At 29.9% G+C, this 130951-nt stretch overlaps 3 protein-coding genes across 3 annotated transcripts; 2 read left to right on the plus strand and 1 right to left on the minus strand.

The window, feature by feature from the left end:
- The first annotated feature begins 26102 nt into the window (after positions 1-26102).
- Positions 26103-120981, plus strand: Snmp2 (Sensory neuron membrane protein 2). The gene is made up of 10 exons (XM_065502847.1): positions 26103-26224; positions 51226-51383; positions 51452-51599; positions 56693-56825; positions 68917-68969; positions 69325-69585; positions 69651-70083; positions 120169-120287; positions 120440-120565; positions 120684-120981. The coding sequence occupies exons 1-10, from the start codon at positions 26105-26107 to the stop codon at positions 120867-120869; spliced, it is 1737 nt and encodes a 578-aa protein (XP_065358919.1). The 5' UTR covers positions 26103-26104; the 3' UTR covers positions 120870-120981.
- Positions 43735-45124, minus strand: LOC135953766 (uncharacterized). The gene is made up of 3 exons (XM_065503756.1): positions 44930-45124; positions 44075-44414; positions 43735-43980 (listed from the first exon to the last, which is right to left on the minus strand). The coding sequence occupies exons 1-3, from the start codon at positions 45122-45124 to the stop codon at positions 43814-43816; spliced, it is 702 nt and encodes a 233-aa protein (XP_065359828.1). The 3' UTR covers positions 43735-43813.
- Positions 86804-93943, plus strand: LOC135953142 (uncharacterized). The gene has a single exon (XM_065502846.1). It carries the CDS (start codon positions 87030-87032, stop codon positions 93642-93644), a length of 6615 nt encoding a protein of 2204 aa, XP_065358918.1. The 5' UTR covers positions 86804-87029; the 3' UTR covers positions 93645-93943.
- Positions 120982-130951: the final 9970 nt, after the last annotated feature.

The raw sequence follows: 130951 nt of genomic DNA on the forward strand, positions 1-130951 counted from the left end.
TTATTAGTACAACAATTGTATTTTCAATATGAAAAATCATCATTTTGCATACAAAAAATGTCGTATGTCTACTTTTGGTGCACATACGACAAAATACATGCTCAAGACGATAAAATTTTGTGACTTACGATGATCTCGGTAGTTATACAATTTTGGATAAAAGTGATGATACCATTAGAAAGAGATTGCGAAGTGTATTATAAATATGTAATAATCTCAAAATCGAAAAATTTCACATACGAAATTCGCATTTTGAGGTAACGATATGTCTGGTCTTTTTTAAATAAATGAATATTTGTTTGAAATATGTTTGTATCTGAGGAGCCGCAGAATAAAAGGTACTTTTTCACATTTTTTGACTAATTGGTTTTTTGGTATTTTTATAATATTTGGATTGAAATCTAGAAACAATCAAGTTAGCAAAATTGGTTTAATTTGTTTACTAGGTAAATCGGTTCTAAAAAATATGTGCTTAACAAAACGTACTTGTTCAACAACTCTAGTATAATACGACAAAAATAATATATTTAATTTCAATGTGTAATTTGTTTATATATTAGATCTGGTTTAGAAACATTCAGTCAAAATTTAAAAAATCGCATATAAATAGTGCTTTTTTAATTTTGTTTTAAACAAAATATACTTTTCTTTTTTTTAACAAATGATTTTTCCAATATGAAAATGGTTTTATATCAAACATCCTTAACATTTAATGTGGTGACTTATGGCTGTTAGAAGTATACTTGTATATTGGTAAGTAAGAAACTTGCTACCATTTCCAGGATAATGCAGTTTTTTAAGGGGGCGGTAAAACTCAATTTCCCAAAAATGTTAAATGAGCAAAAAAGTACATTTTGTTCTGCGGCTCCTCAGTACAAAGAAATGTATTGAGTATAGTGTTGAGTATTCAAAAGTACCGCAGAATGTGGCCGAGCATCCAAATTCGTCCATCAAGGACGATTTTTTTAATAATTGAATTCAGAATGAAATTGCAGTTCTCATTAGAACACCATTACCGAAATACCAGTATCGCTAAATTTTTGTTGTTCCAAAAATCCAAATTTGCATGCTGGGGTGATAATCGATGAAGTATTTGGATTGTATGAAGTGGATACTAGTTCGACGCGATGATACCTTAGCCGGGTGACAAAATGAGAAAATTTCAGTACAAGCTTTCTCCCTATATTCACTAATGATTATTAAAGTTAATAATGGTTTATTAAGCACTTTTTGCATACAAAATTCCTGTTGTGAAACTTTAGTAATCGTTTTTGAATATGACGGTTTAACTTTAGCATATACGAAATGAGAGCCATGTTTGCAACAAGATAATCTATGTACTTATTTAGATATGAATGATTGATTTCTCTAACTAAAGGAAAATTATACAAATATTCTCTAGTCTAAGTGTACCAAGAGGTCGAGATTATGAAGAAAATACTTGATCGGGTGCCTATATTCATATTCGATCCATTAGCGAAGATGAATAGTGTTTGCATCACAGCCGTCTCTGATTGATATCCGCATCGCGAAAGTCCATTTATAGGAAGTATATAATCCTTTCGCTGCTCCAATATTTTTCAGCATATATATCATTGCACGCAGAAAAAAAATATAATTGGGCATGGTTACTGTAACCATTTAAATAGTGTTACAAGATTTTTAACAATATTATAGTCACAGTAACCATTTACATGATTGTGGTAACCATAATATGGTTAATTTATGATTCACATGATTGTATCAACCATGTATATGGTTAAAGTAAACAAATATATGTTTGTGGCAACCATATTTATGATGAATAATTTTATCATAATATGTTGTTCTCAGATTATGATAAGCCTTAAGCCGAGAGCAACATAATATGATAAGTCCTTCATCATATGAATGGTTGTTACAAGCATATATTTGTTTACTGTAACCATATATATGATTGATACAATCATGTGAATCGTAAATTAACCATATTATGGTTACCACAATCATGTAAATGGTTACTGTGAATATAATATAGTTAAAAAACTTGTAACAATATTGAAATGGTTACAGTAACCATGCCCAACTATATTTTTTCTCTGCGTGTGGATAGTAACAATACCAATAAGGCTCGGCTCAGTCCCGCTGACTCCTTTATTTTATTTAACAGAGAATTACATATTAGCTGAAGATATCAAAGGGGCTATATCTATGATCATGAGAAGCCAAACAGAGTCATCGAGTCCTTCCGATATTCTCTGCTGACATATACTCTATGTAATATATTTTCTCATTGATTTGAAAGTGCTTATCAGCCTGCCCTCATTTGTTAATATACATTTGTATGGGAGTGTTAATGCTAACTGATATCGTGTATAAAGTCATTTGCACAAAAGTTCAAGATAGTTCATTATATATTTAGAACTATTTAGTGAATACCTACATGAATGAATGAATTAGTGAAGAATATAGTATTACATGGATAAACACATACGTCATGTACATACATACATATATATATAACTATTTTTTTGTGAATATATTAGATTCACCTGCATATTTAAAAGCAATTTAAATTATCACTGTCTGAATTCGTGAACAATTGTCTAAACTGAATATTATCAAAACAATTCATACATTGTTAACTTCTTAAATAGTGTAGGAAAATGTGTGCAGGATCTTTAAACATATTGAAAAAATTGGTCAGTTTTCAATTCAATTGGTAGAAAATATCAATAGTGAATTTCACATTGCTAGATTCATGCATTTAAATGTTATTACCGGTATCAAAATATTGTTACGAAATTGTACTTGAATTCAAATATAACGATTTTAACTGCTGATTTAAAAGTTGCATAATGCTTTCAACCATTGATCGTAAGTATGGCAACGCTGTTTGCTGCGACCGTATATTCGAATTCGAATATTTAGTTAAATAACATTGTAGAAAGTACACCACAGATGGCGTATGTATTAGAAAGCTCTAGAATATACGAGCTTTGACAGTTAAAGAGCAATCTACACCATTTCCAATTGTATTTCAGAAGTTTCTAATTGTATTTCAGAAATTTCCAATTGAATTTCAGAAGTTTCTAATTATATTTCAGAAAATTCCAATTCAATTTCAGAAATTTCCATTTATATTTCAGAAATTTCCAATTATATTTCAGAAATTTCTAATTATATTTCAGAATTTTCTAATTATATTTCAGAATTTTCCATTTATATTTCAGAAATTTCTAATTGTATTTCAGAAATTTCCAATTGTATTTCAGAATTTTCCAATTGTATTTCAGAAATTTCCATTTGTATTTCAGAATTTTTATTTTATACTTAAAAAGTTTCCAATTGTATTTCAGAATTTTCCAATTGTATTTCAGAAATATCCATTTGTATTTCAGAAAATTCTAATAGCAATACTAATGGATATTTCTGAAATACAAATAGAAAATTCTGAAATACAATTGGAAAATTCTGAAATACAATTAGAAACATTTTAAATATAAATTAAAAATTCTGAAATACAAATGGAAATTTCTGAAATACAATTGGAAAATTCTGAAATACAATTAGAAAATTCTGAAATACAATTAGAAAGTTCTGAAATATAATTGGAATATTCTGAAATATAATTAGAAAATTCTGAAATATAATTAGAAATTTCTGAAATATAATTGGAAATTTCTGAAATATAAATGGAAATTTCTGAAATATAAATGGAAATTTCTGAAATTGAATTGGAATTTTCTGAAATATAATTAGAAACTTCTGAAATTCAATTGGAAATTTCTGAAATACAATTAGAAACTTCTGAAATACAATTGGAAATGGTGTAGAGTGCAGATGGCAGTGTTATAAATAGTGGCAGAGGTTGCAGTCGTTAGTGAGTTTATCAGAGCCTCTTTTCGAATAAACATCAACTGAGTGCCTTAAAGTGTGCTGTGTTTTTCAAGTGAATTCGTGTACATTATAAAGTGTGTCTGTATTTCTGCGAATTTATAAACGTGTATAAAAAACATTGAGTGACTATTAATTCTGTTGTTTTACATTTTAAATAAATAAAGAGTTGTTACAATTTTTAAACTACTAAACGGCTTTTATTTGCAATCAAAAGTATACGGTTTATTTAAAGGAAATAAACAAACGTTTTGAAAAGGTTAAAACGTAACAATATGTATAGATGTCCGAACAAAGGTTTTCATATATTTTTATCCAAATCTTTAAAAATCAATATATTTTCCGTTGTATTAATATCGATATTTATGGGCGCTGATGTAGTTTTTGAATCGATATTCACAAAATCCAGCAGTTTAGTTTTTACATACATATTACTGTTCTCAATTAATATTTGTAAGATATTTATGTAGGTTAATGTGTTTTTCGGAATTGGTTCTTATATGGGAGCTATGACCAATATTGGGCTGATCTTCATAAAAATTGGTACTGCGATTTCAGTATATATTAAGATTACCTACATCGAATTTCAACCTGAAAAATATTTATAAGAGATTTTTGAGTACTAGTGATATTGCGAGGTCGATCTAGCTGAATCGATTACTCTGTGGATCAATAGTGAGCTGTTAAGGATATAGAATTCATATGCTATTAGACCGAGTCTACAATTTAAAGACTACTGTAGACTCTGTAATACTGAGGATGAGATGTTAAACATATTCTATCAGTGTTCGGTCTTGGCCTCAAACGTCCCCTTCCTTTCAAGCATTTAGGAGATGTCGAGGGTGAATATTAGATGCATATCAGAGAAATTGATTAGTTCTGGAAGACACGCTTGTCACCTGCCCTCAAATAATAAGTATATTTATTCGTTTTACTCAACTTCTTTCCCATACATTCATTTTTGGTTGATTTCTTAAAGATAAATATAAATGTATTCATTGAATGTGCTAAACAGGTTGTTCTCCTCCAGTTCCTTCGCATGAAATGCATACATTTTCGTAAATAGATATTTTTCTTTTTTTTCCTTCAATGTTTTTTAGCTAAATCTAGTACTTAGCAGAGGGCAATGGCAGCTAAATTCTGGCATTATTGTAATCTATCTAATATAATTCAAAAACTAAATATTGTATGAATTGACTTCAGGTCATATACAATCAATTTGGCATTATGTTGCATGCCAAGTTCTGCAATTTGTATGTAAATGATACCAAACAATTATTTCAGTTGCATTCACTTGTTTTGTAGGTCATAAATCAATGTTTGTATCTATTATTCATATGTAAACTCATTTGTATATTTATATTCTGATACATATGTAAATTTACATATTCTAATGAGCATTTACTTAGAGAAAGTAAATTTTCATTTGTTTATTTATAAATAGTGTTTTAGAATTAGTTAGTCCTTCAAAATGATTGCACAAAGTTTTATAAAATTTAAAATATTAGTTCCTCTATTTCCACAAAATTTAAAACAAAAATAAAATAATGTTGAGCGACTAAAAAGCTCTTCAAGGAAAGACATATGCTTTCTTTCGAGAAAAAAGTGAAAAAAATGATTCTGATTTTGGAAAAAAAATTTCAAAATTTTGAATATTTTAAACAAACAAATTTTTCATAAGATTGAAGAAATAGCTATATAAGAAAAAATGGTAATAAGTTACATGGATGAGAAAAAACACCTGTTTGGCCAAAAAGTCAAATTTTGACCCCCTCTAAATCAGAGAGTTCTTGACCGATCTTGTTGAAAAATTGTGTTGGTTCACTTGACATGAAATCTCCCATATACAGTAGAAGACAAAACTGTTAAAAAGTTGTTGACATCTTATGGTGTTTTCTTTTCTGGCATAAATGATGCATTTATTCTGCATTTTACCCTTCTTTGTGTTCTTTTCTGAAAAAAATGTGGTTTGTCGTGTTCTTTTCTAATAATGTTACCCTAAAACCCTGAATATATGCAACATGTTTCACCCTCAATTTTAACAAAGGGTTAGAAATGTACCACTTTTTATGTAAGCAAACTATACATTTTTATAATATTTAGAACAGTGTTTAAAAAGCAACGATAACTAACAAATTTTTAACTGTTGCTACATCTACTGCTTCAAAAAAGTGTATGTAGCGGTAGCAGTAGCAGTAGCATTTGTCTTTTTTCGTTTTCTTGTTTTTTAAAACTACTGCTACCTTCAAAATATAAAACTCTTAACAGAGCAGTAATAATAAAACATGAATTGTAAATGGAGTAGTAGCATAAAAATACAAATCTTTGCTACTGCTCTATATCGAGTTTTAATTTTTAAGGTAGCAGTAAAGTAGCAGTTGATGCTGCAGTTAAGGTAGCAATAAAAGTAGTCAAAAAAGAAAATCTTCAGTCATAACACCAAAATTGACAGAATTAAACACTGTGTGTTGTTTTTGTTTTGAGAGAGTTTGAAAGAATTATTCGATTTTATTCGTCTCAGATGTTCGTGTTGCTAACAGACAGATCGTGTTTTCTGTGTGTATAACAAAAAAGCCGAACTTTTGTTTACAACACGACCAACATACACAAACATACATTCACAACAACAACACATAATATAATTTTTTGGCTGAAGATTTTTATTTTTGACTTATTTTATTGCTACCTCAACTGCTACTTAGCTGCTACTTAACTGCTACTTCTTCTACTACCTCAACTGCTGCTTCTATTACTACTAAATTTTAAAAGTAGCAGAATTAATAAAAAACTAATGACTGCTACATCAAAACTTTTTCTTTTTTAAGGTAGCAATAGAAAATAAATTACTCTGCTACTTTTAAATTTTTCTTTTATTAGTACTACTACATCTACTGCTACCAAAATGTGACGGTAGCAGTAGTAGTAGTAATTATTGACTCCGAGTTTTTATTAATTTTTTAACTAGACTACTTGTGTTTTTTCGTTGCTACTGCTACTTGTAGTCTAGTTTTTTAAACACTGATTTAGAAGCTACATAAAAGAAAAGTGCATAAATGGTAATGATTTTTGTTCTATTAAGATCGTTAAAAATGCAACACATTATGAGGGTATGGGTAACATTTAATAAATGGTACAAAATATATAGGCAACATTTTTTGTCAGAAAAGAAAACACCATTAGAAAACACTAACGGAACTTTTATACGATTATTGAATCACATCTGAACCAAGTTATATGTGAACAGTATTGTCCCCCAATAGATTTTGTGAAAAATTTTAATAAATTCTGATATTACAAGAAGAAACTTTATTAAAAAAACACACAAAATAAAACACTTTACTAAATCTTCAGTTACTTTATAATGGATAAAGCTATAAATTCTGTTTTGAAGTAAAACATCCTGGAACATATACAAAATGGAGTTTCGTACCGATTAATTACCAAATAAATACAAAGTTTCTATTGAACTTATCAATAAAATAAAAAAAAAACAAACTAATTTATCGGATCCACGAAATTGTGGGGGTCGTCCACCGAAGCTATCTTCTGCTGATGCTAAAAAATAAAGGCGTGTAATCGTTTCAGGAGCCACAAATACTGCAGTGGAAACTAAGTCAACGTCAGTGACAAAACCATTCGAAGATGTCTTAATAAAACGGACTTAAAGCAAAAGCGATTATAAAACAAAGAGGGATTTTGGTGTCAAAAAGTCAATTTTTCAAACACTCAATTTTAACAAGTAAGAAAGTATGGTCAGTCAAGCCCGACCATATAATACCCTACACTAAGTAAAAGAGCAAAAAAAAATTTTCTTTTAAAATTTCAATAATTTATATTTTTGAGTGATTTTCGGAAGTGGGCCTTATATGGGGGCTATGACCAATTATGGACCGATCACAATGAAATTAGGTCGTGTGATTTATGTCTATATTAAAGTTAACTATGTTGAATTTAGTGTGTATACCAACATTTTTAAGCGATTTATGCACGTTAAAGGGATTTTTGGAAGCAGGTCTATATGGGAGCTATGACTAATTATGGACCGATCGTAACAAAAATTTGGTGACATGAATTTCGTATATATAAAACTTATTTGGAGCGAAATTTGTGGAGATACATGTATAAATTAAACATTTATGACCGATAAAGTCCAATTTCGAGAGGACATTTCTTTGGGGGCTAGGTGAAATAATGAATCGATTTCAGCCAGTTTCAATAGGCTAGGTCCTTGTATCTAATTTTATCGAAATATCTTCAAAATTGCTACCTGTACTATACAAGGTTTACATAGACAGCCAGCCAGACGGACGGACATAATTTAATCGACTCAGAAAGTGATTCTAAGTCGATCGATATACTTTAAGGTGGGTGTTAGGCCAATATTTTTGGGCGTTACAAACATCTGCACAAACGCATTATAACCTCCCCACTATGGTGGTGTAGGTATAAGTAAAGAATTTTTTCTAAAGTGGGAGAAAAAATATACATACCTATAAATTTGCATACAGGATTTGATATTTAGGAAGGGTTTTATCTGCATGTCTAAGTAAAAACTATGCTGGGCATGATTGCTGATTTGTAGATGGTTTTCGTTCTCTATTCGGTTCTTTCGTGAAGTCGAATTTGTCCATACACAAATTTTGAACATTTTTATCCACTTAGAAGGGATTTTTGGAAATGCGAATTTTAAGGGTGTAAAAACGAGTAAAATCGGTATCTCCATATTTCCGGAATAAATAAAGCTAGCGCCAAAAATCCAACTTAATCAAGTTTTAGTACTTTTTTGTATCCCATATCTCAGAAAAATAAATTTAAATGAATTTTTAGTAGTAGTAGTAACACACGCCGGGTATCTGCTAGTTTGAACACCGATTTTTTGTTCCGATTTTTTTTTTAAATACCAGATTCATTTGGTCCGTAACTCTGGTTCTACGGTTCTACTTGACTATTTTTGCCAATTTACAAGACCAAACCTTTCTGATAAACTAAGAATATTTCTCTTGAAGACCTATCGACATTATGACAAAATCAAATCTTTTTGGTGGTGGGTATAACATTACTGAGGACTATGTCGCCTTATCGTAAACTATATTTAATACCAGACAACTTGCAGGTCTTTGTCACTCTTCTTGTCTTTTAAATTCTTGTCAGACAACTTAAGCCAAATTTCGACGACGATTTGATCAACTGATCTTTGTTTAACCGTATTTTATAATTAATCACAACATTAATTTGTTATGGTAATTTTTGTTTTTATTTTGAATGTAATATGTTTTATTATTGTTGTTGGTTACTTTTCTATGTTTTGACCTTAAAACTGAACATTTTATTTGTTTTTAATTTTAATATTATTTTATTTATAGTAGTTTGTTTAGCTTTTTACTTTGTTGGCATAATCAATATTAAAAGTGAATCAGATGCACGTCACATGTTACATATTCAAATTTCAAATGAAAATACATCTGTAGCAGCAACCACAATATATAAAATTAGTGATGTAGAAATAAATTATGTGGTTACTAGATAGTAAATAGTTGATATTTTAGTTAAAATTTATTGCGACAACACCTTTTTATTTTATTCTGAAAATAAAATTAAAGCTGTCAACAATATATAAAAAGAAAAAATCGGTCCACATCGTTTCTATTCCCTATATAAAGGGTCTTTCACTAAGGGCTTCCTATCATTAAATTTAAATAAAACTAAGTGTGTGTGAGATATCATCGCATTTTTTATTCGTTTGAAAGGTCTATCATGGCATTATTTAAGGAATATAACATCGTGCAAATGTCTACCGCGGCTTCCCTGGGTATCGAGGTTCCAAAATCCATGACTCTGGCGCATCAATCAGGCTGAAAATGGCATAAGTTATGTTGGACTTGTGGTTTGTTGCTTATTAGGGACCTGCGACTTAAGAAAGCCCCATATGAAAAACACAAACGTGGTCAAATCGGACGATCTCGGTGGCCAGTTTACATCACCTCCCCATGAGATGACCATGTTCTCAAATCGCTAGTGCAGAATATCCAATGTGGCATGAGCAGTTTGGCATGTAGCGAAGTCCTATTGAAACCACATGTCGTTGTTGTCCATATCATCCATTCAGGCCAAAAGAAGTTGGTAATCATCGATATATAGCGCTCGCCGATGAAAACGCCAGGCCAAAATCCACACCAAACAGTGACTTTTATGGGATGCATTGTTGACATACCCATTCTTCCAGAAATCGGCCTCACCGTAAAACTGGCGAAGCACCTTTTGATAAAACGATAACGCGTTGTGAAAATATCTTAGGAAATCAGACAGCTGAAAATTACGATTAATTAGCTTCAAAAATCTTGGAAGTAGTACTTGTGAACAAATTGTTCACAAGCATTTTCCATCATATTTAAAAATTTGGTAATGAGTACCCAAATAAAAGGTAATCATTTCTTTACAACACTATTGCGCAAGGGATTACCTTTAGCTTCTTTGTTTTTTGTTACATGTACATTTGTCTGCAAACAAGTTAAGCTGTTGTAAAAATACTTTTTAGTCTTAATTTGAATTTCATTTAACTGGATTTCGAATTAAGACCAGTGGCTCTTATGTTTGTTTTTTATTCATTTCACTTCGTTGTTGTAGTTTATTTCGTTTTCAACGCCCTCACTTGTGTCTTATCTTCTTTATATTTTTTGTTTTTGTTAATTCATTCATTTAACATTTTACTGTGCAAATGTTGAGAGTGTTAACGACCTTATTAGATGTTTTATTGACCCATATTTATATTCATGTTATAAATACATATGTATGTAGAATGTAAAATATTTTATACAACTATAGAATAAGTTTTATTTTAGGCACATTTAAACAAATTAAACTACAACTTGAAATTGTGAATATACAAATTGATATTGAGAAAATCAAATTGGGATTTGATTGGTTTTATATTTTCAATTACTATAAAATATCTGTGGTAAATTTAAAATTGCTAGATACATAAGAACTATATCCTGTGAAATGGAGATTTTCATATAATTTTGTGCGTTGATATATATGTATATGGGGCACAGTGTTGCCAATTTAGCCCTTTTTGGGCTATATTTAGCCCTTTTCAATCTTGTTTAGCCACAAAAAAATTAATTTAGCCTTTAGCCTTTTTTCTAGCCTTTTTTATTTTCATTTAGCCATATATAATTACTCTAATGATCTGAAATTTTTGCTGTTGAAAATTAGTAAAATCAGTTCAAAAAAATTGGCTGGGATATTATGTCAAAAATTAACTAAAAATGTTGAACCAGTAAACAATTTAAACACATACAAATGGTTGGACCTTCCATACATTAAAAACATGCCATAACTATTATAGAGAAAATGTACGTTATTTAAATAAAAATTGTTAATAAATATGTTAATGTTTTACGCGCGAGTCCGGGCGTTTATAAAATCATATATAGGGTTAAAGAGAATACTTTTAACTTTATCTGGGCGATGTATTGACGTAAATATAGTACTTTAACAAATATTTTATAACACATGACATGTAGTATACCGTTTTCAAAGACTACAATCCAACCAATTTAGAAAGAAAAATTCAGTTCATTACCGATAATAATTTAGGTATGATCATTTTTATCTGATCAAATATAGAAAATTAACTTTTTCCAAATTTAAATTAAATATTTATGTTTACATATTTTGGCTACCTTAGTTTTGATATGTTTACTAACTAATGGCGAAATTTATGTTTTTGCCAATGAAAATCAATTCTGTCCGGCGACGTGTATAATTTTTAGAATATTTTTTTTCTGCATTAAATGAGAGGCATATTTGGCATATATTCACTTATCAAAATATTCTCCATCGAAGTTATCACAAAGGATTACTTTATACATAATTTGTCATATTAATAAATTTGCATAGGAGCATTTTGCAGGCCAGGTGATAAATACGAGGCTTTAAAAACATCGGCATATGATATACGTGTGGCCCCATATTAAGTTATTTTAAAGTTAAGGATCAACATACAGGAATAAATATTCTTATTTTCTTGCATTTGAACGTGTGTTATATTCATACATTTTTGTGTGTCTATTCGGCATAACATTCTAAGTTGTTTTTTGTGTCATATGTATGTATTTTTTTAATTAAAAATTTTAGCCCTTTTTTAGCCTTTTTTTTCTAAGTATTTAGCTCTTTTTGTTCACCATGAATTGGCAACACTGATGGGGCATTTCATGTCAAGTGAACCAACTTTTGAAATCGATGTCTTCCGAGGATGAAATTTCCACCAAGGTTATTCTATTGGATAGTAACTTAGAGGAAAAGGGCCCATTTTCGAATTTGCAACAAAAAAAGTCAAGAATTGTAAGTCTTGAGTTAAAAAAATATTTATTTTGATAGATATACCACTCGCATCCTACTAAGCGACCAAAGGGGTCTTCAAGGAAAATATCTAAGATTTTGTTTGAGCTAAAAAAAAAATAAATAAAAAAGGGTTAATTTTGAAAAAAAAAAGTCAACATAGTTTTTGATTTTGCGAAAAAAAGTCAAAAATTGTATGTTTTGAGTTACAAAATATTTATTTTGATAGATATCCCACTCGCATCCCACTAAGCGACCATATAGGTGTTCAAGGAAAATATCTAAGCTTTATTTTAAGAAAAAAGGGCCCATTTAAAAAAAAAAAGTCAAAAAAGTTTTTGATTTCGGAAAAAAAAATATTAAAATTTTTTTTTTTTTTTTTAAATATTTTTTTTTCGAAAGATTGAAGAAAGAGCTATCTAAACTATTTGGGACAAATTTTGCTAAGAACAATAGGTAATACATTGATAAGAAAAAACACCTGCTTGACCAAAATTTTTCTCCTCCAACTCGGAGAGTTCTCGACAGATCTTGTTGAAAAATTGTGTCTGAATTACTATCAAATAGAACTAACCTTGGTGCAAATTTCATCCCGATCGGAAGACATCGATTTCAAAAGTTGGTTCACTTGACATGAAATGCCCCATATAGTGTGACAATCAGTTGTATGGAAAAAAAATTTTGTTAAAATTTTGAAGAGTGCCGGGTGAAAGACACTAGGCCTAAAAGTTAAATGTTGAAAATTTGAGCCAAATCGGACAACGATTTCTGGACGCGCATCGAGGTCAAAGTTCAGATATATGCAAAAATGTATATGGAATAAATATTTATATGGAATAAATAGGTGAAACTCGTTAACTTTCTGCATTGTTTTCTATAAATATGTAGATTTATTTATATTAATGAATATTACATTAAAAAAAATTTTAGAAATTAACCCTGTATCTCCTTTGGGTCAAAATGACCCAAAGTTTATAACAGTAAGGAAATTGGTCTCATTCGCCAAAATATGGACAAAAAATTAGTTTTTCTTGAAAATCGGAAAATTTAAATCGCAGGTACAGAAAAACTGTAAGAGGTATTAACATAATTTTTTAATACTTTTATTCTCTCTTATGATCTCAATAAATCCCAATGTGATGATCAAAAAATTCTGAAAATTGTTTAACAAAATTTTTGAAAATTTGAAAATGGAGATTCGAAACGGCCGTTAAAAAAAATATTTTTTGGCCATACCTGTGAATAGGTTAACGGTATCCTACGAAGACAAAAACTCATACATAAGTAAATACGGATATATTTTAAATAAAAATTAGCCTTTATTTTAATTTTTCTCGAAATATGTTAATTTTTTTTCCTAAATTTTTTGTTCAAGTGGCCTGATCGTTAATGGTCTGGCGAATTTGTAATAACTTTAACATTTTTTAACCAAATTTTGTCATTTATATCTCATTACAACGATAATTACGTACACATGTCGATTCATTTGCACTCAGTTGCAAAAGTATTTATTTAGAAAATTTTGAAAATTTTGCATTTTTTTCAGTTTTTGGGTCATTTTGACCCAAGAAGATACAGGGTTAATTTCCAATTTTTTTGTAATGTAATATTCATTAATATAAATAAATCTACATATTTCTAGAAAACAGTGCAGAAGGTTAACGAGTTTCACCTATTTATTCCATATAAATAGTAAAATTTTGCATATAACTGAACTTTGACCTCGATGCGCGTCCAGAAATCGTTGTCCGATTTGGCTCAAATTTTAATCACTTAACTTTTAGGCCTAGTATCACAATATTACACCCGGCACTCTTTGAAATCTAAAAAAAAAATCGGCTGTCACTCTAATATACATATATGTTACTTATTTGGTTCTTTTTCGTCTCAACAATAATAAATATTTCAATTTTTAATTCTCAATTGGTTTTTTATAAATTTCATTATGTCTTAAATATTTACTGATAAACAATTCACAAATCACATATAAATTAGTTTTAATACTTTTATATTTAGTATGTGATAATATCTTTTACAAACAACAAAGTACATTTACCTCAATTTTAAAAACTAATAAAGACATCAAATATATACTTTGTATTTAAATGTAGGCCTCAATAAAATTTGTAACACACCATTTGAAATAACGATCATCATAAACTGTGTTAATCAGTTTATGATGATACTGAGAGAGATGTTTATGCAGCAAATAAAAACCTATAAAAAGTCAAAAGTAAAATTAAATTTTTCATGTAAGATAAATAAATACCAGCAGTTAAGTAAGTAGTCAATGTATCTCTTATAGACACGAATTGTAACTAATGTCTAATCAATTGACTGTCTCCAATTTACTATAAATTTTGGGTCATTTGACACGTATGTGCTCTTTGTAGTGCAGTGAGAAGTCATTAGGTTGCATTATATATCCCAGGTAATCTAGCTTGAAGTAAATTGTCTCTTAAGTGTCTCTAAGTAATGTAGAGTGTAGTCACTCTAAATGTTTATTTTATACTGCACTTGTTTGTGAGTCATACAAACAAACTGGTTTAATAGAAATTGTATTGATAGAATTCTCATACAGTATATTTTCGTTTTGCTTAAGTATACTGACGTCCCATGTAACCTGAATTGAATTAACACTTTTATGTCTCTAAGTAACCAAGAGTGAAGTCACTTTAAACCAGTGATGTTCAAAAATAAAAATGAAGATGTATTGGTGAGAGAGCTACCCAGCAAACATAATGTCAAACACTTAAAATAAGAACAAAATAAAGAATGTTTAGATTTAGAATTTTTGCCAGATATAACCGATTTATTAAATGAATATAATTTAAATTTTAAGGAAATAAAAGAATACACATTATACGGCCGAAATTCTCTAAAATTTTTTATTTATTTCTGACTTTGTTGTTTTGTGTTCAATTGTAATTGAAACGCGTGTGTTTGCTTTGCTTCGTCCAAAAACCAACCAACAACAATGCTTAATGAATTTTTAAAAAATGAGACATTTGTTACGCTCTTTTAAAGAGGATAAGAATATGTGTGTTGTTACTCAGCGCGAAAGCACAATGAAATGAACATCATTGCTTTAAACGTTTATTTTGTACTGGACTTTAGAAAGTAATTAATTTAGCCTCCAGAAGTAATATGTTCGAGAGTTGTCAGAGGAAGATTTGTTTACAAGCAATCGATTATTGGACTGTTTATGATATTTATTTTTAACTGACTGTTTGAGGTCAATTAGCACTCGTACATGTTAAAATAATTTGTTATGCAGCTTATCAAGAAACTAGTTAAGTAGCTAGTAAGGTATCTGACTCTATGCAACTGGTAAGTAAATCCAATGCGTTGACTACTTTGGACCGGCTATTAGACAGTCTCATCCAAAAGCGCCAATGTATGTGTTAACTCTACAAAATTTATTATCAGAGTTATTTTTAATGCCAACCGCCACGGTGCACAGTGCGGCCAAAGATACCTTTGTCCAGCCAAAAGTCGAAAATGGTACAACATGATCCACAAATTTGTATATGGGGGTTTTTGGGGTCGCTTATTACGAATCCGTTATCAGAATTTGAAAATTCAAAATGGCCGACCTAATGTGGCGTCATTTCATACGAAAAAAAAAATAAATGAATTTTCTAATTGATTAAAAGTTTTTGTTTTGATATTTTTAGGGTATATAATTAAAAATTTATTAAAAATTAACAAATTTACAATGGTGAAATGGTGAAATGCAATATGGCAATGTTAGAGTGCATTTTTTTGCCGAACGTAGGGTAACTTGCAAATACTTGCAGCTAAATTTTATTTTATTCGTTAAATAATACTTTGACTTATTACCTACAATAGCTTAGAGCAGGAAAAAGCAGGACAAAATATTTCACTCAATCACATAAATTTTGTTTAACTAATTAAAAATAAAAAATAGTCCTTACATATCACTTTCTTAAAATTTACTATTTAGAAATTTACATTCAGATTTTGCTTTTACGTATTATACTTACCTTCAGCTGTAGATTCCATTTTGTTTCGTTTGATTTGCTTGATTGCAAAAACTTTGACACCTGTTTAACGGAAACTCCTTCTAGTCTATCTTTCCTACGGTAGTGTGCCATTCGTATGAAGGCCTCATTCAAACTGAAATTATGAATGGCATTTGAGGCAAGGGTCCTTACTATGATAATTTTTTTATCTCCTAGAGCATTTCTTTAACCAACCCAATGACAAAAATCCCCCAACTAAAAACTTTTTTTTTTACTTTTGGCCGGACAAAGGTGCCTTTGGCCGCACTGTGCGGTGGTTAGTAAATTAACTACTTCACTCCACAAAAAACCTTGGAATGGGGTGATTTTTTTGTGTTTTTGATAATTTTTTTCTTACTTTTTATAATAAACTAACCCTGATTAAAGTAAAAATGCAATTGTTTTGATTTTAAACTTATACACAAAAAAGCGTGGCTGAAAGAGTTCAAATAACTAGTCACATAACTACTGACGATTTAGGATGACATTGTCATCCTAACAGTGGCTATGTAACTCTTGTATTTAAATTCCTAAGCTTTTGAACACCAAGCGTTGCGATTTGTTGCAATTGCAATTTTTAATAGTTTTCGGCTATCTGAGCTGCGCTTATTTCCCACATCCAATCCACATTTTGTTAGTCAATTTCTGTTTCAGTGTGACCGTCAGGGTAAGACCAAGTTATATTGTGAGGATGATTATTGTTCAAATAATTCGTACATTTATCCTTCTAGATCCTTCCTAGGTTATATTCCATATTTTAACTTAAAATTTAAACTTTTGGATTTTCTCATATTTTTTGTTTGTTTGTTTTTTCGCTTAATTGATCCTCCTCGCATAACTGAGTTACCCGGTTAATTGATCAAGAAGAAATGTAATAGAAAAATTACATGTAAAGTATAAGTAGAAATTCCCATTGAATTGAGTTTCGTTTAATAAATTAAAAACTCAGTTTTAAAAATAACGCAAAAAAATCCCGCTTTTTTGTTACGCAAAAAGTCATAGTTCGAAAAGTCTACTTTTTGCTGCAACTATACGTATATGGTAGATTTCGTGTTAAGTGAACCAACTTTTCAAATTGATGTCATCCAATTTTGAAAAATTGTATATATTGAGTTACAAAACAATTATTTTGATAAATATCCCACTCGCATTCCACTAAGCGACCAAAAAGTTCTTCAAGAAAAAGGCCTAAGCCATAAAGAAACACAGAGCGGAAACTAGAAAAAAACTCAAACAAAAAATTTACTCAAAATAATCACACATACGAGTTTGTTTATGTTTTCACATAGTTTTTTTTTCTAATACATTCTCACCACTTAGGTTTCTGACAAATGCGTTAGGTCTTTGATAGGAGAGTTTCCGCTCTATGTCTATTATCTATGGCCTAAGCTATATTTTGAGAAAAATTACCCATTTTGAAAAAAAAATTCAAAATAGCTTTTGATTTTTTTTCAAAATTTTTTTATTTTTTTTCGAAAGATTGAAGAAATTGCTGTGTAAACTATTTGGGACACATTTTCCAATAGTCCTATTGGATAGTAATTCAGACACAATTTTTCAATAAGATCGGTCAAGAACCCTTTGAGTTAGAGGGGGTCAAAATTTGACATTTAGACCAAACAGGTGTTTTTTGTCATTACCTATCGAAAATTATATCTGAATTACTATCCAACACTATCCAATAGGATAGGGATGCAAATTTCATCTCGATCGAAAGACTTCGATTTCAAAAGTTGGTTCACTTGACATGAGACATGAAATTTGAACAGATTTTCGGAAATTCGAATGTGTAGGGATTAAAAACGTACTAATAAGCAAAATGTTATATTCGGCTATCCCGAATCTTGTATACCCACCATCAATATGTAGCTTTGGCCTTCTATGGGGACTTAAATAAGTTATGGTCCGAACTGTACACAATTTAATAGGGCGATTCATTTCTTAAAACTTAAAATGGCTAATGTTTAAATTTATGTTAGTATCATCGTATATAAATTATTTATTGACAATCTAACATTTTTCTGATAAAGGAGCTTTATGGGAGTAGGGTCAATTATGGATTGATCCTCACAGTAGTTGGTAGAAAGATTTAGGTTCATATAAAACTTGTTTATGTCCAATTTCATAACGATATTAATTACACTATGCACGGAATTGACACTTTTTTTCTGTCAAGAGGTGCACCCAGCAGCTTAAACTAACTTGGGTACACTGAATTCAGTGGTGCTAACCGTGTTTTTAGGTTAGCTCGTATTTTCAAGATATACCGTTATTTCGAAAATGGAGGAGGTTGCACAACATATATTCAGGTAACTCAAAAACGGTTTAGTTTATTGAATAAACTGAATTAAACGAAATTCCCCAACGAAATTACCTTCAAGCAAAGCTTAACGTGTTTATAATCTTTGCAGTCGTTTTAGAAATATAAATTTTTTTTTGGCAAACAAAATAATTTTTTAGAAAAATTTAGAAATTTTTGGTTTTTAAAACGGCATTAAAAATTGAAAAAAGCATACATATATGCTCTTAATTTTTTTTACACATTTAGAAAATGAAGTTCCAAATAAAACAAGCTCTAAATAAAATCTGTCCCCAACTTTTAATTTTATTCACAAAAAATAATACAAATATCGCCTAATATTTTATCGAAATACATAACTCGTAGTAATTAGCTACATAGTGCAGTGCACAGTGGTATAGAAAAAAAAGAGGGAAATAAATCTAAACCCTTAATCCGATTTGAATGAAATTTGACACGCACAAAGAAGAAGTGTTGTCGAGTTTAAGGTTTGAATTTTGACCGCATGAGTCCACCAGAGGTGCGGCCAGGGGTCCCCAAAATAGGACTCGGGTATGATCAATTTTTAATTTTTGTGTTCCGATCGTCGTGGCTATCAACTATCTCTTACAGCGTAGGAGATATTCGCATTTGAAAATTAAATTATCAACATTTTTACCCACCATTCTCCAGATTTTTGATAACAGCGGATTCAAACTTTTCCCGATTTGCTCTTTTTTTCTTTTATTGGTCTAACTACAAATGTATATGTCAAACAAAAAAAGAATTGTATACAAATCGTGACCGTAAAAAAAATTATATTTCTAAAATAACTGCAAAGATTAAAAACATGTCAAGCTTTACTTAAAGGTAATTATTTTGCGGAATTTCGGTTTTTTCAGTTTGCTCAATAAACTAAACCGTTCTGAGTTACGCGAATATATGTTGTGCAACCTCTACATTTTCGAAATAACGGTATATCTCGAAAATACGAGCTAACCTAAAAAAACGGTTAGCACCACTGAATTCAGCGTACCCGAATTAGTTTAAGCCGCTGGGTGCCCCGCATGACAGTTTTTTCAACTAGCACAGTGTTATTAGTTATTTTCTGAGGGGGACCTTGTGTGAGGAAATGTTGCAGAGACTAATTTGTCCAAAATTTATCAGGATTGCCGCATAATCAACGTATTTATGACAGCTCAAACAATATTCCAATGGGGAAATTTTTATTTATCATCGATCGGCCACTCTGTACAATGTGCTTATATTTACGCTTTTATCATATCTCAAATCATAAATAATAACCGCTGTAATACGAGATTGTAGAATCACCCACCACTTTATGATGTTGTAGGGTCATTAAAACAACTATAACAAAATGATTTACGATCACTGCACTAAATGATGGCGATAAATACATTTCCGAAATGCAACTTAAATGATCACAATCAAAAAAAAATTAACAACCTAAAGGGAGATGCAAAGATTGAAAAATAATAAAAGCTTTTAGTAAAAAAACTAAAGAGATATTTGATTGACACACTCAGAGAGTTTCATAAATAAATTTGGCCATTTATAGGGCCAAATTTAAAATGCAAGCAGTGATGTTGGGGCTAAAAGAAGAAGAAAAAAACATATTAAAAAGAAGAGGAGAAGGCACAAAAAGAGAAGAAGAGTACTATAGATGGTGTGGTGGTATGTAAACAAACCAAAAATAAAAAATAAAAGACAATAGCGAAACAAAATTGACAGCAACAAAAACTAAGTATGTATAAAAATCACAATGTTGGTAATGACAACAAGTTAAATGATCGAGAGGTTTGTTATGAACTTTGGCAGTGCTTACTTAGTCTTAATTGAAGCTTAAAACGAAGCACACGTTACAAATCAAAACGAAAGAAACAAACAAACGGCTTTTATTTTCTCTGTGTGTATTTTTTGGAATTATAGTACGTCTAATGGTCAGCAACTGCAATTGGGTCATATAATTACAACAATAAAGAGTATTAGTAATCAAATAATATATTTTGTTATTGTGGCATTAAAAGTGATCAAGATTAATTACAACAGATAATACAAAAAGAAAAAGTAATCAATGAAATAATTTATTCCAAAAAAAGAAAAAACCTAAAGCTGGTCATTTTCCCTAATTCCGTTAAGCAATTATTTAGCTCTAGAAAGATGAGCAGCAAATGAAAAACGATCATAATTAATGGAATGGTTAACAATAAATTCTAGCAAAATTAAACGGTTTTTAAAATTCAAAACGTATAACGGCCTAAAAAATACTGTCAGTCAAATCGCGTGCTATTAATTTCACTGTCACAATGTCACAACACAAATGATGATAAAGATTGGTATCTCTCTCGTAGCCTGTAACATGTAACTGGTATCGGTTAGAACCAACATTAGTACATTAGAATTGAATAACATGTGTCCGTTTGTATGTGTTTTTTTAACGTGTAATATCCATAATAACAACAACTAACCAACATATAATTATTAAATTATTAAAACAAAAAGATAAAATCCACAAAAGCAAAAGTTTAACCTTGTTCATCCATACGCTTCACAATACGTTTTGTGAGTTTGAATTTTGTGGTCTTGAATGTCAAAACCAATCCAGTTTTTTTATTTATTTCTATCTTTCTTTCGTTACTATTACTACGAGCTATTATTAAAGTGTTGTGTGTCAAACGGTTTAAAACTAAAACTCAAAATTGTATCCGCTAAAAACGTTAAAAAAAATGTACAAATAAAATCAAACAAATGCAAAAAAAAAACCAAGAAAAATTGCCAAAATTTTAAATCAACAATAAAACGAAATAAATAAAAAAAGCAGCAGCATAAGAAATCTGAAATTTGTAAACAAAATTTTCTCACCTCTTTGATTTTACTTTCACTCTCAATTTAAGTGATTTTTGTGTAGCTATTGGTTAAGGGAAAAAGTTATTTAGTTTATTATTTGGTGTGTGATACCAAGAAATTTTTAAAAAATAAAAAAATACATAATAATTATTCAAGTTAAAGCTTCTCTTAAAATATTTGCTTAATCTTGTTTGGAAATAGTTTTCATATAAAAATATATATAAAAAAAAAGTTAAAGCTTCATATGTAAATTTATTTCGAATTTTCTAAAGTTTTTTGCGATTTTGATCTTGAAGATGAAGTTTTTATACCCTTCACCTTCGTGAGAAGGGTATATATAAGTTTGTCATTCCGTTGGTAATTTCCATAATATATTTTTCCGACCCTATAAAGTATATATATTCTGGATAGATAGATAGATAGCGGAGTCTGTTGAAATCAATTTTCTAAAGACCCCAGATATCTTCGGGATCCAAATCTTCTGTCATACATGCTTTCGAGAAGTTTCCTATTTAAAATCAGCAAAATTGGTCCACAAATGGTTGATATATGAGAAAAAAAACCAGAACAACCTCGATTTTGGACCTATTAATATAGACAATATGGATATCTAATGATAGATATTTCAAAGACTTTTACAACGAGGTATATAAGACTATAGTAAGTTGGACCTACAATGGGTCAAAATCGGAAAAAATATTTTTTAACCCGATTTTTTTTTCACCAAAAAAAAAAATTTAAAAACAAAAACAAAATTTTAAAAATTTAAAAAGAAAAAAATTATAAAACGTAAAGATTTAATAAAAAAAAATTTTAAAATAACAATTCCAAAAAATTTTGTTTCGAAAAAGTGAAAAAAACAACTTTGTATTTTAAAGTACAATTTGGTGAAGGGTATATAAGATTCGGCACAGCCGAATATAGGTCTCTTACTTGTTTTGATTTTATATGTTCACAATTTTTGTTCTTTATGACAAGGGCTACAACTTCACCTTAGAGAGTAAATCAAAATTCCGAAGTGTTTGCTAGATATGTGCCAGATCACTTGTTAGCAAAAATTTGTGTTTTTTAAATATCGGCTTAAATTGCTGGCCGATTTATTTTAAGACGAAATACTGAAACATTCATTACCTTCCAAATTTAACAAATTTTATATAAAATTTGAAAATCTCAAAGCTGGAATTTCAAACTAAAAACTGTTATTTTGAATTTGTGATCAAAATCTTAAATAATAAAATTTTTGGAATTTATTGTTTCTTTAAATGGTATATTTTGTCTATCAAAAATCCTACCAATGTAAAAGATTTCATTGCTATATGTTAACGAAGACATCTTTCATTGAATATTTGGTACTCTATTCCAATTCATTTAATTACACAGGGCAACAAAATCGAAACAATTTTAGAGGCTTTTTAAATCACTACACAATTTTGATGTATTGTGGTTTCTAGTAGAACAAATATGATCCAAATTTTAAATTCTAAAAAATAATTTCAGTAAAAATTGTGATTTTTTTAGACGATTCTCCACATAATTAATTATATCTCAAAAAGGGTTAGTCCCATGTTATTAAAATAAACTTAATAAAGTTGATATTTACATAGCCTTTAAGCCATTTATATATGACATTTCAATCGGCTCAGTATTTTTGGAGTTATATTAAAAATTTTAAGCAAAAAATATTTTTTTTAAGAGAAAATAGCTATTTTTTTGTTTTAAAAAACCATGAAAAATCGAAAACGGCAGAAATTGTTTAGATTTATTGCTTTATTGCAAAGCCACATGTAATAGGAACAAAATAAAATATAGATAAAAAAATCGATTGATTCTTTTCGAATTTATTCACAATTAAGTAAATTCGCTCATTTTCACTAAATTTTAGTATTTTATTTAATATACATAAAATTGAGTAGTTAATGATCTTCTTTTGAATGATTACATTTTGAAAACATTTTCCCCATGCTATGCTCAAATTTTTACATATATATTGCCTATTAATCGACTCCATAGTTTCGGAGTTATAATAACAAATTAAAGCAAGAAAATATATTTTTTCGTGAAAATAGCAAATTTTTTTGTTTTAAAAAAATCATGAAAAATCGAAAAAGGCAGAAATTGTTCAGGTTTATTACATTATTATAAAGACACATGTAATGGGAACAAAATGAAATATCGATCATAAAAATCAATGGATTCTTTTTGAATTTATTCCAAATTAAGTAAATTCGCTCATTTTCACAAAATTTTAGTATTTTGTTGGATATACATAAAATTAAGTAGTTAATGATGTTCTTTTCAATGATAGAATTCTGAAAACATTTTCTCCATTCTATGTAAAAAATTTTACACATACATTGCCTTTTAATCGGCGCCATAGTTTCGGAGTTATATTAAAAAATTGATGCAAAAAATATATTTTTTTAAGAGAAAATAGCTAATTTATTTGTTCTAAAAAAATCATGAAAAATCGAAAACGCCAGAAATTGTTTAGATTTATTAATCTATCGCAAAGCCACATGTAATAGGAACAAAATGAGATATCGATCATAAAAATCGATGGATTCTTTTCGAATTTATTCACAATTAAGTAAATTCGCTCATTTTCACTAAATTTTAGTATTTTATTTAATATACATAAAATTGAGTAGTTAATGATCTTCTTTTGAATGATTACATTTTGAAAACATTTTTCCCATGCTATGATCAAATTTTTACATATATATTGCCTATTAATCGACTCCATAGTTTCGGTGTTATAATAACAAATTAAAGCAAGAAAATATATTTTTTCGTGAAAATAGCAAATTTTTTTGTTTTAAAAAAATCATGAAAAATCGAAAACGGCAGAAATTGTTCAGGTTTATTACATTATTATAAAGACACATGTAATAGGAAAAAAATGAGATATCGATCATAAAAATCGATGGAGTCTTTTCGAATTTATTCACAATTAAGTAAATTCGGTAATTTTTACAAAATTTGTGTATTTTATTTAATATACATAAAATTAAGTAGTTAATGTTGTGCTTTTGAATGATTGAATTTTGAAAACATTTTCTCCATTCTATGTACAAATTTTTACACATATATTGCCTTTTAATCGGCTCACTAGTTTCGGAGTTCTAATAACAAATAGAAGCAAAAAATATTTTTTTTACGTGAAAATAGCAAATCTTTTTTGTTTTAAAAAAATCATGAAAAATCGAAAACGGCAGAAATTATGCACATTTATTATTTTATCGCAAAGCCACATGTAATAGGAACAAAATGAGATATCGATCATAAAAATCGATGGATTCTTTTCGAATTTATTCACAATTAAGTAAATTCGCTCATTTTCAGAAAATTGTATATGTTTACAAGCGTGTACTTTGAATGTAAATTTTACATGTGTTTTGTATTTTTTAAATTAACATTTTGTATAAATAGCAAGTTTTTAGAAAATTCCCTAAAAATAGTAAATTTTAGGAAAATTTACAATAAATTGCAAGTTTTGGGAAAATTCTCTTAATTAAATAGCCAATTTTTGGAAAATTTACTATAAATAGCAGATTTTTGGAAAACTCACTAAAATAACAAGTTTTTTTTCAAAATTTAGTATAAATAGCAAGTTTTTGGAAAATTCACTATAAATAGCATGTTTTTGGAAAATTAACTATAAATAGCTAATTTTTGAAAACAATTCTTAAATAGCAAGTTTTTGGAAAATTATAATAAATAGCAAATTTTTGGAAAAAATAGCTTATTTTTGAAAAAATTTACTATAAATAGCAATTTGGAAAATTTGCTATAAATCGACAGATTTGGAAAATTTATTTAAATAGCAGGTTTTTGGAAAATATTCTATAAATAGCAAATTTTTTAAAAATTTTCTATAAATAGCTAGATTTGGAAAATTTACTATAAATAGCAAGTTTTTGGAGAATTTACTATAAAAAGCATTTTTGGAAAATTTTCTTAAATTGCTTATTTTTGAATAATTTGCTATAAATAGCAAATTTTTGAAAAATTACTACAATAGCAATTTTGAGTAAAATTTGTTTAACTTTTTATAATAACATTCAAATGTTTTCTCGTAAAATTTTATAAATTTAAGTTGTATATTATCTCTAATTTTTCATTATCAACACCCAACAAGAAATTACTTTTTTCCCCTAACCAATATTTACCATTGTCTAAGGTGGTTTAGTTACTCGTCAATATTTTTTTTTTAGAAAAAACTAGTTTTTTTTGTTGTGAGTTTAATATTTTGGTTATTTCGTTTACATCTGCTTATAAAATTCATTGCCGCTATTTTTTTTTAATTTCGATATTTTGGTGTTTTTATTTACTTCTTTCTTGGTTTATTTTATTTTTGGTAACTTCGCGTCATTTTTGTTGTGGTTAAATGTTGTATTTCAAAATAAAATTTTTGTCTATAAAAAAACCCTAGTGATTTCATACAATCCACTCTCTGTTTAAAAAAAAGTGTAAATTAATTTAATATTTAATTACTTACCTATGTATGTTGTGTTTTTCAATAAAAATTTAGCTAAAAATAAATTTAAAAAAAATATATGAGTGAAAGAAAAGAATTTAAATTCAATGGAAATTTTGCCGGCACAATTGAATTGTGATTTCAAATCAACATATTCAGTGTTCTAAAGTGTTAAAATCGTTAAATTAAATTACAACAAAAACCAAAAAAACATAAATAAAATTTATAAAAAAAAACATGTTTAAAGTATTTCATTGGTCCCTAATGGTGGCCGGCATTGGCATGTTGGTATCACTGTTTGGTGCTTATTGCGGCTGGTTCCTGTTCCCAACAATGGTGCATAAAAAAGTCGAAGAGGTAAGTGAAATTTTAAAAATGTTATTCTGACATAAATTGAAATTAATATTTCTAGTAGTAATAGTATTAACTTTAACTGCAATAAAATCTGACTTCAAATAAGTTACATGTTTTGGAATATTTTCCAACGCATGATTAATAAAAGCACAAATATAATATTTTGTGTATAGAATCAATGTTGGCTATTTCAATGTATCACTCTAATATAGAGTTACAGATAATAAAGAAAAATTGGTTCAACACCTAAACAGTATATCGCACAGTGGGGCAGAACCTAATTATTTTGGAAAAAAATCAGTCATTTCTAACCGGCAGATCCGTTTGATACGTAGGCGTAGCAGCGAAGTTTGCGAGTTTAAGTTTTGAGGATGCATCCCATAGTGCCGCTCCTGAGTGATCTGTGGGGTCCTTCTCAAAGTTGGACACCAAAGATCAAATAAAATTATAAATCAAAGCCCTCGATTAGACATTTGAAAATTCAAATTTAAAAATTAGTGAACCAAGGAATTTTCATTTCATTTAAGAATATATTAAAATGTTTGACTTTGTATATTTTACATACATATATGAGGTTCCCTACCTTGAGACCCAGCTACGGCGCACAGTGGCTCATTATCGTTTTCCATCGGCCAACCGATAGAGATATTTTCGAATTTTTTTTTGATGGACAGATAACTTCTTGAATTTTTCTCTTGTTTTAATTTCATTAACATCGGTTCAGCAGTTGTTGAGGAATTTAAAGCTAAAGTTGAACTTTTAATTTAGTATGAAAATGCGGATTTTTTTATTTTTTGCATCAGCTTTACTTATAAAATAGTTATGGACCGATCGCCATGAAATTAGGTCTTGTGATTTATGTCTATATGAATGCTATTTCTGTTGAATTTTGTGTTTATACCAACATGTTTAAGAGATTTATGCTCGTTAAAGATATTGTCGGAAGAGGCATTATATGGGAGCAATGACTAATTATGGACCGATCGCCATGAAATTAGGTCTTCTGATTTATGTCTATATGAATGTTATTTTTGTTGAATTTTATATTTATACCAACATTTTTAAGAGATTTATCCTCGTTAAAGTGATTTTCGGAAGAGGGCATTATATGGGAGCTATGACTTATTATGGACCGATCCATAATAAGAACCATGAAATTAGGTCTTGTGATTTATGTCTATATAAATGTTATTTCTGTTGAATTTTATGTTTATACCAACATTTTTAAGAGATTTCTGCTCGTTAAAGTGATTTTCGGAAGCGGGCCTTTTATGAGAGCTATGACTTATTATGGACCGATCGCAATGAAACTAGGCTGTGTGATCTATGTTCATATGAAGTTTACTTCTGTTGAATTTTATGTTTATATCTGTAGTTTTAAGAGATTTATGTTCGTTAAAGTGATTTTTGGAAGCGGACATTATATGGGAGCTATGAGTAATTATTTCGTATATATAAAACCTATTTTAACCCTTTGACGACGAAGAATTTTCCTCTGGAAATTTTTAAATTTTTTTTGTTGATTCTTACTCGGAAAGGCGACATTACGAGACTAAAGTGTTGTCAAAATTTAAAAATTATTACTCCTTCTACGAGAAAAATCATGGGACATATGTGTCCCATTCGTCATCAAAGGTAAAAATTTGGGAACAAATGCATTGAACAATTAAAAGTTTTTTTGGTTTCAAAAAGTAGAGTACTGCTTTATTTACATTGCAAAACCAATAAAATCGAACAATGGCAAAAGGTGTTCCCAAACCTAAAGCAGCCAAAGAATTTTAAATTAAATTTCAGAGGAAAAAAACCATCCAAATTACCTTTCGAAAACTTATAGCGACCCTGATTGCATGATCGGGCAGGTTTTATACTCAAAGGTATTTTAGGAGTGTTTAATACAGTTTGAGAGTTCGACACACTAATATAGTAAATAATTCCCCAAACGAAACGTTATTCTGAGCAGAAAGGTATAATATTTTCCATAAGTAAAGAATAATTGAAAGCAATGAGTATCCACAAATTGCCAGGAAAAATATTGTACTGGTCTACGATGAAATATATTCAGTACCGTTTACGTCCATGGTCATAATTCGATACACTTTTGAAAATATTCTTTCAAGCTTACATTTTGCTAACAATGCTGAACAGCTAAGCCGTCGACCCATTATACCATTGAGCCTTTAAAATACAACCAGTAATAAATAACTTCAACTCAGCATTTGGAAAAACTTTGACCCAAGGCAAATCATTATCAGTCTACAGACTAGCATATGGTAAAATTTAAGGGACGCAGTATATGAAAGATAACTTTTTAACGGGTTGTCATAGAAAGGAAATATTGGTACCGTTTTGATAAGCTTAAAATGTCTTTTCATCATGCATTTTTAAAAAATCAAAAATCCTTTTTTTTATTTTTTTAAAGAGATTAGCGCCCCTGTTGTGAGTTAGTGGAACTATTTTTGGGAATTCAAAAAACATCAATTGTATTAATTTTTAATGCAGAATCCATTGGTGAAATCATATTTGCAGTATATTCAACCGTTTTTTCTCAACAGAAAAATGTGCTCAAAATGCGCGTGTTTAGGTGCGTTGAACCACCACAAGGAGTAAAAACTTTCCAAAAAAAGGACGCCATTATTTTTATTTACGCAAAAACCTTCAGAAAAGTAATGCATAATGCCTCTATGATAAGAATGTTTGCGCTGATCATATGTATGATTTTACTCCTTTATTTTAGCTTGCAAAAATCAAACATTACATGTGCTCCGTTGTTCGATTAGCATTGGAATATTTTTTAACTTTTTGGGTTCCAAAAATCCCAGGATTAATGTTCTAGGGCACAGGAATCTCTTAACGGAACAATCTACAAATCGAAAAAAATCTTTCTGCGACTTTCCAAATTTTTATCTGGGGTGGGCAGATGCGAGTCTGGGTGGTTTTGCCAATTTACGCCAATGGTTGTTAATCAACCCAGACCTACTTTGCGATTCCGCCTTGGTCTTGATGTATAACTTGTTAATTCTTAAAAGTAATCGCATAATATTAAAATAAATTAAAAAAAAATATTCGATTTTGTCGAATATCGAGACAAAAAACCCGGTTTTTGGAATAATTCGACAACCGGTTTGACCACTCTAGACACATATGTCCCATCATATTTTCAATTCTCCCGGGAAAAGTATAGAACCGATTTAAAATGCGTTAGTCACTAAATTTACATAAGGCATTGGTATATCTAATACTAAAAGTTTAACCAAAAGTATCAATTAGAACTCGAGATATAAGAAAACTAAAATTTTCAAAAAAAAAAAATAAAAATGTCTGGCTTTGAAACAACATAACCACGAATACTAAAGAATACATTTGTTTTTTATCGAACAACACCACTTAGATCAAAATCCAATGGAAATTGTGGCAGTAATGACGAAAAAAGCAAATGGGACATATGTGTCCCATTCTTCGTCAAAGGGTTAAGCGAAATTTGTGAAGATACATATATAAATTAAACATTTATGACCGATAAAGTCCAATTTCGGAAGGACATTTGTATGGGGGCTAGGTGAAATAATGGACAGTTTTCAGTCAGTTTCAATAGGCTTGGTCCTTGGGCCGAAAAAATAATATGTACCAAATTTGATCGAAATATCAAATATATCTTCAAAATTTCGACCTATACTCTGCGCACAAGGTTTATATGGACAGCCAGCCGACCAGCCAGCCAGACGGACGGACGGACGGACATCGTTTAATCGACTCAGAAAGTGATTCTAAGTCGATCGGCATACTTTAAGGTGGGTGTTAGACCAATATTTTTGGGCGTTACAAACATCTGCACATACGCATAATACCCTCCCCACTATGGTGGTGTAGGGTATAATTACCTGGACTATAATATTCTGAATAGCTTTACTTAAAAATCATAACAGTAAGGAAATTCGGCTCATTCGCCAAAATATGGCCAAATAATTTGTTTTTCTCGAAAATTTCAAAATTTAAATCGCAGTCACGGGAATACTATAAGAGGTATTGTCATACTTTTTTCATATTTATATTCCCTATTATGTTCTCAATGTGATGATAAAAAAAATTCTTAACACATTGACTGCCAAGGCACTTTCACCAAATAAGATGCTGGGGCCACATCATTATACCCTACACCACCATAGTGGGGAGGGTATAATGCGTTTGTGCAGATGTTTGTAACGCCCAAAAATATTAGTCTAACACCCACCTTAAAGTATACCGATCGACTTAGAATCACTTTCTGAGTCGGACGATGTCCGTCCGTCCGTCCGTCTGGCTGGCTGGCTGTCCATGTAAACCTTGTGCGCAAAGTACAGGTCGCAATTTTGAAGATATTTCGATGAAATTTAGTACATATTATTTTTTCGGCTCAAGGACCAAACCTGTTGAATCTGGCTGAAATCGGTCCATTATTTCACCTAGCCCCCATACAAATGTGTCTCCGAAATTGGACTTTATCGGTCATAAATGTTTAATTTATATATGTATCTCCACAAATTCCGCTTCAAATAAGTTTTATATACACAAAATTCATGTTACCAAATTTTTTTAAGATCGGTCCATAATTAGTCATAGCTCCCATATAGACCCGCTTCCGAAAATCACTTTTAAACATACAAAATTCAACATAGTAAACTTTCATATAGACATAAATCACACGACCTAATTTCATGGTGATCGGTCCATAATTGGTCATAGCCCCCATATAAGGCCCACTTCCGAAAATCACTCAAAAATATAAATTATTGAAATTTTAAAAGAAAAATGTTTTTGCTCTTTTACTTAGTGTAGGGTAGGTATTATATGGTCGGGCTTGACCGACCATACTTCCTTACTTGTTTTCTTTGCGTAATCTCTTCGAAAACGACAATATTGGAATTTAGGCTACTGTCAGTAATATTTACTGCTTAGAAACTGATTTTTTATAAATAAGAGGGTCTTAAAATGGCGAAATTTGAAAATGGAGTTTGGTTATACGTGTGAATAGGTAACGAAGACAAAAACTCATATACAAGTAAATATGGATATATTTTAAGTAAAAATAATCTTCTACTTTATTATTTCTCAAAATATGTATGTTAATTTTGTTCCTACATTTCTTGTTCAAGTGGCCTGAGACATGTTAATGGTCTGGGGAGGTTTTAATAACTTTAACATTTTTCAACCAATTTTTGTCTTTTATATCTCGTGAGAATGGCAATTACGTACACATTTTGATTATTTTAAATTAAATTGCAAAAGTAATTATTTAATAGCAAAATTGTTGTCCTTGGTTGTCCTTCTTAGAACAAGCTAAACATTTTGTTGGTGGTAATTTAGGTCATTAGGAAAAATAAAAGACACCCTAATAAATAGGGACTGTAGGCCTTTTGTTTTCTGATTTTTTCCATAATCAGTTAAATCATACCTTTTTTAATAGTCTACCTTAATTTCTCACTTATTCAAGTATTTTTTAAATATCCATAGTTTGAATTCTCTGGAATTTGGGAAAAATCCAATTTTTGGCAATAATTTGATTAATTAATAGTTGAAATAACCATTGACACATAAGGTCGGTGTCATAAAGTAAACAAATTTTGAGAATTGTTCATATATTGAATTTACAAATAAATATAGGCACAATTTTTTTTAATATAAATCCACCAACACCTTAAAAGAATACTAACAAATCACCTCTAATTTAAATCCATTCCATATTAGTATTTCTTTGTTTGTTTTTTTTTTTTTTGTCATACAAACCGCATGGAAAATTTTTAACCTCTAAACAGCTCGAGGGAAAAATAATTCAAGTACGCGTACAACTTGGATGACTTTGAAATTAAAATGAAAAAAATACTTAGTTCAATAGAAAACAATTTGTTAATCATTATAAATAAATACTTACTTGAACTAGTTAGTACCTTCTTGAAATATTACCATAAATACTTTTAATCAAAACTAAAATTTTAACTCGAAAATAATTTAATATGCAACTGATGTACACATGAGCGTATCTCTGCTAACAGCAAAGCGTGTGGCAATTGTGCAACAAACACCCAAAAATAAAAATAAAAAAAATCAAATTAAAAAACTTAACACAAACTTACACACGCACAATGTGTTTACTTAGCAAAGACTTGCAGCACAAACTACTCGTAAATTATTATTAAATTTAATAACTACAACCAAATTACCTTCATTTTAATATTTTTGTACTCAACGTTAACAAAAACTAATGAGCGAATAAAAGTGACAACTAAAAACTGTCATCTTTCACAAACTTTCAAACACGACAAACATCCAGAGTTACAGTTATGGGAGCAGTGTGCATGACAACCGCCACAAAACTACAGAAGTGTCAAATTATGGTTGATGGAAATTAAACGAAAAGTTTAACACGTCAAAAATTGGAGCAACTGTTTATGGTTGAAACAGGTTTAATGGTTAATTAATTATGACAATTTTTAATTAAACTTTAACACATTTATAAAAATGTGTGCAAAATATTTATCTTGTTATACCCTACACCATGATAGTGAGGATGGTATATTGGGTTAGTGCTGATGTTTGTAAAGTGCAAAAATATTATCCCAATACCCTAAAGTATACCAATCAGCTGAGGATCACTTTCTGAGTCGATTAAGCGATGTCTGTCCGTCTGTCCATGTAAACCTTATAATCAAACTACAGGTAGCAATTTCAAAGATAATTCGACATAATTTGGCATATGCTTATCTATTGCCCCAACGACGAAGCCTATTGAATTTGGTTAGAATAGGTCCATACCAAATTTTGTCACGATCGGTCTATAATTAGTCATATTTAGCTCCTATATAAGGTCCACTTCCGAAAATGATTTTAACGAGTATAGATTTCTTAAAAATGTTGGTATTCAAATAAAGTTCAATACAAATTTCAAGCAAATTCTTGAAAAATTTTCTTTAAATAGCAAGTTTTTGGAAAATTTACTACAATATAAATGGAATACTTATTTATTGGGTGTATGACTCAAAAATTAGGGATTTTTTTAAAAAATTTCTGAATCGATCGAAACAAGTAGTAGTTGGACGGGTCACGGTCTAGACTATTAAGCGGGTGAGGTAAAACTTCCCAACCACTTCATTCTAAATACCTCTTTACAAGTATTGCAACATGTGGCTGAGCGTTGTCATGATGCAATATTACGATTTCATGTCTGGCAGCATATTCTGGGTATTTTTCAGCAGCTCATAATATGTAGATAGGACCCTTAGCGACATGGATATATGGCTTTGGTGTCGATTTGGATGGTTGGCCGGGCTTCACAATGTAAAGTTCACATACTATCTCTTACGCTTCGGGTTATCGTAATGGATCCAGTTTTTCCATGATTTTCTTTTATAGTGTTCAAAAGCATTGCAGACATAAAAACGCAATTTCACTGCTTTTGGATGAATTCTGCTGCTCGCAAACGTTTTGAAATTGCTGCTTGAGTAGCTCCCAATGATTTTGCTAGTTCTTGGTCTTCAAAAAAAGTTTGGTTGTACAATGGACGATCATTGTCTTTCGTGTCAAAATCACTACTTCTGAATCGCACGTTGAAACCTATAGAACTCATTCACCATAAACTTTGGTGAGCAATCGGTGGACTTATGCTGCAGTTTTTTCGAATTAAAAAGTAAAGCAAAACTTCCCGCATATGACGATATATAAGTTTAAAAGATACGCCATCTATAAATCCCGCATTTTTTAGTCATACTCCCATACTATGAGTAGCAACTATTTTCTCCAATTTTCTGTAAATAGAAATTTTTATAATAAACTATCATAACCCGGTACGATGGTAGTAGAATAAAACAAATGTAAAAGGATTTTATAAAATTAAATGAATATAACACTCTGCTACAACATAACACTTTTTGTCAGAACTTGAAAAGTAACCTAGTGGGGGTTGTAGGCGTATGTGAGGACAAAGATTTTGAAACACCCTCAAAATTTTGAGTTATTTTGGAAAGGCATATAATTAAGCTTTCATAACATGTATAAATAAAATGTATATTTCAAGTTTTTTATTAAAATTTTCGGAATTACTTGTTAAAATCGGTATTTATTTGCAAAAGTTATTAAACTTTTTCGAAAAAAATTTACATTGTGAATTCAAAAATGTACAAATTTTTTTATTTATATGCGCTGGGGGAGAAAATACTAAAAAAGGTGTCAATGAAAAGTAGAATAACTTTTACAAAATTCATCCGATTTGAAAAATTAAAACCATGTTTTGTTAAGAACTAAATTTTCTTTATATATTGGTTTATAAGCCTTTATATAAAAATAAGCAATGAAAAGCTACTCTAAAAAGTTTAAAATTTTTTTTAGATATTCTTACTTATAACTTAGTCCCGGTCCACACTGTGAAACATTTGCTGCATAACATTTTTAAGTTTTTGCTTTTAATTTTTTGACATTTCTGTACAGAACGAATATGAACGAATAAATGTGGACGACATACTCAATAAAAACTTCATGTACATGAAGCAGAGTACCATTTTCCATTCCTATTTCCTCTTTCATCAACAAACTCAAATGTTTCGCAGCAAATGTTTCACAGTATAGATGGGCACTTACAAATGTATCAAAAAATTCACGTCATTTTAAAGCATAATAAGTTTTCTTTCCAAACCCGTTTAATAACACTGTCCAACAGCATTTTTGGAACAGAATAGCGATCCTATAATTCTGAAAGGGCATGTTGAGTAGGCATTTTTGTAGAATAAACTTATAGTCCAGCTGGTCCGAATTTTGTAAATGTAAGTTAATATCTGAGAGAATTCTTATGGTCAGAGTTATATTATGGAATTTTACGGCCATTTTTACATGTTCCAACTTTGGATGCGTGTAACTTTTTATAGGGACGACTTAACTGTTAACAAGTTATTTTTATAGTATTCGAAATTTTATCGCGAATATAGGTGATATTTTAGAAAAACAATTTCGAACCACCGTAGGCCCGACATATCTAAAAAACTAAAAAAAGATCGAACAAAATTAAAAAAAGTAAATAAATAAACATAAATAACTCTTGACCTAAAAGTGATAATCTACATATGTATATATATTTTTGTAGATCTTCTCTAAGGCTATTTATATTTTAAATATCAGCTCATTCGGATTATAAATAGATTTTTGGCGATTTTTTAAAAAAATGTGAGACCCAGGAGGCGTGCAATTTTGCTAATTAAGCGTAAAGTGCTTTATCTACATCTTTGGTATATTTGGTGACCCCCACTGAAATTTTCCGGCAAAATTTTTCGTCGAATATTTTAATAATTTGGTGACCCCCACTGAAATTTTCCGGCAAAATTTTTCGTCGAATATTTTAATCCTTAAATGTTCTTTTTGAAAGGACTTTTTTTCATTTTCTCGAAAAACCCCTAAGGAGAGGAGCTAGAGGGTTAAGATCTTCCACAAAAATGATAACAAAAATAAAATTCCACAATATAACTCTGACAATAAGAATTCTCTTAGTCATTAACTTACAACATTTGTTTCAGTTAGTATACTGCTGCCTTCGACCAATAAATGAAAACTTTGACCCACTGTAAAAAAAAAATTCCGACCAGGTGGACTATAAGTTTATTCTACAAAAATTATCTACTCAACATGCTCGTTCAGAATTATAGGGTCGCTATTCTGTTCCAAACAAAAAGTCTCAATTTGTTGGACAGTGTAATTTAAAGTCGAACAAAAACTGACTCAGTTACATATCGATAAGTTGACGAAAATCACTGAAAACGGTTTTTTAGAATAACTTCTGAATTTAAGGGTGTTTCTGAAATTTGTAATTTACTCAGCAAGACCTATAACCCATGATAGATCGTTTTCCAAATTTTTATACCCTGCACCACCATAGTGGGGAGGGTATAATGCGTTTGTGCAGATGTTTGTAACGCCCAAAAATATTAGTCTAACACCCACCTTAAAGTATACCGATCGACTTAGAATCACTTTCTTAGTCGATTAAACGAAGTCCGTCCGTCTGGATGTCTGCCTGGCTGTCTATGTAAACCTTGTGCAAAGAGTACAGGTCACAATTTTGAAGATATTTCGATAAAATTTGGTACAAATTACTTTTTCGGCCCAAGGACCAAGCCTATTGAAACTGGCTGAAATCAATCCATTATTTCACCTAGCCCCCATACAAATGTCCTTCCGATTTTGGACTTTATCGGTCATAAATGTTTAATTTATATATTTATCTCCACAAATTCAGCTTCAAATAAGTTTTATATACACAAAATTCATGTCACCAAATTTTGTCACGATCGGTCCATAATTTGTCATAGCTGCCATATAGACCCGCTTCCGAAAATCACTTTAACGTGCATAAATCGCTTAAAAATGTCGGTATACACACAAAATTCAACATAGTTAACTTTCATATAGACATAAATCACACGACCTAATTTCCTGGTGATCGGTCCATAATTTGTCATAGCCCCCATATAAGGCCCACTTCCGAAAATCACTCAAAAATATAAATTATTGAAATTTTAAAAGAAAAATGTTTTTGCTCTGTTACTTAGTCTAGGGTATTATATGGTCGGGCTTGACCGACCATAATTTCTTACTTGTTTTTCACTCTTACGGCGTGTAATTAATACCACAATATTTTGTTCGTTTTTAATTGTATACCATGCTTTTGCTTTATCCTGTGATTTTAAAAATCTTAATAGTTTTCTGAAGACGTTAGCTCCGTTATAATTTCGTATGCTTTCACAGTGTGCAAGTTTCGATACATTGATAATAAATTGATTCATATAAGGTTTGAAGACTTTCACAATTACATTACTAAAAAGATACTCGAAAATAACTATTTACTTTTTATGATGCCCACTAATCCAATTCCCCCCATTTTCAGCCAAACTATGAAAAATAAAATGATAATGTTGCTATTTTTGGTTAAACTTTATGCACTGATAATAAATTGATTACTATAAAGTTTAGATAAGCTTCGCTGAATGGACCGATGTTTTGCGGCTTTCACAATTAAATTTGCAGATATTCCATAATAATTATTTACTTTGTATAGTGTCATAAATGCCACGCTCACTTGAAATTTCAGAATAAAAAACAGCCGATTGATTCTTCCAGTTATTGAGGAATATTCAGTATAAATTTCAAGAGGATCGGTACATTCGTTTAGCCTCCTATAAGAAACAAATATACAAGCAAATAAACAGACATACAGTCATTTTAATAAACATGTATAGAAGATTTTTGGAAAATTTCACCAAAAAAAAAAATACTATAAATAATTGCTGTATTAACTACAATTTTTGGAAAAATAATGTTTTTAAGAAGATCTGATTAAAAAGAAAATCAAAATTTTTCGTAATTGGACTATGATTTAATTATTTATATCGATATAAGCGATCCCCGAAAAATATTTTTAATAGAAAAAAATGGCCTTTTATGCCAAATCGGTTATAAATTAATAGACAAAAATAATATTTAGTTTTTGTCTTGATTAAATTCTTATCTCGTAGTACGGGATCCTGAAAATTGTTTGGGGTTCTAAATTAAATAATTGCAAATATCCAACAAATGTTATCCGAACTCTTTAATCACATTCTTCATGATCAAAATATTTACTTTTTATAAAGTGTTTGCCATTTGGCTTCTTTTGCGAGTAAATATATTTTTCATATGTAGTTTGTTATTATGTTTATGTCATCTTCATTATGTTTAATATAAATTTCAATCACGTTTTTAATATAATTTAAGCAACAACAAAAATCCATAAATTTACATTAAATGCAAGCAAACACATTGATCACGCAAAAAACCACGCATTGACATTTGCACGTTCATAGCAACACACACCTCTTGAACGTACATGAAAACCTGCAGCCAGAATGACTAATAATTTATCAATCAACCTCGACCCTGTGAGTCCCTATATAAAGTGTAAATTTATTTGACACCGTTTACTATGTCCTCCAATGTAAAGAGGATTTGAAACTTAGATATGGTGATATTTAAAAAAATAAAGTCAACATTGGAATGAAAAGTTCATGTTTAATTACTCAACATAATATAAAAAAAATAAACTGATGACAAACCTAATTTTCTTCTAGATTTGGTCAAGCGCCAGAATTAGGGTTCCTTATTTTCAGGACTTTTTCCTATCCGGGGAGGAAATTAAAAAAATTTTTGATTCCCGGGAATTTTTTAATACTAAATTAAACCAAAAACCAGTAATTTTATTCCAATAAATTGTATAAGACTTTTACCATCGTTTTAAAAGAAGCATAAAATAACTGTGTATATTTGGTTGTAGAATGTCGAATATTCTGGATGCCTGCCCAGTTGAGGTGTCTACACCCGAAACAATTGAAATAATTCACGATATCGTGTTGGTAGATCGGACATTGAAAATGCGAGAGATTGTGGAAGCATAAGAATCAAGATTTTTTTTAAATAAATTTGGCATTTCTAAACGGCTGGTCCGATGGGGATAAAATTTGACTTAAAATGGACCCTATAAAAACGCTCCTGGGACAGAACTATGGAGGCTCAAAATAGGGTACCTTCGACATGTCAATTTTTTAAACACACGTTATTTTTTTGTTTCCCACCCGATTTCAAAGATTTTTATATTTTCGGAAAGCGCTCGGTTAGGTCTTAAAAGACATGCTTGTTCGACTTATAGGCTTTTTAAAATTTAAATTTTAAAAGTTTGCATTCCTTTATTCGATTTTTTAAAAAATATAGGGCGTACTTTTTCATCGCAATGGTTCAAATGTCCTTTATAAGTTAGACAACTAAATTACCAATTATATACAGAAGATTTGAGATCAATATCTATTATGGATCCAAAAATAAATTAATTTCAATTTAAAAATTAAAAAAAATAGTAGATTTTTATTGTTTTTTTTTGATGAAAAGATGACTTAACTCTTTTTTATTAAAAAAAACGTTCTTTAAGAACATATAACAATTTTAAGTTTTTCTGTAAGGTATTTTTACGGAAAACATTTTGCTATAAAAAACATGTCCTATTTTTCAAATACGTCGCCCCTATGCCCTTCGGAATTTGACCTATTTTTCGATAAAAATTTCAATATTGGGCAACATGTTCTAAAATCCCAAAGCAGAGATCAGAAAACGGAAAGCAGCTTTGGAAACCTTGATGTGTTCTCTATTTATCCCCAAAGTATTTTCCCAGCCCTGAAGGAAATGTGGACCCTATGAGCAAAATTGTAAAAATACCATTTTTGGGAATTTCGCTGCAATTTTTAGGAATTGCGGGATTCCTTTTGACAAGTTTTTTTAATTGTCAAAAGGAATAAAACGTTGAAAATTTCATTGAGTTTTGTTAATAAATAAAGATTTTATTATATATTTATTGAGTTTCCAAAACTAATATTTGTATCAAAATTTTAATATTAGGAACAATTTGATCCACATTTATTTCGAACGATTTTTTTTGTCTAGATAAGTTAATTTTTAATCATACAAAATAAATTTCAAGTCAATATCTCAATTAGATTCAAAAATATGACACTTTAAAACTCCGTTCGTAAAAAAATTGCACTTTTAGGGTACCCCATAGCGCAGTCTCTGGAGCATTTAAAGGGTCCATTTTAATAACTTTAACTTAAATACTCCTTGTCTACGCCCAAGTCAAATTTTATCCCGAGCGGACCTGACCTTTAGAAATGCCAGATTTATTTCCAAAAAAATTTGATTTTGGCCCACTGTGCATGGCTCAGTGGTTTCAATTTTGAGTGATCATTTGAGTATGATAAAGCTTTCCGCAAGATGGGTGCCGGGTTTGCTCCAATCGACCATAAACGTGCACAAATGTGTAGTTTCAATAACAAAAATCCATGAATTAGGCTACGAATTGCTCCGTCACATAGTGGGTTCGATTGTACCTGAAGTGGCGATTAATTCATAGATGCCGTAGTTTTAAAATATAATATTTTTTTATTGATGTTGTGTTTTTATGTGCTTATAATAGCACATAAAAACACAACATTTTAGAAAAAAAAGTTAAACAAATTTTGTTTAACCCTTTAAGCGCATTATTTTTTTTTTGGAAAAAAATACCTTAGCTCACAATTTATACTATAACTTTGGAATGGAAAGCGATAAATTAATGAATAAAATTGAAAATTAAAGCATACTTATGGTGTTTTCTTTTCTGACACAAAATGTTGCCTATATATTTTGAACCATTTATTAAATGTTACCCATACACTCATAATGTGTTGCATTTTTAAAGATCACAATAGAACAAAAATCATTACCATTTATGCAATTCTCTTTTATGTAGCTTCGAAATATTATAAAACTATAATTTTTGCTTACATAAAAAGTGGTGCATTTCTAACCCTTCGATAAAATTGAGGATGAAACATGTAGCATATATTCAGAGTTTAGGGTAACCTAAAACCCTTTTAGGGTAACCTAAAACCCTGAACGACCAAACTACATGCAGAATAAATGCATCATTTATGCAATTTGGTGAACATTTGTAAAAAAATCATCCTGAAAAATTGTAGGTAAATCGGTTGGGGTTAAGACGTGCCGCAAGCCCTCTCATCATTGCCGGCAAGCCCTCTCAAGTTTTGAGATGCATTTAGAAGGGGAAAAAATGCATTTTTTCAGTTTTTGTAAAAATTTTGCCATTAAAAAATTACTTTTGCAATTTAATATAAAAGAATTGAAATGTGTACGTAATTGTCGTTCTAATGAGACATAAAAAAAAGAATTGCTCAAAAACTGTTAAAGTTATTAAAAATTCGCCGGGCCATTAACGTGTCTCAGGCAGCTAGAACTAGAAATGTAGGAACAAAATTAACATATTTTGATAAATATTACAATAAAAGCTCATTTTTACTTAAAATATATTCATATTTACTTGTATATGAGTTTTTATCTTCGTAGGATACCGTTAACCTATTCGCAGGTATGATCAAAAAAATTAAATTTTTTTAACGGCAGTTTCAAAACTCTATTTTAAAAATTTTGTTAAACAAATTTCAGAATTTTTTGATCATCTCATTGGGATTTATTGAGGATATAATAGGGAATAAAAATGTAAAAAAATTATGAAAATATCTCTTATAGTTTTTCCGTACCTGAGATTTAAATTTTGAAATTTTCGAGAAATTTGAAAATTTGAATTTGGATTTAGCACCGAGTAACTATTTCTTGTTTCTAAACCTGAAGAATAATAATCTCGGCAGAAAAAGAAAAAATACCTATTCTGATGACCTCGACAAATCTTATTTTTTGGAAGGGATACAAAAATTGGAGTAACATTGGACAATGTTGAAAAATAAAATGAAATTTGTATCCAAAAACCTGTGTTTCATTCAAAAAGTCCCAGACTTATTGACCCGCCCTCGCATGATAAAATAATAATCCAACATTTTGCCAAATATAAGCCTAATGTGAGCTTTGCTTTGCTAATGTTTTTCAAATATCTATAAAACCCCAATTCATATTTTATTTAAATGTATTATAAGCCTAAAATATGGTTTTAAAATGAAGCATTGACTTTGGCAAAAACTTAAAATAAAATTGCACAACATTAGCACTCGTCATCGAATTGATCTTGTACATTTAAATTTATTAGTTAGTTTTCAGTGGCAAATAGTTTGTTCGCTTTGAATACAAATAAATGTGATTTTAAGTTTATGTTTTGCTTTGTTTTATTCCAAAAAAATGGAATTAAATTAAATTCATTCATATATTTATGCAGTTTAAATCACTTCAGCTGATTGAATCGTGGTTGGAGGGTTTGGTTGGTTTGTTGGTATTCAACGCAAATTTTTGGGCCAGTGTCAATAGTTTTGTTTTGTATTTTTTTTTTATTTTATTGTCATTGTTGTAATTTACATTTTATAAATTTTTTGTGTATGAAGTATGAATTTTTTTTTACAAAGTCTTTTGTTAATAACCAAAATTTGTCTGGGGTCTCTCATGTTCAAATCGTATTTATTGTTCATTGACCTTGAATTTATGTTCCATTATTTTTGGTTTTCAAGTGTAAGTTTTAGTTTATTTTAATATTATTTATTGTTGTTGTTGCTGTTGGTGTTTTTATAACAATTATTATCAATTTTGTTGCCCAAGTTTTATTATTTTTGTTTTACTTGTCTTATTATAGTATTTTGATGTTTTTGTGCAGAACATGAATATTAAAATTAAAAGAAAAAAAATAGTTATAATAATATAAACAAACTAAGAAAAATAAACAACCGGCAAATTTTAATACTTGTTGTTATTTGTTGTACTTGAAAATTAATGACTTCTGTTTTGTTTTGAATTCAAACAACTCATGTTACACTTTCAAACATAAATTTAAAATGTTTTTAAATTAAAGTTTTGTAACACAAGAAAAGTTAGAAAAGTTTTAAGGTAGCTACACTCAAAATATAACAGTTTAGATAAATTTTATGGATTTTATATTTATTTTCAATACAAAATATGAAATATGCGGATGGTTCTGGGAAAAATATGGGGTCAAAGGTCAAATATTGAAATATTTAGTATTTTTATAGAAATGAACTCGTGCCTTTAAAGTTCCTTTGTAGTTTCTGTTTCGTTTCATCCATATATTTTCGCTTAGAATCTTCCATATCATGGAATACCTGTATAGATGCTAGGGTATTCAAATTATTCGATTTTTCTCTTGTTCGAATAAAACGAATACTTCGAATAAGAGATTTTAACTTGTTCGAATAATTTAAATTTTTTAAAAAAAGTAAATAATGAAGATTGGATGTAGGTTTTTTAATATTTTATTGTTAAAAAACAAATAATAACATCAAAGTTAACAATTCAAATATTGATAATCTTAAAAACATTCGAAAACAAAGGCCATCATTAAATTTTCATCAGAAATATTCTAATCAGATTCCCTCGCGAACAATCTACAAAACAATTGACTAAAAAACTTTTTAGTTTCCGTTTTGCTTTAAAAAATTTGAGCTAGTTGTACATGATCCTGAATTCATGAACTTCTTTTTGTCGTTGATTAATTCGGGTTTTAAAATGAGTAACTAAGTGAATAACAAGTCCTAAATTAAACATTTTGAAAGACTTGTTTTTAGAATTGTAACTTCTTGCAGTAATATTTATATATTTATAGATGGATATATTCTACCATTCATGATCGAATGACTCGCTTTTGATCGAATGACTCCCTTTATCTTTAGTTATTTGACGAATTTATTCGTTTTATTCGATTATTCTACAAAAAATTGTTAGAATTATTCGTTATTCTAAAATGGTAATTTTTAAATTGTTCGAATAATTCGCAAAAAATTATTCGATTAATCGAACGATCATTATTCGAATGTATACCCTAATAGATACATTGAGTGTTCTTTTAGTCTAACAAGACCCAAATATCTGTTTACTCGACTAAGTTCACAGCAGTTTGTATGATTTTCCTCCCTACATAATTATTATTACTACAGTCGAACTTCCCTATGAATCCATTATATAAAAATTATATATTTTTCCATTTTTATTTAAAATAATCAGGTATTTTAGTTTGGATTACACTCTTCCATTCTCTTCCTCAACAAAACCTTATAATACATTAAAAGATTTAAATACATTAGTCGGTACGTTACTCCTCATCTCCACAAAAGTTCGAAGTACATCTATTGATGAAGAAACGTGCTCCAATGTAGGTATCGTCTTATTGACGTCAGCCAATTCTTCACCGGCCGGTTCTTCTTCATCGTTATGTGACTCTATAAATGTAAAAATAATGTACATCACACATTTGGCATTAGGATTAAAATATGTATGTATGCACTCAAAACTAATAAATAAATATGTATGTACCTGCCATAGCCGAAACTCCACGAGTTTCCAGAACATTGATTATAATATCCTCATCGGGTAGGATGCCCATGGTCTGCACATCAATATCAACATTGACATAATCTTCAAAAGATGCATCAACGTTCGTTACTTCCCTAAATGAAGCCTGTAGAGCAGCCAAATCAGCTAACGGAAGAAAGTCTTCCTCATCCCAATGAGTCCGCACGCCATCTTTCGAAAATCCTGCCTTTCTGAAACAATTCGCAATTGTTTCTGGTTTTACAAAGGCATTCCACACTGTGCTTAAATTTCGAATAGCTTCTCCTCCATTTGTGACAATATGTTCATCAAAATTCGTTTTCTGTAATGTTGTTTTATGTTGTAGATGATGCGTTGGTCCATTGGTTGAAGTAGGACGTCATGTTAGGAGGAAAATACGCAAGCTCAATATTTTCCAGTTTATCTTTTGCCTCCTTAGGATGCGCAGTGCAATTATCAATAAAAAGTAAAACCTTCCTTTTCTGAGAACCAAATTTTTTGTCCAGCTCTAAAAGCCACTTCGTAAAAATGTCACCTGTCATCCACGCCTTTTTGTTGGACTGATAATCTACATCTAGAGATCTTATTCCTTTAAAACATCTAGGATTTTTGGCCTTTTCTATTCCTATTGCTTGCTACTAGGACAGTTATTCTCCCTTTGCTCTGTTTTCTACCAAAGCATTTCTCATTTTTAAATGTTAGTGTTTTGTTTGGCAAACATTTAAAAAACAAACCAGTCTCATCGGCATTAAGGATGTCATTTTTTTTCATCAATTTTCAATATTTTTGTATCAATCTCGGTAAAACATTCACTATCCATTCCTCCCGATCTCTTACGTTGGCGTCAGCACTTTCCAAACATAAGGTTTTTGCTACAATACAATGCCGTTTTTTGAATTTGTCTAACCATCCTGTGCTAGCTTCAAAATCTTCGTGCCCCAATGCATCAGCGAACTCTTTGGTTTTTTGCTTCATTAATGGCCCAGATATAGGAAGATTCTTACCACGTGCGGAAGTTACCCATTTGAGCATTGCTTCATCAATATCCTCAAAAAGGCAGGTTCGAAGCCTTTTGCGTTAAATGCTCAATTGTTCGTCTTCTACATTTTTTAGAATCACAGCCTTGTTTTTTAAAATATTTGATGATGTGCTGGGAAGAATTCCAAACTGCCTAGCAACATTTTTTTTTAATCCTTCTTCAACTTTATTAATAATTAATCATTTTTTTCAAGAGAAATGCACCGGCAACTGATGTCAAAATTGTTATTGATATGGCACTCTTCTTTTTTGTTCTTATTTTCCTCTTTTGGGAATAACCTCATTTTATGTGGCATCTTTCTCGGTACACTGAGTTGTTAGTATGCGTAAAAGAAAATTGTTTGAAAAATTCATTATATGGAGACAAAAACGCATGTGAGTCAAATATTACACCTGCAAAATTGCTTCATTGTATAGAAAACTTCATTGTATGGAAATTCATTATAAGGAGATCAAAAACAATGAAATTGGAACGGAAAAAGTTGTGTGTTTGAAATCAATTCATAATAGGGAGAGCTTCATTGTATAGAAGTTCATTATAGAGAAGTTCGACTGTATATAGTTACAAGATGTCGAAGCAGGTCAAAAGTACGTAGACACATTGTCCTAGCTTATGATGCGAATAAACATTTTTATCATAATGATTACAGTCATTCAAAGAATCCATAAATCATTCAAAGAATCTTTAAATCATTCAAAGAATTTATAATCGGCACTAATAGCCCACAGTGTATAGTGGGACAGAATCAAAATATTCCGATTGGCATGAATCTCCTCCTCGTAGCAGAGGAGTCAGTCAGTTTATAGTATAAAAAACCGTTTTCAAAAGATATCCATCTATTGATCTAGATAGCCATCTATTGCAAATCCAGAATTTTTAAGTCATACACCCAATATGTTCCAATAAGCTTTAGAAAATACATTTTGTTAGAACCGTTTAACCGTCAAAAAACCGAAAAGAAAACTGAAACCGGTCGAATTTACAATAATTAAAAAACCGGTTGACCGTTTCAGTTTCCGTTTAGGCTACTCCAGTTCCATTGCGATAAGTTAACGAATTTTCCCTCTAGTCTAATTCACTGTCCAGTCTTATTTACACAAATTATGTCGATTTTGACAACTTGAGAATGACTCCATTCAGTTTTGGTGGAGTGAAAATAATTATTTAATTTTTTCTAGTAAAACGTTAAGTTCGGAATTACTACTGTGCATTTTTACCGAGTGGCCTAAAGCATCCGATATATCGCTGGCTTAACATGCAAAGGCTCTAAGTCCATATTTTAAAATTTTACAGGAGAGACAAAAAACATTCAAACTTTTTTTTGCGTAAATATTTTTGAGTTCTGTAAACGCAATTTTTTGGTATTTTTCTTTGTTTTTTATGTGCGTAAAAGCAAAATTATAAAATAAGTATTTGCCGAGATAAAAGGCTTTTTGGACTTAGAGCTTTTTCTATTGCTTAGTTTGTATTTTTTTATGGACTTAGGTCTTTTTCTTAGATCTTGTCATTCATTTCTTATTTACTAGTTTTTATATATGGATTACTAAGTCATTAATATAGACAATATGGGTATCTAATGATAGAAGTCAAAGTCCATTGCAACGATGTATATAATGGGTCAAAATCAGGAAAAATATATTTTAACCCGATTTTTTTTTTCATCAAGAAATTTTTTTTCCATAAATTCTTTTTTTAATTTTTTAAAAATTAAAAAAAATTTTAAAAAAATTAAAAAAAAAATTGGAAAAAACTTTTTTAAAAATTGTATATAAGATTTGGCACAACCTAATATAGCTCTCCTACTTGTTTTTCACTAATAATTTAAAAAAAAATTAAAAAAAAAACTTGAAAAGAAAATTTATTTTTTTTTAATTTTAAAAAACAATTTTGAAAATTTTTTTTAAATTTTGTATACCTAAAAATATTTAAAATTTGTATTTTAAAGTACAATTTGGTGAAGGGTTTATAAGATTCGGCACAGCCGAATATACATAGCTATAATACGTTTGTGTAGATGTTTGTAACGCCCAAAAATATTAGTCTAAAACCCACCTAAAATTATACCGATAGACTCAGAATCACTTTATAAGCCGATTAATTTTGAAGACATTTCGATAAAATGTGGTATATACACTTTTTTAGACCCAAGGACGAAGCCTATTGAAACTAACTGAAATCGGTCCATTATTTCCCCTAGCTCCCATACAAATGTCCTCCCGAAATACTTTATACTATGGAAATCGTGTCACCTAATTTCATGCCGATCGGTCTATAATTAGTCATAGCTCCCAAATAAGACAATCTTTCGAAAATAACTTTTTTAAATTTTAAAAGAAAAATAATTTTGCTCATTAGTATAGGGTATTAAATGGTTGGGCTTGACCGACCAATTTTTCTTACTTGTTTTAATACATGTCATTGAACAATTTGACAGAAATGGTTAAACTGTACTTTTTATAGGGACTTAGAGCTTTTTCTTGTGATAAATTGGACTAAGCGCTTTTGCTCATCACTACAAAACAACAACAAAAAGCGAGATAACTCCATTTTTTTTCTTTGTAATGAATGTATTTTTATTTATTGCACATTACTGCATTAAAATCTCAATTTCTAAAAAAAGTCGACTTAAATTCAACATTGCACAGTGGTATGAGAAAAAAAAGAGGGAAATAAATTTGTAACTTCTAAACGGTTAGTCCGATTTGAATGAAATTTCACATGCGCAAAGAAAAAGTGTCGTCGAGTTTAAGTTTTGAATTTGGACCTCATTACATATATAGAATCTTCTTGTCGAGTACTACATATCAATAGCTATCAATTATCTTTTATAGCTTAGGAGATATCCGCAATTGAATATTCAATTTTTAACATTTTTACCCACCCTACTCCAGTTTTTTTATGACCGCGGTTCCAGATATTTCCCGATATCAAACAAAGAAAGAATTGTTTAAAAATGATGACTGGGTCCAAAGTTACATGCATTTGAATTTAAAAAATTTAAAAAGGCGATTTTTCGCTATTTTTTTTTGGGAAAAAAGGTACTTTTATTTTTTTTAAGTTATCTAAAAAAGTTCTAAGAGAATGTATAGTGAATTTGTACTTTTTGAAAGACTAACTTTACATCAAATATTTAAAATTAAAAAAAATATTGATAATTTTTTATACCGAGGGGACCAGGTCCATTCAAAAAACGCCTATTTTTTATGTAAAGTTCAACTTTAGGGCAAAAATTCTCAAATTGCATACTCGATATCAAAATATAGTACATAATCCATTTTAGATGGTCCAATATATTCTTAATTATTTTGTAAAGGATTTCTATAACCCCGCCACTGGTATGGATATTATAGCCAAAAAACTAAAAAATCCCATTTTTGGGATTTTTCAAAACCTTTTTGGGAATTGCGGTATTCCTGATTACAAATTTCAAAAACAAATTTTATTTTTCCATTTTAAATAAAAAATCTATATAAGTGTAAAATTTCATTAAAAAATGTTCATAAATAAAAATTTTATTTCAAATTGAAATACATATTTGTATTTTCGCAAAAACTCAATAAAAAGCATTTTTTTATCATAATTTTAAAAAAAGTATTCCACGATTTTTTTAGTTGTCAAAAGTTAAATATATTTTTGAAAAATATACAAAATCCCCTATCCATTGATATATAACATGTCTACCTTTTGTTTTTTACGTGGCAAATTATTTTGGGAAAACTTAACAACTCGCAGAAAATTTACCTAACATAGAAATTCATAAAAAGTATGTTTGCCTACAAACAACATTTTTATGAATGTACATAAATAACATAGAAATTCATTTCTATCAGAGCATTGATAGTGCTTTTAAGAATATTTTTTAACCTTAACACTCTTAATATCCGGCTGAGCAGAGTGAACTTTATATGGAGGCTATGGTAAAAAATGGACCGATCCGCGACAGAGATGATATTGTCATTTCTGTTTACATGCAACTTGTATGGGGTCTAGAAGACAAAAGAAAATACAAACAAACAAAAAAATGAACATTTTGATCCATAACTAGAGTTTTTATCCCGGGAATTCCCGGTTCAAACTTCCCGGGAATTTTGCCAATTTTTCACTACCCGATTCCCGGGATTTTTAGTCGGGTATCCCGGGGATTAAAAACTGACGAAAATACATAGAAAACAAGTTAGAACTCTATCTTTTCACCAAAACACTGTGAAAAGTTTTTACAGTTTTCGGCTTATATCTCGGCAATAATAAACCGCTTATTATTATTTATTTGGGGATTTTCGTATGAAAATTTAAAAGTGAATTCATTATTTATAGAATTTATTTCTTATTGAATCATTCTAATTTCTTTAAATTTCTTCTTCTAATCCATAACAAAATTGCTTCAAAAATTTATTAAATGAATAAATTGTTCTTCAATTCAAATCTAGTACAAAAAAGCTTAAGACAATTTTTTCAATTAATTTTGTAAATGATTTGTTTTAACAAAAATTTAATCATTCAAAGTTTGAATAAATTCTGTTATTAAAACTTTCAAATTAATTCGGTTTAAACAAAGGCTTTGGAATGAATCTAAAAAAAATTAATATTAGGAATGGATTTATGGAATAAAAGGCTGCCATTCTTTAATTACGGATTAAGATTTTATTAATTAATTCGAAGCTCTGATATTTAATAACTATAACACTAAGTTTATATATGAAATTTGGCTATACTATTCCTAATTTACAGTATCATTATATATTTCGGGAATAGCCGGGTACCCGGGAATGTAGAAAAAAATTTCCCGATTCCCGGGAATCAAAAAAGGTCGGGAAATTAAAAACCCTATCCATAACTCAGGTTCTACTAATTGATTTTGACCATTTTTAATACCAATCATTTCTGTTACAAATGAAATGAGAAATCAATATATGACCGATATTTTTGGTGGTGGGCGATTTCTGGAGATTTTTTTTAAAAAGAAAGACGAGACCTTGAAAAACGATTTTGCATATCCGAAATACATTTTGAATGCTATAAAAGAAAATTTTGAACAGAATCATCACTTGTGAAGTCAATATCCGATATTGATTTGAATCCAGCATTTTTAAGTCATACACCCAATAATAATACAAAAGTAATTTTTAAAAATCTTTTTTAGTATTTTTTTTTTTTTTTCAATTTGTCCCCCTGAGCAACAATTTTCCCTAACTCCATAAATCTTTCAGTTGCAATTTATTTCATTTCAAAACAATAACAAATTTGAAAAACATTTAATAAATTTCAGGGTGACACTTTCAATTCGGATTAACATTAAATTCCAAAAGAATTGTTTAAAACAAAAAAAATAATGACAAACTAATTGTACAAACATTGTTTTAGTGCTGAAGACCCATTAATTTTATTATAATGAGTCAAGGTGTAATAAATTCATAATGATTTGTTGAGAAATTACAATTTACAACAAAAAAAATAAATTAAATAAGTGTGGAGTTTATTAAAAAGTTCAGCAAACTTTAAAATATGAAAATATTTTGTTTGTTTGTGACCTTATTTCAGAAATTTACATTTAAATTTTAATATTTTCTTTTTTGAACAAAAATCCACCAAGCATGAAATTTAAAATTAAATTTGTTCAAAGGGTGAATATGAAACCATTACTGCTGCCATGAAGTGGCCAAAAGATTTTAGGTAAATGTTTGAAAATTCTTAGAGAAAAGACATGTATTTAGGTCATGTTCTTGGTACGTAGGTTTGTTTGGAAATTCTTTGTTTTCCAAATTGTCTGTTTTCTTAACTCTGTACTTAATTAAATGATTGGAAGTGATTTATTATTGTGTGTTTTTGTTTGAATTAAAGCATAAATTATGAAAATGTCAAATTCAAAGTAAAACATTTGCTGTTTGAAAACATTTTAATTAAAATTGTTTTAAATTAAAACAAAATACAATGGTACTGTTACACAGTGCTACACAAAATTGTAAGGCGAATATGAACAAATCAAAGTGCTTATATTGATAGGATCGGTAAACCAGTATTATCTACTAGGATCATTAAGTTTCTTAAAAACCCTCAACATCAATTGAAGCTAATTTTATTTGTCTTGTCTTTCCAGAGTGTCGTTATCGCCGATGGTTCAGAGCAGTACAAACGTTTCGTGCAACTACCGCAACCTTTAACCTTTAAAGTCTATATATTTAATGTTACAAATCCCTACAAGGTACAACAGGGTGCCATACCAATTGTTAAAGAAATTGGACCCTATATTTACAAGTAAGTTTTTCTATTTCAAAATCTGTCTTTATTATTTACAAATTTCTTTAAAATTATGTTTTACGCAGACAATATAGAACGAAAAAAGTGAAACAATTTTCACATGATGGTTCAAAAATTACATTTGTTCAAGATCAAACGTATGTTTTTGATGAGAATGCATCGGCTCCGTTTAAGGAGAGTGATCATATAGTGGCACTTAATATGCACATGAATGTAAGTTTATTTTATTTAATGTTTTATATTGAGGTTGTAAAAGGGGCGAATATGGATCAACACAAGGCAACAAAATCGAAAACATTTTAAAGGCTTTTTAAACCACTACACAATTTTGATGTATTGTGGTTCCAGTAGTACAAATATGGTCCAAATTTTAAATTTTATGCAGAGGTTTTTTTTAAAAAAAAGTTAAGTAAAATTATAATTTGTTTTAGACGTTTTTCCGCATAATTAATAATAACTCAAGAACAGTTAGACCGATTTTATTAAGGTAAACTTAGAAACTTAGATTTACATTACCTTTAATTTGTTATATACTGCGTTTCAATGGGATCAGTAGTTTTGGAATTATAATAACAAATTGAAGCAAAAAAATATATTTTTTACGTAAAAATAACTAATATTTTTGTTTTAAAAAAATCGTGAAAAATCGAAAACGGCAAAAATTTTTCAGATTTATTCCTTGGTCGTAAAGCCACATGTAATAGGAACAAAATCAGATATAGATCATAAAAATCGATGGATTCTTTTCGAATTTATTCACAATTAAGAGAACACGTTCATTTTCACAAAATTTCAGTTTTTTGTTTGATATACATAAAATTGAGTTGTTAATATTCCTCTTTCAAATGATTGAATTATGAAAAAATTTTCCCCATGCTACGTACAAATTTTCATGTATATATTGCATTTCAATCAGTTCAGTAGTTTCGGAATTATAATAACAAATTGAAGCGAAAAATATATTTTTTATGTGAAAATAGGTATTTTTTTTGTATAAAAAAATCATGAAAAATCAAAAACGGCAGAAATTTTTCAGATTTATTCCTTGGTCGTAAAGCCACATGTAATAGCAACAAAATGAGATATCGATCATAAAAGGCGATTAATTATTTTCGAATTTATTCACAATTAAGTGAATTCGCTCATTTTCACAAAATTTTAGTTTTTTGTTTGATATACATAAAATTGAGTCGTTAATGTTCTTCTTTCGATTGATTGAATTTTAAAACATTTTCCCCATTACAATTTTCATATATACAGTGCGTTTCAATCGGCTCAGTAGTTTCGGAGTTATAATAACAAATTGAAGCAAAAAATATATTTTTACGTGAAAATGGCAAATTTGTTTGTTTTAAAAAAATCGTGAAAAATCGAAAAAGGCAAAAATTGTTCAGATTTATTCCTTGGTCGTAAAGCCACATGTAATAGGAACAAAATCAGATGTCGATCATAAAAATCGATGGATTCTTTTCGAATTTATTCACAATTAAGAGAACACGTTCATTTTCACAAAATTTTAGTTTTTTGTTTGATATACATAAAATTGAGTTGTTAATATTCCTATTTCAATTGATTGAATTATGAAAAAAATTTCCCCATGCTACGTACAAATTTTCATGTATATATTGCATTTCAATCAGTTCAGTAGTTTAGGAGTTATAATAACAAATTGAAGCGAAAAATATATTTTATACGTGATAATATCTTATTTTTTTGTTTTAAAAAAATCCTGAAAAATCGAAAACGGCCAAAATTGTTCAGATTTGTTACTTTATCGCAAAGCAACATGTAATAGGAACAAAATAAGATGTCGAACATAAAAATCGATGGATTATTTTTGAATTTATTTACAGTTAAGTGAATTCGCTCATTTTCACAAAATTTCAGTTTTTTTTTGTTTAATATACATAAAATTGAGTTGTTAATGTTCTTCTTTCGATTCATTGAACTTTGAAAACATTTTCCCCATTTTATGTACAAATTTTCATATATACATTTCGTTTCAATCGGTTCAGCAGTTTCGGAGTTATAATAACAAATTGAAGCAAAAAATATATTTATTATGTGAAAATGGCAATTTTTTTTGTTTTAAAAAAATCATGAAAAATCGAAAACGGAAGAAATTGTTCAGATTTATTGCTTTATCGCAAAGCACCATGTAATAGGAACAAAATGAGATACCGACCATATAAATCGATGGATTCTTTTTGAATTTATTTACAGTTAAATGAATTCGCTCATTTTCACAAAATTTCAGTTTTTTGTTTAATATACATAAAATTGAGTTGTTAATGTTCTTCTTTCGATTGATTGAATTTTGAAAACATTTTCCCCATGCTGCGTACAAATTTTCTTATATACATTTCGTTTCAATCGGTTCAGCAGTTTCGGAGTTATAATAACAAATTGAAGCAAAAAATATATTTATTACGTGAAAATGGCATTTTTTTTTTGTTTTAAAAAAATCATGAAAAATCGAAAGCGGAAGAAATTGTTCAGATTTATTGCTTTATCGCAAAGCACCATGTAATAGGAACAAAATGAGATACCGACCATATAAATCGATGGATTCTTTTTGAATTTATTTACAGTTAAATGAATTCGCTCATTTTCACAAAATTTCAGTTTTTTGTTTAATATACATAAAATTGAGTTGTTAATGTTCTTCTTTCGATTGATTGAATTTTGAAAACATTTTCCCCATGCTACGTAAAAATTTGCATTTATACATTCCATTTCAGTCGGCTCAGTAGTTTCGGAGTTATAATAACAAATAGAAGCAAAAAATATATTTTTTACGTGAAAATAACAAATTAATTTGTTTTAAAAAAATCATGAAAAATCGAAAACGGCAGAAATTGTTTTATTTATTTATTGCTTTATCGCAAAGCAACATATAATAGGAATAAAATAAGATACCGGTTATAAATTTCGATTGACTATTTTCGATTTTATTCACAATTAAGTGAATTCGCTCATTTTCACAAAATTTTAGTTTTTTGTTTGATATACATAAAATTGAGTCGTTAATGTTCTTCTTTCGATTGATTGAATTTAGAAAACATTTTCCCCATTTTACTTACAAATTTTCATGTATTTATTGCGTTTCAATCGGCTCAGTAGTTTCGGAGTTATAATAACAAATTGAAGCAAAAAATATATTTTTTTACTTGAAAATAGTTAATTTTTTTGTTTAAAAAAATCATGAAAAATCGAAAACGGCAGAAAATATTTAGATTTATTGCTTTATCGCAAAGCAACATATAATAGGAATAAAATAAGATACCGGTCATAAATTTCGATTGACTATTTTCGATTTTATTCACAATTAAGTGAATTCGCTCATTTTTCCAATATTTTACTTTTTTGTTTGATATACATAAAATTGAGTTGTTAATATTCTTCTTTCGATTGATTCAATTTTAAGAACATTTTCCTCATGCTACGTACAAATTTTCATGTATATATTGCGTTTCAATCGGCTCAGTCGTTTCGGAGTTATAATAACAAATTGAAGCAAAAAATATATGTTTTACGTGAAAATAAGTAATTTTTTTGTTTTAAAAAAATCATGAAAAATCTAAAACGTTTAAAATTGTTCAGATTTATTACTTTATCGCAAAGACACATATAATAGAAATAAAATGGGATATCGAAAATAAAAATCTATGGAGTATTTTCGAATTTATTAACAATTAACTGAATTCGCTCATTTTCACAAAATTTTAGTTTTTTGTTTGATATACATAAAATTGAGTCGTTAATGTTCTTCTTTCGATTGATTGAATTTAGAAAACATTTTCCCTATGCTACGTACAAATTTTCATGTGTATATTGCGTTTCAATCGGCTCAGTAGTTTCGGAGTTATAATAACAAATTGAAGCAAAAAATATATTTTATACGTGATAATATCTTATTTTTTTGTTTTAAAAAAATCCTGAAAAATCGAAAACGGACAAAATTGTTCAGATTTATTACTTTATCGCAAAGCAACATGTAATAGCAACAAAATGAGATATCGAGCATAAAAATCTGTTGATTCTTTTCGATTTTATTCACAATTAAGTGAATTCGCTCATTTTCACAAAATTTTTGTTTTTTGTTTGATATACATAAAATTGAGTTGTTAATATTCTTCTTTCGATTGATTCAATTTTAAGAACATTTTCCTCATGCTACGTACAAATTTTCATGTATATATTGCGTTTCAATCGGTTCAGCAGTTTCGGAGTTATAATAACAAATTGAAGCAAAAAATATATTTATTATGTGAAAATGGCAATTTTTTTTGCTTTAAAAAATCATGAAAAATCGAAAACGGAAGAAATTGTTCAGATTTATTGCTTTATCGCAAAGACACATGTAATAGCAATAAAATGAGATATCGAACATAAAAATCTATGGAATATTTTCGAATTTATTCACAATTAATTGAATTTGCTCATTTTCACAAAATTTTAGTTTTTTGTTTGATTTTCATAAAATTGAGTAGTTAAAATGTGCTTCTTTAAATTTGTCTAAGTTTATTTTAATAATGTCGGAATTACCCATTTTAAGTTATTATTAATTATGTGGAGAAACGTTTAACAATATTTATAATTTTACTTAAAAATGTTTAAAAAAAATCTCTCCATTGAGTTGAAAAATTTGACCATTTTTGAATTTAGGTAGTCATGATTCATCAAATCTAAATAGTGGTTATTCATGCTTTTTTTACTGTTGACCTGTGTAATTTATCAAGGAATTATTTACTTAATTATCGACATCATTTGAGTCCAATGGCATTCAAAATTTATTTATCATCTATTAAAAAAATATTAAAAATCTAATTAGTTAATGGAAGATAATCCCCGATTTTAGTTTAAACTAAGTTTGAACCTCTAACTTTCTTATTCCATTAAGAGTTAAACCTTTGTTAAGTCCACTTGTATAAGAACCCAACACACTTATTCTAAACTGTGATATTTCATCATAAATGACCTTATCATATAAAGAAAAAACTTTTTGGTTTCACCCATATATTTAATTTCAAAAATTGACTTAAAACATTTGCACTCTATGCAACAATTCCTAATTGCTAAAACAGAATAAGAAACTGGTTGTTCAGAGTTGATTTTCTATTATGAATAAAGCTGTTAGAATTAGACCTCTAGAAATATTTTTTTAGAATCTAGTGTCATCCCCTATTCCCCCTTTTATTTACCAATAATACAACCACTTACAAAATATATTTATTTATATTAAGCACTATTTACTTATTTATTTAATTTTTTTCGTGTGTATCCTTTTTGATACAATTTTCTAGGCATTTTTACAAGTATTCGAAAGAGAAATCACAGACATTTTACAGGGTTTTGCCAATAGAATTAACTCGCGGCTGAATAGAACGCCGGGTGTGCGAGTATTGAAACGTTTAATGGATCGCATACGTGGGAAACGTAAAGTAATTTTTATCATTTACAATTTATTTTCTCTAGCAAATTCTCTATTATTTTGCATGGTACTTAACCCAATAATATCCCAAATTAAAATTAACTATATTATTTATTTTAAAAACATAACTACATATATTTTAAAAAAGTAAACAGAAAATTTAAATACTATTGTCCTTACTAATCCTGCTATCCCTGGTTATAATAAATGTAAATACTTAGTGGTGGATTATATCTTAGGGGACCTTACATCTATAATGAATTATAATGAAAAATCCATATTTCCGTAGTATTTATATGATTTTATTTCATTAAAATTTAATACGTTTCATTGACATAACATAAATTGTTTATATTATGTCTATTTTGCGATAACCATAGGATTTCCGAAGCCAACGAATGAACTGAAATTTAAAATATAAATATTCCTTGAGAAGACCTGAAATACATACGCTTACATATGTAGGTTATCTCTTTTAGTTGAAGAGATATTTGGGTTTATTTATTTTTTTTAATTTTGCTCGATCTATTTTTCGTTTTTTAGATATGGCGGCCATACGGAGGGTCGAAATTTTTTTTAAAAAAATCAGCTATATTGGCGATAAAATTCTAAATAAATTAAAAACAACTTGCTAACCGTTATCTCGTTCTTATAAAAAGTTACACGCATCCAAAATGGCACATATAAAATGGCCCATATTTTATACATTTTTGCCCAAAAAAAGCCCTATATTTTTTTATTTGTAGAAATAAATTTTGTTCAGAATTATATTAATTTTTTATATGATCCGAAAAGACAACTTAATGCCAAAGCGTATAAAGCAAAATTTGGCTCACTTAAGCTGACCGAGTCCCCACCAAACCTATCCAAACTTGGCCAATTTTAAAAAAATGTCGGTTTGAGTAAAAAATTCTAAAAACGAAAAGCTCCATATGTCTATAACCCTATATCTTATTTAAATATACACAAAGTTTTTTTACTATCACACGGTAAATAAAATCACAGTAGCACTGTGATTGCAAATCAAAATCTAGGTGGACAAAATTATAAAAATCGGTATCTCCAGAATTTGGAAAAACTAAGTTTTTTCGAAAGCTGACAATCTGCTCTCTTCCAATACAAATGGGTTTTTCAATTGGACATTTCGTTTTCTCGACAGAAGCGCCAGAAGTTCATAAATGTTGAATCATATTTTCGTTAATTTTTTTTAATATTTTACTGCTTTACTAAATTACACATATCTCAATTGTTTTACCGTATAGAAATTCATACTTCAAAACATAGATAAACATTGATATAGCCTTGTATTATGTGTATATCTTATATTTATGGGCCTCTCCATTTTCCTGTTATAGTCCTTTAAACTTGGGTCTCAATATACTGATTTTTTTCTAAGAATATTATATAGCTTGCCAAAAAAAGACCGTCGAAGCCCGTCCAATGACTATATATATCATTTAAAGAAACTTCTGGGGAATGTCCATGTAAAAAATTGTAGCCGCCAGCACCCGCCGAAATGTTTTTTTAGAAATATTTTTCTTTTTTTAATTTTTTTATTATTGATTTTAATATATCTACTGTAACTTGAAATATAGTAAATACAGATCTTTTTAAAAATTTAGTTTCAGAAAGACATGAAAACGTATATTTTTAATTTTTTTTATTAATGATTTTTATATATCTAGACCCTACTGTAATTTGAAAAAAGTTTCTACTGATCTTTTCAAATTTTTTTTTTTTTTGGAATCGCAGACACCAAATCTATATAAAAAGAGCGCCAAATAATTTTGTCCACCTAGATTTTGATTTGGAACCACAGTGAGTAGGCACTTTTCTAAAAGACTTAGTTTCTGGAACACATTTTCAACGTTTTAAAAATTTCGATATTTAAAAATAAAAAATGTCAAAAATTATAATGACATTGATTTAAGGAAACTTGGATCCACATTGGTTCCAAATTTTGTTTCCATATAAATATTAGGGTATTCAATCGATTAACCGTTAATCGGTTAACCCATTAATTTTGGACGGTTAACTGTTCGAATAATTTAAAATTGCCGATTTTCAAATAACAAATAAACCGAGTAATTTGTGTCGATTAACCGATTAACCGAAATTCCTTTTTTTTGCACTTTAAACAATGTGTATGTATTAAGTTTTCCCTTTCAATTCAAATACAAATTTCAAATTAATATTAGATATTTTTTGAACATCCAATAAACATGATTAGTGAGTATATATAACAACTGACATATTTAATTTACATGTCTTTGAAACTTTGTTTTTACATGTATAGACGAAACTTTTTTTTAAATGAGACTTTTATCATAACTAAACGAAACTATTAAACTAATCAAAATCTAAAACAATACAAAAAGGAATGTTCTTTATCATGCTTTTGATTTCTGAAACATATACAATCAGCGAGAAAGTTTTTTCCAAGAAAAGCTTTATTAAATCTAAAGAAAAAAATCATTTAAATTGTATTATTTTTATAAATGATTATTTCAGAAGATCTCACTAAAACAACATCGTAATTCCAAAAAAGTCGTTTCGAGAAAAACATCTTTCAATGTTTTGACATTTTACTATTTCTTAAATAAATTTTCAACAAATCATGCGATTTCAGAAATATAAATAGTAGATGTTAATATCTTTCTAATCTGTTTTTAACCCAAATGTATTTAACCCACAAAAAAAACACTCTCACACAAAAAAATAATTGACTTTTTTGAAAACTGATAAAACTATATGAAAGATTATAGAACGGCGCATATTTTGTATTACTCAGTTCAAAAAACACGGAGTTTGAGTTATGAAGTGCAACAACGTAAATAGGCGATATGTTTACAAAAATTATATCAAATTCCTTATTTATTATTTTTTATGTTTTTGTACACAAAATTCAATTTAAAATTAAAATAGAAATTATTCGGTTAATCGAATAATTTTAAATTAATCGAATAAATCTAAACGTCGATTAATTATTTGCTCGATTAACCGATTAAACCAGAAACACGATTAATTGAATACCCTAATAAATATCCTAAAAAACTCAACATAAATTAATTTCATATAGAAATAAATCACGCGTTAAACTTCATGACTATAGTTCATGAAGTCCCACTTCTGAAAATCATAAATGAATAAACGAAATAAGTTTTTGGGCTTGTACTTAATATTGTGTATTATATGGTCGAGCTTGACCAACTTAAATTAACCTAAAATGTATTAAAAAATTAATATTTTGTGGGCTCCCTCACCAAAGTTATTCACGCCAAACGATTTTACATGCTGAAGTACTTATTTTCGTCCATACAAAGCGCTACATGACAAATTTAAACAAAATTGTGTTTTAGGCCATATACAGAGTCACAGCAACTTCCACACGATAGACCCTATTAAATCCTCAACATTTTCTAATCCCTTATGAAATTGTCGACCTAATCACATAAACCTGTTATGTTCAAGTCCCAGGTATTGGCACATAAATGCTCCACAACTTTCAACTCCTCTTCATCTCCCCATATTCTGCAGAATTCCAATATGTCATTGTCCCATATGTTCGACCTAGCCCCGATCATAACCACCATCACTCTAACACTATTCTTGTCGAGTTCAAGTAATAGTCTGGTACCTGATAAATCCAGTCTGGGTTAATGGGCTATGTAGCTCATTCAGACACTACTGCCCCTCTATGACTGGTTTTTCTGAAGCAAGATCTCTTCCACCTGTGATAATGGCTCATCCCTTATATCTAAGGATAATTCCGAGCACTACCTTGCAAGCTCGTCCGCAATATCGTCCTTGTGAATCATCTACAATCGCTTACAGTCATGTAACAGCTTGGATTCGACTTTGTGGGCTTACAGAGACTTTAGTGCTGCCTGAAAGTCAACCTATTTTAACCAGGTTACGTTTTTCAACACAAGATCTATGTATTTCAAGATCGCCAGTATATCTGCTTGAAAGATACTACATTAGTTAGGGATCTCTATATGGTTTTTAGATGTCAAAGACCTTAAGATTATCGAAAACCGTAAAAGTGCAAAATAAGTTCTAACTAGGGTTTTTATCCCGGGAATTCCCGGTACAAATTTCCCGGGAATTTAGCCAATTTTTCACTACCCGATTCCCGGGATTTTTAGTCGGGAAACCCGGGAATTAAAAACTGACGAAAATACATAGAAAACAAGTTAGAACAGTGAAAAGTTGTTTACAGTTTTTGGCTAATATCTTGGCAATAATAGACCACTTATTACTATTTATTTGGGGTTTTTCGTATGAAAATTTAAAAAGAGAATTCATTATTTATAGAATTTGTTTCTTATTAAATCATTCTAATTTCTATAAGATTCTTCTTCAAATCCATTACAAAATAGCTTCAATTAAAATCTAGTACAAAAAGGTTTAAGACAATTTTTTCAATTAATTTTGTAAATGATTTGATTTAACAAAAATTTAATCATTAAGAGTTATTCTGTTATTAATTAACTTTAAAATTAAATATTAGGAATGGATTTATGGCTGACAAGCTCAAATTTTATTAATTAATTCGAAGCTCTGATATTTAGTAATTATAACATTAAGTTTTATATGAAATTTGGCTATAATATTCCTAATTTACAGTATCATTATATATTTCGGGAATAGCCGGGTACCCGGGAATGTAGAAAAAAATGTACCGATTCCCGGGAATCAAAAAAGGTCGGGAAATTAAAAACCCTAGTTCTAACCTACTCAACATTTGAACATTGATATGAATTCTTAATTTCGATTACTCATATTTTCACCCGCCACTGTTATTTTTGATAATATAATGAGGGGATATTCTCTATTTTAATTACATCAACTGTTATTTAAACTGCATGCATTCATTCATATTGTTATTAAAAAAACACTAAACCAAATATCCACTGATGAATAGAAAATTATACTAACAAATATTATCTATGTTAAAGTACTTGGTCCATTGATCTGTATCTGCAAACTATTCATACATAGATAAAATATATTTTTTCTTTTCGTTTCGTTTCTAAACTATAATTATCGTTATTTGTCAACAAGTTTTTGCATGTCTTCAATAAGTAAGTGTGTTTGTGTGTCTTATTGTTTATTTTGTAAGATTTGTTTTTGTGTGGATGGATGGATGGATGTATTACCAATATGTTGCATGTTAAAAACCGCTAACAAATTATTTGCTAAACTACTTATAACATTATTTTACTAAGTTTGTTTACAAAACAATGAATTCTGTTATTTTATAACACACAATATTATTTACTTGTATTAAATAATAATAAACAGCAAACAAAAACTAGCAAAAACATTTATTTTCGCATGAATTAAATTTATTTAAAGTTAGTGTCAGTTTCTGGTTGATTGCTACGCTTAATTGCTAATTTGCTAATAAATAAATGACGTTATTTTTTTTGTGCTAATTTTGTCTACTATTTGTGGATGAGTGATTTTTGGTGCTTCTTTAAGATTTTTATTAAGCAAAAATATGTTTGTCTAAAATTCCGGAAGTTTTGGTATGACAAAATAAAATAGATTTTGTGAAATAACATAATAAAATCGATATTTAACTGAAAATAAATTTGAATTTAATTACTTTGGACCACTGCAGAAATTTGTTTACTTAAATTTAAAAATAATAATGTTTTTAAAGCCCATTTAAATATTTTGTTTAACACTTCTCTCTTATACTTATTAAATTTGGGCTAAATTTATCCCTTTTCAATCTTGTTTAGTCACAAAAAATTTTTTTTAGCCTTTAGCCATTTATTTAGCCTTTTTTATTTTCATTTAGCCATATATAATTACTCTAATGATCTGAAATGTTTGCTGTTGAAAATTAGTAAAATCAGTTCAAAAAAATTGGTAGGGATATTATGACAAAAATTAACTAAAAATGTTGAACCAGTAAACAATTTAAGCACATACAAATTGTTGGACCTTCAATACATTAAAAAAATGTCATAACTAATATAGAGAAAATGGACGTTATTTGAATAAAAATTGTTAATAAATATGTTAATGTTTTACGCGCGGGTCCGGGCGTTTATAAAATCATATATAGGGTTAAAGAGAATACTTTTAACTTTATCTGGGCGATGTATTGACGTAAATATAGTACTTTAACAAATATTTAATAACACATGCCATGTAGTATACCGTTTTCAAAGACTACAATCCAACAAATTTAGAAAGAATGAAATTATCGATAATAATTTAGCTATGATCATTTTTATCTGATCAAATATGGAAAATTAACTTTTTTCTAAATTTAAATTAAATATTTATGTTTACATATTTTGGCTACCTTAGTTTTGATATGTTTACTAACTAATGGCAAAATTTTTGTTTTTGCCAATGAAAATCAATTCTGTCCGGTGACGTGTATAATTTTTAGAATATTTTTTTTCTGCATTAAATGAGAGGCATATTTGCCATATATTCACTTATCAAAATATTCTCCATCGAAGTTATCACAAAGGATTACTTTATACATAATTTGTCTTTCATATAAAAAAATTTGCCTAGGAGCATTTTGCAGGCCAGGTGATAAATACGAGGCTTTAAAAACATCGGCATATGATATACGCGTGGCCCCATATTACGTTATTTTAAAGTTAAGGATCAACATACAGGAATAAATATTCTTAATTTCTTGCATTTGAACGTGTGTTATATTCATACATTTTTGTTTGTCTATTCGGCATAGCCAAATGTAACATTCTAAGTTGATTTTTGTGTCAAATGTACATATGTATTTTTTTAATTAAAAATGTTAGCCCTTTTTAGCCCTTTTTTTAACCTTTTTTTTCTAAGTATTTAGCCCTTTTCGTTCACCATAAATTGGCAACACTGTCACAGAGTCACAAAGTATTGGCCATTGTTAGCTATGACCTTTTCCCATCTTTCTGGTAGCATATGGATTCCGAGCCAAAAGAACTCCTCATCTTTTGATGCCAAGAACGAATCAAGCCAATATCAAAGTGAAGTGTATCCCAGAGAAAACTTTCTGCATCAATCGAAACAAATAGTACGCTGGTCTGGTCGGGATAAAATTTGACATGGGCGAAGGCATGGAGTATTCGAGTTTAAGTTATTAAAATGGGCCCTTCTAATGTACTATGAGAGCTCAAAGTTGGCCATTTTTTGGTCTCCCATCCGATTTCTTGAAAAAGATGCTCGCGTGTGCCATTTATCTTTAATAATTTCCGAGTTATAGACATTCCAAAATTGAAATTTTAAAATTTGTCCATACCTTAGTCCGCTTTTTTATAAATATAGGGCGTACTTTTGAACCGAATGGACTAGAATTTTTTCTTGTTAATTATACAACTAAATTACCAATAATATACAAGTGATTTCAGAGCAAGAGAAAGAGGGCAATATTTTTGAAGGGCGGAGTTTTAATGAGGCATATTAACTTATCCAAACAAAAAAAATAGTTCGGAATAAATGTGGATCAAATTGTTCCTGATATTTGCATTCCTATTAAAATTTTGATAAAAAATTTAGTTCTAGAAACTCTATAAATATATAATAAAATCTTTATTTATTAACAAAACTCAATGAAATATTCAACGTTTTTTAAATTTGTCATTCTTAATGACAAAGTGTAAAAAAAAAACTTGACAAAAGGGAATCCCGCAATTCATAGCGCCGCACCTGGTGTATTTGTAGGGCCCATTTTAATAACTTAAACTCAAATACTCCATGGCTTCGGCCACGTCAAATCTTATCCCGATAAAAAAATGTTAATTCTGCCCACTGTGCGCCAATCATATGATCAGGTAAAATAGAAAAAATGTTGGGAGTAATTTCATTCAAACAGAAAAAGTGTTCTACAGACAGGTCCAAAATTTTACCCTCAAAATTTCTATTCCACTAAAATTTAAATTTCAGGTATAATCGATACAGTATATATAGAGTAAGTTCGGGAAATGTGGTATACCTATTTATACCAACGCTACACCACCATAGTGGGGAGGGTATATTGGGTTAGTGCTGAAGTTTGTAACATGCCTAAATATTGTCCCAACACCCACCTTAAAGTATACCAATCTGCTCAGGATCATTTTTGGAGTCGATTTAGCGATGTCCGTCCGTCCGTCCGTCTGTCCGTCCATTTAAACCTTGTAATCAAACTACAGGTCGCACTTTGAAAGATAATTTGGTACAAGCTCTTCTATTGCCCCAAGGACGAAGCCTATTGAATTTGGTTAGAATCGGTCCATTATTTCTCCAAGTCCCCATACGATTGCCCTATCTGAAAATAGTTAAGCTCTCATAAATACCTTAGTTATATAGGTATCCAAACCAAATTCTGCAAAAATAAGTTTTATATAAGTCAAACTCGCCTCACCAAATTTTGTGATGCTCGGTCCACAATTAGTCATAGCTACCATATAGGCCCACTTCCGAAAATCACTTGACCTAGCATAAATCTGTTCTCTTAAAAATATTGGTATCCTAATAAAACTCAGCACAAATAAGTTATATATGTATATACAAAAGTCATGTCACTAAATTTTATGACGATCGGTCCATAATTAGTCATAGCTCCCATATAATGCCCACTTCCGAAAATCATTTTAATTAGTGTAGATTTCTTAAAAATTTTGGTATTCTAATAAAATTCAACACAAATAGTTTTCATATATACAGAAGTCATGCCACCTAATTTTATTGCGATTAATCTATAATTAGATTGGTGTAGGGTATCATATGGTCGGGCTTGACCGACTATACTTTCTTACTTGTTTTTATTTGACTATAATTTTTAGAATCTTAATTCGAAACCAGTTCTCAGCTGGTGTTCTACTACAAGTGTTAGGTTTCCATCCATGAAAGTAAAAAGTCTTTTAAGTTCAAGTTTTCCAATTTTTTTTTTTTTTGATTTTTAAAAACAAAAAATTATTTTGGAAAAAGAATTTATGAAAAAAAAAATTTTTTGATGAAAAAAAACTTAAAAATATTTTTCCCGATTTTGGCCCATTACTATATCGTTGCAATGGACTTTGAAATATCTATCATAAGATATCCATATTGTCTATATTAATCACTTAGTAATACAGATATAGATCAGCCATTTGTGGGCCGATTTTGTTGATTTTAAATAAGTAGAAACCGAGCCGGACGAATATTGATATATGAGTCATTAGGGTGGCCCTTAATAAACAAAAGTTGAATTTTGGCCATTCTCACCCTCCAGTTTTGTGAACATTAGTAAAAAAATCATCCTGAAGAAATTTTAGGTAAATCGGTTGGGGATAAGACGTGCCGCAAGCCCTCTGAAGTTTTGAGATGCATTTACAAGGGGAAAAAATGCATTTTTTTCAGTTTTTGTAAAAATTTTGCCATTAAAAAATTACTTTTGTAATTTAATTTAAAAGAATCGAAATGTGTACGTAATTATCGTTCTAATGAGACATAAAAAACATAAATCGGTCAAAAAATTTTAAAGTTATTAAAAATTCGCCAGGCCATTAACGTGTCTCAGGCCACTATAACAAGAAATGTAGGAACAAAATTAACATATTTTGAGAAATATTAAAATAAAAGCTCATTTTTACTTAAAATATGTCCATATTTACTTGTATATGAGTTTTTGTCTTCGTAGGATACCGTTAACCAATTCTAAGGTATGAACAAAAAAATAAAAATTTTTTAACGCCAGTTTCAAAACTCCATTTTCAAATTTTTAAAAATTTTGTTAAACAAATTTCAGAATTTTTTGATCATCTCATTGGGATTTATTAAGAATATAATAGGGAAATATGAAAATATCTCTTATAGTTTTTCCGTACCTGCGATTTAAAATCGGAAAACGTTAACCCTTAAATCGTGAAGGTCAAAGGTCAAATTTTTCAATATTTGGAATTTCTCTTGGAAAGATTTCGAAATGTTGTATATTTTTGGGCCGATTTTGATGAAACTCAAGAAAAATATAACATAAACTCTAGGGTTTATAATAACAGCACAAGAATGGAAATTAACGTTTAATGGCACTTGGGGTTAAAATTACCCCAAACTTTTAAAATCATATTTTTTTATGGTTTTAGAAGTTTTGGGGTCATTTTAACACCATGTGCTATATAGGGTTAATTTTAATTTTTCTGCTGTTTTTGTAAATACTAGGCTTTGTGTTATATTTCATCAAAATCGGCCCAAAAATATGCAACATTTCGAACATTTCGAAATCTTTCCAAGAGAAATTCCAAATATTGAAAAATTTGACCTTTGACCTTCACGATTTAAGGGTTAACGTTTTCCGATTTTAGTAAAAGTTTCAGAGTATATTTAGAATTATCTGGACTATAATATTCTCAATAGGTTTTACTTAAAATTCATAAGAGTAAGGAAATAGAGCTCATTGGCCTAAAAATTGCCAAATAATTGGTTTTTCTCGAAAATTTCAAAATTTAAATCGCAGGTACGGAAAAACTATAAGAGATATTTTCATAATTTCTTTACATTTTTATTCCCTATTATATTCTTAATAAACTCCAATGAGATGATCAAAAAATTCTGAAATTTGTTTAACAAAATTTTTAAAAATTTGAAAATGGAGTTTTGAAACTGCAGTTAAAAAAATTTTATTTTTTTGTTCATACCTAAGAATAGGTTAACGGTATCCTACGAAGACAAAAACTCATATAAAGTATATATGGACATATTTTAAGTAAAAATGAGCTTTTATTTTAATGTTTATCAAAATATGTTAATTTTGTACCTACATTTCTTGTTATAGTGGCCTGTCGAATTTTTAATAACTTTAACATTTTTTGACCAATTTCTGCTTTTTATGTCTCATTAGAACGACAATTACGTACACATTTCGATTCTTTTAAATTAAATTGCAAAAGTAATTATTTAATGGCAAAATTTTTACAAAAACTGAAAAAAATGCATTTTTTTCCCCTTGTAAATGCATCTCAAAACTTCAGAGGGCTTGCGGCACGTCTTAACCCCAACCGATTTACCTAAAATTTTTTTAGGATGATTTTTTTACTAATGTTCACCAAACTGAGGGGTGAGAATGGCCAAAATCCAACTTTCGTTTATTAAGGGCCACCCTAATGAGTCATGTATGTAAGTTATTTGGGTGCTACGGAAAGTTGATTTCAACATACAAAAGGACAGACGGATATGGCTATATCGACTTCGCTATCTATAACGATCCAGAATATATATACTTTGTGGGGTCGGAAATGAAAAATGTAGAAATTACAACGGAATGACAAACTTATATATACCCTTGCCACTCATGGTGAAGAATATAAAAATGCAGCCACTTTGATCAAATTTAGAAAAATCACAAATTTAAAAGAAAAATTTCAGACTTATCTAAAAATTTCTAAAAACTCAAAGCCCAGGTTATAAAAAAGCAGATGAAAAAAAAATAAAATTTTGTTGAACATATTATTTCCCCGTTTTAGGAATTTCTGTATCAATCCATTAATTAAAAGACCTTTCGATCTATATAAGTTATACATTTTATTACGATATCTTAATCCGTTCCCATTTTACATTAATTTAATTTTATTTTTCTTCACGAAAAATCATTTCAGTTTTTAATGGTAAATGCTTTTGTAATACTTGATTGGATAAATCTTTATCTTTAAAATGTTATTCCTCTAGTCCTAGGGTTTTTAATAGAATTTTCAGTAGACTCGACTTTTCTTGAAATTTTTAACGAACAAAATAAAAAGTTTATAATCCATTGAGCATGGTCCCATTCTGAATTGTAAGGACGATTTATGCTCTGTTTTAATGAGAAACTGATTTCTAGAAAAAAAATTTAAATCTACAATTCATTTTTAATAGGAGATCAAAACAACAGTTCTAAACTGTTGTACACATCTATTAAAAAATATGAACTTTAAAAACAAACTAAAGCGAATTTCGAAATTCTGTAACCAAGTCACAGAAGTTTTATATTTATGATTATTTCGTTTTATTGGTGTGGATTTCATACGGTTGGAAGGACCATATTTAAGTCCAACATACATTTCATATTCACAACGTTTCACTAAAATTTTATTCATTTACTAATTGATATTTCTCTGTATATATTCTTAGAACCCTATAAATGGGTCCGCAATATATTTCATACGCTATTAGATAATGCAAAAGTAAGTTATAAACAGTTTTATGATGATAAACAAATAATTTCTTAATTATTTTAAAATATTTATATATGTAGCTTCAATAATGGTGAATTGGTTTATAAATAATTGGAAATACTATTTAGCATGTATATAAATAATTAAAAATATATAGCATGTATATAATAATTAAATAATTAATTAAATTTTTATAGAGTCACAAAATTAAATACAAAATTTTTTATGAAATTAACGCTTCTTATGAATGCTTGTAAATTAACGCTTAAAACCAAAAAAAAAGTAACACTAAAACAATAAAAATCTTTACATTTTTAATTTATCTAACAATGTTTTATTTTACAATTCAAACCATAAATTATAGTCGGTTTTAGAAATTGGTGAAAATGATCCGAGTTTGGCTTTACTGCTGGTCCATTTAAATGCCAATTTGAAGGCCATTTTCAATGATCCCAAAACGATGTTTGTCCAAACTACCGTCAAAGAGTATCTATTCGATGGTGTGCGATTTTGTATTAATGCCCAGGGTCTAGCCAAAGCCATTTGTAATCAAATCAAAGATGGTGGTTCCAAGACAATACGTGAACTTAAAGATGGCAGTTTGGCATTCTCATTTTTCAATCATGTAAGTAAGGAAACCATTCAATAAAATGAACAATAATTCAAAGTTATATTTTATTTAAATTTCAGAAAAATGGCACTGGTCATGATGTCTATGAGGTCCACACTGGCAAAGGTGATGCCATGAGAGTTTTAGAAATTCAAAAACTAGATGACAATCATCATCTACAAGTCTGGCTTAATTCCAGTGACAACAATGGCACCTCCAAGTGCAATCAAATCAATGGCACCGATGCCTCTATGTATCCACCATTTCGCCAAAAAGGCGATTCCATGTACATCTTTAGTGCCGATATTTGTCGTTCTGTGCAGCTATTCTATCAAAAGGAGATCATGTACAAAGGCATTCCCGGTTATCGTTATTCGATTGGCGAGAATTTCGTCAATGACATTGGGCCGGAACATGATAACGAATGCTTTTGTGTGGATAAATTGACGAATATTATTAAGCGTAAAAATGGTTGCTTGTATGCTGGTGCCTTGGACTTGACAACCTGTCTGGGTAAGTAAAGTGAGTGAATGATTTGTGGTGCGTGAGAAAAACAAAAGTGATGTCAGCTTAATCAAACTGCATTGGGGCAAACCCAATTAAAACTCAAAATAAACTATTTGAATATCTTGCCGAATATTCAACAATTCGGCTGGCCATTAAGCAATTAAATCGTTTTAGTACGCATTTCCGTTTCAGTTAGAAACAACATTATTTAATTTCTAATTTGCATATTTTTAGCCTTAAGTTAAAATAAACTAATGCGGGCAATTAATTTAGTTAAAAAATATCGATAAATTTAAGTTTTATTTAGTTGCTGTCAACGTATCAAAACTAACCGTCTATTTGTTTTGTTGTCTCTGTTAATCTGTGCCTGCCTGTCAGTTGTTAATTCTGAAGAGCATCTCCTTTCACAAATCACCTTAGTTACAAATTAGATGTTATTTTTGGTGATGAATATTAATAAAAATAAAAAAACACTAGTCGTCAAGACAGTTTTTTTGAGATTTAATTTAGTATTTTTTTTTTAATTAAAGATGAATACTAATATTCATTAATGGAAATTTTAGTGAAAGATTTTCGAAAGTTATTGATATTAAGCTTTAATTTGTTATAAGTAAAACATTTATAATCGGTTATTGTGATTAAGACTTTTAATGTAGAAAAGTTGCTATCGATATTATTGTTATTTATGATCGAAAACTAGATATATTCATTTAATTTTTGAACCTTTACTTTTCTGAATTCGATAATATTTGCTATATACGTTTTCCATAGCCCTAAAAAATTTAAAATTTTTCAGAATTTCGAAATTCCCTTTAGTTTGGTTTTTATATATGTTCCAGGCCCTAAATCGTGTGTATTTACGAGATTTTTTATTCGAAATAATCGAAAATCTGGGCTTACAAAAAAACACAAGTTAGGGCCTTTCTATATTAAGGTAACGATATGTAGGTTCTATTGGTACTAAAGTAAAACTGTTAGTAACTTGAGAAAGTTTTGAAAAAGTTTTTTCCAGAAACCCGTTTATCTTCAAAACAGGATGTAGCTTAGAAAATAGTCCTGGAACAAAATATAGCTCAAAAAAGCTGTCTTCCACTTTCCAAAGATTTTCCTTAAGTAGGAGTCGTTGCAAGATTAAAAACATGAACAAATTCAGAATGGGACCATGGGTGGTTCTCGAGATAATTGAAATTAAGGGATATATTTGAAAGAATGTATTTACAATTTTTATAAAAATAGAGTTACATTAACCCTTGCAAGTCTTTTATTCGAATGTTTTGCTGATAAAAATATTGTTTATAATAAAGAGGATAATAAGGATAAATAATAAAGAACCATAATCAGTCCTTTGAAGAAGGATATCTCGAAACTCTTGTCTTTATTTTTGTATTTTTTTCATAGTCTCCTTTGAGCTCTATGTACTTTGTCCAACGTTTCTACAAATTATTATTGGCCTTCCCAAAAATAACTTTTTTCGGGGTCATTAAAATAAGTATTTGTTTGTGAGATGATTTCATCGTTGGAGTCAAATCTCTCTTCAGGTTTGGAAAAAAGAAATGGTCACTCAGGGCTAAATCCTGAGATATTGCCGTAAGAGAGAGCATTTCGTAGCCTAACTCATGCAGTTTTGCCATTTAAACTGCAAATATGTGCAGGGGCCATTGTCCTGGTGAAAAGTAACTTTTTTCTTGACCAAATGCGGTAATTTTGTTTCAAATCCTCATTAAATTGCATAATGTCTTAGACTTTTGAAGGTAGTCAATTTGGATTATACCCAGTGCCTCCAAAAAACGGTCTGGCTGATTTACCCTGAGAAACCCAATGTTTTGACTGATTTTTGTCTCTGGTGTATTGTGGTCAATCCACGTTTCGTTCACGGTTACGAAACGGAGCAAAAACTCGACCATATTGCAGTTGAACAATGCCAAACATTACATGATTGCTTTTGTGGTCGATTGTGAGCAAACGCGGCAGCCATCTTGCGGAAAGCTTTCTCATCAACTGTCCAAACGTCCAAAACGTTCGACACCTTCCGTGCTTGTAGGACTACAACGAAATTCAGTAAATCACTTTTTTTCCATTGAAATTGATGGTGCAGAGTTCGACCAAAACATTGATTTGAATGTGTATAAAAAAGTTTGTTATCGACATCTTTTTCTATAGAAAAGTTTGTTTCGACAACTTTTTCTATAGAAAAAGTTTGTTATCGACAACTTTTTCTAATCCACAGCCATGTAAAATAAGAAAAGTTCATTATCGATGACATTTTCTATAGAAAAGTTCACTATCGATGACCTTTTCTATATAAAAGTTCATTATTGATGACCTTTCCTATATAAAAGTTCATTATTGATGAACTTTCCTATAGAAAAGTTCATTATCGATGACCTTTTCTATAGAAAAGTTCATTATTGATGACCTTTCCTATAGAAAAGTTCATTGTTGATGACCTTTCCTAAAGAAAAATTCATATCGATAACTTTTGTTATGGAAAAGTTTATCGGTTACCTATGCTTTCACTTCTATAAAAACTTATTTTATTGTCCTTATTACTTTTCTCGATTCATATCAAGCTTTCTCACAGATGTTTTTATAAAAGTTGTTGTAAATTTGTTCCCATCAAACATCAGATATTCTGCAATTCTTATTTTTCTAAATGAAATTTTATATTTATCAACCTACCTGATATATTGGGTGTTTAACTTAAAAATCGAACATTTGAAACATTTGTACTTTATAAATTTATACAAATGGTCAATGCCATTGTTAGCTATGACCGTTTCCCATCTTTCTGATAACATATTGATTCTACCACAAAAGAACTGCTTATCTTTTGAGGCCAAGAACGAATCAAGCGTGAAGCATATCACAGAGAGAACGTTCTGCATCAGTCGAATCATATAGTAGTCGGACGGGGCATGGACTGGACTATAAGTCAGGTGAGGCAAAACTTCTCAACAACTTAGTTTTAAATAGTTTTTAGCATATATTGCAACATGTGGCCATGAGTTGTCTGTGATGCTCTGGCCAGATTTCATCAGATCATAATAGATAGAACGCATTTTGTCCATCCCTGGCTGGTATGGTATAATTTTGTCTTCTCTATCTTATTAGGGGACATCCCCTAACTCTCGCAAACTGATTATTAGGTGGACCTATTAGCATTTAATAAACACAATTTAATACATTCTCTATTTGTATATTAAGCCTAAATTAACATTTTCAATATAAACCGTTATAATAAAATGACTAATATCCCATTTCTAAACCATTATATATTTCAAAAATAAACCACTAATGTAAAAACTGTGTAGCAATATTTATCAGAAATTTATTCAGTTTAAAATAAATAAAAACATAATAAATAAACAAAAACACATTTTGTCTACCTGTGTAAATTTATTTAAAATGCTAGAACAACACTATGATTAACTATTTATTATTTTATACACTTTATTTGCCAGTGTCTAAAATATTCATTAATTTAGCTTTCAAAACCTTTTTCGTTTTTTATTTTTTTTTGCTGAATTTTTTTAAAAACTTATTAAAAAAAAGTTCTTGCATACGAAATGATGTTCTTCTTATAGAAGATATATCGGCCGTTCTTAGTCATAGTTACAGTGTGAAGAGTTTTTTTATTTGCATAAATGATAGTTTATTCATTTTAGTCTGGATGTATATAATTAGAAGAACTTATTCATTATAATGGCAACTATAATATGAAGAGTTCTTAAGAATTAACAAGAATTATGTTAATAAATATGTATTAAAGCTTTTCTTGGGAAACATTGTGACTAATTCCTGTTAATTAGTGGTTCCTTGTGGTAGAAAATAAATATTTATTATTTTGCAAATTGTGACTATAATTTTAATTACTTTTGTCATTAATAAGTCAATAAAATACTGGATTTCTTTATAAATTAAATTTATAAAACGTGCTTCAATTAATTTTCATAATATTAACCACAGATTCTGTTTTAAAACAGTGTTCAAAATTGAGAATTGAATGGTCCTTTGAATAGAAATCAAAAATCACCTCCTTTTACATTAAATTTCCCTCTCCAATTTCTCAGTCTTAGAACACTGTGCAAGAATTTTGTCAATAAAAGGAAAGGTGGCAATTTGCATAAATAACACAATTTACAAAATTTCATAATTTATGTTTTATTTAAGCAAATTTTATATTAATTTATTTCGCAAAAACAAACAACAAAAGTCACTAATGGAAGTAATTTATTTTAAATTAATTGGTAAATGTCTATAAATCATTTCCAGCTGACAGTTGATGCACATAAACAATATGTATTCTGTATTCTTTTAAACAAGCAATAACTAAAATAAAAAAATTAAAATTAAAATCTCATTTTACTACTAGTTTTTGTTTAATTTAAACTTAATATCAAAACATACATATAATCGTTATAATACTTACTTGTAGCAATCATAACTTGTTTATCAAACAACATTTCCTACATGACAGTAGGCACATACCCAAGTATTATGGAAGATAAATTACAATTAATTCTAATCCACAGCCATGTAAAATAATACTATGTATTTATAATCTAGTATCATTATCAGCGTAACTTTCAGGTTTTTTTTTTGTTTAATATTTAACACAGTTAAATATCTTAACTCATTAGCAGCCATCAAGTCTAACGAACAGTAAAACATCAGACGTCATATTTTTTCTGACATATTTAGTGTCTTTTTAAATATTTCCTCTAACAGCTAGATAGATACATTTTGCTTGGAATTATGCTTTAAGCTATTCTTTTATTTTATTTAAACAAATACTATTTATAAACATATTAATATTTAATATTTAACGATTTGTTTACACTGACAGAAGGTGAAGATTGTTTGTCTTTAAGTCTAGTGTTAGTTGTCAAATTCAAATAGAGTTACTAAATATAAAACTAAAATTGAGTTTATATGAATTCTGAAATACCCTACATTAAATAGTGGAGATGATTGTAAAATTTGCAATAGCGATTTGAATTTAACGGTCTGTAACGACTTGGTTCAACATTCATCATGTTTATAAACATGACCATCAGTACACTGTGGTTCCAAATCAAAATCTAGGTGAATTGGTGTCTCCGATTCCAAAAAAAAAATGTTTAAAAGATCAATATAAACTTTTTTTCAAGTTACAGTAGGGTCTAGATACATAAAAATCAATAATAAAAAATAAAATATTACTAAAAATTAAAAAAAAAGGATTTCGGCGGGTACTGGCGGCTACAATTTTTTTACAAAGACATTCCCCAGATGTTTCTTTAAGTGATGTATATATAATTTTGATATAAATTTTATTTTTAGAAACTCAATGAATATATAATATCTAATAAAATCTTTATTTATTAACGAAACTCAATGAAATTTTCAGCGTTTTTTAAGTTTCTCATTCTAAATAACAAGGTGTAAAAAAACTTGTCAAAGGGAATCCCGCAATTCCTAAAAATTGGAGCGAAAATCCCAAAAATGGTATTTTTTATAATTTTGTCTATAGGGTCCACATTTCCTTCGGGCTGGGAAAATACTTTAGGGATAAATAGGGAACACATCAGGGTTTCCAAAACTGCTTTCCGTTTTCTGATACCAGCTTTGGGATTTTAGAACATGTGGCCCAAAGTTGAAATTTTGATAAAAAATAGGTCAATTTCCAAAGGGCGTAGGGCCGACATGTTCGAAAAATAGGACATGTTTTTTATACCAAAATGTTCTCCGTAAAGAAACTTTATAGAAAAACATAAAATTGTTATATGTTCTTAAAGAAAGTTATTTTTTAATAAAAAAACAGCAAAAATATACTATTTTTTGAATTTTTAAATTGAAAATCTGTTATTTTTGGATTCGTAATTGATATTGCTCTGAAATCTTTTGTATGTTGTTGGTAATTTAGTTGTCTAACTAACAAAAAAAAAACTAACAATTTAGAAATGCCTATAACTAGAAAATTATAAGAGATAAATAGCACACGCAAAGATGCTTTTTCAAGATCTAGCCAAGCGTTTTCCAAAAATCGGATGGGAAACAAAAAAATACATATCGAAGGTACCCTACTTTGAGCCCCCATAGCGCCGCCCCTGGATTATATGTAGGGTCCATTTTAATAACATAAACTCGAATACTACTTGGCTACACCTAACTCAAATTTTATCCCGATCGGACCAGCCGTTTAGAAATGCCAGATTTATTTCCAAAAAATTTCGATTCTGCCCCACTGTGCGCTGTTAGAGTAAACATCAACTGCATTACTACTGTATACATTTACATTATAAAATGTGTGTGTTTCTGCAATTATAAACGTGTATAAAAACACTGAGCGACTATTTCAACTGTTGTTGTATATTAAACTACTAAACTGCTTTTATTTACAATATAAAGTATCCGGTTTATTTAAAGGAAATAAACCCCTGTTTCTAATAGATAAAAATACTTATTAGTTAGTTAAATGGTGGTCTAAAAAGAAGTTGCCTTTATTCTTACGATATGTTGAAACTGGCAGCTTATTTTCGCTCCAAATAATGACTGTCAGTTAGTTTCATATTTCAGTAGAACGATATGGAGCCGTGCAAATAGAGTTGGTTCAATCCTCGCAAGATTTAATGTTTCACGTGGACACTCAAACGCACAGCATAACATTTCGCTTCATCTGTATTTCCGGGTGATGTAAATATGGTAGAATCAGACTCTCTTGATGCTCTGGGCATGAGAATACATTTTTCAAGTGTCGAATGAAGCATTCAAGTGACTTGGTTTTGTGAAACAGTGTAGGATTTACTTCACTCCATCTGACTATTTACACCATCTATATCCGACCGAAAATTAAATACAACTCTTATGTATGAGCCGAGACTTCAAGGTATCATAGAAAAAATTTTTTATCCGTACTGTGCGTATGTGAAACTGCTAAAGTGAACTGATCGCACAGAGGTTTTTTTTTAATAATTCGATATCTCACAATGTTGGAGCTGATGTGTTTTCGAGTTGATTTATATTTGTTAAGCTTTCTAGCGCTAACCAGTTCGTGGCCCCTCAAAGTTAGTCACCTCAGGTCTCAAATTTTTTAAAAAAATCGATAAAAATCCATTTATGATCCGAATGAGCTGAAATTTAAAAAAAATAAAATCCAAAATTGGAGCCTTATTTTTTACGATTTTTCCCAAAAATGGGCTTTTTTTCTTTTGTACCAAAAAAATTTTGAGGACTATATAAATTTCTTATATGATCCTGAAAGATAACTTAATACAAAAGCATGTAAAGTAAAATTTGGCTCACTAAAGCGGTTAAAAAAATTAAAAATTCGGTTTGAGTAAAAAATTTTAAAAATCAATCCTCGAAAAATCTCAAACATTTTTTTACTATCGCACGGTAAATAACATCACAGTAGGCACTTTTCTAAAGAACTCAGTTTTTGGAACACATTTTCCCCGTTTTAGGAATTTCGATATTTGAAAATAAAAAATGTCAAACATTGTAATGCCATTGATTTAAAGACATTTTAGTCTATATTAGTTCCAAATTTTGTTATGATATCTTTAATCCTTAAAATTTTACATTAATTCAAATTTTATATTTTTCTTCGTGGAAAATCACCACACCATATTTTTTCTGTTTTTAAGGTAAATGACGTCCCAAAAATTTATAAAATTATTTAAGTTTACTAAAATATCAATCTTCAAGTCCTAAAGTTTTCACCAATATCAAATACTTATATAAAAAGTCTTTATTTACTCCTCAGAAGTTCCACAAACCTTGCCCACTTTAACAAATTTGTACGTTTTTTCATATATTGGATGCAAAATGGAAAAAAACGTTTCTAAACCATTGTGGATCGTGCGATAATGCATACCATCGGTAATATTCAGCCTGTATTTACGAAGTTATTAACTTTTAATTTAACTATTGATGTTTATATGACTGCTAGAGTTTTTCTTTTCCCGCACTTTTTCATTTACCAGGAAATCGGAATTCATTTTTAAATTTCCCGGGATCCCGTTAATTCCCGCCTAGAACAAATTATTAAATTTTAATAATGTAGATTTCGTTAAAAAGCTAAAAATAGTCTTTGATTATAAAATGTAAATTGGATACAAATAAAAAAAATCCAATAAAAATTTAATATAAAGAAATAAACTGACTCGATTTCTAATTTTGATTATATACAAATCTGTCACCATTTATCATTTGTCTTCATTAGATAGATTCCAATTAATTCCATTAATTCGCAAAAAATTAAGAATGTGTTGCTTATTAAATAAAAAATTAAGTAATGATATTAATTAAAACATGAAGAAAACCCAATAATATTAAACAAAATTCAATTCCATTGAAGGTGGATTTACTCCAAACATTTTCGTTTTACTCTTTATGAAAAAGCAACTTCGATCGGAATAGAATTCTATTACAGGCCTGAAAATTCACGAATTTTTGGAATAATTTTAATAATTAACATGTTATTTGTCTATTTTGGTTAAATCTTTTTTGTTGTATTAATCTTCTGCATTTGTTTTGGCATCTTTTAGGTATCTTTTAGACAAAGTCAAGTTCAAAAAACATCACATAAAACTAAGCAAAATAATTCTCGCACAATTTTCCGGGATTTCGAAAAATTTTCAGGAATTTCCGAGATTTCTCGTTCCGAGAATTCCCGTGAAAAACTCTAATGAATGCTGGAACCAATATTTAAAATTTTATCAAAATTAAAGAAGTGGCCACTTAAAATCCGTACGGATTGGCGAGCATATCTTTTAAATGAAACAACGTATGTTAACATTTTATACATGAAATTAAAGATAATTTATTAAGCTTTAAAAAAATATAACTGTAGGTTTATGTGTCTTTATTGCGAATAAATTTTCCGGCTTTTCTTCTTATGCCTCCCATTAATAGCTGCACAACTTTTCTTCCCACTTCTACCGTTAATCCAGCATATTTATTCCATTTTGTTCTCATAAAAAACCTGGTTATTTACTGTACCTGCACTCTTTTTCAATTTACGTTTAACAATTGGCAAATATATCTCGATTGGACGAAGATTTGGGCAATTTGTTTAATTGATGTGTTTTGGTATAACATCAATATTATTCTCATTATACCACTTCATAGTTGTATTTGAGTAATGACAACTTGTCATTGAGTAATGACAACTGGGCGAAACTTTGTATCAGATGTGTGATGTCTTATAAATGACAGCAATCGCTTTTCCAAACTCTCTTTTTATATACAGTGACTCACAGCTTATTTGATGCAGGTAAGATTATTTTAGAAAATCGAAAATTAGTCGAATGATATATGTCCTGTTATAATGCTGAGGAAGAAAAAATAACAACAACCAATCTATTGAAGAAATATTAATGAAAAAAATTATTTTCTCCTTAAAATATGCTCACAGCTTAAATGATGCAGTGTATTTGATACTTTCTCTGATAATGAAATACCGTTGCAATGCATTTATTTCTGTTTGGGCACTAAGCTAAGGTCATTTTTAAAGAATTTTTATAAAAATAAGTTGAAAAGATTTTAAATTTTAAAATGGGAAAACAAACTTCACTTGAGAAAAGAAAAGTCGCTATTCGTCATTTGAAACAGTGCAAAATCCAATGATTAACTTTTGAAATTGTTGCAATTAGTTCCTCAACTGTCCAGCACATTATAGAAAGGTTTCGCCACGAAAATAGAATAGAACAGATAGGTAGATCTGCGCCAAATAAAATATTTAATAATGCAGATAAGAGATGGATTGTCCGTAAAGTTAAAGAAAAACCCAATTTAAGTGCTCCAAAGTTGAAGAATGATGTTGAAAAATATTTAGGTTTGACGGGTTCTGCGCGAGGCAAATTTTGATGAATGGAGTGCCCGAAATAAGCTGTTTATAAATGCTGTTAATAGAAGTCGAAGAATCGAGTTTTGTCGACAACACAGATATTTCATTCAGGAAGTCCGTTATTTTCGCAGATGAAAGTATGTTGAATGTATTTTCCCGTTTTTACCCCCTTTTTGTAGTTTTTTGTGCCCATTTAAGTGATTTAAATTTTATTTAAATAAATAGCAGTATCGTAGTGGGAAGTCATAATAAAATGTTCATATTGGTATGTCATTTTATGGAAAAATATTATTTTATGAAAAAAGTACCAAAAATAAATAAAGTTTTAAAATATTATTTTTCTGAATTTCCTAAAAGTACCAAACGTATATTTGTTATTTTTCAATAAGTAAAGAATGCAATGTATAATTTATTACTATGTCTGTTGGTTTAAAATGTTCCAGGTTTTTCCCGTTTTCTCCCCTATATCATTTGAATTTCCTAAAAGTACCAAAAGTATATTTGTTATTTTTTAACAACTTGAAACTTATTTCTAAAAGTACGAATTTCAAAAAAGTACCAAACATTAGTCTGCTATTTTTTTTAAGTAGATAAAGATGCATTTTAAATTTTGTTTGTATCTACAATATATTAGTTTAGAAGATATAATGAATACCCCCGTAATCGTTCGAATTTACAAAAATCACTTCTTAGTGGATCTACATAGGGAACTTTTTGGAGGTTCGACAGACGACCATATCGACTTACAAATTCAAAAGGACCAAGAACATGTATATTTTTTTGTGTCTCAGATGAAAATTTCTCAATGTTACACACGGAACGACAAATTTATATATTCACTCATTTACCAGTTTTGGTAGTGGAGGCTATAAAAAGAAGGCGTTAAATCAATGAGCCAAGTTTAATTATGCAAATATTTGTTTTGTATTAAGATTTTATTAAATCAATATTTATTTTAAGCGCAATACAATTAATGGTTCACTACGAGTATTAAAAATTTAATGTTCTTATATTTAATTACTTTTTTTTAACATTTTATAAACATTTATTATTTGTTTTCAGTGAAAAAGTTCAAAGACATTTTTCTTAAGATGTTTTTATTAATTAATAACATTAAGTTTCGTTTATAATAAATAACACTTCCCTACAAGTTATAGACTCTTTCTAATGAAATGTGTTTTCTAATAAATATTTGAATATTTCGGTATGACTCATAAGAAATTCTAATTATACCAGACATTGGAATCTGTAAAATCGCTAATTTTCACTGTTGGCTAGTGTAATGTGGCTACTGTTTATATATTATAAAAATAAAAGGAATGTGGAAACATTTAAAGAATTTTGTTAAATATTTTTTAAAAGTCATTAAAAAATGTTGTATTTGTATCAATAAAATTTTAATAAGGCGCCATAACAGCATGTCTTCAATGTGATTGTACTTAAAATTATTTTATTAAAATTCATAATTTGCTTGTTTTCATAAGAATTTTAATGGAGTAATTAATAAGGAATAAATTCTTTAATTAAAATTAAAAATTCATTTGGTCTAGCAGGCTGTCTGAAACAAAGAACATACGATACTCGAGATAGAGGACAAATATAGCAAGATCCGAGATGTCATGAATTTAATTTGAGCAATTTTGAGTCTAAACTGTACAGATTTTATGAGATGTACGATGGGACCTCTGAGCATACACTTTGTGATTGCTCTATATTGGGGTCATGAAGACTGAAATGGCTTAGAAGCCCATGTATATTGTGATGGAATTAAACAAAATTATGTTAACTAAAGTGACACTTTAAGAATTAAAAAATATTTGGTCTAGATTCTAAATATATGATCGTATATGTAGGTCCTGAATAAGTATTACTTAAAACATCTGAGACCAATATTTCGATATGTTGCAAAAATAATAACAAAGTTTATATACCCGCTTAACTTTAGTAGGGTTTTTATCCCGGGAATTCCCGGTACAAATTTCCCGGGAATTTCGTCAATTTTTCACTACCCGATTCCCGGAATTTTTAGTTGGGAATCCAGGGAATTTTTACAGTTTTTTGCTTATATCTTGGCAATAATAGACCGTTTTTTATTATTATTATTTATTTGGGGTTTTTTTATTTATAAAGAAGAATTATTATAAGTATATATAAAGATTCTTCTGTACGTGTGTTAGTAACTGAACTCCTCCTTAACGGTTGGGCCGATTTCGGTGAAATTTGTTGTGTGTGTTTGAGTGGGTACCTGGATGGTTTAGATTCATAATTAACCTATATAGGAACAATGGGCATGGCACCTCCCATACAAAGTAAAAATTTATTAATGCATATCTGGAGTACTATTATAGTGAGAATCTTCAAACTTTGTGTGAGCTATGACAGAACAACGTTTGCCGGGACAGCTAGTTAACTTTAAAATTAATTCAGTTTAAACAAAGGCTTTGGAATGAATCTAAAAAATTAAATATAAGGCATGGATTTATGGAATGAAATGCTGACATTTTTTAATTACGGATTAAGATTTTAGTGAATTAAGCTCAAATTTTATTAATTAATTCGAAACTCTGATATTTAATAATTATAACACTATGTTTTTATATGAAATTTGGCTATAATATTCCTAATTTACAGTATCATTATATATTTCGGGAATAGCCGGGTACCCGGAAATGTAGAAAAAAATTTCCCGATTCCCGGAAATCAAAAAAGGTCGGTAAATTAAAAACCCTAAACTTTAGTGACAGTTATTAATATCACACATGTATTTTTTCCGTTATTATTTCCCTTTATAGCTACAGTTACTATTTTGATAAGTTCTTTTAGTGTTTCCCCTTTTGTAGTTCCCTTAATGACCACATAACTACGTATCTGATAGTTAAACAACAACATTCCATTAAACCACTCATTATAATTTATTTATTTGTTGTTGTGTATTGTAAACACATTTAAACTATGTAAAGATTTTTGCGCCTAAATTTGAAAATAAACAGTAGTAAAATCGAGTAAAGAAAACAAACAAACAAATAAATAAATGAATGCATCAGCACGAGTATTTTTTTTATCAGTAAATAGAAATACAGAATTGGCCAGCCATGAGTTTAAACTTGCAATTATAGTAGATGACGCTAAAAAAAAATATTAATAATCAAACAAACGTTAGAAAGATGACAACGACGTCGGACTACAAATGAGTGGTCGTTTAAATACAAAAAGAAGATTTATTATTTATAGTAAGTATTTATATGAAAACGTAGTAAAGTTAGTTATGGTTAAAGAAAGGAGATGACTAGCCTTAGAACGAATTCACTAGTACTTAGAGATTTGATGTTTAATCAAATCTCCAAGTACCAGCTGTTTGTTTTGTTTATATTTTGAGGAGATGCCAGATTCATGATTTATTAATTGTACGTCAGAATTTATTTATATTAAATATTGTCATATAATTAAATACATCTGTCATTTCGTTATTTTTATATCCACCACCAAAACGATTTTGTTATTCCGCTGGTAACATGATTTTACCTAGCCCCCATACAAATATGTTGATTATGCGGCAAGCCTCATACAATTTTGCACAAATTAGTTAAAAGTACTCTGAAATTATAATGTAAAGTATGGCTGAAAGTCGGGCATCATTTGTCCCTAGTCCCCATACAAGGTCTCCTACAGAAAATGACTTGAACATTTACAATTGACTTAAAATAATTATTTATAATCAAAACAATTGCATTTTTACTTTAATTAGGGTTCATTTATTATAAAACATAAAAATACAGATAAAGGTTTTTATAGAATGGGGTGGTTAGTTTATTAACCACCAGGGCGGTTGGCATTAAAACTAATTATGTTAAACATTTTCGAAGTATTTAAATTTTTTTGAAAGCTAATCATTTTGACTAAATTTCTTGACCAAAACAAACGAAATAGCTGTGCATGTGAGACATTATCCAATTTTATTATATCATTTGCTATATCCACATCTCCTGTGTAATCACTCGTCTCTTCCAATCTAAAATTTTGGTTGCACCACATCAATTTGGGAAGATTAGTCACTGACAGAATTATTAGCCAAATTTCATTGCGGTATGTCGTCATCATACGAATCAAAATCACAATCAAATTTTGACACACAGTGGTTAGTAATCTAACCATTCTATTACATATTTATAAAAACTCTGGGCTTTTTTGTATTGAATCTGGGAAAACAATGGATTACAATATTTTCAAACTAATACATTAATTTAACCAGAGCACCCATACCAACCATTTCTGAAACGATAATTAATCAATCGTATTTAGGATTTCCAAAACGCAGTTGAATTTTATAATGTAAATGTTTGTATGACCATTTTTATTGCCAACATATTATCAAATATTTATACCGAATCCTAAGTTATCACAAAAGATAATCTGCAATTTTGAGTCGTGGTTGTTAATCAATCAAATCAATGTACAAATTTATAACTGCAGTATCTTTCATTGTCACACTAGGGCTTTAGCATAGTTTTAATCCATATTATCCAGTAACGCCGTTCCAAAAAATGGATCCAATATTTCGGCTGCTAAAATAATTCAAATGCTGTGATACTTTAATTGTTTCACCATATACATATTTCAACTATTTAGTACCTTTTGCCTAAATGAGGATATTTTGTGTTAATTATATGGATCTTATAAATCTCCATATACCTATGCAAATCATCGTGGAATTAGGAAAATAGTTTATGGGAGGAAGAAATGGGGAGTAGTGTTTGAAGACATACGACTTGAACTTTTCTACATTGAAAATGGCAGGAAAGACTTTAGCAGGATGTTTGTTCCACATAAGGACAGTAAGGCTCAATAACAAATTTTCTCTGTAGTATTTTGAGCGTTCCAAGCAAGTTCTCTAAGTTCAGCAGAATATATTCCATAGAACAGCGAAACACTACCCACATTGCGACGGTACTCCAGCTAATCAACAGAGTTGGATATCCTACTGTCACCAATAGCATTCTCTTTACCAATACCCACCCGGGTGAGCACTTCGTTTTTATTGGTTTAATATTTTTTTAATTTTGTTTCGATTTAAATGAAATTTATACTCACTGAACAAATTTTAGAGTTCAGCGAAGGATAAGCACCTTCGCCCTCACCTGTAGAGAAGCTTCAAAACAGACAAGTGGGATATACCTGGTGTTCATACTCATAAGCAATACTGTTTTATTGGAGTCCATAGAGTTCGGTAATACTTTTTTTTATTAGCAAATGTGGTGAAATAGAGATATTCTTAAAGTCATATCTTCAAAAATATCACAAGTGTATTGTTTTGAAATTGATTTTAAAATTGTTTTCATTTATTTTATACAATAACATTTTTCCTTTCAAACGGAAAATACTTTTTGAAAATCGGCTGGAAAATTGCTGTGTTACGGTAGTTTAAGTTTCACGTTCTAAGTTGATGCTGAGGCAGTAAAATATTTCTTTTATATTTTAGTGAAAAAACTTACCGAAGAGACTTTCCAAAACTCTTAAGAAAAAAAGAATCAATTGAAAAATGAATGACTTTAAACTACCGTAACTCAGCCATTTTGCAACCGATTTTTATTAATATTTTTTCTGTTTAAAAGGTAAAATTTATATCTGTCAAACAAAAGAAACAATTTTAAAATTAGTTTCTAAAGAACACATTTATGATGGTTTGACGTTGTTACTTTAAAAATACCGTTATTTCACTAAAACGAAGATCGAGAATAACTGTAAGTATTTCCGTACTCTATGGACTTCAACAAAACGGAATTGCTAAATCAGAACCACTCCATATTTATCGTTTACTTTTGTATCAATGTGTAATAGTATGAATATGCTGTCATCTTCAAAAAAAAATAGATAGTGTTGGAAGTTTTAGGTTGTTTAGAAAAATAAGGAGAATAGACGGAGCCTTGCGGTAGACCTAAATTGATCTTAAAATCTTTTGATGAGATCCCGCCTACAACTCGTATAGTGCGATCTCAGAGAAGGCTCATTATAAATCGTGAATTATTACCGATATTGGCATACTTTGTTTGAATTTGCAATCTCATTAAACTGATAATTAAGGTTGACTACCGATTCCAAACATTAAAAAGGTAATGGTAACTGTTATTCAGATCTTTTCAATAATGGTATCCTTATATCGGAATTTTAGATTTAACGGTAGCTTATCGGTGAATGATTCAATTCCCAAAAATTTAATGAAGTTAAATTTAATAAATTAGCTAACCTATTAAAATCTTGGGATGTCAGAACACGTTTCTGCTATATAAATATATCTAATAACATTAATAAATACACATACGTTATTAATTACAAAATAAACAGTGGGCACGTCAGACTGATTATGAGCATCATGACATTTAAGTATAAACACTTAAGAATTTTTGCTACTTGAAATCGTTTTATCAGCCGTCTCCACTACACTCTACCCCACAGAGAACACACAAATCTGGCAGCCCACAATTAAAATTAAATGAAATAAATTAATGAATGATTGAGTTACTGGCTGGCCGGCTGACTTGTGGTCAGTTGATTAACTAGTTTCAGACTCGAACAATACAAAAACAAAAAGCGTCAACATTCTGTTTTGACACCGTCCTTAGTTAGGTGTTTATTTTATAGCAAACATTTTATTCATTACATTTAGCCAAGTTAAAAGGCGTGCGAGCAGCTTAAACTTGCTAAACTTCTACCGAAATCCAAGTCAGTGTTTAGTGGAAATGTGCGTGTGTGTGAGAGTATCTGTGTGCTGAAGATACACTGACTACAGAGCTGGTTTGTTTGTATCTGTTTCGCAAGGTGTGTATAAAACGGAAATGAAACGCAATCAAGAGATGAGCAAACTTTCTTAAAACATTTAGTTGCTGAGAAGACGTTAAACTGAACACATCGGACGAGCGGTTGAAAGAATCGAAAGAAGCAAAGAAACGCGCGTGAGTTTCTTTGTAAGAAATCGCATACAAAGTTTAAAAAATAAAAACGCTCAGCATAGCTAATCAATAGAAATTAATTAATTAGAATCAATACAAATACAATAACGTTAATGTGTTAAAATAATTTAAACAAAACGAAACAAATAATAGAAATAAATAAAATATAAAAAAATATGTCAACTGTGACACAATGGCGATTCATTTTAGCATTGCTAATCGCGAGCTCGTGCCGTGTAGTGGAATCAAAAGTATTCGAACGTTGCGAATTGGCAAAAGTGTTGCGACAACGCCATCGCCTTGATCTAACGGAAGTGGCACAATGGGTGTGCATTGCTCAGCATTCGAGTGGTTTTAATACAGCAGCTCAGGCCTTTAGTCCAACGGGGGGCTCTCATGGTCTGTTTCAAATCAGTGATGTCTACTGGTGTTCACCGCCTGGCCAAGGAGCTGGCTGCAATTTACAGTGCCATAAATTGAGGGATGACAATCTAAGTGATGATCTGTCTTGTGTCAAGCGTATTTACGACGAGCATCATCGCATATCAGGAGATGGTTATACGGCTTGGAATGCTTATCAGCAGTTCTGTAAAAATAAAGCAGCTTCCTATATACAGGATTGTTTCCCAGGAGAGCATGCCGCATCTACTTACTCAGCACCAGCCAAAGGCTATAGCTCACATCATGGTCAATTTTCGGGCAATGCCATACAGGATTATTCACCCAAGAAGAGCGCCAAGGTGTATGGACGTTGTGAATTGGCTCGCGAACTGCATCAGAAACACAAAATGCCCATGCAACAAATACCCACTTGGGTATGTATAGCCGAACATGAATCCCGTTTCAATACAGCCGCCGTGGGACGTTTAAATGCTGATGGTTCAGCCGATCATGGTCTCTTTCAGATCAGTGATCTCTACTGGTGTTCTCATGATCGCTATAGTGGTGGCAAGGCATGCGGTTTGTCTTGCAATAAACTCTTGGACAATGACATAACTGATGATGTACGTTGCGTGAAGAGGATACACAATGAACACACAGCCATTGCAGGAGATGGCTTTACCGCCTGGACAGTCTACAAGCCACATTGTCAAAATCAACGTTACGAGCATGTAGCAAGCTGCTTTAAAAATACCCAACAAACCACACATCATAAGGTGCAAACCACAGCAGTGGGCTTGGCCTCAAATCAAGTGCATACTACAACTAAATTTGCCCTCAACAGCAATAATCCATTCTTTAAAAATGTGGGACAACAGACACCATCGAAAACACATTATACGCCGCCCAGCTACAATGATATTTTCAAAACAGCTACATCTACATCGTCATCAGCGAATAAGGGCGTTTCTCATAAGGGTAAAGTTTATACACGTTGCTCATTAGCACAAGAACTCTTTTCTAAACACAACTTTCCAATGCAGGATATAGCTACGTGGGTTTGCATCGCCGAACACGAATCTCATTTTAATACCGCAGCCATAGGACGCTTAAACACAGATGGCAGTGCTGATCATGGACTTTTCCAGATAAGTGATCTTTATTGGTGCGATCATAATGCGTATGGAGGCAAAGCTTGCAATTTGCCCTGTGACAAGTTACTGGACGACGATCTAAGGGATGATGTGGCTTGTATAAAAACCATACATGAGGAACATAGCAGAATCTCGGGTGATGGTTTCAATGCCTGGACAGTGTATAAGCCTCACTGTCAAAATCAAAATATCAACCAGGTTAAATCTTGTTTTGATGCAAAGACTTTGGAATCTATTGAAGTTATGCAACCCTCCCCCAGCTATAAAGTGCCAGTTGCAACAGGTAAAGGTAAAATTTATTCTAAATGCGAATTAGCTAAGGAATTATATCATAAGCATCGCATGCCCATGGAACAAATACCAAAATGGGTGTGTATAGCTCAACATGAATCTTCGTTTAATACCGGCGCTGTAGGTCGTCTAAATACGGATGGTTCGGCTGATCATGGGCTCTTTCAAATAAGTGATCTTTATTGGTGCTCTCACGATCAGTATGGTGGTAAAGCCTGCAATATACCCTGTCATAAATTATTAGATTCTGATATTACAGATGATGTTAGATGTGTTAAGATTATTCACGAGGAGCATACTAGGATTTCAGGAGATGGTTTCAATGCATGGACAGTATATCAGCCTCATTGTCGCAATACGGGTATGAGTCACATTAAGGAATGTTTTACGGATACGGAACTTACTCAAGTACAAACAACCGGTTCTAGCAATTCTTTAATTCCTCAAACTTCATATGGATCAAAACCTGCTCCAAAAGGTAAAATTTATAAAAAGTGTGAATTGGCTCAGGAATTATTCCACAAGCATCGTATGCCCATGGATCAAATACCCAAATGGGTGTGTATCGCTCAACATGAGTCCTCATATAATACAGCTGCTGTCGGCCGCCTCAATACAGATGGTTCGGCTGATCACGGTCTGTTCCAAGTAAGTGATCTTTATTGGTGTAGTCACGATCAGTATGGAGGTAAGGCTTGTAATATTCCTTGTGATAAGCTGCTGGATTCTGATATAGCGGATGATGTTAGATGTATCAAAATGATACATGAGGAGCATACTAGGATATCAGGAGATGGCTTCAATGCTTGGACGGTGTATAAGCCACATTGTCGCAATACGGGTATGAGTCACATTAAGGAATGTTTTACGGATAAGGAACTTACTCAAGTACAAGCAACTGGTTCTAGTAATTCTTTAATTCCTCAAACTTCATCTGGATCAAAACCTGTCGCAAAAGGTAAAATTTACAAAAAGTGTGAATTGGCCCAGGAATTATTCCACAAACATCGCATGCCTATGGAACAAATACCCAAATGGGTGTGTATTGCTCAACATGAGTCCTCATATAACACTGCTGCTGTTGGCCGCCTCAATACAGATGGTTCGGCCGATCACGGTCTTTTCCAAGTAAGTGATCTTTATTGGTGTAGTCACGATCAGTATGGAGGTAAGGCTTGTAATATTCCTTGCGATAAGCTGTTGGACTCTGATATAGCGGATGATGTCAGATGTATCAAAATGATACATGAGGAGCATACTAGGATATCAGGAGATGGCTTCAATGCTTGGACGGTGTATAAGCCACATTGTCGTAATACTGGTATGAGTCACATTAAGGAATGTTTTACGGATAAGGAACTTACTCAAGTACAAGCAATTGGTTCTAGCAATTCTTTAATTCCTCAAACTTCATATGGATCAAAACCTGCTCCAAAAGGTAAAATTTATAAAAAGTGTGAATTGGCTCAGGAATTATTCCACAAGCATCGTATGCCCATGGATCAAATACCCAAATGGGTGTGTATCGCTCAACATGAGTCCTCATATAACACTGCTGCTGTTGGCCGTCTCAATACAGATGGTTCGGCTGATCACGGTCTGTTCCAAGTAAGTGATCTTTATTGGTGTAGTCACGATCAGTATGGTGGTAAGGCTTGTAATATTCCTTGCGATAAGCTGCTGGACTCTGATATAGCGGATGATGTTAGATGTATCAAAATGATACATGAGGAGCATACTAGGATCTCAGGAGATGGCTTCAATGCATGGACGGTGTATAAGCCGCACTGTCGTAATACTGGTATGAGTCACATCAAGGAATGCTTTACGGATAAAGAACTTACTCAAGTACAAACAACTAGTACCAGCAATTCATTAATTCCTCAAACTACATCTGGATCAAACCCTGTCGCAAAAGGTAAAATTTACAAAAAGTGTGAATTGGCTCAGGAGTTGTATCACAAGCATCGCATGCCCATGGAACAAATACCCAAATGGGTGTGTATCGCTCAACATGAGTCCTCATATAACACTGCTGCTGTTGGCCGCCTCAACACAGATGGTTCGGCTGATCACGGTCTGTTCCAAGTAAGTGATCTTTATTGGTGTAGTCACGATCAGTATGGAGGTAAGGCTTGTAATATTCCTTGTGATAAGCTGCTGGACTCTGATATAGCGGATGATGTTAGATGTATCAAAATGATACATGAGGAGCATACGAGAATTTCAGGAGATGGCTTCAATGCATGGACGGTGTATAAGCCGCACTGTCGTAATACTGGTATGAGTCACATCAAGGAATGCTTTACGGATAAAGAACTTACTCAAGTACAAGCAACTGGTTCTAGTAATTCTTTAATTCCTCAAACTTCATCTGGATCAAAACCTGTCGCAAAAGGTAAAATTTACAAAAAGTGTGAATTGGCCCAGGAATTATTCCACAAACATCGCATGCCTATGGAACAAATACCCAAATGGGTGTGTATTGCTCAACATGAGTCCTCATATAACACTGGTGCTGTAGGTCGTTTAAATACAGATGGTTCCGCTGATCATGGTCTTTTCCAAATAAGTGATCTTTATTGGTGTACTCATGATCAGTATGGTGGCAAGGCTTGTAATATACCCTGTGCTAAGTTTCTGGACTCTGACATAACTGATGATGTTCGCTGTATTCAAATTATACATGAGGAGCATACTAGGATCTCAGGAGATGGCTTCAATGCTTGGACGGTGTATAAGCCACATTGTCGTAATACGGGTATGAGTCACATCAAGGAATGTTTTACTGAAAAAGAACTAAAACAAGTTAATGTACCTACAACATCTGTGATAACCAATTCAATAGAGCCTCTCTACACACCTCACACAAAAAATACTCCCAAAGGCAAAATTTATAAAAAGTGTGAATTAGCTCAGGAACTTTTAAGTAAACACAAAATGCCCATGGAACAAATACCCACTTGGGTTTGTATAGCTCAACATGAGTCCTCATATAATACGGCCGCGGTTGGACGCCTAAATGCAGATGGTTCTTTTGACCATGGTCTCTTTCAGATCAGTGATCTTTATTGGTGCTCGCATGATCAGTATGGCGGTAAAGCATGTAATATACCCTGTGATAAGCTGCTCGATTCCGATATAACAGATGATGTAAGATGTATTAAAATCATACACGAGGAACATACCAGAATATCAGGTGATGGTTTTAATGCTTGGACAGTTTATAAACCTCATTGTCGTAATCGCAAAATGGAAGAGATACGCTCGTGTTTTACTCCCAATCAAATTGAGGATTTTGACAAGAAGCAGACATATTCGAATAAACCCAAACAAACTCAGCCATTACAACAGGCGCCAGCAAAAACTTCTGCTTTTAGCAGTAATCCCTTCTTAAGTGGTGGATTTAAAACACAAGCCAGCAACCAAGTTTCTACAGTTAAGCCAAACAATGAAAAGCCAAACTATGCCAATAATCCATTTTTGCAAAATCTTAAAATACCTAGTGTTAGCGAACATCATAAATCAGTAGGTTCAAACAGCTTTACTAATAACAACCAGCTAAACTATCAGCAAAATTCTGTACAAATTAACCAGCCATTGGCAGTTACATCATCGAAACCTAATTATAAAGACAATCCTTTCCTAAACGGTGGCTATAGTACTTTATCGGGTAATAATTTTATATCGAAACCTGTTGAAATAATAACAGAGCTAGAATCGTTCAAAACTAATCCATTTTTAAGCAGCAGTCTTAAATTATCCACCACTGTCAAACCAACTCAGTCTTCTCTTCAGAATAATGGCTACCACAATGAAGTAACCAAAAACTATTTAAATAGTAATGACTTTAGAACAACAACAACAACATTTAAGCCTAAAACTACAGCTACAAAACCAACCACCACAACGTGGACAACAACCAAGAAACCAACCACATCGTGGAATAGCTTTAGCTCGACGAGAAAACCAATCACCACAACTACACGAAAGAACACAACTAACAAAACCACTACTACAACTAAAAGACCAACAACTACAGGTAAAAAGCCAACCACAACAACTAAGACCACAAAATCCCCTAAAACTACTACAACTTGGAGTTGGCAAAATCAGAAATCAACTACCACAAAGCCGAAAACTACCAGCACCACAAAATCACCACGAACTACCACCACTTGGCATTGGCAAAATCAAAAATACACCAACAATGCAACATTAGGACAAGTTATCACTACAAAATCCCCACGAACTACGACTACAAAGCCCGAGAAAACCACTTGGAATTGGAGAAACGAACAGAAATCCACCACCCTAAAACCTCTAACCAGTACAGCAAACTGGCAGAAATGGGATAAACCAACCACTAAAGGAACAACCAAAAAACCCAGCGCTACAACGACAACCACACAGAAAACTACCAACAAATGGTGGAGTACAACAGCAAAACCCACCACAGCCCGAACAACTAAGCCAATTCGTTTAGACAACCAAAAAACCACAACCAGCCGCCCCACCACAGCCAAAACTACAAGAGTTACCACCACAAAGCCAATTCGCTACGATAACTACAAAACCACAACTTTGAAACCTCAAACCAGCAAAACCACAACTCTTAGACCTCGAACTGCCACAACAAAGTCAACGCTACAAAAAACTACAATTACGACAACAACACGGAAACCTTTTACAACAAAGTCAACAACTAATACAGAATACAATAAATACAAGAATGATCCATTTAGTCATCCATTCTTTGCCAAAGTTAATGAACAACTTAAACAATTGCGCGGCAATGTGACTACCACAAAACTGCCTAGTTTTGCAGCTACCAAACTGCAAAGTTTTCCACAGTCCACACTCTATCAAGATTTTAAAAATAGCACCTTCAACAAAACGAAAACTATTGTAGCCTATAATTTTGAAGGCTCCAAATTGAGCACCACAAAACGACCCAGATTCTAAGGAATCCATATGTATCTACATATTCTGTAGTATAACATTGTGATTTTGTTTGTTAAAATTGTTTTCTTTGTTTTCTTTATATTAAAAAAAAATGTTGTTGAATTTATTTTTTTGTAATTCTTATTTTACTTATTTGTTTTGTATTTTTTTGGTTTATGAAAAGTACTGCCATTATGTGATTAAATCATATTATTTTTCCTAGTTTTAAGTTTAGTATCTTTAGCCTAGACAAATTATTAAGCCGACTTTATAATGAAATATATATAAATTAATTAAATAAATAATTTAAAATATCTAAATATTTCATTGCATTTTTATTGAGTATTTTGTTAAAAAGTTAGAAACAAGTTTTTTTGTATTTTATTGATTTCATATGTAAACAAACAAATAAATAAATTATTAGGTATATTTGATGTTTTATCGATTATAGCCTTGTTAACAATAAAAAAAAAACAGCTTTGATCTAAAGGAAATATATCATTATTTCCAGTTGCTACAAAGCCGCATCATCAAACCGTATCATCAACAATTTTGTTAACAAAACCATAAATAAAAATATTCATGTTTTTTGTTTTGATTTCATACATTATTCAAGGTTAATTATATTTATTTATTTAAAACTATTTGATCTGTTTATCTAATGACATTCTATCCATCTTAGAATATGGATTTTGAGTGGTAGTTATGTGCTATTAAGATTAATCATCATTGAAGAGATTCCATTTAAATTATAGGTATAATATTATAATTACTTATTCTGAATGCCCAATTGTGTTTTTGAATGTAATGAGGGGTATAGATTACCCAGGAAAAGCTAACATTGCAAAGTAATGAGTTAAAATTCTAATTTACTCTTCATTTTAACACGGTGATGTCTATAGAGGCAAGTACTTACCACGTTTACTTACAAAAGGGAACCTAAATAAGTAATCTATTACAAATTGACTTAAAAAAATTATTCTTCATTTATAACGTAAGAGATTCAAAAATTAAATTTAATGAAGAACAAATATTTTAAATCAATTTGAATTATTGGGAGTATGACTTAAAATTGCGAATTTTTTTAAAATTGTTAGCCTTTATTTTGAAGCATTTGTACAATAAAAATTTATTCAAAGTATTGGCCATTGTTAGCTATGACCTTTACCCATCTTTCTGACAACATATGGATTCCGAGCCAAAAGAATTGCTCATCTTTTGAGGCCCAGAACGAATCAAGGATACTCTGTTCTATAGTGAAGAGTATCCCAGAGAGTGCGTAAAGCATCGATCGAAACAAATAGTAGTTGGAGGGGACTATGCCTGGCCGCATTAGAGTGCTCCAAGATTGTATGGACGAAAAAAACTTTCTAGGTACAGGCCGTGCCCCCCTCTAGAATTGTTCTATGTATTGTAGAAACACGTTGTGTAAACTATTAGGATGATAGGATAACGTTAACTGGTGGCGCAACGACGCTGAAGTTTTGAGGTGCATTTACAAGGGGAAAATATGCAATTTTTTCAGTTTTTGTAAAAATTTTGCCATAAAATAATGACTTTTACAATTTAATTTAAAAGAATCGAAATGTGTACGTAATTGTCGTTATAATAAGATATAAAAGACAAAAATTGGTGAAAAAATGTTAAAGTTATTAAAAAATCGCCAGGCCATTAACGTGTCTCAGGTCACTAGAACAAGAAATTTATGAACAAAATTAACATATTTTGAGAAATAATAAAATAAAAGCTCATTTTTACTTAAAATATATCCATATTTACTTGTATATGAGTTTTTGTCCGTGTAGGATACCGTTAACCTATTCGCAGGTATGACCAAAAAAATTTAATTTTTTTAACGACAGTTTCAAAACTCCAATTTCAAATTTTTAAAAATTTTGTTAAACAAATTTCAGAATTTTTTGATCATCACATGGGGATTTATTGACAACATTATAGGGAATAAAAATGTGAAAAAGGTATTCAATACCTCCTATAGTTTTTCCGTACCTGCGATATAAATTTTGCGATTTTCGAGAAAAACTAATTTTTTGGCCATATTTTGGGGAATGACCAGAATTTCCTTACTGTAATGATTTTTAAGTAAAAGCTATTCAGAATAATATAGTCCAGGTAATTTTAAATATAGTCTGAAAGTTTTACTAAAATCGGAAAACTTTAACCCTTAAATCGTGAAGGTCAAAGGTCAATTTTTTCAATATTTGGAATTTCTCATGGAAAGATAGCGAAATATTATATATTTTTGGGCCGATTTTGATGAAACTTAAGAAAAATATAAAATGAAGTCTAGTATTCACAATAACAGTACAAAAATGGAAATTATCCCTTAAGAGTACTCAAACATGATGGCAAACTATGATCACGAAAATCACGCTGGCAATGAAGTCGCTGATTGTCTTGCCAACAGAGGTGCTCGACGCTCATTTATAGTTCCTAAACCGTTCTTTGGTATCCCACGTGGATACAATATGGAACGTATTCGTTCTTGGGTTGAATCGGAATTTGCCCGATTTTGGGGTAATTTTCCAGGACTAAGACAGTCCAAACGATTGATTACCCTATCCAAACGTAGATCCTAGTCGTTGCTCTAGATCGGAAAGGGTGAATTGAGGATACTTACTGGATTAATCACCATACATTGTGGTTTGGAAGTATCACCAATTTATATTAGGTAATGTTGAGAATGAACAGTGTAGGTTTTGTGGACTTCATGCTGGCAATATGCAGAACTAAATGGCTCGGAAGGGCCTTATTGGCCCCGGGGGACGTAATTGATCTCTCACCAAATAGAATACTTGGCTTTATACGTAGCCTAAATCTGTTAGGATGAAAAATATAAGGCTGCACAAAAGATCCTATGGGTCGCAGTACGTAGAGCCTCACTAATAATAATAATAATCCGGACTTAGAACCACGTACACTGAATGACCAAAGGAGAGCTGTAATCTCCTTATGGATACTCACTTTCCGGGTTCAATGCCTTTTTCATCGTTAGGTTTTTTTATCTCTGAAAGCCAGGCAACACTTAAGACAATGTCTTGCTATGATATAACGTCGAGTATTATCATGGACTGTGTTGAATTTTTTAATGGACTCGGTTCACACAATAAGCTGACATTCTGCTGAATAAATGGTCATAAGAATCAAGCTGGGATGAGCTAATACAGATGATCACCTTTGAACGACCTGAACGTCTCATTGGCTTCTTCATTCTTTGGTTTAATCGGATGTTAGAAGACATTGGGTAACTTATTTGGCTGAACGATTCATTACTAAATGAAGATCCTAGAAGATACATGTCGCTCGAGCGATTTTAGAATACATACTGCACTATTCACTGGACAGTATACCTCCAGTTTACTTTAAGTAATGTTGGAACAAAGCAGTGTTGATTTTGCTAGTGGTAAAGAGTAATGCGGTTTTTAATAACAATAATAGAAATAGACCTAAGATCTTGAAATATTATTGACACAGTTCATTCTTAATAACGCTACATTAAGGAAACTAGTGAACTCGACATTCTTACATTATTTTGAGAAGTAATTGTGAAAAACTTCTCCCTGGAGTAAAGTAATATTGTGACAAAATAGACTGCCTGATAACACAAAAATTATAGCGTAAAATCCTCCTCCTTTCTTGCATACTCTACTACCCACAGTATTGTAAAGTTTCATGCGAGGTATATGCGATCTCAGTAGCGTATGTCCAGATCTAAAATGTCATCCATTCTTTAATTATCCATGATTTGTCCTCCCGATGGTCATTATCTTTGTTAGTGATTGACATGTTTACTAAATAAAAAATGGTTGAGATCTTTCTTGAAATTGACTTTTGTCAAATAGTTCCCAATTGAGGCTTCTACATTAAAATAGCAAGGTATATTATTAGAAGATAGGTATGAGGAATCATTTGCTTCAAAATGCATTGCGCATCTGGTATGAAAATACCTACGTATATACCTATGTGTTATACAGAAATGGTAGTATTTATGCATGGATTCAGATCCGATACCTGTTACGTTTCTGAAAAATTTAATTTAACTCTAGATATAACAAAACTATTTAAAATCCCTAGGAAAACTAACTTAGGAAACTCTGTAGTATTTGGACTTTGTCAAATTTATCAATGACGAATGTCATGCCATTTTATTTGGACTGTTTATTAGTTGTATTGTTGACGAACTTGATCAGTTTTAGCAAGATCACTGATAGGTTTCTACGCCAGCAGGAATTGTAACTTAGTCCTTTTTACCGGGAACGATTTTTCGGTGTTTCGGACTCATAAAGCTCATACTTGTAGCCAAGGTTGTCATAATAGATCTAAGGATCTCCAATTGTACTCCTACACTTAAAAGCTAAACCTAAACCAACCCTTCACTATGACCAACTTTTATTCTTTCCACATCATTTAAATTTCATGTTATTAATTAAAATGAAATAACTTTCTTAGAGATTGTGTTAATAGAAAGAAACACACAAATCTTTTAAGCAAATTAACATTATTAGAGCTAATAACAAAAGATTTATATACATTAATATGCAAATTATTAAATTTTATAATGACGACATGTTCAGTTTTTTGTTTTTTTTTTTCATTCAAACCGGAAAGAAACGATTATACGAAACAAAACGTAAAATATTCTTTAAATTTTATTAAAATTCATAAGAAATTTTAATAATCTAAACAATTTTATTTATTTTTTTGTTTCAGCTTTAAAATTTAACAGGTTTTATAATTTTTTTATTCAAATAATAAAATTCATATAAAAATACTAGGTATATATTCCCGTCTGGCAACCAAGTTTAATATGTATCGAATGTCTGTATAAATGGGACCAATGAATCTAGTATTAAATTCAAATTGAAACATTATTTATTTTTTTTGCTTTGTTTTAAATTTAAATATTATGCCATTTGGCAGAAATCTATTTAGTATAGCTGGATGTTAGAGATAGTTTTAATTAGATACATTTGGCTGTCACTAGCGTGTGGAACATAAATATATCTTAACACTTTATTGCTTTTTAATATTTCTCAAAACCTCCTTAATTTTTAGATAAGAAAAGTTTTGATTCTATAATGAGTTCTCGTATATTTAGCAAAAGGTCAACGTATCTCTGGTCACATTGACAGTTAGAACAGTATGTTGTGTTTGTGTAGCCTCTGGAATACGTACAATCTGTTGGCAAATTAATTAATTGAAACATTTTAGGTTTTTAAATGGTAGGTCAAGAAGTTAACCATGAAATAGTATCTATAGATAACGGTTTTGCTTTTAGGAATCTGTAATCCAGATGCTGTTATAAAATTCATTTGCTTTTAAATTGTTTATAAATTTAAAGTTTAATAGCTTCAAAACTTGTTCGTGACTCGGTGATGGGCAATTTAATATATTCCAAATTTTGTAGGTCACTTGTTCGATAAGAGTTAATGGATATAAAACGTAAATCTTTTCAGAACAAATCGGTTTCCATCTTACTTAAGTAAAAATAAATGGAAACTTCATTATCATATACATTGATTTTTTAATTATTCTACATTCTATTCCATAAAACTATTAGTTCCACAAAATAAATGTAGATGAGGAAAATCAAAAATGTTGGAAGATTTGACTTAAATTGTTTCCTTATAACTCTAGCACCATTTTGTTATCGAATATGCAGATACTTAAGTATGCTAAAACTGTTTGCGTTAATATTTTGTATCATTGCGCACAAATGTTTTGTTGGTTTAAATTTAAATATTTCTACAAATGCTTAAAATACTAAAATACCAATTCATAGAACTCTCTAGGAGCTATCAGCGTGTGTTAAAATATTTATTCAATATTTAATAACTTTAAAAATACACTGAAAAGAAAGAAAGAAACAAAGCATATGATGCTATGTTTTTTTAATTTTTGTTTCCATCCGGGGTATGCTTAGTATGACCAGGTTCTTCAAATGTCTGCTTCCTTTGAAATGTTCTTTACCACAGAGCAGAGAAAGCTTCGGCTCTCGGTCGGCTAACGACTTATTATTATAAAGTAAATGCAACGGATGTAATTCAAGAAGATGAATTATTAGATAAATACTTCGACTCTTGGTGGTCTACGACTAATTGAATTCAATCCGAAGAGATACATTTTTCGGCATTCATCGGCTAACTATGACTAGCTAATGAGTACAATCCGAGAGATAAATGCTTCGGTGGGCTAATGACTAATTACACTGTCCAACAAATTGAAAATTTTTGATTGGAACAGAATAGTGACCCTATAATTCTGAAAGAGCATGTTGATTAGATCATTTCTGTAGAATAAACTTAGTCCAGCTGGTCTGAATTTTCTTTTACAGTGGGTCAAAGTTTAAATTTGTTGATCAAAGGGAGCTTTATACTAAATGAAAAAAATGTTGTAAGTTATTATCTGAGAGAATTCTTATGGTCAGAGTTATATTATGGAATTTTATGGGGATAATTTTTGTGGAAGATCCTAACCCTCTAGCTCCTCTCCTTAGGGGTCAATTTGACCCCTTTTTTGAGCAAATAAAAAAAAGTCCTATCAAAAAGGACATTTAAGGATTCAAAATGAATAAATATTCAATTGCCATTCTGCTTCCTTGAGGATTCAAGTCAAGAGGTATTCTCTGTTCTATATATAGCATAGCCAATTCTAGGCAGAAATTTGGATATATTTTAATGATATTATTACCTCGGAAAGCTGCATTACATGAATATAGGATTACGGATGTGGCTTCGGTTCAAATCGATATATGGTTAAATCTCCATAATTTGTTCAAAATTGTATTTCCTTATTAATGCAGTCGGTAGTTCACGTGGTGCCTCAGTTATTCCAAGGCTTTTTATGAGGGTGAGATATTAGGAGCTCGGGTGAGATGTTTTCAATTTCTGATGCCTTGTTATTCTTAAGATTCTTAATTGCATTAGTAATTTCCTCTAGAGTAGGTATTTCCACCGAGAAATCTGATCTCACTTAATGGTATTCGTAACTCCAAGTTATATGTGTGTCCTCATATGAGCAATTCAGTATATTACTTGGTGATCTTCTTTTCAGTAAATTGCATGGCTATCATTGGGGTAAATTATTTGTCCAAACGATTCATTACTCTGTCCAGACGAAGATCCTAGAAGATGCTTTCCCGCAAAAATAGCGATTTTAGGGTCTTTAGATACCACCAGATTACTTTATGTAATGTTGGGACAAAATAGGGCATCATAACAAGTGTTGTCACTAAAATATTATTAAAAAATTTCTGGTTTTAAATAAATTTTAATAAATTTTTTGAATAATATTGGGTGTATGACTTAAAAGTGCGGGATTAACAATACATGCGAATCTTTTGAACTCCTTTTTTATTATCACTTAGTGATTGTACATTAAACAATTTTTTTTTTTCGAAAATTTCGAATTTTTTCGCCAACAAAGCGTTATATGGGGGAAGTTTAGCTTTACTTCTTGAATTGGAAAAAAGTGCCGTTGACGTACACCTATTGCTCACCGAATCTTATGGTGAATGTGTTTCATCGTGCGAGAGATGCTTTATGAGGTTCAAAAGTAGTGATTTTGACACAGAAGGCAAATATCGCCCAGGCAGGCAAAAGATCTAGAATTGGTGGCAGTACTCTATGATGTTTCTTGTAAAAGTCAAAAAGAGCTTGCAAAATCATTGGGAGCTACTCAATCAGCAATTTCAAAACGTTTGAAAGCCGGGAAATTGGGTACCATATGAATTGAAGCTGAAAGACCTTGAAAGACGATTTGGTATGACAGAAATGCTGCTTGGACGCTATAGTGTCAAAATGGCAACACTGGTTTATATATTACGTTTTAATGGGATCAGTAGTTTCGGGGTTATAATAACAAATTTAAGCAAAAAATATATTTTTTACGTGAAAATAGCAAATTTTTGTCTTTTAAAAAACTCATGAAAAATCGAAAATGGCAGAAATTGTTCAATTTATCACAAACCCACATATAATAGCAACAAAATGAGATATCGATCATAAAAATCGATTGATTCTTTTCGAATTTATTCACAATTAAGTGAATTCGCCCATTTTCACCAAATTTCGTGACGATCGGTCACGAAATTTGGTCGGTAAAACGTCTTCTTCGTTGCTTTTCACAACGGATTTTGTTATATTTTTTTCGAATGAAATATTAAAATAAAATATAAAAAATCAAATAATTCAAATTTAAAATATTTTGTAACACTTAAGTAGTTAAGATAGAAGGATGAAATTTTGGCATGTGGTATTCAATATTTGGATCTTTAACTCACTATTTTTTTTAAAAAAAAAGTATTGAAAATATAAAAGGATATTCAAGGATAAAAATTTGAAAGGACATTTTTGACATCTTTTGATCCTTACAGGATAAAATAAAAATAATACGAAATATTTTACAACTCTTCTTGATCATTTGACACCAAATTTGACATAGTAGAATGATCAGAAGTATTTTAAAACATTTTTTTAAAAATGTACTCCTCTGAAAATTTGAAGTACTTTTAAAAGGAAACAGGATCACGAAATTTAAAACTGAAAACACAGTTTTTTTCCATTTAATTTATTGTTTCAGACGTATATCATCCGGTTAGTGTCTAATATTGAGTGTCGTACGGAGTAATAACAAATTGAAGCCAAAAATATATTTTTTACATGAAAAACTCACAAGAAATTGTTCAGATTTATTGCTTTATCGCAATAGAAACAAAGTGAGATATCGATCATAAAAATCGATGGATTATTTTCGAATTTATTCACAATTAAGTGAATTCGCTTATTTTCAGAAAATTGTATGTGCATACAAGCGTATAAAGGTTATGTAAATTTGAACTATTCTATGTTTACATCAATAATATCGGACAAAATCTTTTTGAGTTATCTCAAATTATGTAAAGAAACATTTAAAAAAATTCACAATTTTAGAATAAAAATTTTTTAAAAAAAATCTATCCATAGAATTAAAATTTTTTATCATTTTTGTACTTAAGTAACCATGATGCATCAAGTCTATATAGTGGTTAGTGAAGCCTTTTTTTGCTGTTGACCTGTGTTATCAGTGTTTAAAATAATAGTCCAACAAATTTTAAAAATCTGTTCTGAGTTAGAGATTTCCATTTAAACCGTTTAATTAATGATTCCCCCAAAAAAATTTCAGTGTAGCATCGAAATAAAATCTAAAATTAGTTTAAACACCTGATATACTTTCTAGAACTCATTATTGATTATGGTAATTTTCCATTTAGCAACATCATATAAAATTTTGAGAGTTCTGACAATAAATTAAATACACTAATGAAATTAACTTCATGATTAGAATTAAACATTATTAAACAGTAATAATTTATAAACAAAACATAACACACTTGTTATAAAATACATAATGTATGAATATTGAAAATATAAAATGTTCTTATACAAATAGAATTTAAATTAAAATTAACAAAGCATGATGGGAGACATGATCCCAGAAAGGATTAAAATTATGGTTGAGAAGAAAACCTTTATCGTCTAAAATCAAAAACAGATATAGTATTTATTTGAGAATGAAATTGGGATTCTTAACTAGCTTTAATTTAACATTGATCTACAAAAAAATCGTTCCATGGCTTGTTTTCAAAACTGGAAATATTTTAAAGTTCAACAGTGTATTTGACAGTTGACAGCTTCTTTCTATTTAAAGCCTTTATAAGTTAAGTTCTTGTTTTAATTTCTTTTGAAATTATTTCCTTTCTCTTTGTGAATGAAATCCCATTTGCGAATCAAGTGTTTGACAAATTCCCACTTTTATAATTATGCAAACACATAAAATAGTTAATATCCATAGAAATTCTATAAATTCGCTTAAGAGACTTGTTTTAAGTCTTCTTTTTTCTTTTCCACTAAAAAATTAAACCGGATTAAAAAGACATTAAATTAAACTATTTTTAACGAGTAAGGTTTCAATTAAAAAATCATAATTTCCGAATCGTGGGCATACGATCGCTTAATGACAGCGTAATAAATATGTAACCTTAATTACATATTTAAATTTAATTGTATCCCCCAAAAATCTATAAAGATGCTGGTTCAAGTAATCAAGACCTTGAATATGTAAAGTGTTGAAGTTTTTTTTTTCACATTACACTTGAATTTTATTTTATTATCAGTTAATAGTTTATTTTGTATGTGATTAACATTTATAGTACGAGTAAATATTCTTCTTTTTTTTGGTTTCTTTCTTCTTTTAGTGCCAAATCATTCACTTGACTTTTAAAAGAATTTCAATGTTTACAATTTATGATCAACTGGAGATCATCTATCTACTCTTTATATGGTGTGTACAATTAAAAGTAAAAGTTTTTAAAAGTTTGTTGTTAAGAGTTTGGAACGAATCTTGAATACACTTCCATGATCACTGAATAATAAGCTTTATTCTTAAAGTTAAAACATAATAATAAGTATAAATTTATGTTAAATAGTGATTCGTTACTGGTATATCAATTTTAATAGAGATTTTCCTTTGTTCCAGTAGTAATATCATGATCCTTTCACATATTTTTAACATACATTATCAGTTCTTAAATAATGTAGATCTGATCACCCCATATCTGATCTCACTTTGATTAAATTAACTCGGTATCATATTGATTGAGTGTCTTTCTATGGAAGATTATAGTGAGTTTCTTGGTGATCTTGTTAAAATCCATAGATCAATTTGTTGCAGCGGATACTTCCTTACCATCCCTAATGGCGTCTTTCCGTTATGTTTATCCATCTAGACTCTTCTAAAGTCTCAAAATTTTTTACTTCCTCTCGATTTTCCTATAACCAATGTTGTTATCCATTGTTGATCCTCCGGTTGATATCAGATGTTATAAAATGATCTGCACTGCACTGCAATGTAAATCCCACTTATTTTAAATTATATTATCAGTTCTTAAACAATGAACTGCAAAATAATGTAGATCAGATCACCACATATCTGATCTCACTTGATGAGATTCGCAACTCCATGATATATGGAAGAAGTAGTGAGAGGAAATCATCACCGAGTTGAAGACATTAACTTGTCATTATAACCTTTGAGTGTCTTTCTATGGGAGATTTTATGTTGGTGAGTTTCTTGGTGATCTTGTAAACATCCATAATTGCGCTGTCAGTTATGTTTATCCATCTAGACTCTTCTGAAGTCCCAAAATTTGTTACTTCCTCTCGATTTTCCTATAACCAAAGTTGTTATCTATTGTTTATCCTCCGGTTGATCCTGGGGAGTCCTAAGTTTAGTTTTTCAAGTACGAATATCAGTTTTTATAAAATGATCAGCAAAATAATGTAAGTCCCACTTCTTTTTAAATTATATTATCAGTTCTTAAACATTGAACAGCAAAATAATGTAGATCTGATCACCCCTTATCTGATCTCACTTCATGTGATTCGCAAACTCCAAGTTTTATGTCTGTTCTAGTGAGAACAAATCATCATATAGCAGTAATATTGTATCCAGATATTCATTTGATCAAATTTTGTAGTCATTAACTCAGCATTATATCCTTGAGTGTCTTTCTATGAGAGATTTTATGTTATTGAGTTTCTTGGTGATCTTGTTAAAATCCATAGATCAATTTGTTGCTGTGGATGCTTCCTTTGCATCATATGGTATAAACGTCAGATCATCGACATTTAATCCTTCGAATATTTCGTTTTACACGGTCATAAATGTGTACCAAATTCCTAGTTGTTATAAAATGATATGTAAAGTAATGAAAATCTGGGGTGATCCATGACTATTCAATTTTAGCAAGTCTGTATATACTGATCATGCGAATCTAATGAGCGGATAAACTGTCATGTTACATTTATTCCCAAAACTGAACTTTTATTATTTTCTTAATGAACTGTGGGCGAATGGATATATCCTCGTAAAATTGTAATAAACTTAAAAAACATGTATTTGAAATTAATGAAATGCTGGTCAGTTGATTGACCTTCATTATAATATTTAATTAAATGTTACAAATTAAATAGCCAACTCAATAGGCTACACTAGTTACTTCTCTAATATTTAATAGAATTCCTACAATACAATATAATCTTTGACCAAATTTGTATAAAATATATTGTGGTATTCTTTTTTTAAGTTTTGGAACGTGTTGCTAATAAATCAAAGACTAAATATTCTATGTGGTTTTTTATTTATTTATTTCAATTTAGTTTTATAACTTTTTGCTGAAAAAAGAATCTCTGATTAAAATATATTATTGTACTGTTGTCTTATTAAGTAGTCATTGTACATATCGCATGTTTCTTATTCTTTCTTCATCAACAACTTAATTAACATTTTAACACTTAAGCATTAAAAAAATATAAGTTTTTTTTTCCAACTACTTATTGTACAAATACGTATTTTTGTATACTAATTTATTTTTGTTTTATTTAAATTTAAAGTTATGTGTGTGAGCGATCGTATCGCTTAATGATCGTTTTGCAATTGTTGAATAGTTGCAGAGGGCATTTCAGTTAGAAATAAGGAATTGATTTTTCATTAACCACAGGAGGGGGTGGGGTTTATGATCAAAATTATGTACATGGCAACAAATATAGATCTTATGAACTAAATATGTATATCCAGCACCATTTGATTAATACTAGTTAAACTAGAATTGATTGCAGAGGTGGAGTTAGGTTTATGGAATATTAAAAAAACCTAATGATCAGTATAAAAATAACCCCATCTCTTGGCAACTGAAATGTATGTGTTATTTGTATGCTAAATTATACAGTGTTTAAAAAACTAGACTACAAGTAGCAGTAGCAACGAAAAAACACAAGTAGTCTAGTTAAAAAATTATTAATGAAAACTCGGAGTCAATAATTACTACTGCTACCTTCACATTTTGGTAGCAGTAGTTGTAGTAGTACTAATAAAAGAAAAATTTAAAAGTAGCAGAGTAATTTATTTTCTATTGCTACCTTAAAAAAGAAAAAGTTTTGATGTAGCAGTCATTAGTTTTTTATTAATTCTGCTACTTTTAAAATTTAGTAGTAATAGAAGTAGCAGTTGAGGTAGTAGAAGAAGTAGCAGTTAAGTAGCAGTTGAAGTAGCAGCTAAGTAGCAGTTGAGGTAGCAATAAAATAAGTCAAAAATAAAAATCTTCAACCAAAAAAGTATATTATGTGTTGTTGTTGTGAATGTATATTTGTGTAAGTTGGTCGTGTTGTAAACAAAAGTTCGGCTTTTTTGTTATACACACAGAAAACACGATATTTCTGTTAGCAACACGAACATCTGAGACGAATAAAATCGAATAATTCTTTCAAACTCTCTCAAAACAAAAACAACACACAGTGTTTAATTCTGTCAATTTTGGTGTTATGACTGAAGATTTTCTTTTTTGACTACTTTTATTGCTACCTTAACTGCTGCATCAACTGCTACCTTAAAAATTAAAACTCGATATAGAGCAGTAGCAATGATTTGTTTTTTTATGCTACTACTCCATATACAATTCATGTTTTATTACTACTGCTCTGTTAAGAGTTTTATATTTTGAAGGTAGCAGTTGTTTTAAAAAAACAAGAAAACGAAAAAAGACAAATGCTACTGCTACCGCTACGTACAATTTTTTGAAGCAGTAGTTGTAGCAACAGTTAAAAATTTGTTAGTTATCGTAGCTTTTTAAACACTGAAATTATATTGTTAATAGAAATATATTGTTCAATATAAATATAAAACATACATAACACTGTGCTACAGTAAAAATTAATAGATATGTCTACATTTTAAGCATGATTGAAGAAATACCTTTAAAGTCATCTATTTTTGGACTCGTAATAAATACTGAATTTAAATTTTTTTTCATGTGATCGAAAAACAATTTTCGAAGTAAAGTTGTCTACAATAATTAAAAACAAGTAAGAAAGTATGGTCGGTCAAGCCCGATCATATAATACCCTACACTAAGTAAAAGAGCAAAAACATTTTTCTTTTAAAATTTCAATAATTTATATTTTTGAGTGATTTTCGGAAGTGGGCCTTATATGGGGGCTATGACCAATTATGGACCGATCACCATGAAATTAGGTCGTGTGATTTATGTCTCTATGAAAGTTTACTATGGTGGCATTTACACTTTGCCTTTTTTGGCATATAATCGTATCAACAACCAATCAGAAAAGAGCTCAAAGCAGAATATCAAAAAAAGTCTTGAACAACAAAAAACTTGCTATATGTTTAGACGTCACAATTTGTTAGTACAAAAAATTAAACATGATTTATAGTCATGACTTAAAGTCATAATGTAAATGCCCCCTATGTTGAATTTTGTGAGTATACCAACATTTTTAAGCGATTTATGCACGTTAAAGTGATTTTCGGAAGTGGGTCTATATGGGAGCTATGACTAATTGTGGACCGATCGTAACAAAATTTAGTGACATGAATTTTGTATATATAAAACTTATTTGGAGCGCAATTTATGGAGATACATTTATAAATTAAACATTTATGACCGATAAAGTCCAATTTCGGAAGGACATTTGTATGGGGGCTAGGTGAAATAATGGACCGATTTCAGCCATTTTCAAAGGCTTTGTCCTTGGGTCGAAAAAATAATATATACAAAATTTGATCGAAATATCTTTAAAGTTGCGACCTGTACTCTGCGCACAAGGTTTACATGGACAGCCAGCCAGCCAACCAGACGGACGGACATCGTTTAATCGACTCAGAAAGTGATTCTAAGTCGATCGGTATACTTTAAGGTGGGTGTTAGACTAATATTTTTGGGCGTTACAAACATCTGCACAAGCGCATAATACCCTCCCCACTATGGTGGTGTAGGGTATAACTACAGATTTGAAATTAGTGCATGCATTCATAAATATTTTTACGAAACTGTATTATCAATTTGAATTTGAGGGTCTGTAATGGCTGCTTGCAACATTCATCATGTTTATAAACATTTACATTCACCCCTATCGGCAATAACATGTGAAATTTTGTTCCCATGAAATATCCATTTCCCTCGAAGGGAAAATTGCTATCGGGAATATCATGATGAATTTTACATTCACAATAGTTGATTTTGTTCGTAACAGCTGTTTATTGTTTACAAAATTCCATCTAAAAATTTGACAACAAGGGGAATTTTTTTCACGTGAACAAAGTTGATGAACGAAAAAAGGAAAAGGGAAAATATTTCATGTGAAATGTTGATTCGCGATAGGGGTGATTATTTACTTCCATCATCCATAAATTTGATTAGTGAAAAAGAAAAGATATACATATTATATATCAACGTGTAGGAAATTATGTCCATCTTTTCATGTACAAAATTTTTAAGAATTAAAAAAATTATAGAAGACTTTTTTCAAAAATATGGGAATAAAAAATGGTAGCTGACTTTTTTTCGAAAATTTTAATTTTTAAAATGCAATAAAAGTTTTGTTTATTAATCGTTTATAATGAGACTTTACACTTATATAGAAAATTTTGATCTACATCCAAAAGTGAAAAAGATATTTGTGAATTGTTAATGACAATCCCACAATTACCAAAACAATTTTTCAAAAATCCCAAAATTGGAATTCTTTTGATTTTTGGATCTATTGAAGGCACCGAGTTCGGGGCTATGAAATCCCTTTGCGAAGTATTGAAGAACATACTGGGACATACAAAACAGGTCTTAATATTTTGAAATTTATATAAAAAATAGGTCTACTTCGGAAGGCTCTGGACCGCGCAATAATACGAATTTTGATATTATTTTGCTTTTATAATATTTCCCGAAGTGTTGTCTTTCAGAGAAATATAAATACACTATTTATCTTTTTCTTATTTTATGTATGATTTAAAATTAATGTAAGTACTTTTTTCGAAAAAAATGGTGAAAAACAACTTTTTTTATTTTTTTTAAGTTTGAATACACATAACTTTTGACTCAGTAACGTTTTTTAAACAGTTTTTTCTATTGATTATTAATAAATTTGTTGTTAATTCAAAAAAAGATACTTTAAGAAAATAGGGAAAGAATTGGATCCATTATTAGCAAAAGCAGACCGAGGTATGTAAAAAACATAAAATTTTACTTTTCAAAAGCGAATAACTCGTAAACTTTAAGAGATAATATATGGCTAAAGCAGTGTTTTCTGTAGATCTCGTCTAGTCGATTTCATATATATAAAAATCTTTTAAATTGGATCACAAAAATTTGGCATCATTTTTAATTTGTGATATACACGAGGTGCCCCACTTTGGGGCATTGTGGCTCGGCGCCCCCTTGTTATAAGCCCAAATTCAAAACTTGAACTTATCAACACCTCCTCTATAGCCATTGCAAGTTTTATTAGAATCGGTCTATTAGTTTAGAAGTTACCGATTTTTTTTCCAATTTTTTCCTCCAATCCCCCACAGTGCGCCCTTGGTAGGGTAGAAAATGCATTCCAATTTGCCAATTGTCAAAAATTTTAGTATTCAGTGATATTCTTTGAATTATTACAAATAAATTATAATAAAAATGAACTTAAGTCTAATTAAATTTTAATTTCAAATTATATAAAATAAAAAGTTCGAATAATTACCAAAAATCTATAAATCTATAAAATAAACAGGAATATTTTTAACAAAATCGATCATAAATTGTATTCGATATGAAATTTTGAAAATTAAATGCTGAACATATTACACAAAATTCCAGCAGGAAATTTAAACATTTAAATGTATAAATTTTTTTAAAGCGGATGGAACTTGCTTTTCATACCTTTGTAAAAATTTGGCTGGCTTAGGAATCAATAAATTGTGTACAAACACTAGATATTGCCCAAACCCACATATATGTTCTCAGTATGTTCTCATGTTTATTATTTTGTAGCACAGTGTAATATATTATTTAAACATATACAAAAATAAAACTAATCATAATTATTGTTTTATAGCAATTTGTTATGAAATTTGATCTTATCATTAAGTGTTGCTTATTTATTTTAATTTCAAGAAGAATATTGAAAAATTAATGCGGAAACGGTGCATTAACAATTTACATGGTGATACATGTGATGCTAATTTATAATTGTTTTAAATAAATAATTAGTACAGCTTTACAAATGAATATACGATCAATAACAATCAAACATTGTTCAAATTTAGGCCAACACAAATTAAATTAACTTTCGTTCTAATACTAATTAATATTATTATTAAAAACAAAAATAAATAATTTAGTAGCATTATGCTTCTCGCAGTAAAGACTTACAGAATAGCAGCAATGAAGCAGTAATATAAAAAAGGGGTTTTGTGTATTTCTTGCTAGAAGCATGAAAAATAGCTTCTAAATGGATCATCTCCAACCAAAATCATTTATCCATTTCTAAAATATATAAAACTATTGCATAATTTTAGAAAATCCGCTAAAAATGTATCTCCCTTACCTTACTGCTTCTACGCTGCGATTACCTAAGCATTTCAAGCAAGTAGCTTTAATAGAAACCGTAGTAAACATTGTTGAAATAATTTCCATTGTATAGATGTCACAATTTTTTTTGTCTTTATAATTCTCAAAAATGTATAAATTATTTATCAATCATTAATTTGGCTGGTACAACGCCTACAAAAATTTGAAAATACCAGTACTTTTTTATTAATGTTACTTTTGACTTTATGAAATTACTCTCGTTTTGTGACGAATTGTAAATCACAATTTAAATTAGCTTATTTATACAAAAAAAAAAATATTATTTTGAAAAATGCTAATTTGGAAATGGAAAATTTTTTAAACAATCAATTCATTTTAATTAGAAATACATTAAATACAATTTTCAGTCCATAAATTAATAACTAAATTGTTTTAAAAATTCCTCAAGTCTTTTTTAAAAAATTTTAAAATAAATTTAAAAAAAATACAAAATTTTATTATGAATTCAAAATATGCAATTCAGTTTGTGATAAGCACTACATACTCATTTATTTAAAACTAGTTGATCGCCCCGGCTTCGCCCGGTAGCATTTACTAATGTTAGTTCTTCATGTTTCTCCAACCCACGCACACTAGCCTGTTCTTACTTATTTGCAAATAAAATATCTAAATTTGTACTGCATACTTTAGGGAGCTTTTTTATTACTGTTGACTGGACTCACAAAAAAAGAATTTCGGAGTTTTAACCGGAATTGTTGAATTTTTTTTTCTTTAAAAAATCTGCCAAATCGCTCTCACGTGATGACATTACATACATGGACCATTTCATTTATATATATATAACTATTTATTCTTTTCTTTTAATTTTTTTATAATAAGCATTTAAAAACCATTTGTTCTGTTCAATCTTAACAAATAAAATGGAGGAGTGAAAGGATAATAGCTAGGTGCATTATACCCTACACCACCATAGTGGGGAGGGTATAATGCGTTACTGCAGATGTTTGTAACGCCCAAAAATATTGGTCTAACACCTTAAAGTATACCGATCGACTTAGAATCACTTTCTGAGTCGATTAAACGATGTCCGTCCATCTGGCTGGCTGGTTGGTCAGGTCGCAATTTTGAAGATATTTCGATAAAATTTGGTACATATAATTTTTTCGGCCCAAGGACGAACCTTATTGAAACTGGCTGAAATCGCTCCATTATTTCACCTAGCCCCCATACAAATGTCCCCTCGAAATTGGACTTTATCGGTCATAAATGTTTAATTTATCTATGTATCTACACAAATTTCGCTCCAAATAAGTTTTATATATGGGGCATTTCATGTCAAGTGAACCAACTTTTGAAATCGATGTCTTCCGATCGGGATGAAATTTGCACCAAGGTTAGCTCTATTGGATAGTAACTCAGACACAATTTTTCAACAACATCGGTCGAGAACTCTCTGAGTTATAGGGGGTAAAATTTTGACAATTTGGTCAAACAGGGGTTTTTTCTTATCCATGTAACTTATTACCTATTGTTCTTAGCAAAATGTGTCCCAAATAGTATAGATAGCTATTTCTTCGATCTTTCGAAAAAAAATATTTAAAAAAAAAAATAAAAAATTTTTAATATTTTTTTTCCGAAATCAAAAACTTTTTTGACTTTTAAATTTCATCCCGATCGGAAGACATCGATTTCAAAAGTTGGTTCACTTGACATGAAATGCCCCATATACAAAATTCATGTCACCAAATTTTGTTACGATCGGTCCATTATTAGTCATAGCTCCCATATAGACCCGCTTCCGAAAATCACTTTAACGTGCATAAATCGCTTAAAAATGTTGGTATATACACAAAATTCAACATAAATAACTTTCATATAGACATAAATCCCTATAATACCCTATATGGTCGGGCTTGACCGACCATACTTTCTTACTTGTTAATATTAATATTGTTACGTTTTTACCTTTTACAGACGTTGGTTATTTCCTTTAAATAAACCGGATTTTTTTAATTACAAATAAAAGCGACCATTAGCTTAAAATTTTTTAACAATAGTCACTCTCTTTTAATCAGAGTATGAAAACAAACAAAACATTTCGCAAACGTTTGCAAAATGTACAAAACAAATCCAAATTTTTATATTGTATTGTACATGAACAAAAACAAAACAAAAACTTTACAAGTGACAAAGAGAGAAAACGAAACGATTAGCTTTTCACTCATCTTCATTATTTAATTTACCGTTACAATCGTACATTTGAGTACAAAACAGATAGAGAAACGTATTTTTTATTCGTTTTGTATTTTATTGTACTGTGTTCTCTATTATAATGAGTAAATCAATTACCAAACGTTTGTTAAACGTTTTTTATCAGAATGTTTCAATATTGTTCTTACTCTTTTCTTTTATAGCTGCGTACGTTTATATTAATGTACAGTTTGCGCTCATGAGCAAAAACAATACAAAATGGGACAATCATTCTCATTGATTTTGTTTGGTTTTTGTTTTATTCACTGCAAAGAACAAAACAAAACGATAGCAAACGTTTCGATTTGTTTATTTCCATACTCTGCTTTTAATACACACACTTATATAATACACTGCTAATACAGTTCATTTTAACTATAACCGCGTCTACGATACTCTGACTCTTCACAACTAAGTTCTACAATTTATATACACAGCGCCATGGCGCGCCGACTTCTAGAAGTCTCATGAATAATCTAACGGAAAAACTCGAATGTTCTATTTCCACAATGATCACCTACAAGCTTTTAAAGCTCTTCACAGCTATTGGGTTTAAAATGCGAGATGTTTTCAAATGTTTAGCTTTTATTTTGAAATATTTGTACAACATAAATTTATTCAAAGTATTAGCCATTGTTAGCTATGACCTTTTCCCATCTTTCTGACATTGATTCCGAGCCAAAAGAACTGCTCATCTTTATCCCATCCCAATATGGGATACTCTGTTCCAAAGTAAAGCGTATGCCATAGTAGTATGATGGGGCATGGTCTGAATTATAAAGCGGGGGAGGCAAAACTTCCCTACCACTTCATTCTAAATACTTTTTAATAAGTATTGCAACATGTGCCCGAACGTTGTCATGATAAAATATTACAGTTTCATGTCTGGCCGCATAAGTATTCTGGGCGTTTTTCGGCAAATGCTCGCTTCAAACGAATCAGTTGCGTTGGGTATAGGTTCCATGTGATGGTCTGGCCAGATTTCAGCAGCTCATAATAGATAGGACACTTTTGCTACCACCAAATTTGGCTTTGGTATCGATTCAGCTGGTTGGCCGGGCTTCACGTACGATCTCTAATGCTTCGGGTTATCGCAATGGATTCATCTTTCATCGCAAGTAATGATTTGGAGCAAAAATGATTTTCTTTTATAGCGTTCAAACTTCATTTTGGACATCCAAAATTGCCTTTCAAGGTCTCTCGGGTTCAATTCATATGGCACCCTGGCTGGCCTGGGCGATCATTGTCTTTCGTGAACCGAACAAAGCATCTCTCGCACCTTGAATCTGATGGAACACATTCACCATAAGCTTTGGTGAGGAATACGTGAGCTTCAACGGCACTTTTTTTCAAATTAAAGATGTAAAACAAAACCTCCCGCATATGACGCATTGTTGGAACAAAATTCGACATTTTGGAAGCAAAAACAATCTTGTTCTTTACAATTTAGTCTTCAATAACTAAGTGAGAATAAATGGCAGATATGTACTCTTCAAAATGACATACATATAAGTTATTAAAAACTAAAAACGTTAAAAAGATACGCCATCTATTGTAATTCGCTCATTTTTAAGTCATACACCAAATAATATTATCATACTTATAAATAATGTTAGTAACAGCGTGTTATCAACATTGCTGATAATTAGAAGTTTCTACTGAAGGAAATGTTTAAAAACAATGTTGCAAGCAGAAGTTACCGACCGTTAAATTCAAATTCATAATGCTGAAAATAAACAAATTATTTCAATCCAAGTCCTTAGTATTTAAATTTTAATAGTTTTATGGTTAAACAATTTATCAGACAAATGTGGACTTTAGATAATCATTTGGGGTATTCACACGGTCTGCTATTAGACATATTGTCCTAATGTCCTAATATATTATAATATTTGTTGTTGTGTTTTAAACAAAAAAAGTATTATTTTATGACAAAACAATAAACATAGTTAAATACTCTCATTAGTTTAGAACTTTTTTGCTTGAAACACAACCAAAATTTGTTTAAACCAAATAGTAGACCGTGTGAATACCCCAATTGTATATAAATTTAAAGATAAATGAAAAATAAAAATTTTAAATAGCAATTTTAACTTTGTTTTATTCACTTCTCTCTAAGCAATAATAATTTTTATTTATTATAACACATTTTAATAATCTATGTTTTAAATTAAGTTTCGTTCTTAATTTAAAATAATATTTTCAATTAGGTGATTAATGATAAATTGAAATATAGCAAAAGTTAATTATATATCATATTTACTATTAATTAGGTATATTTAGCAATAAAATTGATAAATCACCGCAACATCTTGCATTAAAGACAGCTTAAATTGCTTTATTCTTTACGCCAAAGAGTTAATCAAGATTTAGTTTTTTTATATGAAGACTTTACTATTTCATTAAACTCTTTATTAAACATCCTCTTCAAAAACTTGGATTACCAAGTAATGGTTTTTGACATTTTTGGAATTTGATTTCACCGTCAATTCTAATTGAAATATTGAACAAGTAAGATGGTTATATTCGGCTCTTCCGAATCTTGCCTACCCACCATCAATATGTGATAATAAAATATTTTTCAGTTATACGGGTTATATGGGATATAAGGTCCATTATGGACCGATCCTCACAAAAGTTGGTAGAAAGAGTTAGGTTCATATAAAATTTGTTTATGTTGTTATGTTTATTTTGTTTATTATAAGACAATTACAAATGTTCAAGTCATTTTCTAAGGGGGACAATATATGGGGATGACAAATATTATCCGAATTTCCCAATACTTTGCAGTATAATTTCAGAGTACTTAACTAATTTGTGCTAAGTTTTATCAGTTTTAATACTAAAACAGTATTCCGTGATGACATTTATATGGTGGCTATGTGAAATCATGAACAGATATTGCCTATTTTCATTACGAAACAAACATTATCAACAGAGAGTATTTGTGAATGCTAGGTCCTTTAGTTTGGGCCCTATCATGTTTTTAACAAACAGATATAGCTAGATCGTCCCAGAATTTCATAAAGACCCAGAATATATATACTTTTGTTGGTATGCGATGAATATTTTGATGTGTTACAATCGAAATGACAAAAACAATGTACCCCCACCTTTTTTGATGGTGGAGGTGTCAGAAAGTAAATAATTCATGAAAACAAATATCAAAAATTATGTTTTAACAAGTAAGAGAGCTATATTCGGCTGTGCCGAATCTTATATACCCTTCACCAAATTATACTTTAAAATAAAAATTTTAAATATTTTTAGGTAAACAAAATTTAAATTTTTTTCCAGTTGTTTTTTCGAAATTGTTTTTTAAATTTTTTTTAAATTTTAAAATTTTATAATTTTTTTTTTAATTTTAAAAAAATTCTTTTTATTTAGTTTTTAAATTTTTTTTTTTTAATATTTAGTGATTTTGATTTTTCCGATTTTGACCCATTGTAGGTCCAACTTACTATGGTCTTATATACGTCGTTGCACAGGTCTTTGAAATATCTATCATTAGATATCCATATTGTCTATAATAATGATTTAGTAATCCAGATATGGGTCAAAAATAGGTCAAAAATCGAGGTTGTCCTGGTTTTTTCCTTATATCTCAGCCAGATTTTAAATAGCAACCGAGCCGGAAGAATTTCGGAGATATTGATGTATCATTCGTGTAAGTTATTTGGGGGCTTCAGAAAGTTGATTTCAACACACAGACGGACAGACGGACATGGCTATATCGACTCCGCTATCTATAACGATTCAGAATATATATATACTTTGTGGGGTCGCAAATGAAAAATGTAGAAATTACAAACGGAATGACAAACGTATATATACCCTTGCCACTCATGGTGAAGGGTATAAAAATCACGCACATGAATTTTCGCGTTCAATTCAATTTTCATGTATTTCTAAAGCAAAAAAATGTCCCAAATTGTTTAAAATAAAACGAATTTAGTGTTTTGGACTTTATTAAATAGAAGAGAGTTTAAAGATTATTTTAAAATAAGAACCCAGTAAAAAAATAGCATCAAACTCAAAAAAATGCAGACATCGACATCAGTTTTCTAACAGATGTGACGATTTTACATAATTTTGACTATTTTTATACCATTCACCTTCGTGAGAAGGGTATATATAAGTTTGTCACTCCGTTTGTAATTTCCACAATATAATTTTCCGACCCTATAAAGTATATACATATATTCTGGATCACTATCGATAGCCTTATAGATTAAGCCATATCCGTCTGTCTGTTGTAAATAAATTTTCTGAAGACCACAGATATCTTCGGGATCCAAATCTTCAATAATTCTGTCAGACATGCTTTCGAGAAGTTTCGTATTTAAAATCAGCAAAATCGGTCGACAAATGGCTGAGATATGAGGAAAAAACCAGGACAACCTCGATTTTTTTACCTATTTTTGACATATATCTGGATTACTAAGTCATTAATATACGAATTTTTTTTTTCATCAAAAATTTTTTTTTTAAATTAAAAAAATGTTTTTTTAAAATTAAAAAAAATTTTAAAATAACAATTCGAAAAAAAAAATTACCAAAAAATTTAAAAAACAATTTTTGAAAAAAAATTAATTTTGTTTACCTTGAAATATTTAAAATTTGTATTTTGAAGTATAATTTGGTGAAGGGTATAAAAGATTCGGCACAGCCGAATATAGCTCTCTTACTTGTTTTGAGAAAATTTTGTGATTTTACGTTTTCTTTTGTAAAATCTCTAACATGTTACAATAAATTCAACCGCCTTTTAGTCCAGACCTTTCCCCTCTGATACTCTTCACTCCATCACAGAGTATCCGAAATTGGCTTGATTCTTTCTTGACCTCAAAATATGAGCAGTTCTTTTGGCTCAGAATCCATATGTTGCCAAAAAGATTGAAAAAGTTCATTGCTAACAATGGCTAATACTTTGAATAAATTTATATTGTACAAAAATTCCGCATTTTTAAGTCATACATAGGGTTTTTAATTTCCCGACCTGTTTTGATTCCCGGTAATCGGTAAAATTTATCTCTACATTCCCGGGTACCCGGCTATTCCCGAAATGTATAACAATACTGTAAACTATGAATATTATAGCAAAATTTAATTATATATAGAGCTTCGTATTAATTAATTAATTAATACAATTTGAACTTAATTCACTAAAATCTTAATCCGTAATTCCCTTTCATTTCATAAATCCATTCCCAATTTCCAATCATTTAGTTTCTTAAAAGCTTCATTTAAATTGAATTAATTTTAAAGTTAATTAATAACAGAATTTATTCAAACTTTGAATGATTAAATTTTTGTTGATTCAAATCTACTAAAAATTTAAAGTTAAAATGATTTTTCTTCATTCAGTTTTATTTAGCTTTTAATCATTTTCAAAATGATTTGAAAACAAATTTCTTAAGCCTTTTAGTAAAAGGAATGAAAAAATGCATGTTGATCTCGAAAATTTCCAAATTATTGAATTCAAAGGTGAATTTTTACAATACAACATATGCAAAACACACTCATTATAAAGCTGTCATGTTACCTAAATAGCCAAAATCAATTTTATACTTGAAAGTACCAAATGGTGTGCCGTCATCAAAAGTAGGGGCCTTTGTTCTACTAGTGTTTTCTGGAATAATTCGCACCGGTCAATCTTGGCATTGAAGATTATTCACCTTTATTTCTAGATGGTGCAGTTTTCCATATGCTTTTTTAAATGTTCATTCGAAAAACCCCGAATAAATAATAATAAGCGGTCTATTATTGCGGAGATACATATTGTTACGAAATTGTACTTGAATTCAAATATAACGATTTTAAGGGCTGATTTAAAAGTAGCATAATGCTTTCAAATAACAGTGCTGTAATAGCAAACTGTGACATATCTGTGGGCATTATTAAACAAAAGCTTTCAGTTGATTTGATCGTAAGTTGGCAACGCTGTATTCGAATTCGAATATTCAGTTAAAGAACATTGTAGAAAGTACACCACAGATGGCGTATGTATTAGTAAGATCTAGAATATTCGAACTTTGACATTTAATGAGCAATTTAGAGTGCAGATGGCAGTGTTATAAATAGTGGCAGAGGTTGCAGTCGTTAGTGAGTTTATCAGAGACGCTTTTCGAATAAACACCAACTGAGTGCCTTAAAGTGTGTTGTGTTTTTCAAGTAAATTCGTGTACATTATAAATTGTGTCTGTATTTCTGCGAATTTACAAACGTGTGTAAAAAACATTGAGTGACTATTCAATTCTGTTGTTGTTGTACATTTTAAATAAAGAGTTGTTACAATTTTTAAACTACTAAACGGCTTTTATTTGCAATCAAAAGTATCCGGTTTATTTAAAGGAAATAAACCAACGTTTTGAAAAGCTTAAAACGTAACACTATATTTGTACAAATACCGATTTATTCTGACAGCACTGACAAATTAACGGATTTCCTAAAAAAATATTACTCTTCTCTCTTAAATGCGTTATAGAATTGTTCACCTATTCATTCTGCATTATCATTAGGAAACTTTTCTTGCGGCTAGTCTGAATTTAATAAAAACCATAAATACTTATGAGTAAAATATTCTTACTAGATATAAATTAAGGGTCCGTTAATTTAAGAAATATGGGTTCACTGTCCGCCAGACTCTCTGGACAAGTAACTAACTGAGTGACAAATGTACATATATGAACTTTATTAATACAGAGTTCACAACAGCAAGTACTTTTTAATTTACATATTTTTGAAATATGCACATATTTTGAGCAAATGTTGAATGATGACAATAAATATTAATGCAATTAAATATCATTAATTAAAGTTTAATGAACTATTCTTAATAATTAATTTATTCAAATTTGTTTTGTTTTTTTGTTTGTTTTGCAGACGCACCAGTTATTTTGACATTGCCCCATATGCTGGGAGCCTCGAATGAATATACGAAAACCATACGAGGACTAAATCCGGATGCCAAGAAACATCAAACATTTGTTGATGTGCAACATGTATGTAGTAGGAACACACACAAACAGCCATTCCCAAAAACACACACACTTGTTCTCATTAATTTCAATTAATTTTGTAATGAAAATTAATTAACGACATTAATTAAATTTGATTTTCTCTTCTCTGTTTGTTTTTGTTTTCATTGTTGCAGCTTACGGGCGTTCCGCTGCAGGGTGGCAAACGTGTTCAGTTTAATATGTTTCTGAAGAGCATTAATCGTATAACGATTACGGAAAATCTAACAACAGTTCTAATGCCCGCCATTTGGGTGGAAGAGGTGAGTGTGGGTTGCATTGCTTTGTTTTGCTTCGCAGCTGAAATGTGTTACAAAATTTCTATAAAATTATTAAATTTATTGTCTTGTTTTCTATTTTCGTTGTTGCTGCGCTGTGCAGGGCATTGAGTTGAATGGGGAAATGGTGACATTTTTCAAGAAACGTCTCATCAATACACTGAAAACGTTGAATGTTGTGCAGTGGGCTGCGTTGTTTGGTGGCATTGGAGTGGCCTTTATTTGCTTAATTTATTATGTGGTACGTCGTCGAAAACCGGCTGCTGTTGTGGAAGCACCTTTGAAATAAAAATAATAATCATTATCATTTATATGTTTGTTTTCGCATTTGCCAGCCCCTAAAAGTGGCTGGACAGCTTCATACGTGACATTTTTCTATAATAAACATCTTGTTGTTATTGTTTAATTAATAAATTAATTATTTGTTATAGTGTTATTAATTATTATTATATTATATGTATGTATATTATTTTTAAGTTAAACATAATTTAAAAAGAAAGTTGTTAATGATATTATATTTTTTATTATATTTGTAATTTTAATTTAAATATAAAAATATTTTATGTGATTTAGTGTATTTTAAATAAAAACAAATAAGTATAAACAAAAGTCTTTTATTTATTTAATTAATTTTATTAAATTAAAATCTATGTTTTTTTAATATCCGGTTAAATGTGTAAATATGCCTCGACTATGACAAGCTCTTAGAAAAGCTCTTAAACCATATTATCGACAACCCATTCAAACAGTGTGTGACCAAAAACAATTTTGTTACTGAGGTTAGGAACTGCTGGATATTCTTGTAGTTAACTTATTAATTTCTAACTGTAAGGTGCTTGTCTTTGCTAAATATTAGCAAAGACATAATACAATTACTCAATACCTAAACCATTTTTTATATATGAAGTTTATGAGCTGCTTGATTGGAAGGTTCATCAAATTAATCACATAAAATGCAAAATAACGTAAAATCATTTCAAAAATGTTTAAAGTGAAGGAAAAAACCATTGTAAAATTAAAAATATCTATGTATAAACTTAATTTCTCCCATTTGATCGCTAAACAAAATGACAAACACATTTCCAAATTAAAATTTAGCTTTTTTGTATTATTTCATAACTTATTCATCATTATATATCAAACATTCTCATTTTGGTATTTTTTTTGTTACGTTATTTTGCATTTTAGATATACATACATTATAGTTTACAAGATATTCGCATTTGAAAATTTAAATTTCAGTTGATCCATTTATAAGTATTTTTTTTAAACCTGTATGAATGCCCTAATCGATTATTTGACAATTTCGATCGAATAATTAACTATTCGATCGAAATTAAAAATTTTATTCATTCGAATTATTTTGTGCCTATATTATGGCCATTAGTCGAAAAGCAAGTCACAGATTGTGTCATGTTTCCAAATTAAGAACTTTTTGTTCAGAGTTTGTTTTTACTTATCCAATTTATAAATGTATCCATATTCCTAGTTTTTTGTCATTCGCAGTTGAAACTAAAGTATTGTATGCGTTTGGTACTTAACACATTGACTGCCACGTCGGACACATATGTGTGACACTGCACTATGCGGTTTACGCCACGTCGGACACATATGTCCGACACGACTTTTATTCTCTCTAGCCATGTCAGACAATAGTGCTGGATTTTAAGAATTTTTTCGATGTTGTCTGGAAGTTCCTCATCAAAACTGTAATCTTCACATTCTTCATCACTTTCTGAACTTGTACTCAGTATTTTTTCTAACTCAGTATCCCATAAAAAATTCTTTTTCGCCATTTCGTAAGACCCTCTTATTTATAAAAAAAAATCTGTTTCTAAGCAGTAAATATTTCTGACAATAGCCTAAATTCCAATACTGACGTTTTCGATGAGATTACGCAAAGAAAATGCTGTGGCCCCCAGCATCTTATTTGTTGAAAGTGCCTTGGCAGTAGGGTATTCAATCGATTAACCGTTAATCGGTTAACCGATTAATTTTTGTCGGTTAACTGTTCGAATAATTTAAAATTGACGATTTTCAAATAACGAATAAACCGATTAATTTGTGTCGATTAACCGAAATGTCTCTTTTTTGCACTTTATACAGAATTATTTTTTAAAATTTAATTTCTTAACTCGTGAACATTCCCTTCTATAGTTATTTGAAGTATAGTACGGAAACTGAAACTAAGGAATTTGGAAATGACATTTTTTCTAGAATATTCTATGATGAACTTTGTGATAATGAGTTGAAGGACGACATGGTAATAGACGAAACTAAAGACATTACTGAAACGAGTCTTTAATCAGAACTGAACGATACTATTAAAGTATTCAAAATCTAAAAAAATATGCTTAGAAAAAACTAAAAAAAGAACTGAGAAATTGGATACTTTTTATCGTGCCTTATTTTCTATTTTTCCAAATCTACAATCAGTGAGGTACTTTTTACAAGTCAAGTTTAATTAAAACTAAAAAAAATCGTTTAAAATTTAAGCATTTAAATTACATTCTTTTTTTAAAAGATTATTTTAGACGATCTCCTTAAAATCTAAAAAAGGAACTCACATGTGTATATTTTTATTTATTGTTTTGTTGAATTATTATGTTTTGTTTGTTTTTTATGTTTTTGTTCTTTTTAGTAAGAAAATGCTTATATAAGTATACAAAATTCGTGTTTTTCTTTTCAATTTAAAATTAAAATAGAAATTATTCGGTTAATCGAATAACTTAATATTAACCGATTATTAACCGATTAAATCTAAACCCCGATTAATTATTTGCTCGATTAACCGATTAATCCAGAAACCCGATTAATTGAATACCCTACTTGGCAGTCAATGTGTTAAGGAATCAGTCATGTGTAGTTTACAATTCTGCTGATGGCAACACTGCAACTTCGTGTAAGAAACACTATTATCTATTATGCTTTAAATGTAAGGCAGTGTATGTAGGTAATGTGTGATAGCACCGGCAATGCAGTGTATATATGAAAGCAGTTTCAATATATTACAGACACATAAACAAAGAACAGCATTGCCAGAATAAGAGTTTTTCTTTCACTTGAATTACACTGTGCTAGTTGATTATAAAATTACCATTAAGATAGGCCTAATATGTTTTTAATCTTCGCAGTCGTTTTAGGTATATAAATTTTTTTGGCAAACAAAAAATTATTTTTTAGCAAAATTTCGAAATTTTTGTTTTTTAAAACGGCATGAAAAATTGGCAAATGAAGCTAAGCTTTTAATTTTTTCTAAGCATGTAGAAATTAAGTTCCAAACAAAACAAGATCTATATGACTAAAATCTGTCCAGATTTTAAAAACAAAATATAAAGCAAATATCCCCTAATAAGATTTTAAAATTGTTTCCCATATTTTTTACAAAAATTCTTCTGCAAATTTTTTAATTCTTAAAAATTTTATACATTTTTGAAAAGAAGACATAATTTCCTATACGTTGATACATAATAATATACATACATATACAGTGAGCCTCAAAAGTGAGTAAACAGCAGCGAATTTTTTGATTTTTTAAGATCATGAAAATCATTATAGTCCGACTTAAATCTATATTTTTCACAACCAAAGATATTATTCAAGCCAATCTCTATCAAACCGAAACTTTAAAATTTTAATCATGGATAAATTTTAGAATTTTCATTATCTTAAAAAATATCCAATAATTTTTGGTGTATACTCATTTTTGCGGCTCACTGTATATCTTATCTTTTCCACTAGTCAAATTTATGGATTCAAATTAACAACAAACAGAAAATTTACAAAATCCTGCCGTTTTGTAATCTGGGATACGCATCACTATGGATCAGAGTATCCGAAATTGACATGATTCGTTCTTGGCTTCAAAATATGAGCAGTTCTTCTGGCGGAATCCATATGTTGCCAGAAAGATGGGAAAAGGTCGTAAAAACGCTTTTTTAAGTTATATACCCATTAATATCTTTAGAAACCAACATTCAGATTTTAGATAGACTATGTAAAGGAGTCAAAGTAACAACAGTTTCTATATTTTGTTCCATTCAGGAAGCGACAATAACATCTGTAACAAAAATTAAAACTTATCAGTAAAAGTGTAGCAGCTGGAACTAAAACGAGTCTGAGTACATCTTCATACATTCGAGACATTACAATTGAAAATATAATCAACTGCAAAAAATATCATTTCCGGCCAGTCATGGTTGGTTTGAAAAATTTAAGCAAAGTCATTCCTTACATAATCTAAAATTAAAAGGTAAACAAGCTTCCGTTGATATATATCCCGAAAAATTCATACACTCCTGATCAAGTCTTTAACGCAGACGAATCGGCCCTGTTTTGGAAAAATAAACTGCCACAGTAAACTTTTATATCAAAAACTAATCAAAGTGCAAATCTTCTAAAGAATGCATAACAATTAGTTTTTGTTCCAACGCTTCCGGCGATCACATTATGAAGCCATTGGTTATTAACAAATCACAAACGTCACGTTACATGGGTTACGGCCGCTGTTTTTAGTGAGTGGTTTCATAATATACATTAAGGGACAAAAAAAGTGTTCACGAATAGTTGATATTTTAGTTTACACATTATTTCTTGCACATAACAACTGATCTAATAATATTTTCCTTTTGTTAATTGTTAAGCACTCTATTTACTATTAGCTGGTAACCCACTCTGAAACTAACGGAGCTTTTAAACGTTTTTTGAATCACATCTGAACGGAGTTACATATGAACAGTATTGTCCCCCAATAGATTTTGTGAAAAATTCAATTAAATGTTGATATTATGAAGAAAATTAAGTAAATAATAAACCTTTTAATTTCTTTATTAAAAAAAATACAAAATAAACCACATTATTTTAACTTTTTTTGTTACTTTACAAAGCTGTAAATTCAGTTTTGAAGATATACAAAATTGGGCTTCGTACCGATTAATTGCTAAAAAAAATACAAAGTTTCTATCGGACTTTACAATAAAATAAAAATACAAAATAATTTATCAGTTCCACGATATTGTGGTGGTCGTCCACAGAATCTATCTATCACAAATGCTGCAGTTAGAGAGGCCCATGGAGTCAACATCGTACGGCTCGATTAAAGCTCGCTAAATCGTACGAAAACTTCACCATTGTCGATTGGAAACAAGTTACTTGGTCTGATGAAACTAAAATTAATCGGGTGGGTCAGAAGACACACATTGACTTGGGTTGTTAAACGCGTTGAGATACATGATCGCAACATATGTCAAACTATGAAATTTTAGGGGTGGATTAATCATGGTTTGGGGATGTTTTCGTGACAATGAGACCGGTATACTTCGGCGTATCAATGGTATTATGAGTGCCACAGACTGTATTAGCATCTCCCGAGTCTGGATATATTCGGTGTTGAACGTGGTAAACAAGAAATATTTATGCAGGACAATGATCCTAAGAGCACCGCGAAAATAACAAAAAAAATATTTTGTTGATAACGAAATCAAACTGCTCGAATGGCCTTCCCAGTCCAAAGATTTAAACCCCATCGAGCACCATTGGACAATTTTGAAACGGAAAATTTTTGCCGAAAAAGACTTTCCAAGACCCGTAGTTGAATTGAGGGAGCGAGCCCTTCTAGCATAAGCCCAAACATTTCAGAAAATCTTTTAAATAGTATGCCAGAAAGAATCAAAGCTGTAAAAAAATCACGTGGTGGTCAGATAAAATATTAATTTTAAAATTACACTGTTTTTGGAACAAGGGACAAAACTGTACACATCGACTTTTGTTTTAAATTTAGAATATTGTATTTAATAGGGTTTTTACACATCTACCATCAATTTGCAAAGATGTTAACATCTTCCCTTAAGAATTACACAGGGCTGAGTGCCAACATCTTTCTACATCTTTAAAAAATGTTCCTATCTCATTTCGTTCCACCTAACATCTTTCGATTATTTTAGTGTCACCACTAATAAAATGGCATTTACATACACTGATGGACAAAAGTCACCACCATTTCCCTTTAGAATGTTTAAAGGACTACTACGTTATAAATATAATTGAAACACAAAATTTTATTTTTTCAACAAAAACAATAATTCATTTTAATTATACTTCAGTTAGAACAAGTCTTTTTAACTTAACCTAATTTACAAAAACGTAGCGCTCCTTTATACATCCTAAAGGGGAAATGGCGGTGAATTTTGTCCACCAGTGTATATTAAAAAGAATGTAAACAAATATTTGTATAATAATTAGGGGACATTTTATTTGTTTGAAATGTGCTTTTGAAATTATTTTCTTATTTAATTTGATAGTATAAAAAAGAAAACCAGTCTCAATTAATTTTGTTTTCATAAAAACAATATGATTTTTAATATTTTTGCAATTTTACTGATGGTAGATGTTAGATGTTGCAAGTGTGAACAAATCTTTCAAGTTTTCAACATCTTCCATACGTTTCGCCAAAATGTACGTAAAAAACCCTATAATCCAATTTTTAAATTTAGATTTTGTGTATTGTATAAGTTAGTAAATTGATACTCTTTCAAAATTAATTAATATTTTTCATATACATATTGAATAATAAAATTCTTCTGTATTTGTCCCAGATATTATTTAAACAAAAAGTATTTGCCATTTAAAGTGCTTCTAGCTATTTACAACGATCCAAGACTTGCAAAATGAGAATGTACAAGTTATATTTCTACAAAAAAAAAACGAGTTCTCTGATGCAGCCATTAGACCAGGGAATAATTTTGACTTTTAAAGCATTGTATATCAAACTATCGTTCAGATATGATCAAATCAAAATTGATGAATCTTTAACAGTAATGAATGCATGACAAAAATGTGCAATATTAGATTGTGTAAAGCATGTTGCATTGACTTATACTACACTCAAGCAGTCAAGACTCAATAGCTGTTGTAAAAATTCGTGGCCAGACGTATGAGCAAATGCTATACTATCTTGTCAATCCTTGGAGCATCAATATTCTGAGATAGTTCAGTTGGAATCTACAGTGGGAGGAGAAGGTTTTGATGACTTTTGCGGAGGTAATATTGAAGAATGGATGATAAATAAAGAATTAGATGTTGAAGATTTAGTAAATATGGTGATCGAAACAAGCGACAACAATTTCAATGAATGAGTTACGGAATCAGTAGCACTGACAACCAGGGACCGAAAATAATAATTATTCTTGAAATTTCTAAGGAAAAAAGCCATCACAGGATAATATCGGAGAGTCAAGTCAAGCATACCATTTTGATTGTTTTCAACTATAATTTCATAAAATAACATGCTTTTTAAATTCTTGATTTTTATTTTTTTTGTCAGAAATAATTGTTATTTTCTGATTTTTATTTTTTTTGTCAGAAATAATTGTTATTTTTGATTTTTATTTTTTTTTGTCAGGAATATTTGTCGGACTTTGAGTTTTATTTTTTTTGTCAGGAATATTTGTCAGACTTTGATTTTTATTTTTTTTGTCAGAAATAATTTTTATTTTTTGATTTTTATTTTTTTTGTCAGATATATTTGTCAGACTTTGATTTTTATTTTTATACCCTTCACTGTGAGTGGCATGGGTATAAGTTTGTCATTCCGTTTGTAATTTCTACATTTTTCATTTGCGACCCCACAAAGTATATATATTCTGGATCGTTATAGATAGCGAAGTCGATATCGCCATGTCCGTCTATTCGGCTGTATGTTGAAATCAACTTTCCGTAGCCCCCAAATAACTTACAAACATGATTGATACATCAATATATCGGGAATTCTTCCGGCTCGGTTGCCATTTAAAATCGGCCCACAAATGGCTGAGATAACGGGACAACCTCGATTTTTGGCCTATTTTTGATCTATATCTGGATAACTAAGTCATTAATATAGGCATTATGGATATCTAATGATAGATATTTCAAAGTCCATTGCAACGATGTATGTATATAAGGCTTTGACCTACAATGGGTCAAAATCGGGAAAAATATTTTTTAACCCGAATTTTTTTTTTAACAAAAAATTTTTTTGTTCTTAAATTTTTTTTTTACCAACAAATTTTTTTTGTCATAAATTTTTTTTTAACAACAAATTTTTTTTGTCATAAATTTTTTTACCAAAAAAATTTGTTTGTCAAAAATTTTTTTGTTTCCAAAATAATTTTTTTGTCATAATGACTTAGTTATCCAGATATAGATCAAAAATAGGCCAAAAATCGAGGTTGTCCCGTTATCTCAGCCATTTGTGGGCCGATTTTCTCGATTTTAAATGGCAACCGAGCCGGAAGAATTCCCGAAACTTACAATCATGTTTGTAAGTTATTTGGGGGCTACGGAAAGTTGATTTCAACATACAGTTGATTTCAATAGACGGACATGGCGATATCGACTTCGCTATCTATAACGATCCAGAATATATATACTTTGTGGGGTCGCAAATGAAAAATGTAGAAATTATAAACGGAATGACAAACTTATATATACCCTTGCCACTCGTGGTGAAGGGTATAAAAATAAAAATCAAAATCTGACAAATATATCTGACAAAAAAAATAAAAATCAAAAAATAACAATTATTTCTGACAAAAAAAATAAAAATCAAAGTCTGACAAATATTCCTGACAAAAAAAATAAAACTCAAAGTTTGACAAATATTCCTGACAAAAAAAAATAAAACTCAAAGTCTGACAAATATTCCTGACAAAAAAAAATAAAAATCAAAAATAACAATTATTTCTGACAAAAAAAATAAAAATCAGAAAATAACAATTATGTTGTGATTTTATATTATAAATGTCATAATTGTTACGGTCCCTGCTGACAACAAAAAAAATATTAGTGAAGGGCTTGAATTTGAACGAAAATTGGGAAATCATTTTTTAAAAAGTTACCGAATTATAATAATTACAAATTTCGAAATCTCTACGAACTGATGTTATCTCCAATTTATCAACTATCGAACCAGAAACGCATGAAATATTATCTAGTGACGAAAGTGATATGTCGCCTAGCAAAAAGATACGATCAGTAGTGGAAGACAGTCATTGAAGAATTGATTGATTGATTTTGTACTGGATTTCAAGTTGAAAGCAAGTCTAATTGAAAACTTGAATTATAGTCAAGCAATTGATTTATAGTTGTATTACACCTTATATCAATACCATTCTACAGTAAAAAGGAAACATAAATTTAAGCCATATGTTTTTTGTTTGAAAAATATTTGAAAAAAAAATTAAATATTAAGTTTAAAACAATTATATTAGTATTGAAGTCAAATTCCAACAAAATTTTCAAGATGCTGGAATTTTTGGTTTTTTGGTGCTTATTGGGATGTACTATAAATAATAGAGATACACATATTTGTAATTGTTTTTTGTTTAATGAACTGACATATAATATTTTGTATGATTTTCATATATTTTTTTTATTAATTGTTTTAAACACAATGTACATATTGATTTTAGTTATTTTTTATATACATACATACATAATTTAATGTACTTTAAAATAAATGAATTTTCTAAACAAAATTTTAAATTATTTCGTATTTGGGTCTTTTTTTTAATTACACGATTCTCATACAAAAATTTTCCATTTGGATTTACACGATTTTTTCAGATGTTTTGCATTTTCGATCTTCTGTAATTGTAGTTTTTTGCAGATTTTTAGTTTTTTACAGATCGTAACATGAATTAACTTTGAAATAATTTTATACTAACTGTCAAATTCTATTGCCAACACCATATGTTAACATATGGACAGCAGAAACATTTATTTGCATATACTATATTACGAAATAATTTTTCAAACTTTTTTTTAAGAAATTATGTTCAACATAAACTGCCAAATATTATTCTTTCTTTTAAAATAGTTATTTTAATTTCAAACAGAACAAAAGTAATGATTTTAAAAAAGATAAATTAACCAGAAAAATCAAGTTTCATGAATACGTATTCTATACTCCTAGAACATAAACATAAAGTTGGACGTTATTTATTATATTAAGAAATAACGGCTGCAGAAAGAATAACGTGGAGACGGCGGTAAAAAAATATTATTCACATATTTTATACAATTTAAATAATTATGGTTGGGCATTAATTGGCATAAAATACACATTTTTGACTTGACAAATATACATATTTTTATTTGTAACAATACTAGAAGTCCTAAACTAACACACACATCAAGGTCACTCAAGACCGTAAAACTTTACCTGCAATAGATAAAAACACATTTCGTTTATTTTCCTTTTCAGCTGAGTGCCAGTTGTCGGAAAATTTTAAATACAAACCTAAATTTCAGGTAGTATTTTTATGAAGTCTTTAAAATGCAGAAATAATTTTAAAGTATCAAAAAGTACTGTTTATGAGGAAAACAAATATG

This window comes from Calliphora vicina, chromosome 3, assembly GCF_958450345.1.
Source record: "Calliphora vicina chromosome 3, idCalVici1.1, whole genome shotgun sequence".
NCBI lineage: Eukaryota > Metazoa > Arthropoda > Insecta > Diptera > Calliphoridae > Calliphora > Calliphora vicina.

Coding starts and splice junctions, on each gene's coding strand:
- Snmp2 (XM_065502847.1), top strand. CDS start 26,105: ATGTTTAAAGTATTTCATTGGTCCCTAATGGTGGCCGGCATTGGCATG. Junction 68,970..69,324: donor CGCTATTAGATAATGCAAAA/GTAAGTTATAAA, acceptor CATAAATTATAG/TCGGTTTTAGAAATTGGTGA. Junction 120,288..120,439: donor CATTTGTTGATGTGCAACAT/GTATGTAGTAGG, acceptor TCATTGTTGCAG/CTTACGGGCGTTCCGCTGCA.
- LOC135953766 (XM_065503756.1), bottom strand. CDS start 45,124: ATGCTCAAATGGGTAACTTCCGCACGTGGTAAGAATCTTCCTATATCT. Junction 44,415..44,929: donor TGGAAAGTGCTGACGCCAAC/GTAAGAGATCGG, acceptor ACAACATTACAG/AAAACGAATTTTGATGAACA. Junction 43,981..44,074: donor TGGAGTTTCGGCTATGGCAG/GTACATACATAT, acceptor TTACATTTATAG/AGTCACATAACGATGAAGAA.
- LOC135953142 (XM_065502846.1), top strand. CDS start 87,030: ATGTCAACTGTGACACAATGGCGATTCATTTTAGCATTGCTAATCGCG.